At 40.7% G+C, this 144,179-nt stretch overlaps 1 protein-coding gene across 9 annotated transcripts; it reads left to right on the forward strand.

Moving 5' to 3' along the window:
• The first annotated feature begins 12,380 nt into the window (after positions 1 to 12,380).
• On the forward strand, positions 12,381 to 96,448 carry LOC124605859 (calcium-independent phospholipase A2-gamma-like). 9 transcript variants are annotated; one of them, XM_047137803.1, is made up of 9 exons: positions 12,381 to 12,401; positions 13,427 to 13,832; positions 39,964 to 40,101; positions 41,212 to 41,366; positions 47,710 to 47,828; positions 47,908 to 48,113; positions 55,632 to 55,823; positions 69,076 to 69,277; positions 95,148 to 96,448. In XM_047137803.1, exons 2-9 carry the CDS (start codon positions 13,509 to 13,511, stop codon positions 95,402 to 95,404), a joined length of 1,593 nt encoding a protein of 530 aa, XP_046993759.1. In that variant the 5' UTR covers positions 12,381 to 12,401; positions 13,427 to 13,508; the 3' UTR covers positions 95,405 to 96,448. The 9 variants fall into 9 exon arrangements, with proteins under 9 accessions (XP_046993759.1, XP_046993752.1, XP_046993751.1 ...); XM_047137796.1 differs by lacking the exon at positions 12,381 to 12,401 and adding an exon at positions 12,413 to 12,820; XM_047137795.1 differs by lacking the exon at positions 12,381 to 12,401 and adding an exon at positions 12,413 to 12,657.
• Positions 96,449 to 144,179: the final 47,731 nt, after the last annotated feature.

Consider the following 144,179-nt stretch of genomic DNA (forward strand, 5'->3'; position numbering starts at 1 on the left):
CTGTCTGTCAAGCACTTCATATCAATGGGTAAGCGATCAAATCTTTGGTTGCAGCGTTCTAACGCCTGTTCATACAACACACAACCTAAAAGTGGCAGAATAAATGTTATTTCTCTATTAATGTTGTAATTGTCATTGTTCCTGTTGAAGTACAGTGAATTATTTACAATAATCTTCACGTGGGAGTAACTATACTGTGCAGCACACTGAGCAGCAGGCAGGCATGATAAAAAGAGTGTTCAGGTACGTTTTTGGCTACAGGCTTCTTCAGAAAGGAAGCAAAGTTCGCAAACATATTCATACAATAATACACACACTCTCTCTCTCTCTCTCTCTCTCTCTCACACACACACACACACAGGTGACTGCTGTCTCTGGCTGTTCTACGCAGAATCTTTTTTTAAAGAGGGATAAAATGTCAATACTGAATAGTTATTGGCGGGAGGAGTTAGAAAATGTGGCGTCTGTGAGAGTTGACACGACTTGGTGGAGATGGTTGCCCCAGTCGGTATGACGTGGAACGGCGTCCGTCTCTCACGACATCGCCACCCTGTAACTAGTAGAAAACCACAAATTCGTCACATGGTTTTCTTTTGTTGTGACTCCGTGACACTTTTCAGCTTGCGTGAACTGGCTAACTGTAGTTCTTTTTATTATTCCTGGTTAGATAATGGATGTTGAATATTAATAATATAGTGTCTTAACTCTTCAATCCATCACCCAAGTCATGGCCACATTATAGAATTGCGAGGATGTTAAACTGATAAATTGTTATTCCGATGTCAAGACGTCGCTACGTCGCATGTTCAATAACTACACGACGTAATTCCAGAGATAACATATACTTAAGCAATGTTCAGAATGCGTCGTAATCTTGGGACAAATCGATGATTGTACATTGTTAAATAATCATGAATTCACTTTTCACTTCATAACATTCTAATAGTCAATTAATTTTCGCTAATACCCATGATACTGTCTATTCAATTATGTAGGTGACACAAAGAATTAAAGTTTGAATCCAATTTTATTGTTCCTTGTAATTAATTGTTCCTACACTGAGCACGTACACCGATTTCTCACTCAGGGAATTGCTTCTGTTTGCATCACTAATCCTGTAGTTGGCAACAACATCTGACAACTCGGCACAATTACACGTTCTTCGTGTTGGCGTTTGTATGTTACCTACTCGAACTAATAATTGTTTCTCTGTCAGCAATCTTTCTTTTACAATGTCCTTGAATGTTCATACTTATTCAGTATCATGGAGGATAAGTCCCATCACATATCTCACACGATTTAACTTCATCGCAAATCTCTGTATCCTATTATCTTGCTAACGGTAAAGATGAATTTGCTTTAGTATGACTTCTGAATAATGCTTCAGTCTATATCGTAAAACTTTCAAACTTCCGATTAGCTTAAAACAATCTAGTAGCGCTTACATGCATGCTACAATCACGATAGTACTCAAAAGCGACTAGAGAGCAACTGAAGCTAACATTTCCATTTCCGAGTTAAATTCTAGTCACATCGAACTTCGTTTACGATACGGCTGCAACTCTCTTATATGGTAAATGTTATCTTTGGCCAATTTACCATCTGGCTTTAACCTTTATTACTAATAATTTTGCAATTCTTTCTTTGATGTTTTTGTATCCTATCATATTCTTTCATTCAGTCTCTATATAATGATAAATATTATTATTCGCATGACATACCTGCTGATCAAATTATCACAGGTGTAAATTTTGTTGTCAGTAGTTGCTGTCCCTGTCAAGATGACTAATTTTCCTACTTCTTTTACGACTAAGGTTTGTTTATTAGGGTTTCTGTAACTGGGGTGTTGCAAATGCCCCCTCCCCCCCCCCCCCCCCCCCCCCGGGAAATGAAGTGGGTATGTGACTTCCCGCTTCAATGTCCCTAACCAGGTAAGGTCCTTGTTTTTATTGTTGGCACACTCACATTCACACACATACACATATACATACAAAATTTAAATCATTACAACGTTTTTTTCTACAATACAATTAACTTAAGGTTCATGTCTTATGAATAATTCATTTTTCATTTTCTTTTCGGCACATCGCCACACTGATGCTGCATCATCACCAGAACATGAAAGCTGCAAACATGGCCTGGTTTGAAGCCAGTTTCTTCTCCACCATCAAGCATGGCGAAGCTGCCACAGCATCAGATCGTATATGGCAGCAAGTACGATCTGATTACTCGTGCTCGTCTGGTTACTCTCGATCTCCAGTGGCTGCTCTCCTGGTTAACTGCACTAACACCTCAGCACAATCTGCCCTAAGAATGTCTGCATTACCATTGTTGTATATGCTGCAACAATTAAATCACTTCTCTCCTCGGTACGTAACATGAGATTACATATTACTTGTGCAGTTCATAATGCTCGTTCTGCACATTGTCTCTGCATTTTGTGGTAAGTATGACTAGTCTATCGCCACTTCACACATGTACTGTCAGTCTATGCACAAGTACAACGTTCTACAGATCAGCACCATTCTAAGAGTTTTCCTTTATCAGTTAGTTTTTTCCTCTTTTTCACGTCTTATTGGTTCATTTATTCATTTATATTCTCTTGTAATCGTCTCTCATCTTTTCAATCCTCAAAATAAGTGATTTTGTTTAAAGAAATTTCCTTATTCCCGAATGATCGTGGTAAGATGTTTCATTCTGCTCGCGTACTCTATCTTAAATTGATGCCTCGTTGATCACACAACACGTACAGGCATTTTAGCATATGAATATCAATATCAATCATTAACAACATAATATACACTTAATTATACTACTTAATAAACTTTCAATGAACAAAATGATGATTATGAACTTGTAGTTCGTGATCTTTCTTGAACACTTAACTAAATAAAACTTAATTGTTGCAAGAATTACTTAGCACAAATTCGTTGTCTACTACACAGAAAAATTCATAAACGTTGTTGTAATGTCTTCCTGTTTTATGACTTATCCTAGTCTGCATACTTAAATCTAAACTTTCAATCAACTAAAATATTTCTTTAACTCTAAATGAGAGCACATCCCCCTTTATCTTCTTAGTATCTTCGTCTTCCAGCAGGTAACTTCCTTGATGTAGAATCTTAATAATTCTATATGGTCCTTTATACAAATTACACAATTTTCGATCTAATTTCCTTATCTTTTTTAGGATGATTCTTTAATAAAACACTATCACCTACTTTATACTTTCCTCCTAAACCTAGCACTTTGTCAAATTTACATTTCCTAAGATTTGCTTTATGTTGAAATTTTAAATATACCTTTTTTATAACTTCATTACGATTTTTCGGTTTATTATGCAGATATGGTAAATTACCAACCCAATTATTAATATTTTGTTTATTAAATAAGATCTCATTCGGTGAATACCCAGTTGATATATGAGGTAAGTCATTGTAGATCTCTTCAAAAAATCTCACAAATCTATTCAATTCTCTAAAGACTCTTTCTAGTGGGTTTCCTGACGGATTAAAGTGGGCAATTAATACATGAGGAATCCCACATGTCTTCATTGTGTCCTCCCACACTTTACTTCGAAAATATGATGTATTATCTGAAATGAGCCTTGCAGGTTTCCCTAATGAATGCCGTATACATACTGGATTCCTTTGATATTTTAGTTTGCCAGTAGGAACTTCAGAGGTCGAGGGAGGTCAAGAATTTCACCCCGTGAAATTTCTGCAATAGTTCTTCGAAGTTCCCTAGGTGAGTTCTTACAGGTTTGAAAATCTTACTAATGTCGCGAGCGTCAAGAACTAATCGAATATCGCCGTTCGGTTTAGTCAACGCTAACAATGGACTTGAGTATTCGAAAGCTGAAGTCTCAATTATTCCCCAGTCTATCACCTTATTTATTTCTTTCGTCACAGCTTCTCTTTTCGACCAGGGGACTGAATAAGTAGTTTTACAAAATGTCAAGTAGGAGTATGTTTGAATACAATATTCAAAATCCTTAATTACGCCTGGTCTTTTATTAAATACTGGAAAATATCAATTCAATACTTCTCCCAATTCATCCTGTTGTTCTGTTGATAGACATTATGAATCACATACTTTTTCTACGATGCTTGGTACATCTATCTCAGCATCAGTTTGCCTAGCACAATCAGTAACCAGCAAATGCAAAGCATTCACAGGTAGACAATTAACTGTTATATTTTGGCAATACTTTACCAAAATAATCTTTTTCTTTAATAAAGTTACCCTTAATGGTTTGCCTTTAACTATAAAAGTACATACATCCTCCTTAATATCAATTACTGCACTGTAATCGCATAAAAAAATCCATTCCCCAAATACAAGGCGTTGACATTCGAGACACTACCAAGAAAGTTCATTCAATGGCTACTCCTTGTAGTTCTACCATCACCTGTAGCTGTTTAATGATGTGTTGCACTTTTGCACTAAACGCCCCTGACACCGTGCAGCCTGTTGCTGGTAAGGTGAGTATTTTTCTTTACCAACTAACCATATTCACACATCACATTAACCATCGTCCCTGTACCTATAAGTACATTAATCGGTGTGTTATTAATTTTTTACTTTGACAATTGCTTGCAATGTATACCCACTCTCATTCATTTCCTGTTTTGGTTCCAACATGAGATCTTCCAGAATATCAGTTTCCTTACCATATTCCAGAATACGAAATTTGCCTCCCTACTCAATACTAGCCACCTGAGGAAGGCCTAAAATGACTGGCATTAGTTTGACCGTCCATCTTTTAGGTCACTCGGCTGTTATGCACCTCAACTATATGAATTTCGTTTCCTGTTTGTGGATATGGATTGTCCACAACTACACCCCTTCCGTCTGATAACAGTAAGGGTCTCTTGGACCCAGAAGATGCACCTGTATTATTAGAGTTTCTCCAATTTACATTGTGCATTGGACAATTTCCCCAATTCGATTTATTCTGCGGCTCCATAGGAACGTAATTATTCCTACTGCCATTTTCAAAACATTGATATTCGACGACTGGCGCCCCCCATACTCTCTTTTCTTGTTGGTAGTTACGACGATAACTCGTTGAAAACTTCCTTCTCCAAGCACTTGGTTATTATTTCCTACAAAATTCCCTTTTGAATATTGGTAATTCATGTTCCAATCATGACTTTTCTTTTGTCTGTGACCTAAATGATCATTACTGCTCTTAGAATTAGCGTTATTTTGGTTAAATTCTAGAATACGATTGTTAATTTGATTGCCACTGTTCCAGTTGTTATTACTAGTGTTATTCCTAGAATAATAATAGTTATTGTTATTACTATGCCACTGTTTAGCATGCTCCATCAGCATGTCGATAGAATCAATTACTGATAGCAATTGTTCTATGTCAGAGTCGGGACCATGAATCAGTTTTTCTCGAATATTAAAAGGTACCCTGCCCTTCAGTATTCAAATCACTTCTCTACTCGAAATCGGCCTGTCCAATAACGCGTCTTATTCAAATAGCGTTCAAAATACTGCCTAAGTGTTTCCTTTTTCGAGTTGTAAAACTCTGTTTTGTATACTTCCTTCTGCAGTTTCTCTGGTTTATTCAGGACCAATATTTAGCTAGAAATAATCTTTCAAGCTCAGAATATGTGTTGCAGGTCTCGCTGACCTCAGTGGCCCATAACGCTGCTTCTCCTACTCTTTTCGATACTATAAACTGTAGTTTATCATACTCCATCCAACTACAGGGTAATATTCTTTTAAAGGAATCGATAAATAATCTGGCTTTGATGTTATTCTTTTCATTCGAAAATGTCGGAAACTGTCGCCTTTTGAAAATACTATGTTCTACTCCTACTTTCAATGACGAAATGCATCCTCTCTGAACGTAAGGATCATCCTCCTTGTCTAATTGGCTGTTCGTTTCCCACAGTTCGCCTACATACATGCTACGTTGCACTCGCGGGCGTTTTCTCTCGCACGTAGATTTCATATTGTTATGTATTTGTTCATTTTCCTCCTTGGAATTGATTCCTGGCGGGTGATCGGAAGACCAAGCGATACTTGGCACATTCCTCGACAGTTTTGTCTTTAACTTGCCGAAATTCTGTTACAGAGGTCTCTATCAGAGAATTATCGGTCGTCACCTGTCTACATACTTGCCTTTGAGTGCTCTCAATAGTTAAGCGCACCTTTCCGTCAATTCTACTGTTTTGTTTTCTATCCATTCTTTCAAGTCTCTTGCTGTTCAGCAAACTTAGTATTTAAAGTCGCTTCCTGTTCAGCGAACTTGCTATCCATATGAGAGAACTTAGTATTTAAATCATCCAACATAGTTAATTTTGCCAATATGGCACTAAGGACATCTATATTTCCTGACCACGTTGGTGTAACGTTCGTCATGTATTCATTGACTGCTTGCTCCTTAGGATCGGAATTATTATCCTCAGATTCCATTTTCTTACTTGCAAACCCAGAGCCAGATACACTAGGGATGTTAATTTTGTGTGACTCGGCAAAAGATTCTATTCCCACATTGACAATCGTTCTACTGATCTCCTCATGGGCTGATACTTCACTCAGTTCATCACAGGATTCGGGAAGAGTTTTTTTCGAAGTCGCTACACAACTTTCTACCTCTTCTTGACATGACGTAAATTTTGTTAACTACCTTTTACTAGTAACCACGCTTACTATATCCACCATTGTCACACAATACTAAATTTACTATCTACTTGACACCAGAACAATAAAATACAATTACCATTTTGGTAAAGTAACGAAATCTACCAGACCTGAATAATCACTTATTTTGAGTAGTGATTACTGTATGTAGTCTGCTTGCAGACTCGCTCACGTCACTAGCGGCAGCCGATGTCGCTGTCTCGACCGACGTCCTGCTCTGTTCCTGTTCTCCGACGCGTTGCGTCGCTCCGTCTGCAGATGTCTCGTACTCGCGAAGCGTCGACCCTCGTGTTGGAGTCGTCGTGGCGTCAAGCTCCACACGTTGTGTCATTTGGCGTCGTCGAGCCCCGCGTTGTAGGCGCCAAGTACTGTGGCGTCTTCGTCTCCTTAGAGTTGACACGACTTGGTGGTGATGGTTGCCCCAGTCGGTATGACGTGGAACGGCGTACGTCTCTCACGACAACGCCACCCTGTAACTAGTAGAAAAACAAACTTCTCACATGGTTTTCTTTTGTTGTGAGTCCGCCACAGACTTTTCAGCTTGCGCGAACTGGCTAACTGTAGTTCTTCTGTTTATTATGCCCGGTTAGATAATGAATGTTGAATATTAATACTATAAAGTTTTGGATCTTCAATCCATCACCAAAGTCATGGGCACATTATGGAACTGCGAGGATGTTAAATTGATAATTTGTTATTCCGTTATCAAGACGTCGCTATGTCGCGTGTTCAATAACTACACGACGTAATTCCAGAGATAACATATACTTAAACAATGTTCAGAATGCGTCGTAATCTTTGGACAAATCGATGATTGTTCACTGTTAAATAATCATGAATTCACTTTACAATTCATAATATTCTAATAGTTAATTAATTTTCACTAATATCTATGATAATGTCTATTCAATTATGTAGGCGAAACGAAGAATTAAAGTTTGAATCCAATTTTACTGTTCCTTGTAATTAATTGTCCCTACGCTGAGCACGCAAACTGCTTTCTCACTCAGGGAATTGCTTCCGTTTGCATCAGTAATCCTTCTGACAACTCGGCGGAATTGTACATTCTTCTTGTTGGGGTTTGTATGTAACCTACTAGAGACTAATAATTGTTTCTCTCGGCGAGCTTTCTTTTTCAATGTTCGTACTTATTCAGTATCGTGGAGGATAAGTCCCACCACATATCTCACACGACTTAACTTCGTCGCGAACCTCCGTATCCCATTGTCTTGCTATTGGTAAAGATGACTTTGCTTTAGTATGACTTCTGAATAATGCTTCAGTCTATATCGCAAAACTTTCAAACTTCCGATTAGCTTAAAACAATCTAGTAGCGCTTACATGCATGCTACGATCGCGATAGTACTAGAGAGCGACTAGATAGTATCTGAAGCTAACATTTCCATTTACGAGCTACATTGTAGTCAAATCGAACTTCCTTTTCGATGCGGCTACAACTCTCTTATATGGTAAATGTTATCTTTAGCCAATTTACCATCTGGCTTTAATCTTCATTATTAATTATTTTGCAATTCTTTCTTTGATGTTTTTGTTGCGTATCCTATCATATTCCTTCATTCAGTCTCTATTTCGTGATAAATATTATTATTCACATGACATTCCTGTTGATCAAATTATCACAAGTGTAAATTTTGTCGTCAGTAGGTGCTGTCACTGTCTGGATGACTAATTTTCCTACTTCTTTTACAACAAAGGGTTGGTTATTAGATTTTCTGTAATTGGGGTGTTACAAACATGAGATGCTGCATCAACAACCAGCACTGTTACATAGCAGTGCGTTGTGCAGGGATGGGTCTGTTGACATAGTGGTTTGGATGAAGAAGTGCTTGTGGTTTGTAAAGCAATGAAACACAGGAAAGAAGAATTTACAATAATATTTTAAATTTTTTGTGTTAGATATACTTTGTTGCATAACCAAATTTAATACATGGACTCAGCAGTGAGTGAGAAGAGCCTTCAGATTTCTTGTTACAACGTTATTACTGATGTGTCTGACCATCCATTATTGATGCTCCATTATACATCTGGCCAACCAACTTCTCTGCAATGGCAAATTCTTGAACTATGCATTCAACATGAGCAAACAAACTATTAATGGTTCTGTCTCCTTGACATCAGCAAAATATTTAGTTCACTTTCCCTTTATGCATTATTTACTTTCTTAATAGAAGCATCTGATTCATTATGTCCCCAAAATAGCAGCTCTTGTTTAGCTAAATAATACACTGCATCGAAGAATATTTTACAATTTTCCCTGTCCATTTAACTTGTTCGTTGTGTTGGCTAATGTTACTACGGTGCTGCACATTTAATAAGATGCCAATTCTGTCCTTTCCAAACATTTTTAATTGCCAAAGTGATTGAATGACATTTTGTGATTTCGAATGTCTTTGTTGCCCAACTGACAGGTGACTTAAATCTGAAAAGCCATGTACCTTCCAGGCCAATTCTTCTCTGGAAAACAACAAACGTGGCCAACAGAAGGTTTTATTTGAATCAGGTGAACCTGTCAACCAATCAAGATTTTCATATTGCGAAACAGAAAAAAATGTCTAGCATAATGTTCTTTTTTGCCCTCATGCTATGAAACTAGGTTAGATGGTCATGACTTTGGTCTACCTTTTTTAACTAGTTTCAATTTTTCTTGTAGAATTCTCATGGAAAAGTCGTTCAGAGTTACATTTACTTCCATTGTCAGTTCTAAATTGGAACAAAAACACTACAACCTACCTCAGCATTTCAAACAAAACCCTATATCTCATTTTAGATTATTAGAATTAAGTACAGTTCAAAATAAAAACCGAAAATGTCTTGGGGAACTTGTCTGGAATCCGCAGGTCCCATGTGTGAAAGTGTCCTTGCCGGTAGAAGTGAGTGGCTTAGTGTCTTTACTGCACACGTCAGTGACGTCCAGTCGCAACCGCCTCCCGAAAACTCAAAGTTCATGCATCCTGCCGTCTCCCCCCCCCCCCCATCCCCCTCCCATTCCTGCCCACATTTCCTCAACGATGTGTTTGGCCTCGACGTGTGACGCAGAACATGCTTCGTGTAGTCATTCGCCTGGATGAAGGGGTGTAAGGACTCAAGTGTCGACCAGCTGTAACAAGAAATACAATCCATTCGACCAACAGGCGACTCGTTTCTATTGACTCGCGGAGAAAACTCAGTGATGCTGTGCCAATTGCAATCATAATTGACGATGTCGTCGGGTCAACATAGGAACATTAGGGGTCGTGTGATGTGGAGCTCCATGTTCAACAATGGCCTTTGAAAACAGTTCTCCGTGCATCAGCATTGTACTCACATATACGATATTGCAGTGCCTATGTTATGCCGACTTACGATGCACTGTTCCTTTGCAAATGCATGCACGTCCGAAGGAACGAGCACTGCGGCGACTACAGCCGTTTGAAGTACATTAAATGTATTTGCAGTTGCAAGTGTCGATAACTATCCGCAGTATAATGGAATGACGACAATGAAACTTTGTGCCCGACTGAGAGTCGAACCCGGGTTTCCCGCTTATGATGAGCGGTCGGCTTACCATTTGGCTACCCGAACACAAGTTATGGCCAGACGCAAACTTCCATATGTCGTCAGCCAAGTGTCTACAACCTGCACTCGTACATCCATTATGAATACTCCCGCGTAGAGGATACGTTTTACTCGAAAGCTGCTCGCCTGATGTCGGCAGATTTGTGCTCTGATAGCCAACTGATAAGGCGACTGCTCACGACAAGTGGGAAATTCTGGTTCGAGTCCCTGTCCGTCACAATTCATTGTCGTCCTTTATGCAGCTGATGGTTATCGGTATTCACAAATACATTTCATGTAAAACATTGTACTTTGTCGTCGAATCTGTCACAGATAGCTTTCATCTTGTATTACGCAGTGGGGGATCAATCGACCTCTACGTTTTGTGATGAGTAGACTTCGGGCTTTTAGGTTCTAAAAATCTTAAAAACAGAAGTATTGTGAAAAACGGCGCTCGACATGTCTTTCAGCTGCCGGTGCAGGCTCATAGTGTAGTCGTCGCCTCCACGGAGTTTCGGTCATTTTGGATACCTCCCACGCCAACAGGTCACAGCATCTTTCTCCCTTCTTTTCATCTACGAGAATTTTGTGTCACAATTTACATCAATAAGCCACAAAGAAATTACATAAACCTTTTAATTCATAATAGTATCTGCTTATTGATGCATAAGTTGGGGTCACATTTGTCTCCTTGTCTCACGACAAACGACACGTAAATTTTGGCAGGTTACAAGGTCGATGTTTACGCTTGTTAGCGTAGTTAGTAAATATACCTAACAAGCATGTAACTTCATTCAGATTGTTTGTATTTACTAGTTTCTAAATATACACGTTTGTCTAAATTACTTACCATTCGTATTTCCAGTTATTGAACGAATTGAGAACGTCGTCGGCGTTATGCACACACATAAAAGTCAGCTGCTTCCCGCGATTTGTTTTTCAGTACAAATGAAAACACGTAACAAACAAGTGGGGGGACGCGAGGGACCGTCACCACCATGGAATGGAGGTACGAAGTCACGGCCAGTCAATGGGTGAGAAGAGGGCAGAAGTTGAAGCATGTTCATAAAACAGCAGCATGCGGGATACAATACGACAATGGAAGCCACGCAGCTGTGTGTTTTCGAAAGGTACCGTCGGGCATGCGATGAGGCGTCTACTTACTTCGTGTGCTGATTGTGACCACCTAGCGTATCCTATATGCCATCGACACCTTCCTGTTTCGACAATTTTTGGAGCGAATACGTATTATATTTAGAATTGTTAGTAGTGCTTAAAAGTCGGTGTATTTGGCGCCCCGACGTTTCATGACACTCCAAAAAAAGTGAACATCCCACGAAAATCGGACAGCTGACAAAGCTACACATGCTTGTTCACAGACAGTTGCAGTTTCAAGTCGAGCATACATACACATTTTGAATAGTGTTGTTCAAAACATCACATGTAAGTATCTCCGTCTTTCGCATATACTACTATTACACAGTAAACTCCTGAACCAGCTGTGAGCAGCAAGGTAGATTGAAAGATACCCAGTTTTCTTCCAATCACATATATAGTTCCTTGTGCTATGGGGATAATTCTATGCGCCTCGCTGTTACACAGTTTGAGTCCAGTTTTTCGTCCAAGTGACATTGATAGTTGGGCCAGTCGACATCTTTGATTCTAAACGTATGAGATGGGTAACATATATGTCATAATCGCATTCTATTGATGATAGTTGAATGTCTGCGCATGAGACTGATTCGAATTTACCGAGACGTACTACTGGGTGCTACAGAGATGGGATACGAATAAAACCCTCCCTGTTTCTGCAATTTTGCTGTATTTCCAGGCTGTGAGCCTGATACTGCCACATTCCGTACGACATTGGTATCCGAATAATTAGCTTGTGCTGGTCGGGAAATTTGTGCGTCCCAGTCGCAACAACAAGCGGTCAAATAGCATTATTAACGGCAGGTGAAGTGTAATGTTGTTTTCTTTCTTCCGCCCTTGGCTGTGTGTGGAGATAAGCGAGGTCATTTGAATCCACGTAGCTTCTACGTCTTTTCTAATGCTGTGCGTAGTTCCGAGTGTACGAACTACGAGCACTGCGAAAAACCTGTTCTTGATATACTACCTACGTAGACGTATGGAGCTCTCTCATTGGTCAAGCCTTCAGAAGACAGTCACGCCACCCGCTGTCAGTGAGTGACGTTGTAACCGTAAATAACACAGGGACACACAAACCGTTTCAAGTACACGTGCAGACATGATTAACTTAATCAACAAAAATTTTGCGAGAAAATATTTCAAGAAATATGTTAAAACGTCACATTTTTCTCTTGTAAATGAAAGACTTTCGATTTCTTAGTAAGAATGCCCGGAATTTGCAGTAGTAAACATGTTTCAAGGCCTATACGCGAACATTTTTGGCTACAGTGATTGTTTGCGAATAGAAAGGTAAAGGTGGGCGAGCAGTAATATAAATGCGAGCATGAAGCGCACTTGTGTACAACTTGCGATGAGTGCATAAGTGATGTTTCTGTGCTCAGTCGTACAGTGTAAAGATGTCTCTAAGCAAAAATATTCCTCGGTGCAGTCAGTGCATCTGTATGTCAAAAAGGTATTTGTGTTTCTGCAGTAACTATCAGTAGCCATTTACTCTGTTATAAACAATATTTAGAGCTAGGCTGAAGAAATTACTCTCATGAAATTGTGGTAGGCGTGATAATCCGAAATGCTAACAGGATTTCAGTTAATAACAGTCGTGTGCTTCCGGAAGTTAGTGAAGTATGGTTAAATAATTTGGCATAGCAGTCACTACTGCTACGAAAGATGATGATATGCTGTCGTCTTCAATGGTGTAATCTAATCCGAATGACACAAATATGTGCGCCTCACTGTCACGATTGACAGTGAGAATGTACGTCGTCTGCTGCAACAAACATGGCGAACAAATTTATTGTAAGCAAATTGAGGAAGGTGTTAATAGTGAACCAACCCCTCGCTTCCGTCAGTTGTTCACAATACCGTAATTAATTTAGGTTAAAGGTACATGTATTGATATAATAGAGCTTATACATTGTTTTTGGGATACGGCAGATGACGTTTACCAGGCAGAAAACTGTAACTTCCATACTCATGTCAAATTTGCGTAGTGGTGACATTATTCTCTTAATATTTAACGTTATATCGATTGGTCACAGGTACACTGCCTGTTTTCTTCCAGACAATACGCCACTCGTAACCCCATTCATGAAAGATCTACATCAGTTGACAATGAAAAGCTGCTCGGATCAGCCTCGAAGGACATGCCCACAAATCATTGGAAACTGCTTAATCAACTGAAGGATTTTGTAACGAAGACACCCATTAACAAAGGTTTATTATTTGTATTGAATAATGAATGGGCGAAAGTTCTTCAGAAGATTCCATCACTTCAAAATCAGCTGAAGAAACAAGATACGTCGACCATATCACAGAGTTTGCAGAAGGTTACCACCAAGGAAAGCAGTACTCAGGAATTAGCAAATGTTTTGGAGGGACCGAACAAAAAGCAAAATGAAATTCGAATTACAGATTCGTCACAAGAAGTGCTGCCAAAATGGAAATCATTCAATAAAGCAATGTCAAAGGTATGGCAATTAGTAACACTGTATTCATAAGCACGGATATATGTAAATAACATGAATATGTTACAAAGCCTGAAAGCCACTGCTTAAATGTAGCATAGAGTGTAGCATAGACTAGTGATTCTTGATTGGCTTGTTTGCATTATACACTTTGTAAAATAATTAAAATCATATTATTGCCCTCTGAAGATTTGTCATCATGCTACAATGAAAATAAATAACTCTATTATACACGAACACTATGGAAACATAGGAGTATGCTTATGAAAATGGGTCAGGAGGTTGGCTGTGGCCTTGCTGCAGGAACTGTTATGGCATTTTCCCTTAATGATTTAGGAAAATCACAGGCAACTTAAATCAGGATGGCCAGACAGCAAACACTATTCTCCCAAATCAGAAATCAGTGTCTCAACAAATCTGCACTGCTTCGTTAAGTTGGTTCCTACTGTACATTGTTCTCTTGATCATAAATAACTTGCACAAAATATTTTATACTAAAAACAGTTTTGTAGTGCACAAACTGTGGATGCCTGTTGGTGATTCCAGCACCAAGAATGTGCACAGCTCCATGTCGTCACATCAGTCCGTCTGGAAAAGTGAGTTGAGTGAGATGTTGAGCTCAGGAGAACAAATAATCTTTGTATAGTATGCTGCAATTTTGAAGCATGATTTAGCTGTCATTTCAAACAAGTGTATTTAAGCAATTTTTTTCATCACTTTTGGCAGTTCATTACACACCTTTGTTTTGAGTTTTTGTAAGTGAAATCCAAAAGTGACTTTTGTTCCATGGTTATGGATAAAACTATTAGTGAAACACTTACTAATGTTTTCTGTGATACACACAACAAATTGATAATGTACTCACTTGGTGCATTAAGGATACCCAGTTTTTAAAATAGTTCTTTACAATGAGCCCAGTTACTGTTCCAAAATATTATTCTCGCAGCTGATTTATTACAGTTTGAAACTATGTCAATGTTTCTGTCTTTGATCCCCAGAAAGTAATCCCATATCTTAGAATTTAGTGCTTGTAGGAGCAGTGTATCACCACAAGACAGTGGCTGTTACTAGCTGCTGCTAGAACCCAGAGAGCATAACATGCTGACGACATTCTTTTTGCCACTATCTTTGTGTAATTATTCTGGATGTTAATTGTCAGATCAGTGTTCATCTCTAACAACTTAGTGTTTGTTACATAATCTGTGGGTTTGTCATCTGTGCTCAATGTGATAGTCGTTTGCCCCTGTTTGTGCTGAAAGGCATGCCGTTTGTTTTCCTTATGCTTATTGTCAATTCTTTATATACAGCCCACTCACAAACATCATTGAGGGTGTCACTTGTCTTCCCTGTTGGGAGTTCTGGTGTTTTATCAGTAATTACGATGTTAAGCAAATAGAACTTTTTCTTCGTGTCTTAAACTGTCCTGAAGGTTATTGATATTTATTAAGAACAGAACTCAGACTTCACAGTACATGTACTCCCTAGTAAAGTTCACTGTCAGCAAAGTACAGTGACTAACTAAAATTACAGTTGTTTTTTCACTAATGTGAAAGTTTTGTAAGTACTGTAAGAGCCAGAGCCAACTTTTAAAGTGAATGCAACAAAAAGTGTGAAACATTAGCACATACACTGCTACAAGGATCTCTCCTCTATCAGATACAAGTGCTCACATTCTGCTTCATAATAATGTGTAATTATTTGGTTATTCAGTTATTTAATTATTCAATTATTTGCACATTATGCAGATCACAACTGTTATATCTTGATATGATTTAGAATGGGACAGTTTTAGAATTATTATTCACATACCTGGTGGATAATATGGTAGTGTGATAATTGATGATTGTCTTAAGCCACTTCTTCTTCATACAGTAATTCACAATGAACTGTGAATCATAGCAAGTCTGTGCATCGCTCCCGTAGCGATTGTAAGAAGATTAGACTAATTACAGCAGCCATTGGAGCATGTAAACAGTCGTTCTTCATGCACCCCATACATGAATGGAACAGAAAGAATCTCAAGTATACTATCTGATCAAAATATCCAGGTGCCTGCTAGTCAAGCTTAATATGGGCTGTGTGCATTGTTTGCTTTTGCTTGAATCTGCTGGGGACACTTTCAGACGTGTCTTCCTCGACTTCAAAGTCACTGAATTCATGTGACCAGCCCATTCTACTAGTGCTTTTCGACTGATACCACAATACTTCCAGCCTCCTTTTATACTGGTGGGTCCACCTCTCAAGGCATCTAGTGGTCAATTCTACATTATGTAGGGGTATCTGGATACTTTTGATCAAATGGTGTAACTGATGCCATGGGAAATACCCACATCCATGCACTTGACAGTGGTTTGTAGAGTGTGGCTGTAGATGTAGATTGCAATAGTGGTCTGCAGAACATGGAGACAACTAACTGCCTGACCACATATCAGCCTATCTATAACATTCATGTTCTTATCAATATACACATAATTAAAAATATCCTGTTTCACGTACAAATGCCTGTGTGCTGCTTTCCTTTGTAATTCCAGTGTGAGAATTAACTAGAGAACTTAGGTTATAAGGCTATATTTTAAGTGAGGTTGTATTTAAAGTGAAACTGATTATTGATTCTTAGGAGGGCACCCACTAAAGGCATCAGCACAACAAAATAATTTGTAATTGATCAAATATCAAGAAAAATAAATAAAAAATTGCAAAATTTGTCTGTGTTTTTAACCCATACCCCATATTAAACAAGCACAAAATCATTACCCTTTAGGCGGAGGGGGGGGGGGGGGGCAGGGGAGTGCCTAATTTGCAAACTGTGAGTGGAATGCAGGGGGGGGGGGGGGGAGTAATTTTTGCTGTTAAATCAGTTACTATGTCTTCTCAGAGTGAAGGTAATATCTCACTACTATGAAAGCTAGAGAGCTGAGCATGAGATCTGGCACATGGCAGTCAGAAGTTCATGTTTACTCTCATTTACTTTCTACACAATTGTAACAGTGTCATATTGTACCATGTGATTATGTAAAGCTTATAGATGTTAAGTTCGTAAATAAACTGAGCAATAATATAATCATAACATTATTGCCAGTAAAATGATTGTTGCAGCGCTGACAAAAGAAAGATATAATGTGAGAAAATTTGCCAAAACATACAGAGAATATTATTTCTCATATGTCAAAGTATGGGTTGATGGGTTTTTTGACATCTTTTTAGACAAACACCTGTATCGCATACCACCAATTAATAATAAAAAAATAAAATAAAAAATTGTTTGGAAGAAAACTATATTTAAATTCAGAAATAACACTGAGAGGGACTTTTAAACCTAGAATACTGAATTTTGAATGACCCTGTGCTGAAAAAATTGTATCTGGAAAAATGTTGTTGTTGTGGTCTTCAGTCCAGAGACTGGTTTGATGCAGCTCTCCATGCTACTCTATCCTGTGCAAGCTTCTTCATCTCCCAAAACCTACTGCAGCCTACATCCTTCTGAATCTGCTTAGTGTATTCATCTCTTGGTCTCCCTCTACGATTTTTACACTCCACGCTGCCCTCCAATACTAAATTGGTGATCCCTTGATGCCTCAGAATATGCCCTACCAACCAATCCCTTCTTCTAGTCAAGTTGTGCCACAAACTTCTCTTCTCCCCAACTCTGTTCAATACATCCTCATTAGTTATGTGATCTAACCATCTAATCTTCAGCATTCTTTTGTAGCACCACATCTTGAAAGCTTCTATTATCTTCTTGTATAAACTATTTGTTGTCCACGTTTCACTTCCATACATGGCTACACTCCATACAAATACTTTCAGAAACCACTTCCTGACACTTAAATCTGTACTCGATGTTAACAAATTTCTCCTCTTCAGAAACGCATTCCTTGCCATTGCCAGTCTACATTTTTTATCCTCTCTACTTTGACCATCATCAGTTATTTTGCTCCCCAAACAGCAAAACTCATTTACTACTTTAAGCGTCTCATTTCCTTATCTAATACCCTCAGCATCACCCGATTTCATTCAACTGCATTCCATTATCCTCTTCTTGCTTCTGTTGATGTTCATCTTATATCCTCCTCTCAAGACATTGTCCATTCCGTACAACTGCTCTTCCAAGTCCTTTGCTGTCTCTGACAGAATTACAATGTCATCGGTGAACCTCAATGTTTTTATTTCTTCTCCATGGATTTTAATTCCTACTCTGAATTTTTCTTTTGTTTCCTTTACTGCTTGCTCAATATACAGATTGAATAACATCGGGGATAGGCTACAACCCTGTCTCACTCCCTTCCCACTGCTTCCCTTTCATGTCCCTCGACCCTTATAACGGCCATCTGGTCTCTGTACAAATTGTAAATAGCCTTTCGCTCCCTGTATTTTACCCCTGCCACCTTCAGAATTTGAAAGAGAGTATTCTAGTCAACATGGTCAAAAGCTTTCTCCAATCTACAAATGCTAGAAACGTAGGTTTGCCTTTCCTTAATCTATTTTCTAAGATATGTTGTAGGGTCAGTACTGCCTCACATGTTCCAACATTTCTACGGAATCCAAAATGATCATCTCCGAGGTCAGCTTCTACCAGTTTTTCCATTCGTCTGTAAAGAATTCGTATTAGTATTTTGCAGCTGTGGCTTATTAAACTGATAGTTCGGTAATTTTCACATCTGTCAACACCTGCTTTCTTTGGGATTGTGATTATTATATTCTTCTTGAAGTCTAAGGGTATTTCGCCTGTCTCATACATCTTGCTCACTAGATGGTAGAGTTTTATTAGGCCTGGCTCTCCCAAGGCTGTCAGTAGTTCTAATGGAATGTTATCTACTCCTGGGGCCTTGTTTCATCTTAGGTCTTTCAGTGCTCTGTCAAACTCTTCACACAGTATCATATCTCCTATTTCCTCGTCATCTACATTCTCTTCATTTCCATAATATTGTCCTCAAATATATCGCCCTTGTGTAGACCCTCTATATACTCCTTCCACCTTTCTGCTTTCCCTTTTTTGCTTAGAACTGGGTTTCCATCTGAGCTCTTGGTATTCATGCAAGTGGTTCTCTTTTCTCCAAAGGTCTCTTTAATTTTCCTGTAGGCAGTATCTATCTTACCCCTTGTGAGATAATGCTCTACATCCTTACATTTGTCCTCTAGCCATCCCTGCTTAACCATTTTGCACTTCCTGTCAATCTCATTTTTGAGACGTTTGTATTACTTTTTGCCTGCCTCTTTTACTGCATTTTTATATTTTCTCCTTTCATCAGTTAAATTCAATATCTCTTCTGTTACCCAAGGATTTCTATTAGCCCTCGTCTTTTTACCTACTTGACCCTCTGCTACCTTCACTATTTCATCTCTCAGAGCTACCCATTCTTCTTCTATTGTATTTCTTTCCCCCATTCTTGTCAATCGTTCCCTAACGCTCTCCCTGAAGCTCTCTACAACCTCTGGTTCTTTCAGTTTATCCAGGTCCCATCTCCTTAAATTCTCACCTTTTTGCAGTTTCTTCAGTTTTAATCTACAGTTCATAACCAATAGATTGTGATCAGAGTCCATATCTGCCTCTGGAAATGTCTTACAATTTAAAACGTGGTTCCTGAATCTGTGTCTTACTATTATATATATATATCTATAAAAATTTGGTTATAATAGAGGGAAACATTCCACGTAGGAAATATATATCTAAAAACAAAGATGATATGACCTACCAAATGAAGGTGCTGGCAGGTCGACAGACACACAAACAAACACAAACATACACACAAAATTCAAGCTTTCGCAACAAACTGTTGCTTCATCAGGAAAGAGGGAAGGAGAGGGAAAGACGAAAGGATGTGGGTTTTAAGGGAGAGGGTAAGGAGTCATTCCAATCCCGGGAGCGGAAAGACTTACCTTAGGGGCAAAAAAGGACGGGTATACACTCGCGCGCGCGCGCGCACACACACACACACATATACAGACACAAGCAGACATATTGGTCTTTAAATATGTCTGCTTGTGTCTGTATATGTGTGGATGGATATGTGTGTGTGTGCGAGTGTATACCCGTCCTTTTTTCCCCCTAAGGTAAGTCTTTCCGCTCCCGGGATTGGAATGACTCCTTACCCTCTCCCTTAAAACCCACATCCTTTCGTCTTTCCCTCTCCTTCCATCTTTCCTGATGAGGCAACAGTTTGTTGCGAAAGCTTGAATTTTGTGTGTATGTTTGTGTTTGTTTGTGTGTCTGTCGACCTGCCAGCACCTTCATTTGGTAAGTCATATCATCTTTGTTTTTAGATATATATCTATAAAAATATAGATAGAAAAAAAGGACAACAATGGGCGGGACTACAGAACATGGGAATAAGTAGATTTTATTTAATCGTATGGCAAGGGGGGGGTGGGGGTGGGGTGCCCTCCCTCCGCCCTCCCCTTCGGGCACACCATTCGCTGGGTGCCGGTCTTTCAATTTGATGATACTTCGGTGACCTACAGTCAATGAGGATGATAGGATGATGATGCTGCTGCTGCTGCTGATGATGATGATGATGATGACAGAGCAAGACCCAATCGCTGGGCAGAGAAAATTCCCTGACCCAGCCGGTGAATCGAACCTAGGCCCAGAGGATTGACAATCCGTCACGCTGACCACTCAGCTACCGGGGGGCGGACAATAAGTAGATGTCCAACAAAAATTAAAATTTTAAAGTCAGTAGTGACCGCTGCTCATGTGTCTAGAATTAATAGTAAAGTACATTAATATTTATATATCCCTCCAGCCATCATCGTCTGAGTCTTCCTCTGCCAACCGGAAAGGCTCCAAGAAGTCAAACAAAAGTAAACAGTCTTCTCCTTTGCTGACTCGAAGATCCTCTTTGATGGTGTCACCATATGATAGCCGTGTAGCAGCGAGTCTTTGAAAGCTGGCGCTTGGCAGTCGCCGAGGTGACACCGCTTCATGTTTTCCTCATCATGACTCTCCAATGGAACCTCTGCAGTCTTGGATCCAACAAAGAGGATTTATGACTGCTCTTAAAATCGCAGTGTCCACTTGTTCTCTTCCTTCAGGAAACAAAATTGCATCCGTACGATCTCTTGCACTTCTTGCCGATCTGTTTTTTCTTTTTTTAAGAATTTGTCAGGTAGGCGCGAACACAATCCTGACTTCCAAAAACTATGCACCCGAAGGACACATTTTCTTTTCTTTTCTTTTCTTTTAATTTTTTTGTTTTTTATTAATATTACATCATTACAACATAACATCTTTACAACAGTACATGAACAGAATTTTTGACCTTCCCCCCTGAAGATGGCTCATGGGGGAGTCATGCTGCTCATACAGAATGATGATCATAGTCAATCCATCTTCCTGACTACCTACCTTCAAGCTGTTGCAGTTTGCCTTTTCCTTCTTCACTTGATTTTTCCCGTTGTACTATTTACGTCCCTCTGTCTTTCGATGTCACCAGGCCAGACTTCCTCTGGCTTATTGGGCAGCTAAGTCACCCCTTTGTGCTGCTTGGTGACTTTAACAGGCACCATCCCCTTTGATGTTCTCCCAGAACCTATCCGAAAGGTGCCCTCTTGGCTGACCTTCTCAGTTTACTTAACCTCAACTGTCTTAACACAGAAGCACTCATGTTCATTTCAGACTCCACATGTACCTTTTCCCCTTTGGACCTATCCTTTTGCACTGCCGAGCTTGCCCATGTGTTGAGTGGCCCGTTCTCTCTGATAGGTACGTCAGCGATCATTTCCCGTGTTCTGTCCATTTGCTGACACCTACCCCACCTATGTGCACACCCAAATAGCAGCTTACTATGGCTGACTGGAGGCTTTACTCCTCCCTGACGACCTTCGATGAACAACATTTCCTTGGTTGTGATGACCAGGTAAAAATCTTAAATACATTATCCTTTACTGCCGCAGAACGTTCCATTCCTCGCACTTCCTCTTTACTACGCCATGTCCTGGTCAGAGGTGTGCCACGACGCAACTCATGCATGGAGATGTGCTCTCTGCATTTTTAACCATCATCCTATGATGGCAGACTGCATTCATTATAAATAGTTGCGTGCACAGTAACGTCGTGTTCTTCCGAATAGCAAAAAAACTAGCTTGATTTCATCCACTAATTCTTTTAACAGTTCCACTCCCACTTCCTTTGTATGACGGCTCTCTGCGACAAAGATCCATTCTCAAATTTCCAGCCTGACAGTCGCAGACAATGTCATCGTAGACCCTATTGCTATTTCCAACACCTTCGACCGCTGTTTTGTGGACATTTTGAGCTCCTCCCACTATCACCATGCCTTTCTCCATCGGAAACAAGTGAAAGAGGCTCGGGCGATACCCTTCTCTGTTCACAGGCGTGCTGCCTTTACAGTGAGGGAGCTAGATCATGCCCTCACTTCATCCCTATCCTCCGCCCTAGGGCCAGACGTGTTCACATTCAGGTGTTGAGCACCTTTCTCTTGCAGGCAAATACTTTCTGCTTAATAAGTACAACCGCTTCTGGACAGAGGGCACGTTTCCCAGACTCTAGCATGAAGCCACTGTCATACCCATAGCTAAGCCTGGTAGGGACAAAGGTCTTTCTTCTAACTACCGGCCTATTTCTCTTACCAACTGCGTTTGGAAGATGATGGAACATGTGATTCATGCCCGGTTGGTATGGTGGCTAGAGTATCGCAATTTGCTAACCACTACACAGTGTGGATTTTGAATGCGCCATTCTGCAGTTGACACCGAGCGAGGTGGCGCAGTGGTTAAACACTGGACTCGCATTCAGGAGGACGACGGTTCAATCCCGTGTCTGGCCATCCTGATTTAGGTTTTCCGTGATTTCCCTAAATCGCTCCAGGCAAATGCCGGGATGGTTACTTTCAAAGGGCACGGCCGACTTCCTTCCCCGTCCTTCCCTAATCTGATGAGACCGATGACCTCGCTGTCTGGTCTCCTTCCCCAAAACAACCCAACCCTCTGCAGATGACCATCTTGTCACTTTGTCCACCCATATCCTGAATGGTTTTCTGCAGAAATCCCAGATTGTGGCCATGTTTTTCGATTTGGAGAAAGCCTACGACACCTGCTGGAGGACAGGCTTCCGAGGCTGCATGCCTTGTTTCCTTTAGGAATTCTTAAAAGACCGAGTTTTCAAGGTACGTATGGGTTCTGCCGTGCTGGACACCGTTATCCAGGAAAACAGTGTGCCTTGAGCGTCGTCCTCTTTGCTATCGCCATTAACCCTATAATGGCCTGTCTCCCGCTGGACATCTTCAGCTTCCTTTTCGTTGACGATTTTGCCATCTACTGCAGTTCTCCGTGACTTGTCTGATTGAGTGCCGTCTTCACCGATGTCTTGATCGATTTGCTCATGGAGCATCGGCAATGCTTTCAGTTTTTCACTGTCAAAACCATTTGTATGAATTTCTGGCAATGCAGTCGGTTTCTGCCACCGTGTTTATGTCTTGGCTCTGTTGCTGTTCCATTCATTGAAACTACGAATTTCCTGGAGCTCCTCCTCGATAGGAAACTTTCTTGGTCCTCCCAAGTGTCTTACCTGGCAGCCCGCTGTACGCAGTCCCTCAATGTCCTGTGTGTCCTCAATGGTGCTTCCTGGGGAGCAGATCGAACGACCCTTCTCTGTTTGTGCCAGTCCCTTGTCCGTTTGAAACTAGACTACGGGTGCTCCGTTCGTACATCTGCACATCTGTCACTCTTACGCTTTCTCAGTAGTATCCACCGTTGTGGCATCCATTTGGCCACTGGTGCCTCCCACTAGCCCAGTTGAGTGTCTGTCTACAGAAGCTGCTAAACTACCACTGTCCTACCGTTGTCACTTTATCCTCAGCAGATATGCATGCCATTTGTCTGGTACGTGTTGCCACCCATCCTATGCCTCCTCCTTTGACGCCTGCTTTGATCGCCAGTATGGGGCGTGTCCCTCTTCTCTGTTACCCCATGGAGTTTGCTTGTGGCTCTTGCTACGGCAGCTTAACTTCATGCTACGTGCAACTTTCCCAGTGGGTGTAAACCCTTCACCACCTTCACTTCGTGCAGCGGCCCATGTTCATCTTGGCCTTCATTCACTTCCTAAGGACACTACTCCAGCCTCACTCTATCATCTTCAGTTTCACGACATTTGCACGGAACTTCACGATAGTACCTTTGTGTACACTGATGGCTCTTGGGCTGACCGTGGTGTCAGGTGTGCCTTCATCATTGGCACTGATGTTTTTTGGTATTGGTTTCTGGAACACTGTTCAGTATCTACAGCAGAGCACTTCACCCTGTATCAGGCCACACAGTACTTCCGACGACACAGGCTTTTTAACTGCGTCATCAGCTCTGACACTCTCAGTGCCCTTCAAAGACTCTGTGTGCTGTATGCCATCTATCTGTTAGTGCAACGGGTCCAAGAAAGCTGTCACTTGCTCACTCTTGATGGAATCACTGTAATGTTTATGTGGGTTCGTGGTCATGTGAGTCTGACAGGAAACGAGGCCACCGACACTGCTGCCAAGGCTGATCTCTGTGGTGTTGTATGTCAACAAGTGATGACACTTTGCCATCACAGTTGGCCCTCACTTCATGGGAACAAGTTCCAGGTTATCAAGCCTCTCCCAGCGGCTTGGACAACCTCCTCGTGGCCCTCTCACTATGAGGAGATCATTTTAGCTAAGTTGCGTATCAGGCACTGTCTTTTTAGCCATCTCCATTTGTTAAGTGGTTCTCTTCCGCCACTTTGTACTCGTTGCGCCCAACCTTTGACAGTCCGCCATTTCCTGACAGAATGCATTTCTTGTTTGTGTTTGCCATCTGAATTATCGGCAGTTTTTGCAAATGACACCCAGGCTGTCAACCGCATTTTACTTTTTATTTGTCGTAACAATATGGCAGCCATTTCATTTTTAGTTCAGGACCTCCATTTCTCTATAGCGTATTTTATAGACTTTTCTCCACGTCCGTCTTTTTAGCTGTCTTCTCTTCTGTTGTTTGGGATTAACGTGTAGTCATTTGAACTCCTCTATCTTCATATTCTACAGTTCTGACGTGGGCGCATATGACCCTAGTTGTTTTTGCACACTAAAACAAAACAAACAAACAAACCCTAAGGAAACCCCAAATTACAGTCCCTCAACTACATAAATTTGTCAGAAAAGTTTGTGATTTTTCCCTTCTACCATATTGCAGTAATTTTTTCAGCTGTATTCTGTGATCTACACAGGAGCTCCCAATGCTTCATATAAGCTAGAAAAAACTTATTAGCTGTTCCTGCCGCCTAACTGTAAGTTTGTGGAAAAGTTACATTTACTTATGTAAACAACATTTTTTTTGGTAACATTTTCAATTTTTTTGAAGAGACCAGAAGTGGTAATTAGCCTATAGTTGTTGACTTCCTTTACTTCCCCTTTTGTATGAAAATGTGTAAGACTGTTTGGAAGAGAACTTCTTGAATGGATGGAAGTGTTGTGAAAGCAACTACCTACCCAGTTACTGCAGAGTGCGAAGGCTGTGACAGTCATAATATTCCGTGACATCCGTTAATTGTATAAAAAGTAGAATTTACTTCGGAGAAACAGTGAAATTAAAGGGAAACTGGCTGGATGGCCAATAGGCCTATTTAACGTTATCAACAGAATGACCTCCTCAGTGCCATCCAGCATGGATTTCAAAACTATCAATTGCATGAAATCAGACTTCACTTTTTCCACTGGACAATCTGACAATCATGGGTCAAGCTTCAGAGTGAAACTTCTTCAGTGTAATAGAAATGGCCTTGGTCCATCCACATTTTGACTGTGCTACAGACGTTTCAGTTGGGAAGCCTTTATGCATCCCCCATATAGTTTTGAACTTTCTCCATGTGATTTCCATAGTTTTGGAGCCATGAGGAAAGACATTCATAGCTGTCAGTTCATTTTGAATGAAGTAGTGTCTGTCTGGGTACAATCGTATAGGCTACCGAAGTCATTTTTCCCTGAAGTCATTGACTATCTTGTCTGTCTTGTCTCACAGTGGGGTAGACATATTAACATTTTTGGTGATTAGTTTTGAAATGATAAATAGTTAATGTTGTTTCTTTCCATCTGTCTTGTTTCCATTTGACTGCCTCGTAATATTAACACTTTCAACGCTGCCCTCTTTACACCCGGCACTTGGCTGTGAACTGGCATATTTAATGGATGTTTGAAATTAGATTGCAAAGAACAGAAAAATGATAGGAATATGGTTCTTGCATCATTTAAAAGGAAAAAGGAAGAGCTTTACATGAATGTGAGTTTATTTTACAATATAAAATACAAATGAGTGTTATAATTAAAAAAAGAAAACACAGAAATATAGTGGATAAAAAAGTTTTGCATGATCTCTCTCTTGAGTAATGCCATTATTACTTTATCTAAATTTAAAACAAAATATCACTGGACTGTCTAACTGCAGGTACCTGTAAACAAGAGTATTTTAATAGTGCAGATGTAGTTAGCCTTTGTGGGAAAATCCTGGAAACACTGTGGGACGCAAACTCCAACGCCACAGTCCTTGCACCACCATCTACTTTCCTTCCTGATGCTCTTACCCGTCTCTTTCTTCCCCCTGTCTGAACATACTTTGCAATACCTAGTAGTATTCACCATGTTTGCAGTGGGTGGTACCTTCTCTGGACAGTGCCTTGCAAATGTCCTCTCAGTTTGTGAGGATGAAGCGGCTTGTTGCTGAAAAATATTTCTGCCCTTCACAGCCAATTTCTTCCCCACTCTGTGAATAAAGTCTACTAGGGATACATTCTTCCTAGTGTTCTTTATATAAAATAAAACTGTTGACAGTTGACACGATAAACAAGTGGAAAAACAGCTTTTACCACCACCTCAAAGTTTTTCGGGCAAACGGATAATAACTGGAGAACTGATCTGCTCTGTCAATCCCAGCTTTATTCTTGTTGTAATCAATAATAACGTCTGGCTGTACAATTTATGCTATTCCACCTTTGGCCCTAACGTGAATACTAGTGCTGGTAGACCTATGCTTTGTGGAAAGACAAAAAGACATCTTGTTTTAACTTCCACTTCACTGCCGAGAGATGGTGTTTCCTTTGAAAAACTTTTTTTTTTTTTAGTGCTCTGAATATTCGTCGCAAACCTTTCCTGCTTTTCATTACAGTTCCCACTCCAAGACCTTTATTTTCCCACAACATGTCCAAAAGAGATGGACTGGTGTAGTACCTATCCATATAAATGCAGTGTCCTTTGCCAAAGTACTGTGTACACAACCTTTTTACAAGGCCCTGGATGCTATTGTCAACACTGCCTGCAGAACCTGTATATACATCACAGTTTAGCATATAAGTAGTTGATGAATCACAGAGAGCATACAATTTTATTCCATATTCATTGGGTTTGTTTTTCATGTATACTCTGAAGCTTGTTCTACCACAAAAGGGACACATTGCCTCATCTATTGTCAGATTCATGCCTGGACGAAAAGTAATTTTGCTTTCATTCACAAAGAAATCAAAAAAAGGCCTCACTTTGTGAAGTGGGTCGTGCTTTTCTACGCCTCTGCTAATGAACGTAGCATTGTCATTCAAGTGTAATACCGACAATGTAGTGCAAAATCAATAGTGACTCAACAATTTACTCGCAAATCCTGTCTGTGGAAACGGGTCTGTTGACCAATAATCACTGAATTTCGGCAATTTGATGACGCACATATGCAAAATAATACTATGAGACCAGTAAAGCTCTTGCAATTTTACTGCAGACCACTTATGCCAGAGTTTATTTTCAGGCTACCTTTGCGTTTCATTGTCGTAATAACGTTACCAGCGTACAGATTCATTTCACTTTTGATGAGTCGAATAAGGTCATCTTCAAAGAAATAACTAAAATATCGAAGCTCCTCAGTGGCATCTGAAAAATGCTATGCTACGCCGACTACTTCCTGGAAATCCGGCTGATCGTCTAGTTCCGACAAATCTTGCTCTTTGTGCTCAGTGAGCCACACACGACCAGGTACCACAGATGGTGACTGATGGTCTGTACCATTGTCTGCATAGAAAAAAAAATAATGCTAAGATTGGTACTAAAAGGTACTAAATGCAAGTGAAGTAATGAACATTACTCACAATACAAAATGCGGTACCGTAATGAACTCTTCACTTTATGAACAATTGAGACATATACATACCTGAATCATCACTTGAACTTTTGTCTGGAGAGTACGAATCCTCTTTGTCAGAATCGTCAATTTCAGATCCTGCATATCCATAAAGAATATCTAAGATCTCTGCCTCCGTCAACTTGCTGCGCGATATTTTTACGATCTTAAACACCTGTGAATGAACTCCAGGTAACTTCGTCTTTGCAGTGCTCACAGCCGCTCCCAGGATGAGATAGCCGATAAGTGCTTACCACTTGCGGAAGAAGAATGAAATACCTTCACATTAGTTAACGAAACTGCTTCGGAGACGCACTAAACACGCTTACGGAGCCAAATAAAGGCTCGCCCATACGGTATACGGGCCCCGTCGTCAACGTCAGGGCGGCCGCGCCCGTATGGCATATGGGTGCCGTGCTGTAAGAGTTAATGAAATTGCAATCGTATGGGATGTTAAACAAAATTTGTAATTGTATTAAGGATTTCTTGGTGGGAAGGACACAGCATGTTATCTTAGGTGGAGAATCATGCACAGATGTATAAGTAACTTTAGGTTGCATGGAAGTGCCTTGGGATCATTGCTGTTCTTGTTATATGTAATGATTGTTTAGAACAATATTAATGGTAACATCAAACTTTTTGCGTATGATTCAGTTATCTGTGTTGAAGTACCGTGTGAAAGAACTGCACAAATATCCGGCAATAGAAACTCCAGGTTGGGATGTCTACAATGTAAGGAAAAAGATAGATTTCTACTTACATTAAGGATGAACATTAAGTTGCAGACAAGCACAGACTGGTCCGAGCTGCCGGAGTTGGTAGTCACGTGTGCCTGAGGTATGCTTATTTGTGTGACTGAATAGTGTGTGTTTCTTTGTCTCTTTCTGATGAAGGCTGTGACCAGCCAAAAGCTAATGTGTAAGTGTCTTTTAATTGTGCCTGTCTGCTACTTAAAATGTCATCTTTACGGGTAGTAGCACACAATCTTTTCCTTGCATTGTTGCAAAAATATCCAGTCAGATCATGTTTCCAACTGGTGTGTGGCTTGGCATCTTGCTTTAAATTTTCACAGTGTAAAATTTTGCACTTCACAAAATGACAAAAAAAAGTTGTATGCAGTGACTACAGTGTCAGTGAGTCATAGTTGTAATTGGTCAGCTCGTACAAATGCCTGGGTATAACAGTTTCCAGTTTTCACTGGAGTATCTTACAGGTCCCTACTAGCTGCCATGCTACATTCCTTAGATTCAGCTACTTTTTCTGAAAGAATTATAGGCATCTGAGCAACATAAAAATCAGGAAGTTAGTATTTTTGTTTTTCCATTTTTTTATGTCCTATGGGGCAATATTTTGGAGTAACTGTTTGTATAGGCCATACACAAAAGAGAATAACTAAATTTATGTATGACGTTCCCACACAAATATTTTCAAGGCATTTGTTCAAACATTTAGGACTTTTTACAACCACATTTTATTTATTGGTTGATGTGCACACTTATTTGTTGATGAAATTTATTTTCAACAATTGTTTGAGTTTGAGACTAACAAGTACCAAAGAATACTGTACTAGAAGGGAAAATGATCTGTATTGTTCTCTGTTGCATCCTATATGGTCAATTCAAGGCAATAAAAGCCTGGCACACAGCACTAGCATTTCTAAATGCAAATTGAAGTTCACTGTGTGAAATAACTATTTCCACACGTAATGGCACAAAATGACATTGGCTAACATTTTGAAAATAACATACTATTTTTATCATATAAACTATTTGAAATTTGGTGGTAATGCATTATAAAGTATAAGGATTATAGACAAAAGTATTCATAACTGTAAGTAAAACCATCAAGTCAGGAAAAAATGAATACCTTTTTATACTTTATTTTGTAGAAAAATATTGTTCACCATTACATTGAATGTCACATAAAGGGAAAGGGATAGTACTAGAAATTATTATATTGTTATTGTTATTATTATTATTACATTTTTGCAAAATGGAAAACTATAATTTTTTCTTCTGGACACATTCACACCTCTGGAAATTGGTAAGTTCTTCCATCTGATGTTTCTGGACATTCATCAACAGCAAGTGCAAGGGGATTGGCAATTGGGCAAACATCCTCTAATTTGGACCAATGAAATGATGACAAAAGTCTTGAAAGATGCATAAATTATCTGGTAACATCACGTTCCATTGTATTTACTTCAGTGATTATCAGAAAGTACTACAGAAGGTATTATTTTTGAGCCACATATGTTGATGAGATAAAATTTTCTTCTCTCACAAAGGACATCAATTTTTCTTTGAATTATATTTCCATGTGAACTCCTCATCACTAATAAGCCTCCTTGCTTTCACTTACCCTATATGACCTAATAGCTTAAATTTATGGAAATTTCTGGATCTGGGAAGTGTCAGAAGTTCTGTGAAGCATTCTGCAAGGTAACGATGTGTCTGGTCTGCAGGCTCTTCAGACGTAAAATGAAACTTGAGTTTGGTAATGTTAACATTATGAACTGAAAGAAATCTGTCTCGAGTAATATTTGATTTCCTGGGATTCTTTGTGTAGTGTTCATGACTTAGGGGAAGAACATGCTGTGATTGAAGTGCCCAGGTAGTGAAGGAATATTGTGTGTTATTAAGTCTAATGAACGGAATACAAGAACACAGTTTGTTGGGATATGTGGCACACTACTTGGTGCAGGCTGAAAAGTGAGTCACTGACAGTTGCACTGAAATGTTCATACACTAATGAGGTCCGTAAGGCCACAGGCGGCAGTGAGCGATAGGGTGCTCAAGGATGAATGAAGTTGATGAATGCTGTGGTGAGATACTGCTTGTTGGCATGGTAGTGTGAACTCCAGTTGATGAGCTGCTAGGCACAGATGGCTTAAGCCTGTAGAGCAGTCAGGCGGTGACCTAAATACTTGACTGGCAGAAGGAAACCAAGGGAGGCAAATAACTCGTGGAAGTGAGGTAATGCCACAGTGGAAGCATCATTAGTGGAAGCAAGGCTGGCATCACACTATACCATGGCAGCTACTGGACGTTTGGTTAAAAATGACTCGGTATGTGTCTCTTGATACAGACTGTTTTCATCTAATCCCCAAAGAAAGTATCATGTGCACACTGGAGCTGTGGCAACCTGCAACACACTGTATGGTTGGTGGCTGTGGCATATATGGTATCCAGAGGATTCAGCAGCCTTTCCCTCTGTAAGGGAGAGATGGCAGAGCCATCTCAGAGATGATCTGGCATCCGAAGGGAGAAGGCACCCCTTTGTAGGTTTTCCTGGGAAAATAACTTTTGATACTCTTCTTGGGTTTGCAGTCATGTCAGTACTATATTTTGAGAACCCAACTGGCCACTGTTTTGAGGTGAGATGCTGCTTTTGCTGAATGGCATTGCACCGATGCCATGCTGGAGCCTATGCCCCTTTAAAGGCCAGCAAAGACTATTTCGTACATGTGCCAAGTGCTGTGAGTGCTGCCCCCACTGCAAAGAGCAAGAGCAGTGCTGGCAGTGGTGATGTTGATTAAATCAAAGACTGTCATGTTTTAATGCATATCAACACAAGGTTCGACAACTTGCTCAAATGATCGCCCTCGTCCCTATTAATAAGATTATCAGCTAACCTAATTTCGGTTCATTTTGTGAGAACAGAGTTCTGGTAATGGGAAGTGGTAGCAGCCACCTGTGTCTTATTATTGCATGTCTCTCAGCTAAGCAATGCCCTGCCACCACAGACCTTTCAGATTGTTGTAAGCTAGCATGGCAGCTGTGTTCTGCACACTTGTCCTCAGCAGTATGAATAGTCTGACCAGTGAATGCTTTATCACAGCAGAATGGAATCATAAACACCAGTGTTCCTTAGTCACAGATCTTTTTTAATATAACCCAATTGAATTCTAATCTTGGCTGCCAGACAGAACCCCGTCTTGATGTTAAAACTTCTTAAAATGCTCCCTGTTTTGAATGATATGCTCTCAGCATGTTTGTAGGGAAGCAACTGACATAGGTTCATTTTGATGTACTCACGGTGATGGTTTGAACTCCAAAGCATGAGTGGTATGCCTCTCAGAGGATACATTCTTTATAAATATAGACTTAAGTGTTCAGGTAAGCTTCCTTTATCAAATATGGTATACACTCTTTGCATCAGCATTGTAATAACTCTTCTGCATTGATATGATGGGTAACAGTTTGTCACATCTTGGATACCAGTCAGTATGCATAGATTTGTGGTGAATACAATGCCCCAGATTACCATTGTTTTGTTTGTGGACAAGAACGTCCACAAATGGGAGCATGCAATTAAGCTCCATTTCCATTGTAGACTTATTGGTAGGATTGAAGGGAATTAAAATGTTCCAATAATAGTTATGGATGGCAGCTCCATGTGGTCATATTAAAATGATTTTGTCATTGTATCTCCAGAAACATGTTGGTTTCAAGACTGCTGTCCTCAATGCTCTATCCTCAAAGTCCTCCATAAATTGACTAGCAACTATGGGAGATAAGAGGCTACCCATAGCTGCTCCATCAGTTAGTTGATCTAACTTTTCATTCAATTCTGAAAGTTTCAGTCCACTGTTGACAACCTGACCCTCCTAGAAGTGGCTATTCAGCAGGCTTTCCTCAGTCAGTATCACTGTGTTGGCATATTCTTTGATATTAGTAAGCCTTACGATACTACTTGGAGACGCAGTATTCTCGCACAACTGCATCAATGGGGCTTTGTGGCCACCTCCCCATTTTCATTCGGTCTTTCCAGTCTCAGCGGTTTTTTCGGACCCGAGTTGGTCACACACTGTCTGATCGATTTGAGCAGGAGAATGGTGTCCCCCAGGGCAGTGTTTTAAGTGTTACCCTCTTTGCCATAGCCATCAACAGTATAACATCTACGGTAAGGAGTCCAGTACAGTGCTCCTTATTTGTGGATGACTTGGCTGTTTTATGTTCCTCATCCAGTGTTGCAACGGTGAGCTGACAGTTGCAACTAACAGTGCAGCCGTTAGAGGAGTGGGCTGTAAAAGACGAGTTTTCTGCCAATAAGTGTGTGTGTGTGTGTGTGTGTGTGTGTGTGTGTGTGTTCATTTTAATCATTCTCGTCATACTTTTAATTTGCCTGTCTTGCACATAGGGGACACTATCCTACATTTTAGAGACACAGTGCGGTTTGTGGGCTTCTTTTTTGTCTCCAGATTGTCATGGTTGCCACACCTGCGAGACTTGAAAGCCAGAACCCTGAAGGCACTGAACATGCTCAAGTGCCTTAGCCACATATCTTGGGGAGCAGACAGGGCGCATCTTCTTCAGTTTTATCGGGCTTTCGTGAATTCGCAGCTGTACTGCGGGTGCACGGTGTATGGGTCAGCGAGGCACTCTTATTTGCGGATCCTTGACGCTGTCCACCATGCGAGGATTCGACCGGCCATGGGTACTTATCGGACTAGTCCCATACCCAGCCTCTGTGCTGAGGTGGGAGAACTGCCACTTACCATCCGGTGTCAGCTCCTGTTGGTGCGGCATGCTTGTAAGTTTCTTGCAGCTCCAATTCACCTGCTCACCATACTGTTGCTCGTCTGCTTTTGGAGCGCCTTTTTTCCAACCATCCACAAGCCACAATGCCATTAGGGATCCATGTGCAACATGTGCTGGAGTCCTTTGGTGTGGAGCCCGCACAGCCCCAAATCCAGGGTTTTAACCGCCTGCCACCATTGTAACTAGAGAGGCCCAGAGTGATTTTAGATTTGGTGCGTTACAAGAGAGATTGCACTCCTGCCACCGTTTTTAATGCAACATTTTCTGCCATTTTATCCGAGCACCAAGACTATGTAGACATTTTTACAGATGGGTCGAAACAGGAGGATTCTGTTGGTTGCTCTGTTGTTTTTACAGATCGTGTCCTCAAGGTCAGACTGCCTCAAGTATTTACTGTCTTTGATGCATAATTGTCTGCGATCTTGAAGGCACTGGAGCAGATGAGATGCTCTTCCCATCCTAAATTTCTTGTCTGTTCCGATTCACGAAGTGCCCTTCACTCATTGTAACATTTGTATCCAGCAGATAAAATAGTCTAGAACATCCAGGACGCCCTCCTCCAACTACAGCTTTTGGGGAAGGAGGTGGTTTTCTGCTGGGTTTCAGGGCATGTCGGCATTGCTGGGAACAAAAGGGCAGATCCCGCAGCCAAGGAGGCCTGTCTTGATTTGCAAGTATTTCAGTGCGCCATCCCCCTGCACGCACTCACCACACTATTGAGCTCACGAGTCATGCGTCGGTGGGAGGATGAGTGGTTGGAAATGACTGACAATAAGCTCCATTTAGTCAAGCCCACAATGCGAGTGTGGTACTTCTTTCCCGCCCCATACACAGGATGAGGTTCTCCTCACTTGTCTTCGGATAGGCCACAGTCCAATGACGCATGGCTTCCTGCTCCGGCGAGAAGACCCTCCAATGTGTGGTACTTGTGGCATCCAGCTCACTGTGTACCACGTTTTATTGGACTGCATTTTATTTTCTGACCAGCGGGCCGCAGCTGACTTAACGGCGGATATGCCATCTCTTTTAGGAAATACTCAAACAAATGTGGTTAAAGTTTTAAAGTTCTGTGACTTGTCCAATATTTTTACCAAGATTTTAGGGAGAGAGTCTTAATTTGTTCACAGGAAGACTGGCTTGCCCATATTTTACATAAGTGGCCAGCCAGTGACAATTTCCTGTGGCGTCCTTGACGCACCTTTCTCGTTTTCCTCACATTTTATTTTCTTATACAGCATTTTGCATCTTTTCCCGCTTTCTTTGCGTTTATGCTTCCATTTTACTAAGTTTGTCCACATTTGTTTCTTTTAATGTGTGTCAGGGCACTGATGACCTCGATCTCGATGTTGAGTGCCCGTAAGCCCCAACACACACACACACACACACACACACACACACACACACACACACACACGGTAGTGCAGTGTGGCGACATAAGGATCCTAGGCACCGGGAAGTGTCTCAGTCATATAGTCAGTTGGCGGTGGGCCAGAGGTGGTATTGGCTGGTGGTGTGTCAGACACAACATTGGGGCTGGCGTCGGTCAGTGGCATATCAGGAACATCGGAGGGGACCTTGTTGGCCTGCATAGTGTTCGGTGTAGTGTTGATGGTGCTGTGACTGGGACTGGTGGCAGGTGGTGGCAACTCCACCTCGATGGTGCTGTTCTCACTGGCTGGAGAGGGCTCTAGGATGTAGGCCAGCTTGGGCCTGTCTATGGGGGCAGCTGTGACCCCATTCAGGCAAATGGAGAATGTCTTGTCTCCATGTACAAACACCAAGTGCGGGCCCAAATACTGAGGGCAGAGCGGTTGCTGGTAAGCTTCCAGCCAAAGCATGATGTTTGTGCATGCTGTGACGTCATGGTGGATGAAGGCTCACTATGATGGTGCGGAGGTGTTGGTTGCAGCTGGGCCACGAAGCCATGGAGCTGCTGCACAAAACCTGGGATGCTACTGTTAGGTGGGAGCAGCATCGCTTCCACAAAATCACCAGGAATGGCGAAGGACTATCCTTGTACCAGTCCGGTAGCAGAAGTTCCCAGGCCAGTTTTGTGTGCAATCCGCAGGCCTAGGCATACTGTGGGCAGGTTAGTGGACCATTCAGAAGAATAATTTGTGAGGGCTGCTTTAAGTGTACTGTGGAACTGCTCCACAGTGCTGTTAGCTGCATGGTGGTATGGTGGAAACTGGAGCCTCAGGTAGCTGTTTGAGTGGAAGAGGGCCAAGGTGAATGGGAACTCGCAGTCTTTAGTGATGACACGTGGGCAATCAAAATGGGACACCCAGTTTCAAACAAAGGCTGCAGCCACAGTTTCAGCTGAAATGTCGGATATACAGTTGCCAGCAGATATCGATATCCATTGGAGGAGGATAGTGGAACAACAATGTTGAGATGAACGTGTGTGAACCAGTGGGGGGGGGGGGGGGGGTGGGGGGCAGGCGGACGCAGGGGAGTGAACGTGAACACAGTGTCCGACCTTTGTGTGCTGTCATGTGACACAGGCCCAGTTTCTGCAGTCACACTGGATGCCCGGCAAGACAAAGCATTGTTTCATGAGAGTGGCAGAAGTGTGGATGCCGTGATGTGTGAGGCCGTGGACAATGTCAAATACTCGTTTTTGGGAGGCAGGAGGGAAGAAAGGGTGGGGGAGATCATCGGAACTGTCAGACTGTGAAGGATCCATAAGGATGTCACACCAGATGTTATGATCAGAGCTGGGTACGGATTTTAGCTGGAAGTTGAGGCCCAAGTCTGCATTTTGAAGGGAGTGGGCTAGTTCCGGGTCCCCGTCTTTGAGCATTGGCCAGCTTATTGTAGTGTAAGGGTTGGGTGATGACACAAGAGTGGCTAAGGCAATCTGCTGCAATGTTACTATGTAGCCTAAATTGTCAAGGTGCAGTGGGCAGTGGTCTGTGAAGATAGTAAAGACGCATACTCGACTGAAGCTCGGAAATAGCAGATTGCTTTGTGGACTGTGAACAGCTCGCTGTCATATATGGTCCAGCGGCACTGTGTGTCGGGTAGCTTGGACGAAAACAAGGTGATCGATTGCCACACATTGTCCATGTATTGTTGCAGGATGGTCCCAATAGCCGTATGGCTCACATCTGTCACTATTGTGAAGGGGCCATTAGGGTGGATGGGGGACAACACAGAGCCACATTGGTGAGGTCCTGTTTTGTTTTTCTGAAGCTCTTGATCATGGCCTGGGGCCAACTGACCAGCTTGTTGCCTTTGTTTTTATCGCAACAGAGTGCTGTGATAAGGGACTCTTGGCTGGCAGCAGTGTCCTTAAGATGGCAGCGGAAAAAGTTGACCGTGACCATGAATCTTCTGAGGCCTTTGAATGTAATAGGGTGTGGAAGGTATGCTACTGCTTGTACTGTCTCGAGGAGGGGGTGGGAAATGGCAGCAGAGACTAAGTGCCTGAGGCATTTGACCTCGCTCACCGAGAAAAAACATTTTGCCATGTTGAGGAAAAAATTTCGCGTAGGTGTTGGATGTTCAATAGGATCTCTGGAGTAGATGATATCATCTATGTAGGTGAAACACCTTGGTGTTCCCTGGAGGATGTTGTCCAAAATTCGCTATGTTTCTTCAGCATTGTAGACGCCGAATGTTGCGGACACTGAATGTGATGAATACACTCTTGAACAGATTGAAATGTTTGATTATGGCTGTTTTCTCAATGTCCGCTGAGGCAGCTGAGATTTGTGTGTAGGATTTACCACAGTCTATCTCAACTAAAGACAGTAGCTTCCAAGATAGCATTGTTGTAGATGCGGAGGAGTGGGACTGGATAGTGGTCAGCGATGGTTTGAGTGTTGAGTTTCCTTTTCTTGGGGGTGCGGTGAATAGCTGAAGAGCAGGTCATGCGGGGGCATGGTGTATGTGGAGGGGAGCAGGGAGAGGTGCAGGAGGGGAGCAGTGGTGCATGTTAAGGGAGGGCATGCGTGGAGGGGTGTGGGGGGAGGGGGGAGGTGATGCATGTGGAGGGATAGTGTGTGTGTGGAGGGGTGCAGGAGGTGTGCAGAAGGCAAGGGGCAGGTGGGGATGCGAGCTGGATGCATCCGGCCGACCTAATGGGAACTGATTTCATGACCACGTGGGGTGTGCTAACCGGAATAATAAAAAAGAAAAGCCAGTGTTTTGATAGTGAGACTCGGCACTTTGGTTTAGAGGAGGCCGCCAAGGAATGTACGATTTAAGTTCCTTCCTATACTTGTAAGGGGCTATGTGCCTAAAAGGTGTGCTGATTAAGGAAAATGACAACAAATACTGGGATATTTTGGAAGATCCTTAAGGGCTGGTTCCAAGGTATTATTCGTAAAGATAATGACTACAGTAAAATTCAATGAATTAATACCACTTAATTAAGGAAGGCCCTTGCTCGGGTTGAAGTCTCTGGACAGGGCAGATCTTGAATGGCTTACAGCCTTTGTTCAGCCTTATCTGTCAGGAAAACCCACTTCAATGGCATGCTTGGTGGCAAAGGGTATGCCAAAACAGCCGGACGTGTACTGGCAATAAACCCACTTGGTACTCCAGGCCCGCACTGCACTTTGCTGTGCTATTTACACTCCACTCCACACAGTATTCCAATTGTTTATACTGGGAGGACAAACCAGGCGTCCGGCATCAGTAGTCAGTAGAAGTACCACGAGGGGAGCAGCTTGGGAAGGTAGGGCAGAAAAATGCAGTAGCATTCCTCTTGTCAAAGGAATCATGACAGAACACTGACAATAATGCGTAGTAAGAATTATGCTGTTCACGAATACCCCAACAAAATGCACCAGGCGATGATGCGAGCCAAGTGATGTGGCGCAAGTGGGCTGCCGAGAGCACAGCTGGGGGGCGTTGCTTCATCAGAGCAGGATAAGGGACTGGTCAAGCAGCGGTTCAGTGTGCGTGGTGTCTGGAAAGCGTGTCCATCATATTATTTCTCATCCTTTCTTGTTATGTTGATAGTTTTGCTTGCTTAACAATTGATTTTCTCTGGAGTCTGTAAACATCCTGGAAAAGTTGCAACTGACTGAAATTTCACATCATTTTGTGAGGTGTACTGTAATTGCTCAATTTATAGAGAATGTACTGGCTGTGGAAAGTAGAAATAAAGTTTTCATTTCAATCTGTGACACTGTGTTTATCTACTACAGAGGTTTTAGGACAAGAATGTATTGCATTTAATATAAACAAAAAAGTTTTTGTGGAACAAGAAATAAAATGTTGATCATAACAAAATAGCTGCACAAGCGAGTTGTTTCAGACAGTGTGTATGTTCATAAAACCTATTTGACAACTACATATATGGAAGACAACATACCATACAGAAAGAAAATGGGAAAATGCAGAAAAGTCAAAGTGAATGGCAAACAGTAGAAAGAGGAAAAATAATAAAACAACAACAGAGGATGAAAAGGGTGTTGTTGTGACAGAGGCTGTGTTCTTTAGTAAGTTATCCCAGCTGCCATGGTCCTCCTTGCAAAGTTTTTTTTAGTGTTGATATTGTAAAAGGAGACTGAATATTTGCTATCAGACAGACAATTTATGTGCAGATGTGTTTGTCTTTCTACCTGTTTTATGCAGATTCCTATGTTCTAACTTTTTCTTTCTTTTATCTTTACTAGTATTTTCCTTTGTGCATTTCTTTTATTTCATAGTTTCCCATTTTCAAAGTGAAAGGATACTGGCCCCAACTCCATTAGGGATAAACATTAAAGAAGTTGTATAATTGCTCATTTGTCTTTGCCTTAGAGTTTCTCATAATTTTTACTACAGCTTTTTCTTTAAATTATTATATTCCTTTGTTTTTTCTGTCCTTCATGTATCTAGGTTGTCTTGTTTGATACAGTTTGTTGGTTAAATGGCAGGCTGTAAGTTTGTGTCATATATTTTCCTGTACCATTGGCATAAATAACTGCCCAATCATTAAGTAAAATGTGAACACTCCCTCCCCCCAGCCCCCCCCCCCCCCCTCCGCCCTGTCCGTGTGACATAGTAAAGGGGCTCGGATGAGAAAAAAAAGGAGATATACATATATACAAATACTATGAGAAAAGCTGTTGTTTTTCCATTTGTATAATTTAAATACCCTTTCCTATTACAACCGTTATGTGTTTTAATGTTCCACGAATGAATGTTGTTCGATGTGTGAAATGACTTACAGATATCCTTGTTGAATACACACTACTCATACACACATACATAATTATTGGAGTTTCTGGATTTAAAAATATTTAGTGATTTTTCCATCACTTTATTACTTTCTACCTCCTCAATGTTCACCATATTCCATCTAACTTTGTAAACAGGCACCCGTCATTCCAAGCTTACGAACTCTTAACTATCTGTATAGTAGTTTATTATTTTTGTATCTTATATTCTTTTCTGTCCATATCTTTGGGGCATTTTGCTTCTGATTTTCGAAAATCATTTGCTTCAACCAGAATTTCAAATTCTGTTTGCAGCCAAGCCTGAGATCTAGAACAAAACATGTGATTGCATCAATAAGCGCAGCCGAAAGTGAGCTATCGAGACATAAACGACTCGAAGATTTGACAAACCATTTAAATCAGTACCCAGAGGCCAAGCATCTAGTTATAAAGGTAATTCTCTCTCTCTCTCTCTCTCTCTCTCTCTCTCTCTCTCTCTCTCTCTGTTCTTTTTTTTCTAATTTTTGAATTTTTGTACTTCAATACAGAAGGCTTTACAAATTCATGAGGACTACATTTTATAAAACCTCGTGCTGAATTTGACACCATTTATAACTTCTTGTAAATCAATCATGCGGTTTAGTGTTGTTAATATAAGTTGATGTGTGATATTATTACATGCCTAAAAATACTCAAGAGCATAGTGTTCACCTAAGACTGTTGAAAATTCACCTTCAGTAATGTAGTCTATGATCGTGTGAAGTTGTTCATAAGTCTACTCCTTCACTAACATTTGTCAAGAGTTAGTATAGCCAGTCTTCAGGATAGCTTTATAGATTACATGTTTGTATACTCTCTGTTTTAGTGAAAATAATAAAGTCCACATTCACACAAAACGGGGCGGGGGTGGGGTGGGGTGGGGGGGGGGGGGGGATCAAGTTACATGTAGATTGTTAAGTTCTGACTCAAAAAGTGAATAACACTAATTGGAAAAGATAAAGTCAGTGAGGATTCAGTTCAGGAATGTTATCAGCTATTTGTTGGAGAACAAGTAATTTATGAACTGTCTAGAAACTGTTTTCATAACACTGTCTAGAATAGTATTGCGTTTATAGATGATCTAGGCTGTAAATTTTCAGCATAACCAAAAGGTTGGTTTGAACACTGCAGTTTTTCATTAGCCAAGGTCCTATTGGAGTTAGTGTTCTCTTTCTATCCCTTGACTTTTAAACTGATGTACCCAGCCAGTTACAGGGGGACCTACAGTTTGATGTGAACTATGTACCACAGTGTGATTCGACACATGTCACACATACAAATCTTTGCCAGAGATAAAGTATTAAGTTGTAGGAAAAATATACAGTGACCGACAAAAGATTAAACCCAAAACCTGTGCATTTGCAGACTAGACCTCTGCTTAACCATCAATCTGCCCTTCATCTGCTTAATACTTGGAAATGTAGCACTTCCAAAGGGATCATATAACAGTAATGTTGTATAAACAGCAAACTTCATTAACTGTCTTCTATTTGTATGACATCTAATAAAACATATTTTACTTAGGAAGGAGGTATTGGAACCCTGTTACGTCTTCGTGCACAAACTAGAGATGAAAACACGCTTGCCACAGTTCGTGAAGCTCTTTCAATTTTGGGCTATGTCGATCCACCACCTGGTCGAGGAATCAGGATTTTATCAATTGACGGTGGAGGTATAAGGTAATGTTTTCACACATTTGCTATATATTTCTTGTACTTTTGTCACTAAGAGAAGGATATTTACGAAGTTCGGTGTGATTTATATATAAAGAATCAAATTTCTGGGACTGGAGCCGCAGAAATAGGATGTTTGTGTCATTAGTGACTTTCATCTGTTAGTGTGTGACAACTAGAGTGTGTTCTGAAAGTTCTTGTAGAGTTGAAGGAATTCATGTGAAGTTGTTTTATGCTGCCCACACTTCACTGTAATTATGTATTTTGTATAGCAAAATAGCAGCAAACACGCAACTGTCTTAGTTTATATTGTTTCATAACAAGTATGACACCGTCCCTATGTATAGAACTGGCGAGTCACTTGTGGTAAGAACTTTATCTGCCATTTGCATTTTTGTGTGTGTTCGCTTCTCTTGAAACAGAAACAGTTTTCAATTTATTTTTGTGTACGCGGTGCTCAACATCTACTAAATATTTTGAAGTGGAACACCTGACGACTAGCGAGTTGCAATATAACTTCTCCATTCTCTGGTTGAGTGTAATTGAGACATACTGGCCAACTGTGGCAAGCCATTGCCACCATGTGCCATGAATCGTTCAACATTTGTATGCATACATCTATTATAGTTGGTACAGTTTATGAAACTGCAGTACACATACTCTGTATACACTGTCTACATGCTGCAGTTTGTTGACATGGAGTATAGACTAGATGGGGGAAACATTTCAAGGTCACCTCTTGAACATTTACCATATCAACGGTCAGTTTGTGATCAGGTGCATCATTCTGTTGGATGAGCTCTTTCATGATAATTAATGTTCATAGTTTCTGCTTCACTCTGTCAATTTTGCATAATAAGAGCCACTAACTATGTTGACATTTTAGAAATAGTCAACAAGATGATACACTATGAGTTTCAAAAAATTTTCACCGTCATATTTTCAATTGACAAAATGGTTTTTGCATTTTTTTTGTGCTCCATTGCCTCTCCTGACTCACTGATTTACAGAAATTTTATTTCAGAGTTATAATGATGATCCACATTTCACCTGCAGTCACGTAATACTAAAAACACTGCCGATTTTGCTTCAGTTGTTTCAAACAAATTTTTAGTATATCATTCCTCAAGTGCATTTTATCTAGAGTTATCAGACATGATGCCTATCTTGCACTCAGCTTCTCTGGCACTAAACTACATGCAGAATATTATGTACTGGGCGATCAAAAATACAGTATAAATTTGAAAACTTAATAAACCACTGAATAATGTAGATAGAGAGGTAAAACTTGACACACGTGCTTGGAATGACATGGTGTTTTATTAGAACCAAACAAAAAACAAAGTTCACAAAATGTCCGACAGATGGCACTGGACAGCAAAACGTCAGTGACTGCGCATGTATAAAAGGAGCTGTAGTGAAAGAGAGAATCAAATGCGCCAGCAGTCTCAGCATGTTGACGTTGCCTGAAAAGACGCTTTTAGTGAAGCTATATTATCAGAATGGGGAATGTGCTAGTTCAGCATTACAATCCTATCGCCATAGGAAGGGTATTCGAACAGGTAAAGGTCCGTTGACAAATGCAGCTGTGGCGAGAATGATTTCAAAGTTTGAAGCGACGGGTTGTTTAGACGATATACCCCATAGTGGCCGACCGAGCACAAGGCTGCTGAGACAGTTCAGGAAGAAATGGAGACTGTAGTGGGTTCGTCTATGCATGGGGAAGTCAGCGCTCGTGCAGTCGCACGTCGCACCAGCATTCCATACACTACTGTTTGGTTGGCACTTAGGCGCACCCTCTGATGCTATCCGTACAAAATCCATCGGCATCATGAACTGTTACCTGGTGATTTAGTGAAGCGGAGGGCATTTGTGGTGTGGGCGTTTCAAAAGATGGCGGAAGAACACAATTGGTTGAGTAACGTGTTGTGGACCGACGAAGCTCATTTAACGCTCCGAGGGTCTGTTAACTCCCACAACTGCAGAATTTGGGCTACCGAAAATCCTAGAACTGTCGTGGAAACTCCATTGCATGATAAGAAAGTCACAGTATGGGTTGGATTTACCACATCTGCCGTTATCGGGCCTTTTTTCTTCAAGGAAATGCGTGATTCTGGTTTTGTAACTGCTACCGTGAAAGGTGAGAGGTACGCCGATATGCTACAGAATCACATCATCTCCAGCCTGGCTGATAAACACCTGCTGGAACGTACAATGTTTATGCAGGATGGCGCTCCACCCCATATTGCTAGATGCATGAAAGATCTCTTGCGCGTGTCATTTGGTGATGATAGTGTGCTCAGCCGCCACTTTCGTCATGCTTGGCCTCCCATGTCCCCGGACTTCAGTCCGTGCGATTATTGGCTTTGGGGTTACCTGAAGTCACAAGTGTATCGTGATCGGCCGACATCTCTAGGGATGCTGAAAGACAACATCCGACGCCAATGCCTCACCATAATTCCGGACATGCTTTACAGTGCTGTTCACAACATTATTCCTCGACTACAGCTATTGTTGAGGAATGATGGTGGACATATTGAGCATTTCCTGTAAACATCATTATCTTTGCTTTGTCTTACTTTGTTATGCTAATTATTGCTGTTCTGATCAGATGAAGTGCCGTCTGTCGGACATTTTTTGTACTTTTGTATTTTTGTGGTTCTAATAAAACCTCATGTCATTCCAAGCATGTGTGTCAATTTGTACCTCTCTGTCTACATTATTCCGTGATTTATTCAGTTTTCAAATTTAAACTGACTTTTTGATCACCCAGTATTTGTTTGTATCAGATGTCCATCGTCTCAACAATCTTATGGACAGAGTTGGGCAAAAGTTATTCGAATGATGAGTAACAAAGACAGATAAAAATTATTGTACATGAATTCAGATAAAAATATTTATTTGAAATATTATTCATTTCTGATAATAAAAACATTTGTTGGCCATCTATTAACAAAATACGTTAAGAGTAATAAACGAATTTGAAATTCAATGGCTCTTATTGCCCCAATTTTTGGTAACTTATATAATAATCTACCTCTTGTCGCTTTTAAATTAGTTTTCAGATTAACTCCCCCCCCCCCCCCCCCCCCCCCCCCCCGCCCCCCCCCCGCCCCCCGCAGCCATATTGGCAGAAAGTTTATTTGATTTTGGAATACTTTTGATTTAGGCATATAGAAAAATACATTCTTCACATACAAAAGAGGTAGCCTTTATTTCACCATAAAGATATAAGACTTTAAATTTTATAATCTTATTTGGTAAAATTTTTGGTGAATGACTTTGTAGTGACTACATATCAGCTTCACATCCCAAATCCCACACAGAATCGAAAAATTCATTTTCTTTTCCTGTCAGAACATAATTTGAAAAGCTTCACCTGAGTTCTTTGAGGTTTCTTTGGCTGTTATGTGTCTGTAGCTTATTGTAAACCTCCCCTTGATAATGGACAGTGATATAGGTGAACTACTGACTTTGAAATTGTGGATAAGTTTCTGCTGAAACCATTTGGTGTAGAAAGGCAAAAAAAGTCTACAAAGCATCAGTTGACTCTTTCTTAATAGAAAGTTGCCTGTATGCTGCAGTATGTAGTCAGATTCAGTGTCTCTTATGAAATTTATCAGTCACAAAGCCTTACGTAATTACACAGATTTTTGTCGGATCAAGAAACTATTAAGGCTTGCAGCACAGAGCTTACTCTGAGTTAGTCCTTACATAATTGTAACTGTCCTTACATAATTGTAACTATCTTGGATGAGTTTGGACACCCAGTAGTATTCCACAAATTGTGACATTTTCGTGTAGGTTTGCAATCAACTTTGGCTAATACTGTTTTAGGAGAAGTTAGATTTAAAGCATGTTGGTGGTAGTAACTGGCAGATACTGAGTCCTTACTTTGTTTCCTCATTTTATAGCACTACAAATACAAGATAATTGTGTAATTGTATCAATGAGACAACCATATTTGGTAGTGTTAAGCAATGTTCATGCAATTGAGGTAGGTATTGCAGATCAGAGTTTGTTGGCGCATTCTCATCTTTACGTACCTAGCAGGAGCGGGAGAGATGAAAGCATTGGCAAGAGCAGTGTCAGTTGAATTGGGTTGCACTGGTAGTGTGAACTGTTTAGTCACCGTGAAGGATTGTTACATTATGTTTGTTATGCTGTAAAGCAAATAAAGCTGTGCCTGACCCAAAGGTTGGTTTGAACAATGCAGTGCTTTATTTGGCATGTTCTGTTGGAGTTGGTATGACATTGCTTTCCTGAAAGCTCAGAACTGACTTACCCAGCCGGTTACGGGGGAACCTATAAAGGAACATTTTCCCCATTGTTAGAGGGGAAAGAAGTGGTCCCGAAACCAACGGGGGGTGGGATTGAACCCAGGCCATTAACTCAGTAGCCAAGAAATTATCCACTAAGCTACCAATGCACACTTCCTTACAAAGCCTTAATAAAGCATCAAACAGAAACTACACTGAACTGCAGGAACAAAAGCTGGTTATATGTGACCCAGTTCTTTTCAAGTTAAGGAAGAAAATGTGGTAGTATTCTACTTTATTTACTAGTTAAGTTATGAACAATAAATAACAAATAATTATTTGTAGTGACAGAGATAGAAAAACCTTTTTTCCGCCAACAATTTATTTATGGATAAAATTTCTTGAATAGTGTATTTATTGGAATCGTTATGTAGACAGAAATCTATATGAATTATGCCCGTCTCTGTTTAAGGACTTCATGTGGTCTGCCACTACACTTGCAAAATTTGAATTTCAGTTGTCTAATAATGAATGGTCTTAAGTACCTGCACAGCATTGCAATTTCCTTCAGCTGAGTTTTTAAGTGGAGCGCATACCATATTTCTTAAATGAGGTAGTATTATTAATGTAATATATTCCTTGTTAGCTATTTAAATGAAATGAGACACCCTAATCACGTAAGACAGTACCCAACAAACAACTGCTCGTTTCTGAGAATGCGTGGTTTGTGTAATTGGTAGTGCATTGCCACCAAAATTCAGAGATCTGGGTTTGAATCCTGTCCCAGCATACAGTTTTAACTAATCATGTGCAATCAAATATACCAATCATGTACTGGCACTTCAAATTTTGGAAAAAAGAAGACAAAAGAATTAAAAGAATAACTAACTCTAACAACTTGTCATACCTGTTAACAAACTTTTCTGCCTTAAATGTGAACATTGCAGGTTAGACTTGACAGAAACTGTTATCAGTATCAATTGAACTACAAATTACTGTAATCACTTACAGTGGTGGTGTCAAGCTACCTTAATTTGTAGCTTCAGTTCGAAATTTCTTGCTCTTTTGTAATAATTCCACTACATATCTTCCATCTTTGAGGATGCTCATCTACATCTACATCTATGTGATTACTGTGCTATTCACAATAAAGTGCCTGGCAAAGGGATCAATGAATTTTTTCACATTGTGCTGAGTGTGTCAGCAATTCTACTTTTGCATTATGATGGGACATTCTTACATCTGGAAATTTTCTGCAGAGTCAGTCTGTGTGTCAAGCATGGTCTCAAATATGGATTCTGATTTTTTGCGGATGAAACAGTAATAGTTTCCAATATTCTAAGTGATGTACCATTATTTTTTCACTGTCAGGACTGTTTTTTTTTTACTTTATCCTCACTCCAGATTTCTTGTGGCATCTCATTGGATGCAGTATATTGTATAGAAAATTTGATTGTTTTTTCGAGCTATATTTTCGTTTGATGACCTCCAGTTTCTCCTTCCAGTGCAGTTGAGTAGTGGATTAGGTTTTTCGTATTTTAACAGTTTGTATTGTGTTTTACCATTCTGAAAGCCTATGAAGAAATTATTTTTATAACTAGTATTATATCTGACACCAGGTGGTCCTATGCTTGGTTTGCTGTTCTTCTTGGCTCACTGTGCCCTTCTTTGACTGTTTTATAAATAAATAATTGTACAGTATAATTCTCAAAAAAGTGAAAACAACAACCAGCCACAGTTAATAATGTTATTTATTAAGAACAAATAGTACTTTTACCTGTTTCAAACTGATGGGTTGGTCTTCCGAAGGCTGTACACATTTAACTACTGTGTAATGATGAACTTGTCAGTTTGAAACTGCTAACAGCGCATTGTTAACTGTAGCTGCTTGCTCTGATTGCTTTTTTCGTATGAATTAACCTGTATTTCACACAGCCAAAGGCTCATTGTCTCAATTTTCAACATATAGCATAAATGATTATAGTTATTACAGGTTTATATGCACCCATTTACATCAGAGATGGAAAGATTACTTTTACACATGACATAATTGAAGCCCCACTAATGATCTTGTACCCCTTTTTTTTCAGAGGTGTTGTTGTGATAGAGATGCTCAAGAAACTGGAAGAACTTACTGGGAAAAGTGTATATGAATTGTTTGACTTCGTCTGTGGTGTTAGTACAGGTGCTATACTAGCTTGTGTTGTTGGTATGTATATAAGATAAGACTTTTTGATGTGTTTTTGCACTTGCTTCTACAGTTATTAATGGCTTTTTATTGATTTTAGGTGCCCAAAGAAAACCATTAGATGAAGTGTCCACACTTTATAAAGAGCTAAGTACAGAAATCTTTACTCAAAATCCTATTTGGGGAACCAGCAGCTTAGTATGGTCTCACTCCTATTACAGTACTGAGTTGTGGGAGAAACTGCTGAAAAATTATATTGGAGATACACAGCTTATAAAGACCTCAAGAAGTCCCAATTGTCCAAAGGTATGTAGAAGATTAATGTGGCTTTATAAGAAAAATAAAAATTCTAAATAAATTGAACGTTCAAAATTTATTAATGTTGTTTCTTTTTATTTTCATATCTTACTGTCCCTGTCGAATAGGATTTGCATGTTATTCTCCTGAAAAACTACATACACTCCTGGAAATGGAAAAAAGAACACATTGACACCGGTGTGTCAGACCCACCATACTTGCTCCGGACACTGCGAGAGGGCTGTACAAGCAATGATCACACGCACGGCACAGCGGACACACCAGGAACCGCGGTGTTGGCCGTCGAATGGCGCTAGCTGCGCAGCATTTGTGCACCGCCGCCGTCAGTGTCAGCCAGTTTGCCGTGCCATACGGAGCTCCATCGGAGTCTTTAACACTGGTAGCATGCCGCGACAGCGTGGACGTGAACCGTATGTGCAGTTGACGGACTTTGAGCGAGGGCGTATAGTGGGCATGCGGGAGGTCGGGTGGACGTACCGCCGAATTGCTCAACACGTGGGGCGTGAGGTCTCCACAGTACATCGATGTTGTCGCCTGTGGTCGGCGGAAGGTGCACGTGCCCGTCGACCTGGGACCGGACCGCAGCGACGCACGGATGCACGCCAAGACCGTAGGATCCTACGCAGTGCCGTAGGGGACCGCACCGCCACTTCCCAGCAAATTAGGGACACTGTTGCTCCTGGGGTATCGGCGAGGACCATTCGCAACTGTGTCCATGAAGCTGGGCTACGGTCCCGCACACCGTTAGGCCGTCTTCCGCTCACGCCCCAACATCGTGCAGCCCGCCTCCAGTGATGTCGCGACAGGCGTGAATGGAGGGACGAATGGAGACGTGTCGTCTTCAGCGATGAGAGTCGCTTCTGCCTTGGTGCCAATGATGGTCGTATGCGTGTGTGGCGCCGTGCAGGTGAGCGCCACAATCAGGACTGCATACGACCGAGGCACACAGGGCCAACACCCGGCATCATGGTGTGGGGAGCGATCTCCTACACTGGCCGTACACCACTGGTGATCGTCGAGGGGACACTGAATAGTGCACGGTACATCCAAACCGTCATCGAACCCATCGTTCTACCATTCCTAGACCGGCAAGGGAACTTGCTGTTCCAACAGGACAATGCACGTCCGCATGTAACCCGTGCCACCCAACGTGCTCTAGAAGGTGTAAGTCAACTACCCTGACCAGCAAGATCTCCGGATCTGTCCCCTATTGAGCATGTTTGGGACTGGATGAAGCGTCGTCTCACGCAGTCTGCACGTCCAGCACGAACGCTGGTCCAACTGAGGCGCCAGGTGGAAATGGCATGGCAAGCCGTTCCACAGGACTACATGCAGCATCTCTACGATCGTCTCCATGGGAGAATAGCAGCCTGCATTGCTGCGAAAGGTGGATATACACTGTACTAGTGCCGACATTGTGCATGTTCTGTTGCCTGTGTCTATGTGCCTCTGGTTCTGTCAGTGTGATCATGTGATGTATCTGACCCCAGGAATGTGTCAATAAAGTTTCCCCTTCCTGGGACAATGAATTCATGGTGTTCTTATTTCAATTTCCAGGAGTGTATAAATTTCAGATTTCAGAGTGAAAGTCTTGTCAAGTATGAGAGGAGCAATTTTAAACTAATAACATAAGGAAAGGGAAAATAAGAAGAGATGATTGGCTTTCTCTAATTTTCGTTAGAAAATTGTAAACTGAAGCCATTGAGTTTTATTAAATATATTGTAAATTCCAACTTCTTGCATACCAGTGCAACATAAGATAATTAATAAAGTAGTGTGTATCAGTGGAGGCCATATGAGTCTACCATTGTCCTTTTTTGATCACTTTGTTTTCAGTTCTTATGATTTCACAATGCAGAATTCCATTTAGTTCCATCTTGTCTCTTAACTGAATTTTATAAGGACCAAAACTACTTCACGAGCACCAAAAGCCAGACTAAGATAGCTATGCATTGCTAGCAGTGGTATAGTTTATACATGATAGTGTTACTTTAGATCCTCATTCCTCCTGTAGTAGACATATTTTTGTAATGTACCAGTATGACACACATCAGTAATGCAGTTTCAGAACCAAACAATCCAATAGGCATAATGTGGCATAACTTGTCAAGCTCATATACAATTTAAGAGAGACATTTAAAAAATTGTTTTTTATAATCTGATGCTTTGTTACATGCTTTTCCTGTGTAACACGCTGCTTGCTTACCTGCTTAGAGCTTGTTGTAGTAGGCTTCTGTTTGTATTGTACAGTCACATGTAATGTACAAAAAGGTGCTGTAGTGCAATGTTACACTACACAAGGGACTGATGACCCTGTAGTTTGGTCCCTGTATCCCTCAAACAAACCAACCAACCAATCAACCAACCAACCAACCAACCAACCAAGGTTGAGCAGGTCACTACCACGATCGTTTCTGCAGCAGAAAACGCGATCCCTCGCTCTTTAGGTTGGCCCCAGTGAAAGACAGTCGCTTGGTGGCCACCAGAAGCCGCTGAGGCAATTACAGTGTGTCGACGAACTCTACAGCCTCTTAAGCGACACCCTTCCCTAGAGCATCTGATAGCCTTTAAGCGGCTATGTGCGCGTGTATACCAGCTTATAAAACGACGGAAACAGGAGTGTTGGGAGAGGTATGTGTCGAGGAATGGGTGCCATACGTCATCTTCCCAAGTCTGGACGAAGATCAGACGTCTTTTTGGGTACCAGACCCCAACAGTTGTCCCTGGCGTTACCATCAATGGTGTGCTATGTAGCAATGCAAATACGATTGCCGAGCAGTTTCCTGAGCACTGTGCTCGAGCCTCTGCGTCGGAAACTATCCCCTAGCTTTTCACACCCTCAAATGGTGGATGGAAAGGGAAGTCCTCTTGTTCACTACATGCCACAGTGAACCCTATAACACCCCATTTACAGAGTGGGAGCTCCTCAGTGCCCTTGCACATTGCCCCAACACAGCTCCTGGGCCAGATCGGATTCACAGTCAGATGATTAAACATCTTTCGTCTGACTACAAGCACCATCTCCTTGTCATCTTCAACAGGATCTGGTGTGATGGCGTCTTTTCATCACAATGGCAGGAGAGCACCATCATCCCAGTGCTCAAACCCGATACAAACCAGCTTGATGTGGATAGCTATCAGCCCATCACCCTCACCAATGTTCTTTGTAAGCTGCTGGAACGTATGGTGCGTAGGCGATTGGGTTGGGTCATGGAGTCACGTGGCCTACTGGCTCCATGTCAGGGTGGCTTCTGCCAGGGTCGCTCTACCATTGATAATCTTGTGTCTCTCAAGTCTGCCATCTGAACAGCCTTTTCCAGATGCCAAGACCTGGTTGCTGCCTTTTTTGATCTACGCAAAGTGTATGACACCACCTGACGACATCATATCCTTGCCACATTATGCGGGTGAGTCTCGGAGGCCCGCTCCCGATTTTTATCCAGAATTTCCTGTCACTCTGTACTTCCAGTGTCCAAGTTGGTGCCTCCAATAGTTCCTCCCATATCCAGGAGAATGGGCTTCCACAGGGCTCTGTATTGAGTGTATCACTATCTTTAGTGGCCGTTGATGGACTAGCAGCAGCTGTAGGGCCGTCCATCTCACCCTCTCCGTATGCAGACGATTTCTGCATTTCGTACTCCTCCACCAGTACTGGTGTTGTTGAGTGGCACCTACAGGGAGCCATCGACAAGGTGCAGTCATGGGCTCTTGCCCACGGCTTCTAGTTTTCGGCCACTAAGTCGTGTGTCATGTACTTCTGTCGGCATCGTACCATTCATCCGGAACCAGAACTTTACCTTCATGATGATCCACTCATTGTAATGGAGACATATCGATTCTTAGGACTGGTTTTCGATGTCCGATTGACTTGGCTACCTCCCCTTCGTCAGCTTAAGCGGAAGTGCTGGCAGCACCTCAATGCCCTCCACTGCCTGAGCAGCACCAACTGGGTTGCAGATCGCTCTACTCTGCTGCAGCTCTACAGAGCCCTTGTTCAAATGCGCCTTGAATATGGGAGTCTGGTTTATGGTTCGGTGGTGCCCTCAGCGTTGCGTGTACTCTACCCAGCGCACCACTGTGGCGATCGCCTAGTGATGGGAGCTTTTAGAATGAGTCCGGTTACCAGTGTCCCGGTGGAGGCCAGAGTCCCAACATTGCAGATCCGACGTGCACAATTGCTCACCAGTTACACTGCACACACTCATAGTTCTTCTGAGCATCCGAATTACTGTTTTCTTTTTCCACCCGCGGCAGTTCATCTCCCCACATCAGCGGCACAGGTCAGGGCTAATGACGGCGGTTCGTGTGTGATCCCTTCTGTCTGAACTGTAGTCCTTCCCTTTACCACCTCCCATCCAGGCCCATCTGCATACAACTCCATGGTGTATACCCAGGCCACAGATTCATCTGGACCTTTTGCATGACTCTAAGGACTCAGTTACTCCTGCCACTCTCCGCTGTCACTTCCTCTCGATTCTTGACATGTTGCGTTGCTCTCAAATGGTTTACACCGATGACTCGATGGCTGATTGTCATGTTGGCTTCGCCTCTGTCCACAGAGGCCATTATTGAACAGCATTCCTTGCCTGATGGCTGCAGTGTATTCACTGCAGAGCTGGTAGCTATATCTCCTGCTCTTGAGCACATCCGTTCATGCCCTGGGGAGTGGTTTCATCTGTGTACTGACTCCTTGAGCAGCCTACAAGCTATCAAGTAGTGCTACCCTCGCCATCCTTTGGTAGCGTCCATTCAGGAGTCCATCTATACCCTGGACTGGTCCTGTCGTACAGTGGTGTTTGTGTGGACCCCACGACACGTCGACATCCCAGGCAACGAACTTGCCAACAGGCTGGCCGAACAGGCTACGTGGAAACCGCTTCTGGAGATGGGCATCTCTGAACCTGACCTGCGTTCTGACTTATGCCGTAGGGTTTTTTGGGTTTGGGAGACGGAATGGCATAACAGGACACACAACAAACTGCATGTCATTAAAGAGACTATGAATCTGTGGAAGTCTTCCATGCAGGCCACTCGCAGGGAATCAGTTGTCCTCTGTCGGCTCCACATTGGCCACGCTTGGGTGACCCATGGTTACCTCCTGCGCCATGAAGACGCACCTGATTGTCGGTGCGGCGCCCGGTTGACAGTGGCTCATGTTCTGGTGCACTGCCCCACTTTGAGTGCACAGCTAATTTTATCTGACAACGCCTCATCGGCTGATTTAGTTTTACGTTTTATTCGTGAGGGTGGGTTTGTCCTTTGTCCCTCTGTGTCCTCCACCCTAGTGCTTCTAGGGTGGAGGTTTTAATGTGTTGCAGAGTGGCTGACTTTTTTTATCCTCATGGTCAGCCAGCCATGGTAATTTACTTTGTTGTTTTAATCTTTTCATCCCGTTTCTTGCGTTTCTGTGATTTTATTGTCCCCTTTTGTCCATTTACATGTTTGTTGCCTTTCACCGTTCTTGTGATTTTTTTCCTTTCATTCCGTTTGGAGTTGAGAGTCTCATTTGTTTTATTCTCACACTTCTGGCATTCCTTTATTCAGAACAAGGGACTGTTGACATTGTAGTTTGGTCCCTTTCCCCCTCTTTTAATCCAACCAACCAACCTATCCATTTCCCTTTCTAAATTTTCTACCTAACCTGCCCAATTAAAGGATATAACATTCCATGCTGTGATCCATAATGCCAGTTTTGTTTCTCTTGATGCCAACATCCTCCTGAGTAGTCCTTACCCAGAGATCCGAATGGGAAACTATTTTACTTCTGGAGTATTTTACCCAAGAGAGGATGCCATCATCATTTAACCACACAGAAGAGCTCCATGTCATCAGGAAACATTACAGCTGTAGTTTCCCCTACTTTCAGCCATTCGCAATACCGGCACAACAATGCCGTTTTGCTTGATATTGCAAGTCCAGATCAGTCAGTCATCCAGACTGTTGCCCCAGCATCTACCGAAAAGGCTCCTACAGTATGGCTATCTGTATTGCTGAGGCACGCAAGCCATCCCACCAACGGCAAGGTCCATGGTGCATGGGGGATATAACCAGATAGAATAATCATTAGTTCTCACAGCATCTTTAATTTGTACAGTACAGAGAGAACACACAAAAATATACATGATTTCATCATTGCTGATATTGTTCTCCATGATGTAGAAACAGATGGCAGGAAATGTTCCAAAATAAGAAACAAATACACAGCATTGTTAGAGAATGATAGGGAAACATAGGGAAGGAAATGTTCCAATATAAGAAACAAACACAGAACATTGTTGCTGATGAATAAGACTGGCTGTACTGATATAATATTGGAATTAAATCACAGAATAAGAAACAAGTATTTGCAGGTTGGGGCTTATCTGGTGCAGTCTGAAAAATCTCAATTTATGTACAAGAGGATGTTTTCTGTTCTTACTCTTACTCACTGTAAGAGTATTTTGAAATGTGTTGTGTTCAGTTTTTACTTGAAAGTAGAAAGTCCAACAGTGACTTCCAATATCATAACATATGGATTTCATAAAGGCAGTGCTGCAATGTATTGACTTAAAATTTTCTTTGGATAGTTTAGCTGTCGTAGGATTCAAAGTTCTTGGGCACTCTCAGTATGGTCATAATTTTGATGAAAGGAGTGTGCCATGTTTGCATAAGTGAAGATTCTATTGGTGGGACAGTAGTTTTCTACAGAAGAGAAGTGGTGCCAGAACCACTTGGAAGAAGTGCTTTGATTGTTTTCGAAATATCATAAGGCTGAATATATTGGGAGTTGCGTTGAAAAAGTAAAATAAATGGGTTATTATTTTTTATCTAGCTGGCTGAAGGTACACTGTACATTCAAAATGACGTATCTAAAACAATAGTTAATGGTAGTTTTAGACGTGCTGTGTTCTTTTTACCGTAGAATTTTCAGCAAAATTTTAGTAGCATTTTTGGCTGTCGTATGAAGAATTATGATAGATTTTTGATGTTAGGTGTCATTAATTTTTGCATCCATGTCACCCCACCCTGCTTACCATCCCCTTTACTTCTCTGCATGTTTCAGAGGGCTGGGGTTCAACTGTGTTGTGTGTTTTCCCAAAAGCGCTTAAGGTAATGTGCTTCCCTGTCCTTCCATAAATTGAGCTTCTATTCAGGTCTAATTACCCTGTTGTTAGCTGTTACGCCCGGGTTCCCGGGTTCGATTCCCGGCGGGGTCAGGGATTTTCTCTGCCTCGTGATGGCTGGGTGTTGTGTGCTGTCCTTAGGTTAGTTAGGTTTAATTAGTTCTAAGTTCTAGGGGACTTATGACCACAGCAGTTGAGTCCCATAGTGCTCAGAGCCATTTGAACCATTTTTTTGTTAGCTGTTAAACCATAATCTTCCTTTCACTTTCCCACTTTATGCCTTCAGCTGAGTCACAGGAGATGCAAGGTTGCATTTAAATCAAAGAGTGCACCCCATTTACATTGAATTTATTTATTTGTAGTCTGTAACTATTGGTAATGTCATCTTTTACATTTTTTCTAGATTGCTGTCGTCTCTGCTATTGTTAATCAACCACGAGTACAAGCCTTTATATTTAGAAATTATTCTCTGCCATATGGAATAATTTCACAGTATACAGGAGGTTACAAACATGCATTGTGGGAGGCAGTCAGAGCATCTGCAGCAGCACCATCTTACTTTGAGGAGTTTAAACTAGGAGAATATTTACATCAGGTGAACACCACAAATATTAATGTCCAGTAATGCATTTACTGTTTTTCTTACCTTCTTTGATTATAAGTGATACCTTGTGTGCATATTCCGTAGTTAGGCTAACTACTGCTTGTGATGTACACTGGTTTCCACATATTATTGAAATACTAAGGCGAGTCTTACCTGGTAAACACACAACTTAGTTTACACGTTAGTTGAGCTGCTTGTTTCCATAGCAGAAATTCATAAAATTATGGAACGCAAATAGTTGGCATTGTCTCATTGTAACATTTATAACACACACTTGTTCAGATAGAAGTTGGATGACAGTTTGTTCTATTGAAGTGAACAAAACTAACTGGGATAGCCAGCCTGGATGCATTCTCAGCCCATGTTCATAAGACTTAACTGTAGCAACAACTAAAGCATTGGTACATCAAATATCTGCACACAAGATGAATAGTTGAACGAGATGCATGATAGTCTTTTCACCTAAAACTTCATGAGAAATCACTTATAGATACTGTATAGTTACTCTGTGATGTGCTTGCACTGATAACACTGACTGTAAGCTGGCAGTGAAGGAAGGAAGGGGTGGGAGGTATCCATTATTTGCAATAACATCCACTTCTTCTTCAGCTCCCTCTTCACTCATTTCAGTGTTTCTGTTGAGACTGTAACTATTTAGCAAAGAGGTGTCAACAACTTGTAAATGTTTCCGTGATGTTGTAGCCACATTTTAAGACTTTACATTATGGTTTCACAACGGGGCAGTTGTAGAAATAAGTCATTTTGGAACAAACATATTCAGAATTGTGAATACCATTAGACTTCAGCTGCACAATTTATTTGTGACAAATGAAAATTTGTGGTGGCCCAGGACTCTCCCAAACCCAGATTTCTCCGCTTTACATGAGCGTTCACCTTAACCATTTCAGCAATCCGATCACACCTCCAGGACTGACCCAAATCTCTACATGTCAGCGAGTGTTTATGTCCTGCACTGACGCTATTGCTGTGACTCCTGTACAAGGAGAGACTTTATTACTTTCGTTGTGGCCAGTCTTATACATGTAAATACTGTTTGCCATGTATGTCATGCATGCATGTTTGAAGGACATTGCATAGTACATTGTAAAACGCAAGCACTGCAAATAGTAAACATCAGTTTGTTTTAATGAGAGTGACACAGGTGAGAGAAAGCTTTTAAAATTTTGTTTTATGCCAGCTCCAGTCAAAAGTTTTAATTGGAAGTTTTAGTGTGTTGCATATTGGCTGGCTCATCCTTTTCCAACCCAGCGGTCAGATATTCATGTTTTTCTGCTGTGAACTTTTTCATTTTTGTTGGATCTTTTCAAGTGAGTCACGTTAATCACATCACATCATATCTTTTCAAACAATGGAAAATCCAGAATTTAATAATGTTTTATGAGAAGGATAGTGTGCTACTTTCCATATAGTGGAGATGTTGAATGTTCGGCGAAAAAGGGCTTCATCGAAAGTGGACAAAAAACACACACACACACACACACACACACACACACACACACACACACACACAAAATCATGCAGGCACAAAACACACACACACGACCCCTGTTTCTGGCCCCAGTGGTCACGTCTGAGTTCACTTGTATGAATGATATGTGCATGTGCTGTCTACTTTCAACAAAGGCCTTTTTGGCTGAAAGCTCACACTGCTAAGCTGTCTTTTTGTTGTACCTGTCTGCGACTCAGCATCTCCATTATATGGTGAGTATCACTCTACCCTTTTCATAATACTGTCACTTTTCCATCCTGGACTTTCCATTGTTTGAAAAGATATGTTGTGACTGAAAAGATATGTTGTGACTCGTGTAGACAACACACGCACACATTCGTGCAAACGTAACTCAGATGTGACCACTGTCTCTGGCCTCAGTGGCCAGAGACAGTGGTTGTATGTTTGTGCTTGTGTGGGCCAGAGGCCAGAGACAGAGGTCGTAAGTGTGTGCTTGCACGATTTTTTTTCCTGTGTGTGTGTGTGTGTGTGTGTGTGTGTGTGTGTGTGTGTGTGTGTGTACTTTAGACGAAGGCCTTCTTGACTGAAAGCTCACTTGGTTAGCAGTCTTTTCATTGTGCCTGTTTGTAACTCAACATCTCCTCTATATGGTGAGTAGCAGTCCACACATTGTATAATATTGTCACAAAGAATCTTTTGGACTAACTGGAGCTTAATGTAATTTGTTTGTAAGTTTCCATGAAAATACGCACTGCTGTTGAACAGAGAGTGGATTCCATTGTCACTCTAGCCATTTGTTCAAAATATTTATGACACTAGGTGAAGTAAGTTGATGAGAAATGTAATTGCATCAGGTACAAAATCAGTGGGTACTCCTGCATGTAGAATGTTAATAGCCTCATATTTTGGTGAAAGATTTTGTGTCAAAGCTGATCATTAAGTTAATTTTCTGTACTTATGTACTAATCGTGAATATGTTATCTACAGTGTTCACATATGTTTCTGCATATTCTGTGTGTTCCACAAGGTGACATAGTTTTCTGACCATACACTTCACCAGATTGTATGTAGCTGATTTGATCCCATCAGCTATAGGCCTAAGCATACAGGGTGTTACAAAAAGGTACGGCCAAACTTTCAGGAAACATTCCTCACACACAAATAAAGAAGAGATGTTATGTGGACATGTGTCCGGAAACGCTTAATTTCCATGTTAGAGATCATTTTAGTTCTTCCACCTACACTCAATGGAGCACGTTATCATGATTTCATACGGGATACTCTACCTGTCCTGATAGAACATGTGCCTTTACAAGTACGACACAACATGTGGTTCATGCACGATGGAGCTCCTGCACATTTCAGTCGAAGTGTTCGTACGCTTCTCAACAACAGATTCGGTGACCGATGGATTGGTAGAGGTGTACCAATTCCATGGCCTCCATGCTCTCCTGACCTCAACCCTCTTGACTTTCATTTATGGGGGCATTTGAAAGCTCTTGTCTACGCAACCCCGGTACCAAATGTAGAGACTCTTTGTGCTCGTATTGTGGACGGGTGTGACATTATACGCCATTCTCCAGGGCTGCATCAGCGCATCAGGGATTCCATGCAACGGAGGGTGGATGCATGTATCCTCACTAATGGAGGACATTTTGAACATTTCCTGTAACAAAGTGCTTGAAGTCACACTGGTACGTTCTGTTGCTGTGTGTTTCCATTCCATGATTAATGTGATTTGAAGAGAAGTAATAAAATGAGCTCTAGCATGGAAAGTAAGCGTTTCCGGACACGTGTCCACATAACATATTTTCTTTCTTTGTGTGTGAGGAATGTTTCCTGAAAGTTTGGCCATGCCTTTTTGTAACACCCTGTATAGCTTTCCTTATGGATTTAAATATTCCACAAATTATTGCTCAGAGACTTCAATAATCAGTCCTCTGGCTGTGTCATGATAAATTCTAGAGTCTTCGATTAAGGCTCGTTTCTTAGTCAATTATCTTAAGAGTCTTAGTTAACTATCTTCAGTCAGATTTCACCTGTGTTCTCTGCAGGTGAGTGTATCTATCAGCCTGGATAATCATTGAGTGATTCTTCCCAGGATATTCTGTGGTGACTCTTTCTTCCAGTATAGTGTTATGTTTGGATGTTTCACTTTTTGCAGTATTCTTACTTTTTCATGGCCTTTTGATTTCAGCATCAATGTGATGGACATGTACTCACAAAATGAGAGAGGCAGTTGAAATACTGAAGCAGCTTACCGTCATTAGAGAGAATAGCCAAAGGCTTTCATTGTTCTGGTTGCGAGCAATTCTCAGAACAACATACAGTACGATCGCATAGCAGTGTCTCACCAGACACTAGTACAACTGACTAAGCAAGCAAAATGTACAGAACGGGCACTGCTTTACTGCAACTAACAGTTGGAACACACAGTCCATATAAGCTTATCACCAGTTTGTAGTGGGCTACCAATTACCAGTGTGCCATGTAACCCATGCCTAGTATGCCTTATATCCCCTCCCTATCTACTGGCACTGACTGTTTGTATTTAGACCCAATAAAATCTAAGAATATTGACAGTGGTGATCTTATGACGACCTTAGAAACACAATACATTGGAGCACCTTCCTTCAGCTAAATTTGTATGTGCTCTGAGGAAGGCCATTGTGACATGGCTGAAATGTCAGTTATTTTAGCATTTTAAGTTTTTTAAGTGATGAGGATTTCAGTAAGCTCGCCACAGGCTGCAGAAGCCCACGTGCTTAATTTCGTTGTTGCTAAGAATTCTCACCACTACGCAATTCAGAATTGACCACTAGTGGAAATGAACATCAGTGGTTTTTGGTATGGCATCAGTGTTACATTTCCTGTGTGTGATCTGTAACCCTCGTATGTGTGATATCAGTAGATTTATTTTTAAAAAATTCATGTGGTCACCTTTCGTAATGTTTACACTGAGGTGAACCTGCTAGTCAGTGCCGCATATCTGTAGTCCAGCAGTCTCCACAGGACTACCACTCATTCTGTGTGAATGGTTGCTGAAAGAGAGCATCCTCCAAGCTACATGAATTACATAAACAACTGAACTTTGAACTTTCTGTATTCACACTTTGTTTTACAACAACACAATCTCATACACTAATTGGGGTGGCAATTCTTGTACATACATAGCTTGTACAAGATAATGACAAGAAGTTTCTCTTTACATAAGCCAATTGGACAGTCATTTGTCATGGTGTTTATTGTAGCCATGACCTTTCCTCTCTTTCTCGTCTTCTAAATGTCTTCAGAGTATGACACCAAGAAACACGTGGCCCCACACAGCAGGTGGTGACCCTCACTTGACATCCCATCTTGCAGAAGAGATGGGTTTAAGATGTTTTCCATATGCACATGTAATAATAATACCCCCCTACCCTACAGTTGAATATCCCGACACTTACTTCCTAATAAATGTCACAAAGATGTTTGTTGTCATGGAAGCTTGGAAGTGAGACATGTCATCCTAAAAATGTCATCTCACACTTCATATGCCCCTGGTAAGATGAAAGATATTATGTAAACCATCCTAAACTAATTACAGCAACTTGGAACATAGTGTTTTTAATTACCATCAAATTATTTACATTTAATCGCCCTTTGGGTCATAACTAATAAAGTATATGAGAACGTAGCTCTTCTATTCCAATACCAGTCCCCCTAATTTTCACTTCTGCTTTTATTAATTGGAGTCTGGTTTACAGAAACCTTTTTCTATATTTATTATACAGATTGTCTATGATAGTTTTACTACATATAAATCACAGCATTTAAAATATCAATTGACACTTCTCTGCACACAACTGTAATCATCTCCTTATACTTAAACTTTTTTTCCAGAATCAGCAAGAACTTTGCTCTCCATTTCAACCATTTTATTTTGAAATTACATTCTGTTTTACTTTATTTCTTTTTCTGTAGCTAATATATTTCACTGTGCTAGAGGACTATCTTTTGTATTAAATAATCACACTCTTAACATGTGTGCAATTTTGTGTTTGCTATTTATTTGGATAATTGCATATGAAAGTTATTCCCATTTCATTAATTTACTCCTGCACAAGATTTGTGGATTTCTTATGCATCACTTTAGATAATATCTGTTTTATTTAATATTGTCGTGATAATGAGAGATTTTACCTGAAAAATAGTTCAGACTTCCTTTTGCCTTGTCACCTTATATTGATGACTGTATACTCTCTCTCCTTCATGAAGCAGACATAGCCACTGCTAGTTCACTCTAACTCAGTAAATTAATAAATGCATATAAGCATATGCTAGTTAGATTACTTCTTGCATGTATCCAAGGAACTGCGTGATGATCTGTAAATTCAATCCACAGTTGCTTATTGCAAATCTTAGGCACTTCCCATGGGGCTCACCACTCTTTGGTGAGTTCATGCTTGGCTACCACTGGTCCCCAGCCTAATGCATGATGTGTGTCCATTCTCCTACTAATCGTCCCCTACTTCCTCCCCCCCCTCCCCCCCCCCCTCCCTCCACTGGTGAATGTGTCTTCGATATTTTTGAGAATGCATTCTGAAGTTTTGGCAGTCCGGCATATACAGTGCCTCTCGTCTACTTCTTTCTTCTCCATCTCTTCCCCTTCCTCTGGTTTGCCGTTTGAGGTCTCTCTTTGATTTTTCTTCCTACCTAAGTACTCCTGAAGACCAGCCCATGTGTATAACAGGTGATAAGTTATGTGTAGTCCCCAACCCCGGGTCAACAGGTAGGGTTCTCTCATACTCCCTGGTACAGGCCAGGCCAGGGAGGGGTGACTGCCTGAACTGTTACCTTCCCAATTGCCAATGGTCCCTCTGTCTGGATTTTGGGAGGTGTGACTTGAGGTGTGAACAATCGCCTAAAGGCGGATGACGCCCCCCCCCCCCCCCCCTTCTCCTTTCTGATGGTGGCCCCCAGTTGGCAGGAGCATGCCATTGAAGATGCTGGCAATCATGGGGGATTTTTTCACAGTGAGCCAATCATTTTCATCTCAGTCAACATCCACTAAACATAAACAGAATGAGGCTAAAAATTTAACAATTGTCCCAGTTGCACCTCGGTTCCTCGTGGTGTCATGTACTGGAGGAGGTTGGAGGTCGGAGGTCGGTCTTTTGCTACAGTTACTCTGTTTATTATTCAGAAAGGTGTTGGTGCCATTGCAGACCCTGTGAAACCCTGCTCTTGCTTACTTATTGTGATTTTGCTTCTGGAGACCAATTGTAATTTTGAAGCCCAAGAACTGCTTACAGCTTCGCTCCTCCAAGATTGTCGTGTTTGTGTCCAGGCCTGTCGTATGCTGAATTCTTTGCATGGTGTTACACTCGGCTGCTCCTTGGCCTGACCAAGGGGGAAATCCAAAATTATATCTCTGATCGGGGCGCCACTGCAGTCCGTCGAGTGATGAAAAAGACTGATACAAACTTAGTGCCTACACGCACTCTTTTTCTCACATTTGATCGAGTAGTGTTTCCATCGAAGATTAAGGCAGGTTATGAAGTCACCACACTTCAACCGTACATTCCAAACCTGATGCATTGCTACCTGTGTCAACATTATAACCACACTTTCATGTCCTGTCAAAACACAGCCAAATGTGTTGTGGTAGAGATGCTCACGAGGGAGATTGCCCACCTTCTTCTCCCTGCTGTAACAATTGAATCCTATATTTCAGAAGGACCCTAACTCAGCTTTTATGACTTTTGAGCTATTTACATTTTTGTGTTCTTTAGGGGTTGACTCATCGAGTGTGGAAAGGACCTCCACATTTTATCAGATAGCTGCAATATACAGTGGAGAAATTCTCATTAATTTCAAAAGAGTCCTATGTACAGAACATAGGACGTTTTTGCTCTCAACACTTTTGAACAATAACTCAATGTATGTTAGTGAGATGCTGTGATTGTCAGAAAAGGCAGGAGAATGATATAGGTAATGCATCTATAGTTTGTCTCAAAGTCATTGTTGTAGAGCAAGCAGTAGGATGTGATACTGTTTCCTCATAGTATCTTATATTTTATCAATATGAGAGAATCTGATTGTGCAGTTGAACCTTTCCATAAGGAAAGGAGGAGGAAAGTTGTACGTTATCCTAAGCATTATGAACGAAATGTAATCAAAACAGCTAAACTAAAGGGACTGAAGCATAATGATTATTGAGGTAAGCTAATATCAGCAAAATCTTTCGGACAGCCTTGAACATGCAGTTCTAAGTGTTTTGAATCCATTGGTCAAGATGATCAATTATCAAGGCTCAGACATGTTCTGGATCTTAATAGTAAAGATGAACAAGATCTTTACCTTCAGAGCCTAATACTGGCATTAAAGTAAAATAACTTAGACCAAGGGAAGGAAGAAATGCAAAAGCAAATTCTTTCAAATACCATTGTATGGTGGGAACAAACTGTATCCAAATTTGCAGAGAAGCATTTCTAACCTTTTTTGCAGTTGGTGAAAAAAGGGTGAGAAGAATAAGACATCTGGTTCTTCTTGGAAGAAGCCCTAAAGATGTATGAGGAAAGTATGATGTATAAGCAGTAATTCAATATCAGTACTTGAAATTGCCAAAGTTGATGAGCACATACCATCATTTCTGATGAAGGGGTCTCATTGTGCCGGTAAAGCGTACCTTTACTTAGTGCTGACTGAATAGAAAGATCACGTATGAGCTTTTCAAAGAAGTGAATTCCCTTTCTCCAATCAAATATGACTACTATGTGAAAATATTTAACCAGGATTTTGACCTTCATTTCGGCAGACCACAGGTAGATGCGTGTTGTGAATTTGAGCAATTAATGGTGAACATAAGTTTCAATGAGGTGTCTTGATGGACTTCTGTGTGCAATTTAATGGTGCACGAGAGAAGAGTCAAGAAATTTTATACTACTTTCAATGTAAGTGAAAGGCTTTGTAAAGAAAATAAACATATTTCAAGTCTGAGATTTGACTTCATGCAGAATCTTCATCTGCCAAGAGTACCTGTTCAAAACATATTTTATCTCTGGTAGCTGACAGTTAATGTTTTTGGCATTCACAGTCTGAAAGACAATATGGCATTTCATTACCCACAAAGGTCCTAATGAAGTGCACACTTTCTTGTATCACCATATCACCACATGCATCCCAAAGACATAAAAATTATACATCTGTTTTGTGATAACTGTTTAGCACTAAACAAAAATGATTTGTTTAATAAGAATGTGTCAAGCGTTTGTGGGTGCTGGAAAATTTCGGACAATAGAGGTATTCTTTCTTCTCAGGGGACACTCAGTCTTACCGTCTGATAGAGCTTTTGGCACAATCAAGAGATCACTGCAAAGAACTGACAGAGTATAAACTGTTGTGGATTATGTTGGACTGATTATATCATCTAGTACAAGAAGACAATCCTCCATAAAGGTTGTCTCAACAGATGAAATCGTTGACTTCAAGTTATGGTGGATGGGACTTTACAAGAGGACGACAACTCATTCTCTAGAGACAGTTACATCACAAAGGGACTTGAAAGTAGCATTCAGTGTTTAAACATTTCATCATTTTTGTCATCAGCGATGAGGTATTTGGGTCTCTAACAGCCTGCAGTATGATCAGTGGTTTAAATACCCATTCAGATTATGACTACCTGGAGTTTCTTGATCCAGTGTCAACTTCCCAGCTGTTCAAGCCTACTCAGATGACTACATTCCTGCCAATGCGAAGATGATGATAGGTGTAAAGAAGTTGGCTGCTTACATAGTGCAAGAACAACACATCCTAGAATTCTGAAATACTGTTCGTCAGTGGCCACTGCTGTGGGAGCTCTGGACACAGATGATGTGTTATTCGTGATATTCATTATTGATTAACAATTTGTTTTCATAAGCAGATATTGTGAATTCTTTAAACATTGTCTCTAACATTTACTTATATATTTATTGACAGTTTTTTTGTGTGCTGTAAAGGTTTTAAGATTTTTATGTCTCACTTATTTCTGAAAATCCATATGTCAAAGAGAAATATTCACCTCTGGTCAATAAATGCATATAGTATTTGAGTACAGAATAAATCAAGATAATTGTTCATAGTGGCATATCTCAGATGGTCACTGCAAACAGTTAAGAAAATGCCCCGTAAAATATTAAAACAGTTTTTTCCACTTCTCTCAAAACAATGTCAGATGGATATAGGGCCCTTCTGAAATAAGTGATTCAGTTGTAATAAATGGGCCATCCAGGAGATCTGGGTGAAGGAAAAAGTACCCTACCCTGTCACACACAAGTTGTTGGCCAGTCAAAAGCCCTGCTTTTTACCATTCGACAATTATAGTACCATCCTTGCTATGCCACACTCTATGAGGGACATGGCCACACAGACGTGCGACTACCAGTTCAGTATTGCAGTTCTGAAATCGCCCAGTATCATAGTAACATTCAGTCTCCTCTTGCAGCTGCACGACAAGCCACCAAATCTTTGCCCTTGCCATTGAAATCACCTGATACACTACTGGCAGGCCATAAAGGACAAAAGAAACACTCCCGCGGAAACTTTTTATGTCCCTCCAACCAACAAATGTCTGAATCCTTGTCTGCCAGTCATAAAGGCTCTAAGAAATCAAAGACAAACGGTTCTCTCATTCCCCGACTTGGAGATCCTCTTGAACAGTGGCGCCATGTGATACTCTCACCCAGCTGATCTCCATTTTGCTGGTGCACACTACCCCAATTTTTTGCCATAGAGGCTGCAGGCTGACCCAGGGAGAATGCTGAAACTTACATAGATTTCATGGAGCAGGATCCTCCAGCCTCTTGTGTCCTGTAGCAGTGAATCTTCGAAGACTGACACTCAGCAGCCACCAAGATGATTGCCCTTCATTTGTCCCCTCCTCCCCATTCCCCATTATGACTCTTCTCCAGTGGAACATTCATGGCATTAGATCCAACAAGGAGGAATTAAGGCTACTCGTGGAATTGCAATGCCTGGTTGTTCCTCCAAGAAACAAAATTGTATCCTCGCGACAACTTCCATCTCGTGGCGGAGGGGGGGCGGGGGGTCATGCCGCTCATCCATAGCCAAACTATCAGACTATTTGAACACTTGGCTGCAAGCTGTTGCAGTCCTCATTTTTCTTCCTCGTTTCACCAATTGTCTTTATAATGTCTACATCCTTCCTTCATTAGCTGTCACCAGGTCAGACTGACTCCAGCTTACTGGTCGGCTGCCTCACCCCTTTTTGCTGTTCGGTGACTTTAATGCCCATCATCCCCTTTGGTACTCTTCAAGGACCTGTCTTAGAGGTTCCCTCTTGACAGGTCTTAACCTGCTCAACCTCATCTATCTTAACACTGGAGCACCCATGTTCCATTCATACTCCATGCACACCTATTCCCATCAGGACCTCTTATTCTGCACTGCCCAGCTTGCCCGTTGTCTAGAGTGGTCTGTTTTCTCTGACATGTACTCAAGCAGACATTTCCATTGTGCTATCCGTTTGGTGACTCTCAATCCACCTGCATGTAAACCCAGTGTGCAGCTTTCTAAGGGTGACTGGAGACCTTATTTCTACCAGGGGCCTTTGACAAACATTTTCTCAGTTGTGATGACCAGGTAAAGTACCTTATGAACATTGTTCTTACCACCGGAGAATGTTCTGCACTTCACACTACTACTTCACCACACCGTGTCCCGGTCTCCTTGTGGACTGAGGTGAACCAAGGTGTGATTCGCATATGGAGACATGCTCTCCGCATTTTTAACCGTCATCCTGTGATGGCAAACTGTATGCATTATAAACAGTTGCACATGCAGTGTCGATGCATTGTTTGGTATACCAAAAAAGCTAACTAGATTTCCTTTACTAGTCGTTTTAACAGTCTCACTCTCTCTTCTGTTGTGTGGGGCAACCTCTTTTGGTTCTCTGGGACCAAGGTTCATTCCCTGATTTCCAGCCTGACTATAGCAGATGATGTCATTGTGGATCCTGTTGCTATCTCCAACACCTTGGGCATCTATTCTGGAAGATTTCAAACTCCACCTACCATCACCCTGTCTTCCTCCCTAAAAAACAAGTGAAGGAGGCTCGGGTGGTATCCTGCTCCTCTCAAATCATGAATGCTATGATGCTGCCCTTACTATGAGGGAACTTGACCATGCTCTCAACCTCATCCTGATCTTCCACCACCCTAGGGCCAGACGATATTCACTTTCAGATGTTGCAGCACCTTTCTTTTGCAGGCAAACACATTCTCCTTCGTATGTACAATCGCATTTGTGCAGATGGCACATTTGCCAGACATTGGTGTGCAGCCACTGTCATACTCATACCAAACCCCAGTAAGGACAAACACTTTGCTTCTAGCTACCACCCTATTTCTCTCACCAGTTGTGTTTGCAAGGTGAGAACGTATGATTCATGGTGGCTCAAGTCTCACAATCTACTACCCACTGCACAGTGTGGATTTTGTGTATGCTGTTCTGCAGTTGACCATCTCTTCACTTTGTCAACCCATTTCATGAACAGTTTTCTGTGAAAATACCAGGCTGTGGCCATGTTTCTTGATTTGGAGAAAGCGTACAACACCTGCTGCAGGATGGTATCCTACTCTACACACTTTGGGCTTCTGAGATTGCCTGTCCCAGTTCCTTCAGGAATTTTTAAAAGCAGAGTTTCAGCCTTGTTGAAGACCTTTATCCAGGAAAAGAGGGTGCCTCAAGGCTCCATCCTGAGCATCGTCCTCTTTGCTGTAGCCATTAACTCTGTAATGGTGTACGCCCCTGGTAGCTGAGTGGTCAGCGCGACAGAATGTCAATCCTAAGGGCCCGGGTTCGATTCCAGGCTGGGTCGGAGATTTTTTCAGCTCAGGGACTGGGTGTTGTGTTGTCCTAGTCATCATCATTTCATCCCCATTGATGCACAAGTTGCCGAAGTGGCGTCAAATCGAAAGACTTGCACCCGGCGAACCGTCTGCCTGAAGTGAGGCCCTAGTCACACGACATTTACATTTTACTCTGTTATGGATTGTCTCGTGCCAGGCATCTTCGGTTCCCTTTTAATTGACAACATTGCAGTCTATTGCGGTTCTTCATGAACTTGTCTCCTTGAGCGGCACCTTCAGTGATGTCTTGATTGTCTTTACTCATGAAGCATCGACAATGGCTTTTGCTTTTCCACTGACAAAACAATTTGTATGAATTTCTGGTGGGGGACTGAGTTTCTTCCTGTCTTTACATCTTGGGCCTGTTGCACTTCCATTCACTGAACCTGTGAAATTCTTGGGGCTTATGCTTGATAGGAAACTTTCTTCATCCTTCCACATGTCCTACCTGGCCAACAATATCTTACCTCTTCCTAGGCGTCACTCTTTTTACTCCAGCACTCATCAGCCGCCTTGCTAACCACTCACAAAGTCTTTTAAAGCTTTGAAAAAAAAAATTACAATTACCTATGACTATGTGCCTCAGTCAGTTGAATTTGTGTAGTCATCTGCAGTAATTCTTATTTGTCATTTTTTTTCATTTACATCCTGTCTCTTCTATTATTATAACATAAACAAGAAATATTGATGTTATTTAGGATATTACTTATTTTCACTCAGATCTATCTTGAAGTACCCCAGAACAAGCATGAGAACTACAATGTGATTACATAAAATTTTCTTACTAGTTGACTGGCCATTTCTGCTACTTGTGCTTTTTTCCATTATGTCATTACATTTCTACTCTAAATACTCTAATAAATATATGCATTACTTTTAGGATGGTGGTATTCTTGTAAATAATCCATGTGCTGTGGCTGTCCATGAGGCACGACACCTGTGGCCTGGCTCTCCTATTCAGTGCATAATTTCTTTTGGTACTGGCCGTTGTCAACCAGTTATAGGAATTCAAGAGGAATCATTGTCATCATCATGGAAAACAAAGTTCTTGAAAATTCTAGACAGTGCTACAGACACTGAAGGTTTGTAACAGTGCATATTTATTTTCTGCTGTATTGTTACTTGTATTATACAATAACATGCACATTTTTAAGAGAATGTTACTGTAAAATTGTAGAAAGGTATTTATGGTTGGTCATTGTAGTCTCAATTATGCTTTAGTTACACAGTAATTGGCAGTATCTCAATCCAGAAAGAAAGATGACTAACGCTTTTTTGCAGCATCAGAGTAACTGGTAGAGGAGAAGTAAGGGACCCAAAAGATTTTTTTAGCTATTGCGTCCATTGTTCATTTCTCCTCTTTTTAAGAGATAACATGAAGAAAGAAGAGAGACTTATCCTTCCAACATGTTCATAATTACATCAACAGAGAGAAAAGGGAGAACCTATTTTAAAGGCAAAATGATTAGTATTGGACAGGGAAATGGTCACTGCTGAATATTGAACTTCCTTTCTTCTTCTTTCCAATATGAGAATTTAACAAATGCTTACACCTCTAATCTTGTGATGTAAGATAAATTTAACAGTGTCTACATATTCAAAGTTCCATGATGCAGTTGGAGTCGAAGATTTATAGAACAAGTTAGTGTTTACATTATTTAAAAAGTTGGACAACTGCAGCCAAAATTCTATTTGGTAAATAAAATCTTCCACACTAGCTGTTAAAATACTTTATTAAAAGTCACTGACTGTTTTGCATCAATAGAGATGCAGCTTCAGGTGATAGTTTTTTTTTAAACACTCATGTCATGACAAAGTGATTGCTTAGAGCCAAGTTCTATCTGCTTTTATCTATGAATGATAGGACTTGGCTGTAAGCAGTCACTTTGTGACACGACTGTTCAAAAAACCTATCATCTGAAGATGCATCTCTATTGAGGCCAAGCAGATAGTGACTTTTTATAAAAGTATTTTAACTGCCAGTGTGGAAGATTTTATTCACCAAGTTAATGTTTGATAAACAAAGATTATTATTGCAGTTTCGATTTACCCTCCTATGCTAATGAGTATTGACTGTTGATATATCTATCTGAGGTCACACCCATACAGCTCTGTTAGTGGGATACATGGGCACTATAAGAATAGTTTGGGATCTATGCCATTTTTGTGTAACCATAGAACAGTATTTGAACATTGAAGTAATTGATACTTCATGTGTTTCTTTTTACCACCCTCTATTCAATGTAGAGAGATTGAGTTTCTTTTCCCCACAATGTTTTGAATATATTTTGTTAATAAAAATTATAAAAACTGGGGCTTATTGTTAGCACAACAGTTCATGTACAGCAGGTAGTTGCACATATTTTTGTACATTAGCACAGATTTTTTAAGATCACTGTGTACAAGCCATAGTAGAAGCGAAATCAAAAAGATGCCTCTGTATTATCCATAATAATTTACTATTTACCTTCACTTTAAATGTTAAGTCATTAATAGGCACATAAATTGCCTCTGAATGTTGATTATATTGTGTGCCTGAAACCAGCTGTGATCTGTTTTCCAAATCATTATTTACATTTGGGCTATGATATTTCCATTGCCATAAATTATAGTTAGGTCCAGACATTCTATTTATATCACTTTGAGTTTCAAGATTACTCATTTGATGTGGAACGGCTTGTTCTGGTAGTTCTGTGTTAAATACTGTTGAAAATTAATACTTATTTGCACATAGGCAGTGAAAGTTCTAGTTGACAGATCACTTTTTATACATCTTTAAGTATATGTTTGAAGACAAGTTTGGCCCAAATACTCCTGGGTGCTGCATGGTCAAAGAAATGACAGATTCTCGAGAGACAGAAATACATGAGAGAGAGATGGGAAAACAGCTGGAGTCACTTGATAAAGGAAGGTCACTGGACCCACTTGAATAACTGTCAGTTTGCTTTGAATATGCAGAAGACATGGTCCCTCTTCTACTTCAGGTTACTGAAACAAAGCAGCATTCCATGTGATTAGAAAATAGTGCAGATAGTTCCTGTCTTTCAGAAAAGTCATGAACAGCTGCCCAGAACAAAAAAGAATCTCACAGATATCACTTTATTACAAAATTAGGGAACAAAATTGTGCTAAAATTTATCACCACCATCATCATCAGCAGCAGCTAGAGATGTATTTATGTTGCTCCTTCATGTTTTTCTAATGCTATTAATCCACCTTCAATTAGATTAAATCAAACAATTGAAAATCCATAATGGAATAACAATTATGAAAAGGAAAGGGTATCATTACAGTGTTTTCTTATCACTTTGGGCTAAGCAAAGAAATTTCGTGGTCCACCTTCCACCTATTCAGCTCGTTACAAGTTCTGCGTACCTCTGTTTAATTATCATTAGTCACAATTTTGCCGTGCAGTCCGGTCTTTTCTCTGTTCAACTTGATTACTTTTCCTGTCTCTTAAAGACCATTGCCTCATTGTTGTTGGTCAAAACAGATAGTACACACTGACTGCAAACTTCCCATGTAGAAATGTTGGAAGCTACGTTTTGGAAAAATGTATTTTGTTTACCTAAACCATTCCACGCTATTTTTATTTTTCTGATTGTTTCTTTTGCTGTCCATCCCATCATTTTCTTCAGCTGTCCTAAATACAAAAGCTGATCAGCTGGTTCTATGATTATTAATCTTGTATTATTTCCTCTTCAGTGAATATATTGTTCTTTACTTTAATATTGTTATAACTGAGTCTTTGTCCTACTTACGAACTTGCTCTATAAGGCTCTTCCATTGTTATGAAAGGCTATGTTTGTCATAGGGTAAAAGTATAGTGTACTCAGCAAACTGAGAGTGATTCGGATGTGTTTAATTACCGTGTTTCCTTCTTCATTTGCCTGGTTTGAGGATCTGAAAATGTTGTCAGAGACTGTTGAGAACATATTTGGTGGTATGGAATCACTTCGCTGGACTCTCCTCAGTTCTGAATTTCCCACTATTCAGATGAAATATGTGGAAGCTGTATCTTATATGCATTCATTCCTCAATGTGATAACTTAGAATGAATTGATGCCTTCTTTCCCTATGGTGCCAGTACAGATTGCTTGAAACTGAGTGAAAACTTTTCTCAAAATGTATGTATTTAAGAAAAAAGTATTTATTCATAATCTTTTGTTTCCTTCCATAATTTTGCCCATGACTTTGAAAGTGGTCCATTGTGTGATACCTGCATCTTAAGCATGCACAGACCTTTGCTAGATTATAATAATATTTAGTTTCTATGTGGTTGGTAATAATTTTAGTGGATACTAGCATTTTCCCTGTTTCTTTGCCTCTGTACATGTGTGTCACTTATAATTCGCACATCTTTTGGTCCCTCTCCACGTACCCTCTCTCTTTGCCAATTACCTCCTCACCTCCTTACCTGTCCATCTCTTCCTCCTATATCTCAGCTCCTCTCTCTCTCTCTCTCTCTCTCTCTCTCTCTCTCTCTCTCTCTCTCTGTGTGTGTGTGTGTGTGTGTGTGTGTGTGTGTGTGTGTGTGTGTGTGTGTGTGTGTGTGTGTGTGTCCTCCTTCCCCTCCTTCATTTTTGTATCTCCTCCTGCCCCAACTATCCCTACTGATCACTGCCTGCCCCCTCTTCCCCATAGATCAGCCCCTCATTCCCTCCTCTCAAATCTTGCCCTCTATCCATCTCAACCTTCCTCCTTGGCATGACCACTCACATCCACATGTGTAGACCCTGTAAAAGACGTCAGTAAAGCAGGCTGGTGTACTCCCCCAACATGCTTCTTGTGCAGCACAGTCTATACATCAAGGGTTTGGAAACACTGTGTGTCCCATGATGTGTAGGCTGCCCTGCAAAGCAGGTTGATAAGGCAGGTTGATGCTATTCCTATGCAACACACCTATCATTCAGAGCAACTATATGCCACGAGCTTAAAAATGTCTGTACATCCATAAATACTAGAGCTGGAATACGAGGGTTGAAACCTAAATAATGGCAACTATTTGTTCACAACCGATACAAAAGAGTTACATGTTTGCACTTGTTACTGTCCTTCAAAGTAGTCACCAGCGTTGTGTAGAACCCATTGCCAGCGATGTGGAAGGCATACTATACTGTTAGCAGAGCCTGTTCTGTTTATTGTGTGAATGGAGCGGTCTACTGCCTGTCGAATCTCTGGAACAGTTCTGAAGCAAATGCCACAAAGTTGGTCCTTCATGTTCAGAATCAAATCAAATCAGATCAAAGTCACGGGGAAAATGGTGGATGGTACAGTACTTCCTAGTCCCATTGACCAGACAGAGCAACCACAGCTTGCGCTGTATGCGCCCATGCGTTGTCGTGCAAAATGATGGGTGGGTTGCGCAGAAAGTGTCACCACTTCTTTCGCAAAGCTGGTCGCAGGTGATGCTCCAAAAATGAACAGTAATACCGTGCATTGACGGTCTGCCATGGAGGAACGTAATGTGTTATCCTAACACCATCACAGTCGTATAACATAGTGACACCGTTACATTAGACCGCTCATTCACAAGTGACTGTTTTTCCCTCGATGGTGCGCATGCCAGTGACATGGGACAAGCGAGTCCATTTGCTTGGAGGTAAGGTAGGTATGTCAACATGTGCTATCAGTGACAATTGTAAATTCCATTGCCTAGTGTCTCCACAGCAGTGTTGCCACTATTTAAGTTCCAACCTACGTATTATGAACCCTCCCCCACCCCAAAATGTTGATCCTAGCAGGAGTTAGTTTATCAAATTTGGCCCACTTCAGTCCAAGGGCCTGGGAGTAGTTCTTACAAACGCTCAGCTTTGTGTGTGTGTGTGTGTGTGTGTGTGTGTGTGTGTGTGAGGGGGGGAGGGGATTGGATGAAGGGCTTTTGGGTTAAAGCTCACTTGTTGAGTTGTCTTTTTGTTGTGCCTGTCTGCAACTCAACCTTTTCGTAATATTAAACATGTAAGCCAAGGATAGATTGCTACTTACCATAAAGATGACATGTTAAGTTACAGACAGACATAATTAAAAGACACATACACCTAAGCTTTTGGCCACAGCCTTCATCAGAAAAAGAAACACACACCACTCATTCACACAAGCAAGCACACCTGTTGCACAGTCAACTGCGGCAGGTCAGACCAGAATGCAGCTGTCATATGCGGAAGGGATAGCAGTATATGGGGGGCAGGGGGTAGAGAGAGGAGCACTGTCAGATGGAGTGTGCAGGGACAACTCTGCCAACAGGTTCAGCAACAGGAGGCTGTGGGGCAGGGAGGTGAGTAAAACAGAGAAAAATAGGAGAGTGGGGTGGGGTGTTTTGGCAGAGGGCAACATTGGGAGATGAGAATATGGAAGAGGTGGTGGACAGACGGCATGAAACTGTTGGGTGGAGGGTGCGGGAACAGTATATTACCCTAAGTTCAGGAGCAGAGAATGACTCAGATAATGAAGCAGCCATTGAAATCAAGTACGCCATGTTCAGCTGCATGTTGTGCCACAGGGTGGTCTACTTTGTTCTTGGCCACAATTTGCGGTGGCCGTACATCCTGGTGGACAGCTGGTTGGTATTCGTACCAATATAGAAAGTTGTACAATGATTACAACAATGCTGGTAAATGACATGGCTGCTTTCACAGGTGGCCTGATCCCTGATAGGGTAGGATAAACCTGTGACAGTACTGGAATAGGAAGTGCTGGTGGGTGGATTTGGCAGGCTTTGCACCTGATGTTGGATGGGCGACGGAGCACCAGTTGTGGAAAATATCTTGGGTAGGACATCCCTCATTTCAGAGCATAATGATAAGTAATCAAAGCACTGGTGAAGAATGTGGTTCAGTTGTTCCACTCCAGGATAGTACTATTGCAGGGATCGGGAGAAGGAGAGTGGGTCCTTGACAAGTTCAGCATGGTTAAATTTGGGTGCAGGGCTAAGGGTGAGGCCTTTGGATAGGACTGAAACTTCTGTGGAGCTGAGGATTTTGGTGGAAAGGTTAACAACAGTGTTATGGGAATGTTTTGGCTCTCAATTTGGTGGAGAGTTGGTAGGGAGTTTGAGGAATGTGACAAAGTGAAAAGGTCAGGTAGGCAGGGTTTAGCTGCTACGGGTGGTGGACGAGGAGGAATACTGTGGGTATGATGGGGGTTGGATAGATGACACATTAAGTTGCAGACAAGCGCAGTTGAAAGACACTTACATTGTTGTCATAGATATAGATATTGAACATTTAGGAAATGTCATTGATCAATCTATAGGTTTTTATTTCTTTTGTCTGTCTTCTTTCTTGTGAGATAGAACGATTTCAGCATTGTCCCACTTTAAACTAATTGTCTTTCACCACAGACATTTATGTACATTATTCTAGAGGATTCACCATTCTTACAGAAACATCATCACTTCCCAGCACCTTTCCATTTTTTATATCTCAAATTGCTGTGTACATCTCAACTGCTGTAACTTCCAGATGGTCATTATTGTCTTTATTTCCGAGTCATTTCTTGAATAAATTCAAAATTTAAAGAAATATTTAGGTATGTAATTTTATCCATGTTGTTAGTTTCTGTACCATGTACATTGTTAAGTGGTATACTGTGGTGTTCACCCACTGTTTGTTTTATTTTAATTATACTTTTATTGTTTACAGATGTTTCTTGTATCAAACTTACATTGTATCTCCTTACATTCTGTTGAAAACATTTCCAGTAGTTCTATTGAAGTCAGCATAATCTATTGTTACTATTGGCATTTACTTGTAACTCTGATCTTCTCGTTAACAGCTATCTGGTTTGATTTCATATTTTCTTTTCTTTTTGCATTCTTTCTACCAGTAACATCTTTTTCTGTATGCCCAAATACTTTAATTTTATAACTGCCGCAATTGTTTATTGAGATCATATTTATTTCTGAATATGTCAAAGAAGTTGCATAATTTAATCTGAAATATCTTCTTACTTTATAGTAAATACTCATAATCTGCATTTCTAGCTTCCTGCTGTAGGAGTCTCTTATTTTATACAATACAATCAGTTTCATTTTTAGTTCCTCTTGATCCTTCGTATTAGTTTTCGTGTTGAAGAAAAACATATGGCTTTTCTCAGTAAATTCTTCTAATTTATAACATCTTGTCATTTCTGGTATTATACCCAGCCTGAAGAACTGTTCCACAGTTTTTGTCCTACTTTTACGTAAAAAATTACCCATTATCATCTTGTAGTGGGGTTTGCTATCATTTATCAGTTTCTCGAACAAGCTGTGTCTTCTACCTCTGCATCAGAATGTGAGCATAGACCTGATTGATTTCCATGGAATATATTTGTTTATTTTTAAAATAAATGTTGCTTTTTTGCTTGAGATTCCACCAACGTCAGCAACAGTTATTATATTATGTAAAGGAAAGTTGCCTCTCGCCATATAGCATAGATGCTGAGTTTCAGATGGGCACAACAAAAAGACTGTCACAAATTAGCTTTCAGCCAGTATGGCAACAGACATGCAAACACACTCGTGCAAATGCAACACACACACATGACTGCCATCTCTGGCCACACTGCGAGCTACAGCACCCATGCACGATAGGAGTGGCGACTGGATGGGATTAAGGAGGATGCTGGGGCAGGGAGGGGGAATGACAGTGGGGGGGGGGGGGGGGGCAGTAAAGCACTGTTGGGTGCTGGGGAGTGTGCAGGGATGAGGTGGAGAGAGGGTAAAGCAGCTATGTGCAATTGGGAGGTATGCCTGAGGCTAGGGGAGAAGTGAGGGGGGGGGGGGGGGGATCGGAAAAGGAGAGAAGTAAAAAGAATGGGTGCAATAGTGGAATGATGGCTCTGTAGTGCTGGAATGAGATCAGGGAAGCAGCTGCGTGGGTGAGGTCAGTGACTAATGAAGTTGAGGCCAGGATGGTTTTGGGAGTGTAGGATATATTGCAGGGAAAGTTCCCAATCGCACTAAGATATATTGCAGGGAAATTTCCCAATCGCACAATTCAGAAAAGCTGGTATTTGTGGGAAGTATCCATATGGCACAGCTGGTGAAGCTGTCATTAAAATGAAGGATGCCATGTTGGGCAGTGTGCTCAGCAACAGGGTGGCCCACTTGTTGCTTGGCCACAGTTTTTCGGTGGCCATTCATGCAGACAGACGGCTTGTTGGTTGTCATGCCCACATAGAATGCAGCACAGTGGTTGCAGCTGAGCTTGTAGATCACATGAACCATTTCACAGGTAGCCCTGCATTTGATGGGATAGCTGATGTTTGTGACCAGGGTGGAGTAGGTGGTAGTGGGAGAATGTGTGGGACAGTTCTTGCATCTAGGTCTATTACAGAGATATGACCACAAGGTAGGGGTTGGGAGTAGGGGTTGTGTATGGATGGATGAGTATATTATGTAGGTTCAGTGGACTGCGGAATACAACGATGGGAGGATTGGTAAAGTTAGTGGGCAGCATATTTCTCATTTCAGGGACGAGAGGTAATCGAAACCCTGGTGGAGAATGTAATTCAGTTGCTCCAGTTCTGGGTGGTACTGAGTTATGAGGGGAATGCTCCACTGTAGCCAGACAGTGAGACTTTCGGAGGTGGTGGGAGACTGGGGAGATAAGGCACGGGAGATTTGTTTTTGCACAAGGCTGGGACGATAATTATGGTCTATGAGGGCTTCAGTGAGACCCTTGGTATATTTCGAGAGGGACAGCTCGTCACTGCTAATGTGGTGACCATATGGGTGGCTAGGCTGTAAGGAAGGGACTTCTTGGTATGGAATGGGTGGCAGCTGCCAAGGTGGCGGTATTGCTGGTGGTTAATAACCTACTAACTTTATTACTGTATCTACCTAAGTATAAAACAACCCTGAATATAAGGCAACCCCTCCTCCTTTTTTTAAGGGTCTCATTGTGAAAAAATTATTTTTAACATATTCTGGCTAATCAAAGTTACAAACTTTTATTGATTTAAGGGATCTGTCCAAAAAAGTTAACATTACACCTACTCTAAATTTATGCCATTTGTTAATTTATATTTTTATAATACAAGGAGAAATAAAATAACAAAAAGAATTTTTAACATTTTTTTTCTACCTGTACTTCCTTTTTTTGTTTACTTTGCCTGTCATCTGTGGTATCTTTGTTTTTAATTATCATCCTAACAGGACAGCTGTGAAAGTTATATCTCCATTGTCACAAATATTTGGCCATTTCTTCCAAATAAATTGCGATTTCTGAAGTTGTGGTTATTGCGGGAACTGAAAATGTAGCTGTTTTTTTTTTTTTTTCCTGAACACACAGCAGATTTCGCCTCTGAACTGATGTGAGAATGTTAAGTGTGTCTTGCTTCCAGACATACCATTTGCCCGCCACTCTCCCATTGGCTGTGTAGAACTAACAGCTGACACACCCCAAATCGTTACCGTCATACATCGTGGTGAGCATTGACAACATTGCTGTACGAAAACACATAAGTACGTCACTGGCCCCCATCTAGACTTCAGCATCTCCTGCAAACATGTATGCTATTGTTGAGTATTTGTCCAATTTTGAAGTCGATTTGATTCCTAGTGCATATGGATTCAGGAAAATTGCAATTTAAACTAGGTAGGTGTTCATAAAAAGCCAAAGCACACAGTATACATTCCCTTGGTTGGCTGCCTGTTCAACAGTCCCAGGGCCCTCATATTTCTCAGCCAAGCTGCCTCCCCTCCAACTTCCTGCAATGCTGTGCTTGCACAACAGTGAAACATGGATGGCAGTATCTTCTAGGGTGCAGGTCATATTTACAAAGAGCAACTAATACATGAATAAAAGTCGCAATCACTATTCAGTGCAATTATTGATCTTTCGCTCATTCCAAAATCTAGTGACATCTGTTTGTACTATCTCCACGACAGGTCTTTATGCTGCTATTTATTCTAGTGACAAAAATTACAGTCAGCTTAATACGTTTTAGTTCATTTGTTAAACATTTCATTCTGGATTAGTATTCCTTCTTGTTTCATCCGAATGTCATTCTCTTTTTCTAAAGCTGATTAAAAGCTGGTAATGATTTTATGCAATATTCTAATGTGTACACCAACCAAATTTCTGATTTGAAACCTACCTGGTAAACCATTAATTTCTCCATAACTAAATAAAATTTAATGCGGATTCAGAATCAAGTAATGGTTTTTGAAGGAAAAGATTTTCTCCTTTGAATGTTACCTTTACTTAAAAAGATGATTATTAGTGTTTTAGGGTGCACAACAACGAGGTTATCAGCGCCCGACCTTTACTTAAAAAACGGCATAGATGTATTTATATGGTATCTGTACATGTATATGAACATTTATTGCAGTCATTTCAGACACAACTAAATTTGTAAGTTGATAGAACTTAATGTCATTTCCTCCTGTGTTTCACAAAATTGTCAATTTCTAAGGAGGGCATTATATTGTTGTAGTGACTAGTTCATAGTTTGTCACTTAATCTAGGGCTGGGCAAACGATACTCGTGTACAAATGGGCTCGAGTTTTCCAAATATGCTGCAGTGTTCAATACAGTATCAAGCTTGTTTGAACAATCATGTGACATTTGACCCATGCGGCGCAAGTGTGAGGGACATGCAAGAAACTACAAACTAGGCAACAAGCCACAACAATAAGCTATGGCTCTACTTAAAATTTGACTATTTAGTGAAAAAATGGAGATCATAGCATTAAATACTACCTGTGCATAAACTCCTGTTGTGTATACAAGTTCTCATACAACACTGATATACAGGATGGTCTACTGATGGTGACCAGGCCAAATATCTCACTATATAAGCGTCAAACGAAAAAACTACAAAGAACGAAACTTGCCTAGCTTGAAGGGGTAAACCAGATGGTGCAATGGTTGGCCCGCTAAATGGCGCTGCCGTAGGTCAAACGGATATCAACTGCATTTTTTAAAATAGTGACCCCCATTTTTAATACGTATTCGTGTAGTACGTAAAGAAATATGAATGTTTTAGTTGGACCACTTTTTTCGCTTTGTGATAGGTGGCGCTGTAATAGTCACAAACGTGTAAGTACGTGGTATCATGTAACATTCCGCCAGTGTGGACGGTATTTGCTTCGTGATACATTACCCGTGTTAAAATGGACCGTTTACCAATTGCGGAAAAGGTCGATATCGTGTTGATGTTTGGCTATTGTGATCAAAATGCCCAGCGAGCGTGTGCTATGTCTGCTGCTCGGTATCCTGGACGACATCACCCAAGTGTCCACACCGTTCACCAGATAGTTACGTTATTTAAGGTAACAGGAAGTGTTCAGCCACATGTGAAATGTCAACCATGACCTGCAACAAATGATGATGCCCAAGTAGGTGTTTTAGCTGCTGTCGCGGCTAATCCGCACATCAGTAGCAGACAAAATGCGCGAGAATCGGGAATCTCAAAAACGTCGGCGTTGAGAATGCTACATCAACATCGATTGCACCCTACCATATTTCTATTTTTTTTTTTTTATTTTGTTGTTTTATAGTTACACTCATTTTATTCATATATGCATGAGACACTATACACAATATAATAGAGGGAAACATTCCACGTGGGAAAAATATATTTAAAAACAAAGATGATGTGACTTACCATACGAAAGCGCTGGCAGGTCGATAGAAACACAGACAGACACATACATACACACTAAATTCAAGCTTTCGCAACAAACTGTTGCCTCATCAGGAAAGAGGGAAGGAGAGGGAAAGACGAAAGGAAGTGGGTTTTAAGGGAGAGGGTAAGGAGTCATTCCAATCCCGGGAGCGGAAAGACTTACCTTAGGGGGAAAAAAGGACGGGTATACACTCGCGTGCACACACACACATATCCATCCACACATATACAGACATAAGCAGACATATTTAAAGACCTTGTTTGCGGAGGGAATGTAAATAAAACATAATGGGGTCTTTGTGGGGGGGTGTTGTGAGGGTGACATGGTATTAGAAGGTGGAAAGTGTAACATGAGGCTGAAATGAAAATGAAAATAAAAATATATGGGGAGGGATAAAGGTGGACTGGAAAGTAACTGGAGATCTGGTGTGAAAAAAGGCGAAAAGGTATTGGTTACAGCTGGGCTATGTTGGACTTGGGTTGGTAGACAACGATGTGCACACAGGTTAGGTGGTTGTGTTGCCGCCAAAGCACCTTAGAGGACGGAGAAATTCGGGAAAATTTCGAAAAAACTGTGTGTAATATATTAAAAGGAGTGGTTTTGTGGTGGCAGATTATAAAAATGAGGCTAACAATTGTCTGACGAAGAAACAATGACGTTAAAACCTGTGGGAAGCAGCTAAAAATTATCAGTGATGTGGGAAAAAACGGAAATGGAAATAAAGCAAAAGTTATTAGAACTAGCCGAAATGGTTGTTTAAAAGGTGAGAGGAACTGTTTGTGAACTAGAAATGGTGGATTTTATAGCGGCGGTAGTGTTGAAAGCGGCAAAAAAAATTTTTTGGTTATGGTTTGGAAGTGGGTTACGTGTTATTGAGTATCTATAGGCGGGATAAAATTGTACAGCAGATTATGGTAAAAAGGAGAAGGTGAATACAATGTCTGCTTATGTCTGTATATGTGTGGATGGGTATGTGTGTGTGTGCGAGTGTATACCCGTCCTTTTTTCCCCCTAAGGTAAGTCTTTCCGCTCCCGGGATTGGAATGACTCCTTACACTCTCCCTTAAAACCCACTTCCTTTCGTCTTTCCCTCTCCTTCCCTCTTTCCTGATGAGGCAACAGTTTGTTGCGAAAGCTTGAATTTAGTGTGTATGTATGTGTCTGTCTGTGTTTCTATCGACCTGCCAGCGCTTTTGTATGGTAAGTCACATCATCTTTGTTTTTAAAGACACTATACACAGATATATGAGGGCTGTTCAGAAAGTAGGGAATGTTTCCATCTGATGCCGCTAGGCATGCGCTGATCGTGTATATTTTTGTATGTGCATGCTCGGCAACTCAGTTGGCATCCATCCATGACAGTGAGAACGTCTCTGTGCGTCTGGTTTTTTAGATATTCAAATTTGAAATGTGTGCTGCAATCGAAAATCCCGCCAGTTGTGAGGTGCGATTTTTGTTGGCAAAAAATCTAAAACCTATAGAAATTTATCGTGAACTGTGCAAAGTGTATGGAAACAACGTAATGAGTGAATATTCCATCTGGAAATGGTGCATTCGGTTTAAAAATGGCTGAAACAATGTTCATGATGAAGAGAAGAGTGGATGCCTAAGCATTGTGACTGATGATCTTGTCGCTGAAGTTTGTTGAAACGATTCGTGAAAACCATCGCTTCACAATAACGGAGCTTTTGCTTTCTTTTTCACAAGTTTCAAGGACTTTGTTGTTTGGAATTGTCACTCAAAAGCTAGGCTACCACAAATTTTGTGCATGATGGGTGGCCAAAATGCTTATTGTTGTTGTTGTTGTCTTCAGTCCAGAGACTGGTTTGATGCAGCTCTCCATGCTACTCTATCCTTTGCGAGCTTCTTCATCTCCTAGTACTTACTGCAACCTATATCCTTCTGAATCTGCTTAGTGAATTCATCTCCCCTCCCCCCCCCCCCCTCCATCCGCCCTCAAATGCTAAATTTGTGATCCCTTGATGCCTCAGAACCTGTCTTACCAACCGGACCCTTCTTCTTGTCAAGTTGTGCCACAAACTCCTCTTCTCCCCAATTCTATTCAATACCTCCTCATTAGTTATGTGATCTACCCATCTGATCTTCAGCATTCTTCTGTAGCACCATATTTCGAAAGATTCTATTCTCTTCTTGTCTAAACTATGTATCGTTCATGTTTCACTTCCATACATGGCTACACTCCAGACAAATACTTTCAGAAACAATTTACTGACACTTAAATCTATACTCGATGTTAACAAATTTCTCTTCTTCACAAACACTTTCCTCGCCATTGCCAGTCTACATTTTATATCCTCTCTACTTCCACCATCATGAGTTATTTTGCTCCCCAAATAGGAAAACTCCTTTACTACTTTAAGTTTTGGTTGGTTGTTTTGGGGAAGGAGACCAGACAGCGTGGTCATCGGTCTCATCGGATTAGGGAAGGCTGGGGAAGGACGTCGGCTGTGCCCTTTCAGAGGAACCATCCCAGCATTTGCCTGGAGTGATTTAGGGAAATCACAGAAAACCTAAATCAGGATGGCCAGACGCGGGATTGAACCGTCGTCCTCCCGAATGCGAGTCCAGTTTCTAACCACTGCGCCACCTCGCTCGGTCTACTTTAAGTGTCTCATTTCCTAATCTAATTCCCTCAGCATCACCCAACTTAATTTGACTACATTCCATTATCCTCATTTTGCTTTTGTTGATGTTCGTCTTATATCCTCCTTTCAAGACATTGTCCATTCCGTACAACTGCTCTTCCAAGTCCTTTGCTGTCTCTGACAGAATTACAATGTCATCGGCGAACCTTAAAATTTTTATTTCTTCTCCATGGATTTTAATACCTACTGCGAATTTTTCTTTTGTTTCCTTTACTGCTTGTTCAATATACAGATTGAATAGCATCAGGGATAGGTTACAATCCTGTCTCACTCCCTTCCCAACCCCTGCTTCTCTTTCTTGTCCCTCGACTCTTATAACTGCCATCTGGTTTCTGTGCAAATTGTAAATAGCCTCTCGCTCCCTGTATTTTACCCCTGCCACCATCAGAATTTGAGAGAGAGTATTCCAGTCAACATTGTCAAAAGCTTTCTCCAAGTCTACAAATGCTAGAATTGTAGGTTTGCCTTTCCTCAATCGTTCTTCTAAGATAAGTCGTAAGGTCAGTATTGCCTCACATGTTCCAATTAGTGGTGTACATGTTCCGCTTTTAACCCGCCCATGCTTGCCCGGTGGCCAGGCGGGCAGGCCGCTGCGCGTTGTCAACAGAACGGGCAGGCTGCTTCACTCCCAGCCAAGCCAGGCAGAACCCAACCCGGGCAGGCTGCGGGAAACTTGCTTGCCTGCCCATATTACTGCTGAGCTGCGCTAAACAGCTGTTTAGTCTGCGCGTGTCATTGTCGTATTATGAACGTTAATTAAAAGTTTTTATTTTACCTGAGCACCAAAAGACAAACCCCAACATTATATGTATATATTAATTTCAGGTCAAAAACTATTGGGTTTTATTTGTACATTCTTCCTTTATGCGTATATTTTGGGCTTATTATCTATGTAAATAAAAATGAAATGCCATATGTGTTGATAAGCGTAAAACTCGAGAATGGCTGGACCAGTTCGGCTAAATTTTTTTTTTCTGAGTTTGTAATTCTCAGGACAAGGTTTTTTATGAAATAAAATTTTTGGAAAATCGATTGAAAAATTGGAAAATTTGAGAAAAACTGAAAGTGCGTTTTCATTGTGTCCGTGTGTCTGTATTGCATACAATCTTGATGAAATTTTGCACACTATACCTTGAAACCAAGAGGAAGGTCACTGTCTACATAAAATTTCGTAGGATGCATGGCAGAGGTTACTTTACCTAATGGAATTCGACAAAATGTACGTTTTTATTCCGGTCAAGATGAAATTTGGCACACTTGATATTCAAAGCAGGATGAAGGGTGCTGTCTTCTCAAAATTCTGAATGGTGCATGGCGGAGGGTATTTAACTTAAACACTTCTACACCAACCTACAGTTATATTCCGGTCTTGAAGAAATTTTGCACACTTGATCATCAAGAGGAACATCACTGTCTACATAATATTTCGGATAGTGCATGGAATAGAGTACCTTACAAAAGATTTTGACATCGTTTGCGCGTTACCATGAAAGTTGGCTCATGTACGCATGTTTCCATGGAGAAGGTTTTTTAGTATTTCCGTGTGTGTGTGTGTGTGTGTGTGTGTGTGTGTGTGTGTGTGTGTGTGTGTGTGTGCGCGCGCGCCTCCCAATCTGCAATTAAGTTGGATGGGCAATCATTATGTTGCAAAAGGTAAACCAGCCACGTCTTTGTAATGGTACCCGGCTTGCGGTGAAGAAATTAAAGAACAACGTAATCGAAGCCACAATTTTAAAAGGAAAGTACAAAGGTGAAGACAGTTTGATTCCACGTATCACTATGATTCCGACCGACATGCCATTCGACTTTAAACGGTTATAATTTCCAGTGCAGCTTGCATTTGCCATGTCGATAGATAAATCGCAAGGGCAGTCATTATATGTTTGTCGCTTCAATCTTGAAAATCATGTTTTTCACATGGCCAATTGTATGTTGCATCTTCCCCTGTCGGGACACCTTCAACATCACTTGTTTACGCACCAGAAAACAAAACTATCAATGCTGCGTATCGAAAAGTATTACAATAAATGCTACCTAGCAATAAACTTTGACACTGCTTCACTTATCACCACAAAAGTTGACAGATATATATGAGTTTTCATAGATATGTGAAGAGGAGATGAACTGAGGTGGCGGAGTCCAACAGAGAGAGGACGAGGAGAAGGATAGAGGGTGGGGGGAGATGGGCCAAGGGACGGGGAGGTGAACAGAGAGAGGTAGTGGGAGAGGAATAAATGGATAGAGAGAAAATAGGGGAGGGAAGATGGACTACGAGAGTATGGAATAAATAAATGCCCAGACAAACACAGAGTTTTCAGCTGGTTGTCAAATATAAAAGGACTTCTTCGAGACTTCACAAATACTGGACATTCTCAATTCGAACCACCATCAGATCACATCTCAAACAGGTTTGTGTAGCAAGCCGAACAATCACTGAAAATGGAGCTCCTTTGTACACTAAAAGCTACAGATAACTACCAGGGGCATAGATAACGGGAGAGGGGGGGGTCAGGTGTCTCCCCCCCTTCCCCCCCAGCCCATGAACATAGTGTTTTTTGTTTTAGTGGAACGCAATGCAGTCTGTGTTGCAGTTTTCAACTCTGAAAAGGATGGATATTTGTACTAAAGAAGTGAACCTCCACCCCCCAAAAAGAAGTTTGGTCCCCTCTCCAGAAGAATAAATTATCTACGCCTCTGATAACCACTGTACTGCAATGAGAACCAAATTAAGATTTTGGAAGTCTAGATTCTTTAACTTTAGTATGTTTCAGCCAAGTATGACACCAGTTATACAAATATTTAACTCCTTTTCCAGGATGTATTTTACTGGTTGTGCGAATTCATTCGAAGTTGGCAAAATCATTCTAAATTGCCAAAATGCATTTTAACAAAATCGAAGCACTTGTTTCATATCCAGTTCGTCTAAAAACTATAGTACAGGGAATAAAATGGCGACTCTAAGCAATTTCTCGCGGCATCTACGTTTGCGTCATGAGAGTCCACACTTGTAGTCTAGGTCTGCATTGTGAATGACCTCATGATGCAGACTTAGATGACGAGTGTTTATGTGCATGATGAAAACCTAAACAACGACTGTAGACCCTCATAACACAGACCTAAACGACGAGTCTGAACCCTCCTGACGCAGACGTAGAAGCTGTGGAGAGTGGCTCAGAGTTTCCATTATATTCCTACTACAATACATTCGTGGAAAAAGACACTCTTCATTTTAAAAGCATTTCTAGTGTCTAGGTCTTCACCATCTCGACCCTGCTTGTGGGCTTCCCCTTAATATATAAATACAGGAATAAAATTACATTTTGCACTGTGTGTGGAACTCAACAAAATAAATTGTAATTTAAACTCATAATGTGTATTGCCTTAATCCAAAAATGAATATTTTATTTTGCAGAACACTTTTCAATATAAAATATTTACAAATTTTCCTTCAGTTTCCCTGAAAGTATTACTTAGGCCAAACCAGATACTCCTAAAAATTTGGCTACTTTTGCAAACACAAGTAACAGAAAATGGTTTACAAACAATAATAAATTTCACCTGGGAGGATTGAAATCAAAAAGTTTTGTGTAAAATAAAAATGAACTGTATGCATTACAAAATTTCTATCTCAGAAATTGACGCCCAGAAAGCACAAGAAAGAAATCTGCACTCGTAATTAGTAAATTTGCACTCAAACGCATAGTTTCCCGTTTAATGTTCTACTGTATTCTTAATGCATCTGCTGATTAGTGTTTGAATTAATTATGACGAGATCATTATGTCTGTCTGCATTAATACGTGATCGTTTTTCGCTAAGTAGGTTTCCAGCGCAACTAAAACATCTCTCACTAGAGGCACTATTGGCTGGTATATTTAATATTTTTCTTGCCACACACGCAAGTCGGGGAAGTCGTTGGGAGTTATTTTTCCACCACTGTAGAATATCTCCCTCGTTCACACAGTGTTCTTGCAAGTATCTGCTGACTTCATCATGTAGGAGAGGAGACTCTTCTGCCCAGTCCTCAAATTTCGCCATTTTGTACGGTCCTGGATTTGTTTCTTGGGTGCTGTGATTGGGCACTTGTACTGAAACTATACAGGTTCCAATTAATATTTGCAGAATAATGTGAAGATCGTACTACACATAGTTGAAATTATAATAGTTTTTAGATGATGCTATCATTTATCGTCCAGTAAAGTCACCAGAAGATCAAAACTAACTGCAGGATGATTTAAATAAGATATATATTTTTGGTGTGAAAATTAGCAGTTGGCAATAAATAATGAAAAGAGCGAGGTTATCCGTGTGTGTACTAAACTATGTCCGTTAAACTTCATTTACAAGATCAACCAGTCAAATCTAAAGGCTGTAGATTCTAATTAATATCTCTGATTACAGTAACGACCTACTTGAATAGGAATGGACACACAGAAAATGTTGTAGGTGTTTTAATGGCAAAACACTCTTTTGGAGCATTGCTATGCAGTTGGAGAGCCTTTCTGGTGCGATTGATGGAGGAGGTCGAAAGAGTCTAAAGAAGGGCAGCTCGTTTGGTATTATCGTGAAACAGGGGAAAGAGTGTCACGGAAATTATACAGGAGTTGAGGTGGGAATCATTACAACAATGGCGTTTTTTGAAGTGGCTCAATTTATGTATGAAATTTTGATCACCAACTTACACCACCGAATTCTAAGATACATTGTTGAGTCCCATCTACATTGGAAGAAATGATCATCAGAATAAAATACAAAAAAGCAGCGCTCAGACGGAGAGATGTAGGTGTTTTATCCCACGCGAAAATCGAGAATAGGAGACAAGTAAGGTGAAAGTGGTTCGATGAACCCTCAACCAAGCACTTGCGTGTGACTTGCAGAGGACCCATGTACATGTAGATGAAGAATATATGCATTATCTTTGGAGCTTACCTTCAACACACATCTGTCTTGCTGCTTGGTAAACATCAATTTTTTCATCCTCGGTTAACTTTCTTTTATGCAACATACTAACGCACATTTTCTGTTCTAGGAAGGCTCCGGCGGCTTGTTTCAAAGGTTTCATGTCCTGAAAATACATTTTATCAACATACATATTTTACAAGTGGTTCTATAATATTCAGATGGAATAAAATTACAAACCTCTTCATCGTTATCCCGTACAGTACAGTGAGCTTTTAAGGCATAAAACCACGGTAGAACTAAATGTAGGGTTGGCTCCTTGTCACCCTCTAGATCAACTGTGGCTTCTTTCAACGGCTTAAGAAATGCTATAAGCTGGCCAGTTATATGGTGGTCATAACCCAGCACCATATCAGAGGCACCTTCGTTATGTAAGACAGCCTTTACTGAATCAATCTGAGAATGGACTGATACAAGCATGTCAAAATAACTATTCCAACGAGTTGAAACCCACTGCTTTAAAGATGGGTTCAGTCTCACACAGAGACCTCTTCTCTTGAAGTAGGAAACCGTAGCCAGCACTGTACTAAGAATGGCTAATATATTTGAAACATTTTCTTTCAAAAACTGTTCGCTCAGAACATGTTTCAAGACTGTGTTTATACTATGAGCCATGCAAGAAAGACGCTGACATATTTCGAGAGCTTTGACAATGTTACCGCCCTGGTCTGTGACAAACGTAATTTTGGCAATGTCTTCATGAGGAACACCCATAGTTGTAAGCGATCTTCCAACTGGTTTCGAATATTCGAGCCAGTTTTTGGGCAGTCAGGAAACGAAGAGCACACCAGTACATATTTATTCAAATGTCAGTCTGAATTTATGTAATGCATTGTCACGGAAATGTAATGCACCCCTTTGTAATTGTCTGTCCATAGATCAATTGTACTGGTACATATACCAGAACAAATCGCATGCACTATATCTGGGAGCATTTTGCTGCGCACGTTATCAGCTAAGGTTTGAACTTTCCTAGCTACTGTCACTCGGGAAGGCATAACATTTTTAATATCAACTGAGACATATTTTTTATCTATGTCGATCAGTGTCTGCTCTAAATTAAGAAATACTTCTCCCTCTATACTGCTAAATGGTCTCAGGTCCTTAGCACACATTTCGACACACTTTTCGGCCACTAAATCTTTGTGCTCTTTCAAGATGTTTACGGAGTGAGGGAACTGCTTGTCAAATTTGCACACATGTTGTAACGTACTTGAGGTTCCCGAATAAGTACTTAAGAGTTTTTTACATAGTTTGCATTGAGACACACCTACCGATTTATTTGAAGCGGCCCCATAAGCACACGAAAACGTTTCCCATGCGGCACTTGTGCTCTGTTTCGTTACCAGAATGTATTGGCCAGTTGTCCATTTTTTTTTTTTCAATCTCACTAAAGTTCGACCTATTTATCGTTCTGCCCCCATCGTTGCGACAAATGAACTGCGGGCTACCTACCTGGCTACTCTAGTCACGGTAGCTTGACAGCACAACCTGTTGTCAGGCGCAGCAAGCTGAGCGGGTCCCGTGAAGGTTGGCAGGTTGCAGGAACCCAGGTAGCCCAGGCTTGCGGGAGCCCGAATCGGCCGCATTACCCACCATGCCTCAGTACACGCTCACTCTTGTGTTTGTCACGGCAGGGTGACCTGCATGAATGGTTGCAGAGGAGCTAGGGGGCAAGCAGGCTGCAAGGGGAATTTGTACACCTCTAGTTCCAATATTTCTACGGAATCCAAACTGATCTTCCCCGAGGTCGGCTTCTACCAGTTTTTCCATTCGCTGTAAAGAATTCGTGTTAGTATTTTGCAGCTGAGACTTATTAAACTGATAGTTTGGTAATTCTCACATCTGTCAACACCTGCTTTCTTTGGGGTTAGAATTATTATATTCTTCTTGAAGTTTGAGGCTATTTCACCTGTCTCATACATCTTGCTCACCAGATGGTAGAGTTTTGTTAGGACTGGCTCTCCCAAGGCCGTCAGTAGTTCTAATGGAATGTTGTCTACTCCCGGGGCCTTGTTTCGACTCAGGTCTTTCAGTGCTCTGTCAAACTCTTCACGCAGTATCATATCTCCCATTTCATCTTCTTCTACATACTCATCCATTTCCATAATATTTTCCTCAAGTACATCGCCCTTGTATAGACCCTCTATATACTCCTTCCACCTTTCTGCTTTCCCTTCTTTGCTTAGAACTGGGTTTCCATCTGGGCTCTTGATATTCATACAAGTGGTTCTCTTTTCTCCAAAGGTCTCTTTAAATTTTCCTGTACGCAGTATCTATCTTACCCCTAGTGAGATAAGCCTCTATATCCTTACATTTGTCCTCCAGCCATCCCTGTTTAGCCATTTTGCACTTCCTGTCGATCTCATTTTTGAGACGTTTGTATTCCTTTTTGCCTGCTTCACTTACTGCAATTTTTTATTTTCTTCTTTCATCAATTAAATTCAGTATCTCTTCTGTTGCCCAAGGATTTCTACTAGCTCTCGTCGTTTTACCTACTTGATCCTCTGCTGCCTTCACTATTTCATTCCTCAAAGCTACCCATTCTTCTTCTACTGTATTTCTTTCCCCCATTTCTGTCAATTTGTCCCTTATGCTCTCCCTGAAACTCTGTACAACCTCTGATTTAGTCAGTTTATCCAGGTCCCATCTCCTTAAATTCCCACCTTTTTGCAGTTTCTTCAGTTTCAATCTGCAGTTCATAACCAATAGATTGTGGTCAGAGTCCACATCTGCCCCTGGAAATGTCTTACAAATTAAAACCTGGTTCCTAAATCTCTGTCTTACCATTATATAATCTATCTGAAACCTTCTAGTATCTCCAGGGTTCTTCCATGTATACAACCTTCTTTTAAGATTCTTGAACCAAGTGTTAGCTATAATTAAGTTATGCTCTGTGCAAAATTCTACCAGACGGCTTCCTCTTTCATTTCTCACCCCAATCCATATTAACCCACTATGTTTTCTTCTCTCCCTTTTCCTACTCTCGAGTTCCAGTCACCCATGACTATTAAATTTTCGTCTCCCTTCACTATCTGAATAATTTCTTTTATCTCATCATACATTTCTTCAATTTCATCATCATCTGCAGAGCTAGTTGGTATATGAACTTGTACTACTGTAGTAGGCATGGGCTTCGTGTCTATCTTGGCCACAATAATGCATTCACTATGCTGTTTGTAGTAGCTTACCTGCACTCCTATTTTTTATTCATTATTAAACCTACTCCTGCATTACCCCTATTTGATTTTGTATTTATAATCCTGTATTCACCTGACCAAAAGTCTTGTTCCTCCTGCCACCAAACTTCACTAATTCCCACTATATCTAACTTTAACCTATCCGTTTCCCTTTTTAAATTTTCTAACCTGCCTGCCCGATTAAGGGATCTGACATTCCACGCTCCGATCCATAGAACGCCAGTTATCTTTCTCCTTATAGAGCACCATAAAGAACAGTGAATGGGGCAACATTGACATTTCTGGAGGCCTACCACAAACATGGTGATTCATTACTGGATTGAATCATAACCAGTGACCAGGCTTGAATGAAACATGTCAATTGCGAGACAAAATTACAATCCACCAAATGGGGGCACACAAGGTCCCACCCAAAAACCAAGAAAATGTTGTCCCACCCAAAAACCAAGCAAATGTTTGCAAACCTTGTCAGCAAGGAAGTTGATGGCGACAGTGTTTTGGGATAGGCAAGGTGTGCTTCTTATTGATTTTCTTGAAAGTGGAGCAACCATAAATTCTACGCGGTAATGTCAAACTTTGCACAGCCTTAGAAGAGCAGTTAAAAACAAACACTGAGGAAAGCTGACGTCCAAAATTTTGTTCTTGCACGACAATGCCTGACCTCACATGGCAAACCGCACTAATGAACTCCTTAATTCATTCAAATGGGAAATTTTCCCTCATACGCCCTACAACCCCGATCTTGCACCAAACAACTTCTTCTTGTTTCCCAAGATGAAGAACTGGCTTGCAATGCAATGCTTTGATGACGATGGAGAACTTTAGGTGGGCGCGACTCACTGGCTGAAGTCTGAGGCGGCTGAATTTTATGATGAAGGTCTTTCAAAGCTTGTCCACCGCTATGATAAGTGCCTCAATGTGTTTGGTGACTATGTGAAATAGTAGTATGTCAGTCGCTCTTTCAGATGTATATATAAAATGTATTTCTTGTATTTAGTTTTTTTTAATGCTAAAACATTCCCTACTTTCTGAATAGCCCTTGTACAAAAAATAACCATAAATACTTAATACAGTGCACAAAATAATGGCAAAATAGTTTACATTATGTAGATAAACTTACTACACAATCACATACATAGATGAACTTACATAAAAGATTACTATATTGCAAGCTGAATGATTTGTGCAACAAATAATAAACTATTGAAAAAAGCATAAATCTTGTTATTATCTCTTATCTTAAAATTCTTGTCACGATAAAAAATGAAAATTAAGAAACTGCCATTAGAAAAACTCATGTGAAAATTTTGTCACAAAATGTTGCAAAAAACAGTCCCAATTAAGTACGAGTATGATTGGCTGAAATAAGCAGAAGAACTGTGAAACAGTGCATGCATGATATGTCAGTCCTGTACAAAAATTGGTTAACATAAGCTTGTTTTGCCTGAAAATAAATTTTCTACAAGATAATGTAGTAGTTTCGGGAGAAAATGCAGTAAAATATTTTCTATTGCTCAGAAATAAGGTGATCTTTTCCTCTGAAAAATATTTTTATAGTAAATTTGGCTTATTTTTTAATTTTCTGCATGCTCGATGAAACAGTGTATCATTTTGTACAGGGCTGTGTATAATTCTGGTTTGTTACATGCATTGTTTTGCATGTCCAAAGATTTTCTGATGATTTGAAGCCACTGTTAAATGTAATGTATAAGCAGCTAAATGATAATCAACTGTAATAACCAGTTTTTAAAATTATATCCAATGCAGTGCTTAAAATGCAGTGGTTTTCTACAAAACACAATTTCATGTGCAAACATGAGTTTTAGTATGTAAAACTTGAATGATGAAAGATTTTTGGCAAATGCTTCTTACAGTTACTGTAAAAATATATTTTTTATCATCAGCTGTAACACTGTAAACTGTCTCAGCATGTGCAATTTGTGTAAAACTGGATTTTATGTGCAACTTTTGACCTCTGTATCATGGCAACAGATAAAGCTTTCAGGAAATAATGTGGAGACAATTAATTACATGTATTTGTCTATCTTCTTACAAAATTTGAACCGTTTTGCACAAGTTTGAAACCTAGAAGTGGTGCATGTAAAAATACTCGTAGAAAACATGTTTTTTCGTGTAAAATCTGAATGAAGCTAGATTTTTGAAAGCTAGTTTTTAATTTTATTGTCAGAATGAATCTGTCATGTATTTGATTCACTTTAACCTGCTTCTGTGCATTCAGTTCACATAAGAACGAATTTTGCATGCTACATTTAGTTAGAATTTAAACTGTCATATCTTGACAATGGGTAAAGATTATTGGATGAAAAAATTTCATTTTGACTTAATCCATTTATCTATTTTTGTGCAATGTTTAAACTGATTCATATAAGTTTAAGGTATAGAGGTGACGCGCTTCAAAAACCTCCTGAAAAATGTGTTTTTGAACATAAATCCAAACAAAGCAAGATTTTTTTCAAATGGTTAAAACTTACTTTAACCCAAGGTTCGATACACTGATGGACCAAATTCAAATTTGAACCATCAGTCTTGCTTCAGTCTAGAGTTATTTAGTGGTGACTGTTTTTGTATGTAAAATCCGAATGGAGCACATAAAAATGGTGCCATTAGCTGAACTTTTAATTTCAGCCCAATTAAAATCTTTTGCAAAAAGAATTAAGCAATTCACTCAATTTTCCTGGGTGCCAGGTTTGGTTTGTCATTCAACTGTTGCCTAATGTACTATAACATAGCTACAGGAAGGCAAATGTTCCAACGGTATACAAATGGCCACTGGGCTGATCTAAACAAAAAAACTTTTTACCCCATTTTCCTTGGTGAAATAGGAACTGAGCACCAAGACCCCCCAAAAAAACCTTGATTCTGCATACGGCCTTTTCATACACATTTGTTACAGTGCTTCCATGCTGTAGCAATTAGTAACCAGTTACTGATACTTCAGATATACACTTCAGTACTATAACAAGTGTATCAAGGAATTTTTTCGGCCTGATGTGCCTGCTGTGATGTCAATAATCCATAGAACATTTTGCTCATTGCAGTAGAGCACTCAGATCTCTGTATTGACAAATTTATAAACATGGACTGCAATATGGTATGTAGCTTCTACATCAAGCAGTGTCAAATTAAATGATTCAACAAGCTTTGTGCATATTGGGAAACTGGATGCAGGAGAGGGATACAAAATAGAATTCTTTCCTACAAAACGGAGATGTATTTTTCAGTGATTATTTATGATTCCATTGAATTAGTTGGAGAGTTCCCTCTCTTCTTAGACTGCTCATTTTCTCCAACTGAACTGGTCAATAATTTCTCTACACTATTTTTTAAATAAACTGGCATATTTAAAGAAACTAAAAGAAAGAGACTCATAAAATTCAAAGCACATGGACATTCTTATTAATATTTGAAAATGTTTATAAAGTTGTAGCTTATATTTTTCAGTTGTTATCACAAGTTTGAACAAGTATTTACTCTCATCCCTTTCCTTTTCAGCGGTTCACACAATGTTGAATGATCTTCTGCCGGGAAATGTGTATTATAGATTCAATCCATATTTAACAGAAATGGTCTCTATGGCTGAAATAAATCCAGCAAAAATAGCACAGTTGGAAATGGATGCAGAGATGTATTTTCGACGAAATGAAGAGACATTCCAGGAGGCAGCTAAGGCACTTGTGGCAACAAAAACATTTGGGCAATGGTGCCAAGATTGGATTAATTTAAAAAGAGAATTATTAGGTATCAAGTAACAGTATCCAAGAAATTCCATGGAATATGTGATTATATCTCAGGTAGTGAACATGATCAAATTAATGTTTCCCACTTTGAATTTATTTAGCTATTTCAAATTAGTGTTCCACCTTAGGCATTTAATTTTTTTTATTTTTGCCATTATGGCTTAGTTAATTAAATGTTCACTTTTTTTGGCTGCACGTATATTGTGTCAGTAATTAAAGTATCGCATATGCCAGCCTTCTTTTTATAGTTGTGGTTTTTATGCCTTATTTTATTACTATTTCAATGTTCGCCATAGAGGCATGCAGTGCCTCAGTTGACAACATTTGTTGTCTTAATCAGAATAAGTCCTAAAGTATTCTGCATAGAACTAAATTTATATGGTCAGTTCGGAGCTAAAAAAAAAAAAAAAAAAAAAAAAAAAACAACTTTCAAGGAAAATAAAACTGTTAAGAACAAGTATTACTACAATTTTCCAACTGATCGAAAAGATTTAACAGACAGCTCTGTCTCTTGCTGTTACAGTGTCATTTCATTTCTGTGATACATTTTTGTGTTGTGTCTGACGTGGTTCAATTCCATAGATTGAACAATCTTTTGAGTGTTTCTGATATCTAAAATAATTTACATTTATGTATGCTTCAAAGTCTGTCTGTCTGTCACTGAGTAAGCTAGCTTTTCATGGCAAAAGCTGAAGTATATGTTTGTGAATACTTAATAAGAAACTTGTATTCCGTAATATGAGTATTCTGAATGTTAATACCTGTTGGAATGGAACTTGGTGTGTGACTGAAAGTTAAAATATTATGTCTGATGTGAGCAGCTAGTTCTGTAGCAGTTGGATAGTCTGTGCACCTTGTACATGTATGATAAAATTTCAATATGGCATTATTTTAATTTGTTCTTTTGTGATAAACAGTAATTCATATGTATATAAACATTTACAAATATAAAGATAGCTTTTCCATAACCACTGAGCAGTATTTCATACCAAAGGGCAGCTGATTTTTAGTGCAATGTATTTTTTATAATGCAATAAATATATGAAAGAGATTTTATTCTTTGTGTTTTGATTTCTGTTTATGTGTGGTAATACAGTCCAGTTGTATAATTTGAGTTTCACTAAGCAACATTTTCTTCATGCACTAGCTGTAACCAATGAACCTTACTGTCTAGTCTGTGGCAGATAAAGTCCACATCTGTATAAGCTGCTGCCATCAAGTACACAAAGTAAGCTATCCAGAAACATCATGGTATGGGATTTGGCATCACAGTTGTACATGAGAAACACCATAACTTTAGACTGCTCCATATGCACCATCAACAGAACAGGCTCTGCTAACGGTATACTACGCCTTCCCCATCACTGGCAACAGATTCTACACAATGCTGGTGACTACTTTGAAGGACAGTAACAGGTGCAAACATGTAACCCTTTTGTATCGGTTGTGAATAAATAGTTGCCTCTATTTAAGTTCCAACCCTCGTAGTAGTGTAGAGATGTATGTACAAAAAATGTGTGCAGTACCGGTATGTAGTTACATAATATTTTGCTGTTTGTTGGATCTGAAAGCATGAATTATATTTTCTAACTATATGTAAAAAATGCCTTGATTCATTACATTCATGCAGAAATAAACGTCTTAGGGGTTTCTCTGGCTCACCTAGTACTGGATGTAAGAATTGGCCGCCAGAGTAATATATGCCATTTCTCCCTTCCATTTTAATGCATTATGGTGCCTACATTTTTTGACCTATCCCCCTCTGATGGCTAATTTATGATTAACACAGTCAGTTAATAGATCGTAATCAGATGCAGTCTGATTAAAAACTTCTCACTTTCCACATGTAAAGGTATGACTCTCTGTTAGTCATACAGCCTTTAAATGGTGCCATTGTCGTGAGTCTTCAAGCATCTTGGAAGCTGTAAGAGATGCATCTAAAATGTGACAGGCTTGTGATTGATCTAATGACTTTGTAGCTCTTAAGGCCATCTGATGTTCGGCAGCCGAGTTTTGGCAGACATTGCTCTGAAGATTGATTGAGCTGATTAACTTTCGCAAACTTGAGCTCTCTTCGAACTATGTGTTAAATGAGATGTTTGTGAGGTTTATAGTAATAGTTTTAAATGTGGTTCTTGGGATTACCATGTGATTTTGTTGTTCTATCTCCACCAAAACTCTCCAGCTATGCCATGTGGTGTAGGCATTCAATATCATAAACCACGCACACAGTAACATTGGATTTACCATGTCACAGAGTAATCTATAGACACTGAGACGCCGACCATCGAACCAGTGTCGTGTGCATGCCACTCGTGTATACCATATTTAAAAATGGTAACAATACTCATACAGATAAAACTTTCCAAAGAAACCTTTGGTCTTCCTCAGCGTTCAAGCTACTCCGTACCAAATATCCTCGTAATCAGTTCAATGGTTTAGTCGTGAAAATGTAACATTGTTACATTTGCATTTATAATATTAGTATGGAGTTATGGACCGGCATAGATTAAACGCATTGAGGATTCTATAAGCATTGTATTCTAGATGTTGCTGACAGCTGTGCTTGTGTATCAGTAAAATGAAATGAAATTTGGTTATGGCTTTATTGGCTGGGAGTCCCCAGTTGGGATGTTCAGGAGTTTGGTGCAAGTCTTTTTATTTGACACCACAACAGTGACTTGCACATCAGTGATAATAAAATGATGAGGACAACACACATGTCCAGAAGCAAGCAGAAAGAAAAACTGAACTGGGCGGGAATTGAACCTGGGAACACATGATTGTGAAACAGCAGTGCTAACCATGTGACCATGAGCTGTTCACACAAGTTTGAACACAATAAATGATTTATAAAAGATGCATGATGCTCAGTGGCTAAAATGTGACAGTTTTGTGACTGATATTAGTATGGAGTAAACAGATTAGAGGATTGTATAAACATTGTATTTGTTATGTTGTATTATATTATGTACAACATATCGAAGAATAAAAGTGTTTTCACAGGTATGATGAAGTTCAAAAGACAAAGAGTACATAGCTTTTTCAAAGAGTAGTTATTGTTCTATATTTCACATTATATTCTTCAGATCAATAAATACATTGTACTACACACTTTCTAAAGTAGCCAATCTTCTTTCTCAGCATTCAAGCTATTTTCATACCGAATTCTGTCAGAATTGGTTCAGCGGTTTAGTCATGAAAGTGTAACTGACATAGTTACTTTCACATTTGTAATATTAGTATGCAAGTATGCATTATGAAAAGGATAGAGATCTATGCTCCATGTAGGGAAGACACTGAGTTGCAAACAGGTACAACAAAAAGGCAGTTATACATTTGAGCTTTTGGTCAAAAGGTCCTCAAATGTGTGATCACTGTCTCTCCATTGTGGCCAGACAGCATACAGCCAATTGCACCTGATGGGAGAATCTGTGTATGAGTGGGCAAAAGGCAAGGTGTTTGGGAAGGAGTGATACTGTACTTCTGTGAAACTAAGTCTTTTGGAGGAAAGGTTTACGACTGTGTTTGTGGTCTGTTAGGTTGTAGATTCTGTATGGTGGTGGGAGTGAGTTTCTGAGGGTGTGGTAGATACGGTAGGTCTGCAAGGCAGGGTTTGTTGGTTTTGAGGGGATTGCTTTGACCATTTGGTGCAGTTGGCTGTACACAGTCTAGCCTTAACAGCCAGAGACAGTGGTGCTTGTGTGAATGTGTTTTGTACTTTAGAAGAAAGGCGTTTTGGCAAAAGCTCAAATGTTTAGCCATCTTTTTGTTGTGCAACTAATATTTATCCAGTGAACTTTTACACTCTGAAAATCACTGTCAAGAGCATGGTTGAGGTTACTTCCTGTTACCATCTATTGAGGTTTTGCTATTGAAATATGGAGTGCGGGAAGAATCAACATCTCCTCTGGATGGTGAGTAGCACTCTATCCTTTTCATAGCATTCTCGTTATTCCATCCTAGATTTTTCATTGTCTAGGTTTTAAATATGTGATGATATGAAGTGGAATATTCACATTGCTTCAGTTGTGTGTAAAGTGGATAACAGACTTTGATTCGTTGGTTGGGTACTGTGAAAATTCACTCAGTCTACAAAGAAATATACATACAAAAGACACTTGCAGCCCATTCAAGAACATTGCTTAGTTGTATGGGACCCATATCAAATACGACAAAGGCGGTATTGGGCATATACATAAAAGGGCAGCATGGGAGAGAGAGGTTTTTGGGTTATGGAAAAGTTATGGAAGTGCTGAAGACCTGAACTGGCATACACTTAAAAATAGATGCCAATTGTACCATGACAGATGTGGATGGAGAAAAACAACTCACCAAGTTTCAAGAACTAGTACAAAATGAGTAATCTAGGAATCACTACAGCAATACATAACATTTCTTTGACTTGAAGATGGTCGCTTACCTTAAACTATTTTTCGTTTGATAAATGTTTGTTACAGAAGGTTTTGGTGATTCCATAATGCCATTCTTTAACTCCCGTAGGAACCACAAAGACAAGACCTGACTGATTACAACATGCACAGAGTCATTAATGTGGTCATTCTTCCTGCATTCCATATATCAGTGGTGCAGAAAGAAACCTCAATATATGGTAACACAGAAGTACCCTCAACCATGAACTAAACAGTGATTTGCAGAGTGTAGATACAAGTTCACAGGATAAATATTATTAGTTGCTCCTTTAATTAATTTACACTGGTCACTATGGAGCGATGTAGATAGTGTAGAACTGTTACTGGGTGGTCACAAGTTGTGGCACTGAAGTGTTGTGAATATGCCAGTAAATTGTATGGAATCGGCACAATAAAGTGTGGAGACATGATGAGCAATGAAAAGGAGCTGTTGTTTGGATTTGGTCTTACTGCAAGTGTACTGTAGTTGCCCAATTTGTTGGAGTATCCATCCTGATTTTACACTGTCTACAAGCAATAGTGTATCATTCTTTGCTGTGTAACACAGTATAAGAATAGTAGTTACAAAGAGATCCTAATAGTGGGTACTGGAGACAGTGGTCACAGTACAATCCTTTTCTAACACAGCAGGAATTGCTGCTGTCTATCTGTTTGGGTTCAATTCAACCATTCCCGAGTGAACGTAGTGAAGAGATTTGCATCCAATTGACATTTGGAATTTGGTATCTTTTAGAAGGCCATTTTTTGCAGTTTTCAGTGAGCCAAACAACAAAAATTTGACGTTAGCTGATGGAAGGCATCTGATCTGAAAAGTCTAGATTTTGCCTTTTTTCAAATGATGAAAACTGTCGAGTTCACCAGCAGCCTGCTGTAAAAAGTGTGTAGTTAAGACTGCAGGTAGTTTTGTGGTGTTTTCCAGTGTTTTTCATACAGTGACTTGGATCTAATCATTTAGGTTTCTGTGGACAAGAACTAGGATGTTAGTTTTTTTAATTTCTATGACCAAGTGTTTCCCTTTCCTCTTCTTCACAGTGAATATTGTCTGGACACTCTTGCCTTCCTAAATAACAGCATCCATGTTCACAGGGCTGCACATATATGTTTCTTTTTTGATTAACAGTCTGGCACCCTTTTGATTGGTCCACTAATCACCTGATCTTAACCAAACAGAAAATGTTAGGGGCAGTTTGAAACAGCTGGTGAACCATAGTAATCACCATGAAACTTCTTGGCAGATTAAAATTGTGTGCTGGACTGAGACTCGAACTCGGGACCTTTGCCTTTTGCGGGCAAGTGCTCTACCATCTGAGCTACCCAAGCATAACTTACGCCCCATCCTCACAGCTTTACTTCTACCAGTACCTTGTCTCCAACCTTCCAAACTTTACAGAAGCTCTCCTGCGAACCTTGCAGAGCTAGCACTCCCGAAAGAAAGGACATTGCAGAGACATGGCTGAGCCACAACCTGGGGGATGTTTCCAGAATGAGATTTTCACTCTGCAGCATAGTGTGCACTGATATGAAACCTTCTGGCAGATTAAAACTGTGTGCCGGACCGAGATTCGAACTTGGGACCTTTGCCTTTCACGGGCAAGTGCTCTAGTAATCACCATCCTTGCAGTTTGGTAGCTGTAGGGTATCTTATCATCAATTAATGGCTTCATATGGATACAGCATACATAAAGAAACTTGTGGGCACTCTTCCTCACTGAACTGTGGCCATTACAAGGTTAGAGGCTGTGTTTCATTATATAGATGTGGTGCCTCTTGGGAGGGACTAATTTTTTGTTGTGTCCACTTAGGTGCAGTTTCTGTGCTTCCCTGTATTTAACCAACTACTGAGCCCAAAAGAGGAGTGAATGCTTCAGTTTTGAAAGATTTCTGTAAATAATATAGACACCGAACTACCAAACTTTAATAAGTAATGAAAATGGTTTGTTTATTGAACTGATATAGTTTGAGCTTTGTGAAGAGAATTGAGCAAGATCAGGGTCCCCACTATCTTGAGTAACAAATGCTTGTCAGTTGCTCACATAAGCAAGCAACATCAGGTGGTCTAACTTACTCACTCACTCTATAGCATAAGCAGTGATGTCCGCCCCTGGTAGCTGAGTGGTCAGTGCAACAGAATGTCATACCTAATGGCCCAGTTTTGATTCCCAGCTGGATCAGAGGTTTTCTCCTCTCAGGGACTGGGTGTTGTGTTGTCCTTATCATCATCATCATCATCATCATTTCATCCCCATTGACACGCAAGTCGCCGAAGTGGCGTCAACTCAAAAGACTTGCACCAGGCGAACTGTTTACCCAACGGAAGGCCCTAGCCTCACGGCATTTCCGTTTTCCATTGGCATTGATGTAAGATCTTCCGTCCCCATCTCAGGAGGTTGCACCTACCAATGTCCAGTTCAGAAGTGTAGTCGTAAAAATGAACATTAAGTGTTTTTTGAACTTTTACTAATTTGACAGTTGACAGCTATTTCACAGTAGATGGAAACATTTAACACATAGTATGAAAAGCTTCTAAATTTATTCACTTATTTTTAAATCTTTTTGGCAGCTTGCTTTGCAGTATCTGCTTCAGCGAATTTAACACAGTTCAGTTATGAAATGTATTTTAAATTGTGAACATACAAAGAGAATCCAAATTGTGATTTGCTAATTTTAATACAAAACAAAAAGACATATATATATTATTTGCTCCACTTTAATTGCCTGGAATGGACTTTGCTCCACTTTAATTTCCTGGAATGGAGAATATAATACATTTCTGCCTTTAGAAAATCAGCCTTGGCACTGAGGCTGCTGTGGAATACCGAATGCAGTGTTTTATCATCATTCGTTGGACTTCCACCACTGGATAAAAGCTGTCTAGGATTTTCCATGCATTAGTCTTCAGCTATACGAATTCATATTGTTAACAACTAGTCTTTTCTTCTGGACTGTCTGCTGCTAAGCACTTATTCTGTTTAGTGAGTAGTGATCAGGATCATATACATTGTCATACTCTGTATTTAATGAGTGTGGTATGGTAGCACACTGTCAGACTACAAATTATTAGGTCTCTGGGGTTCGATCTCTAATAAGTCATAGGATTTCATCAGCCACTTATTGCTTCTTTCGCCCCTATTGGGTAAGTTAATTTCAATGTTGAAAGAAGGCAAGATCATACCACCTCCAATAGAACCATGCTTAGTAAAGCAATCCATTGCCAAACCAACCTTTGGGCTGAGCATTCACCTGTATCTCAGTTAATGTGTAATGCAGAAAGACAGGCAAATAATAAGGGGAATACCACTACCTTCCAGCACACACACACACACACACACACACACACACACACACATAAATGTGAACTAAGAAAGTACAATTTTCATCTATGTCGTACATTGTAGTTGTGTTCTGCTGATGTAGCACACAATGCACCCTAACTCTAGTCAATATCCAAAGAAATTTACCTACTTAATTGTATTTTATAGAGTTCAAGTCATTTAAGTGTTTATTCATGGGATACATTGTCACATGCCATCAGTAATCTCTCATTATCATGCTTAGATTTTATATATTGGTTGGTGGTGAGAACCAAGGACATGTTGTGCTAGTCCCCATCTGTGCAGTTCAGCATCTGAAAAAATACGTTTGCTTCGGATGCTAAGGCTGCATAGGAGGGAACGTTTGACATGGAAAAGATGGCAGCTGTCAGAATGTAATGTTTGTTGGTAGGTTTAATGTGGACAGAAGTGTGTAGCTCACCTTCGATGAGGAAGAGACCGACAGTGGCATGGGATTCGGAATAGGACCATGTGAAATATAATTGGGAGAAGGAATTCAGAGATTCCAGGAATTTTAGCAGGTCAGCCTCGCCATGAATCCATATGGTAAAGATGCCCTGAAATGAGATCCATTCACCCACCTGGCCATAATTTACATTAATTTCTTCTGTCTCAGGATTTCTTCACTGTAACTACTCTTTGCTTCAGTCCATTTTAGTTTTCTACTTCTTTCATTGTCGTTCCTGTCTATTTGTGCTGCCACTCTCCCAACTCTGTTACATATAATGCATGTAGCTTTTCACTCTTGTTAAATCATGCAAAATGTTTTAGCAGTAAGCCCTGTCTTGCATATTACCCTGTCTTCCACCGTTGAGGTCTCAGGTTATGAATTATCATCCACTGCAGTCCCCAACAATCAGTCTTCCATTCTCATCCCTTATGGTAAGTCTCCAGTGACCCACAGTTGTGGATGATTTTCCTGAAATACACCCCTTTTCCTAGACCTCTCCAGTCCTTTTCCTTCACCTTTCTTCCTTCCCTTTAAACCCTTCTGCCTGAAGAAGGAGCCACTGGCTCCAAAAGCTTGCCAATTACAACAGTCTTTTATGTGTGTGTTCTGCCACCATTTGATGAGTAAATTTTTTATCTATCCAATTAAGTAACTTTAACGATTGTATTAAACTGTTTTTGATTTTTTCAGTTGTCATGGCTGCATAAACTAATATAAGTGTAATGTGGGAAGGTGACGAAAATTGTCAGCCAAGCAGGTGGCAGTGGATGCACTGTCCACTCAAGCAAAGTGATATCCTAGTTTTGAAAAAGTTACACAGTCTCAATATCCACGAGGGAAAGATTCGTAGCCATAAGGCACAATGTCAGCAATAACATGGACATAAGACGGATACCAAAAGCATTGTGTTAGCTCGGAGATGATGATGAAAAATGGTTGTTCCCGAAAAAATATGGTCAAGGGTCAACACTCGGCACTCATTTTGGAATCTGCCTTTGTGGAGAATGGCAATCAAGGGCAACAAAGTGACTGTGCTTGAGTCACAGTTATGGAGCCATTGAACAGTGACTGCACATAGGAACACTCCATGATAAGCCAGTAACATGTCATCATCGGGCCTATGATCTGACTGGATAAGTATTCAGCTAAGTAGTACTAGTTAATCTAATAATAACAGAGATCCCAATGTGCACATAGAACAAGAGACATAAGTGGTAGCAGAGATTTGACAAAAGTAGAGCCAACGTGAGATGCTTTTGTCTCTGCTGTATAATTAGCCAGCAAGCCAACCTGTTGTAAGGCACCTCCACAGATAACAAAAAATGTTTCAAAACATAAATCCCGTTCACATGCTGTCAGCAGAATGGCCTCAGTTTTGCCTAAGATAAATTCAAATCAAATAGGGGTAATGCAGGAGTAGGTTTAATAACGAATAAAAAAAAAATAGGAGTGCGGGTAAGCTACTGCAAACAGCATAGTGAACACATTATTGTGGCCAAGATAGACACGAAGCCCAGGCCTACTAGAGTAGTACAAGTTTATAAGCCAAATACCTCTGCAGATGATGAAGAAATTGATGAAACGTAGGATGAGATAAAAGAAATTATTCAGGCAGTGAAGGGAGACGGTAATTTAATAGTCATGGGTGACTGGAATTCGACAGTAGGAAAAGGAAGTGAAGGAAACGTAGTAGGTGAATATGGATTGGGGCTAAGAAATGAAAGAGGAAGCTGCCTGGTAGAATTTTGCACAGAGCATAACTTTATCATAGCTAACACTTGGTTCAAGAGTCATGAAAGAAGGTTGTATACATGGAAGAACCCTGGAGATACTAGAAGGTTTCAGATAGATTATATAATGGTAAGACAGAGATTTAGGAACCAGGTTTTAAACTGTAAGACATTTCCAGGGGCAGATGTGGACTCTGACCATAATTTAGTGGTTATGAACTGTAGATTAAAACTGAAGAAACTGCAAAAAGGTGGGGATTTAGAGATGGGACCTGGATAAACTGAAAGAACCAGAGGTTGTACAGAGTTTCAGGGAGAGCATAAGGGACAAATTGACAGGAATGGGGGAAAGAAATACAGTAGAAGAAGAATGGGTAGCTCTGAGGAATGAAATAGTGAAGGCGGCAGAGGATCAAGTAGGTAAAAAGACGAGAGCTAGTAGAAATTCTTGGGTAACAGAAGAGATACTGAATTTAATTGATGAACGAAGAAAATACAAAAATGCAGTAAGTGAAGCAGGCAAAAAGGAATACAAACGTCTCAAAAATGAGATCGACAGGAAGTGCAAAATGGCTAAGCAGGGATGGCTAGAGGACAAATGTAAGGATGTAGAGGCTTATCTCATGAGGGGTAAGATAGATACTGCCTACAGGAAAATTATAGAGACCTTTGGAGAAAAGAGAACTACTTGCATGAATATCAAGAGCTCAGATGGAAACTCAGTTCCAAGCAAAGAAGGGAAAGCAGAAAGGTGGAAGGAGTATATAGAGCAGGCTGTTCCAACCGAGCTCCAAGGAGCCGGATCGCTCACTGCGGCAGCCCGGAGCCCGTGTGGAGGGGGAAAGTGAACTCACTGCCCCCTGGCCGCATGCAGCCGCAACTGACGCAATAATCCGTGTTCAATGACAGCTATGACTAGCCGCGGGAGCCCTGTACATCTATTGGAGGATACCTTTCTATTCATTGCGAGGGATGGTCGTCTGCAGTGTCTTGTAAGTCAAAGTATTTAATTCTGGGAAGAGGTTCAATATACAACAACATTATAAACGTCTTCACGCAGCACACTACGATCAGGTAGAAGGCGTTACACGCAGAGAACTGGTAGCCAGGCTTAAGAACGACATACCAGGAGACGAAAGCTTAAAAACGGTTTCGTGATACGGAGGGTATCAAAACATGCAACATAGTACGTGTTCTGTAATGCGTTTATAATTTTCAGGTGAATGAGAGCAGAGAAAACACTACTGAATCTGCAATTCGAGCAAGCTACAGGATCGCTCACGTCATTGTGACGAGTGGCAAGCAATTTTCGGTGGGACCACTCGTAAAATCGTGCATGGTAGCGGTTGCAGAATGTTTGTTTCCAAGGGAGGTGCAGGCAATTAAAGGGGTTTGCCTGTCGAAGCAAACAATGTCTCGTCGAATCCTAGACATGGTAGCGGATTTAGAGACACAGTTCAGGAAAAAGGCGGAGAGCTTTGTTGCATTTTCGCTAGTGCTTGACGAAAGCACCGACATATCGGACTGTGCTCAGCTTGCAGTGATTAAGCGTGGTGTCGACATGGAGCTGCAAGTAACTGACGAACTCTTGGATGTGGTACCACTCGATTACATCGCAACAGGATGTGACATTTTTGAAGCTGTTATTGAATCAGTGGACAATATGAATTTGCCGTGGGATAAGCTCCATTCTGTAGTGACAGACAGTGCATCACAAATGATCGGGCGTCACCATGGTTTTGCTTAAATAAAAATAAACTCAGGGACGAATTCGGGAAAGACATTTTGACTCTTCATTGTTTTATTCACCAAGAGGCCCTGTGTGTCGAAACAGTAGAGCTAGGTGGCATAATGAAAGATGTCGTGAAGTGTGTGAATTTTGTGCGGCGTCACGGTATGAATCATCGCCAATTCAAAGGATTCCTGAAAGATATTGAAGCGGAGTATGGGGATATACCTTACCACAGTACAGTTCATTGGCTGAGTCGGGGAAAACTTCTTGATGTTTTCTTTGCCATTCGTGAGGAAATATCCCTTTTTCTTGAAATGAAAGAGGAAGAAATGCGTTGTCTGAAAGATATAAAATGGATATCAGACCTGGCGTTCCTAGCTGACATAACTATGCATCTGAAGAATTTAAATCTGTCATTGCAGGGTAAAGGGCAGCTAATCGTTGACATGCTCGACCAGATCAAAGCATACATGGAAAAATTACGTTTATTTGAGAGGCAGATGAGTAATGGACATTCAACGTTCTTCATACGTCTTGCTTCTTTAAAACTACCTGAAGGTACTACTTTCGGCAATTACCAAGCAAAGTTAAAGCAGCTCATCACATCATTTGAAACACGATTCCGAGGCCTCATTAGTTTGGAAATGGAACTTAAGATGTTCAGCACTCATTTTTCAGTTTCCCCCGATGGCTTGTCATCGTCACTTCGATTGGAGATTATTGATTTACAAAATTCAACTTTGTTGAAAGAGAGGTACTACAACAAATTGGATTTGTCACGATAGTATCGTTCATTACAGCAAAAAACATTTCCCAAGCTTCACAACAATGCCGCTGAGATCATGCGCATGCAACAATGAAGGCCATCCTCCGCATTAACGCACTTTGACACCTGATATTTCCGATTTGTAATGAAAAGAAAAGTCAAGCTGCAGAAGCCCAATAAATTTAGTATGCAATTTCTTATAAAACAGTTGTTTCTTATTTATTTCCTGAACATGGTATTTCCTGGTGCAGCATGTCACCACGTCTTAGCAGCTAAGAGTATGAGGTTGTCGATCTTGTAAGATGCAGCTGGCACATCAAAACGCTTGCCTTGCCGCCTGCCTCAGCCAGCTGCTCCACATGCCGGCGTGCCGGCCCACTTGAATGGTCACAGCGAGCGACACGGCTCCCTGGAGCAGGGAGCGCTCCGCGGCTCACAATGGAGCCGACGAGCTGGAACAGCCTGATATAGAGGGTCTATAAAGGGGCAATGTTCTTGAGGACAATATTATGGAAATGGAAGAGGATGTAGATGAAGATGAAATGGGAGATATGATATTGTGTGAAGAGTTTGACAGAGCACTGAAAGACCTAAGTCGAAACAAGGCCCCAGGAGTAGTCAACATTCCATTAGAACTACTGACAGCCTTGGAAGAGCCAGTCCTGACAAAACTCTACCATGTGGTGACCAAGATGTATGAGACAGGCAAAATTCCCTCATACTTCAAGAAGAATATAATAATTCCAATCCCAAAGAAAGCAGGTGTTGACAGATGTGAAAATTACTGAACTATCAGTTTAATAAGTCACAGCTGCAAAATACTAATGCGAATTCTTTACAGACAAATGGAAAAACTGGTAGAAGCCGATCTTGGGGAAGATCAGTTTGGATTCCAAGAAATGTTGGAACACGTGAAGCAATACTGACGCTACGACTTATCTTAGAAGAAAGATTAAGGAAAGGCAAATCTATGTTTTTAGCATTTGTAGACTCAGAGAAAGCTTTTGACAATGTTGACTAGAATACTCTCTGTCAAATTCTGAAGGTGGCAGGGGTAAAATACAGTGAGCCAAAGGCTATTTACAATTTGTACAGAAAGCAGATGGCAGTTATAAGAGTTGAGGGACATGAAAGGGAAGCAGTGGTTGGGAAGGGAGTGAGACAGGGTTGTAGCTTCTCCCTGATGCTATTCAATCTGTATATTGAGCAAGCAGTAAAGGAAACAAAAGAAAAGTTTGGAGTATGTATTAAAATCCATGGAGAAGAAATAAAAAATTGAGGTTCGCCGATGACATTATAATTCTGTCAGAGACAGCAAAGGACTTGGAAGAGCAGTTTAATGGAATGGACAGTGTCTTGAAAGGAGGGTATAAGATGAACATCAACAAAAGCAAAACAAGGATAATGGAATGTAGTTGAATTAAGTCGGGTGATACTGAGGGCATTAGATTAGGAAATGAGACACTTAAAGTAGTAAAGGAGTTTTGCTATTTGGGGAGCAAAATAACTGATGATGGTCGAACTAGAGAGGATATAAAAAGTAGACTGGCAAGGGCAAGGAAAGCGTTTCTGAAGAAGAAAAATTTGTTTACATCGAGTATAGATTTAAATGTCAGGAAGTCGTTTATGAAAGTATTTGTATGGAGTGTAGCCATGTACGGAAGTGAAACATGGACGATAAATAGTTTAGACAAGAAGAGAATAGAAGCTTTCGAAATGTGGTGCTACAGAAGAATGCTGAAGATTAGATGGGTAGATCACATAACTAATGTGGAGGTATTGAATAGAATTGGGGAGAAGAGGAGTTTGTGGCACAACTTGACTAGAAGAAGGGATTGGTTGGTATGACATGTTCTGAGGCATCAAGGGATCACTAATTTAGTACTGGATGGTAAAAATCGTAGAGGGAGACCAAGAGATGAATACACTAAGCAGATTCAGACGGACATAGGTTGCAGTAGGTACTGGGAGATGAAGAAGCTTGCACAGGATAGAGCAGCATGGAGAGCTGCATCAAACCAGTCTCAGGACTGAAGACCACAACAACAACAACAACAACAACAACAAATTCAATGACAGTCCCTTTGCAGAGAATCATATCATTTTGAAGTTTTCTCTCTCTTTGGAGGAAAGACATTTATGACACACCTCTAGAGCAATAAATATGAAGTTAAAAAGCTTGTTGTCTGATTTATGGCGTGTTTCCACCAAATATATTTATTATTCTTAGGAACAGTTAAATCATTAAAACACTTCAAACGTAGTTATAACTGTCTCATTACAATGTTAATGTACAGTGGTGGTCAGCTTGAGATCTAAAAGCTATAAATGAATTGGAAACAGCTACTGAAATATTTTTGGGCCTGTCCAAAGTGTGTGAGGGAATTAAAGGTATTTCAGATTATTCAGTTAGATCATATTTTACTAACCAGAAACAAAAAGTTGTTCTTAAACAAGACACAACCACTGGAAAGATAAAAAGGACAACATATTCATCAGAAAACTCTTTGATAAAATATGGTGAACTGCAAGGATCTACGTTAATGCCAGTCCTCTTTCTCTTACTCATGCCAAACAGAAAACTGTATTCACAGCTGACAGCAGTACTTAGTGAAAGGGCTAAACAGAACTAACACACTTTGTTTTGTGTGTGTGTGTGTGTGTGTATGTGTGTGTGTGTGTGCATGTGTGCGCGCGCACGTAAAAAACTGATTGTGGTGTCACCGCCAGACACCACACTTGCTAGGTGGTAGCCTTTAAATCGGCCGCGGTCCGGTAGTATACGTCGGACCCGCGTGTCGCCACTGTCAGTGATTGCAGACCGAGCGCTGCCACACGGCAGGTCTAGAGAGACTTCCTAGCACTCGCCCCAGTTGTACAGCTGACTTTGCTTGCGATGGTTCACTGACAAATTACGCTCTCATTTGCCGAGACGATAGTTAGCATAGCCTTCAGCTACGTCATTTGCTACGACCTAGCAAGGCGCCATTATCATTTGCTATTTATCTTGTGATGCATGTACCGTCAGACCAATGTTCACCAATTATGGATTAAAGTTAAGTATTCCAGAAGCTACGTACCTTTTTTGCTAGTCTCTATTCCTTTAACTGTTCCAGACCTGACGCCAGCCTGCGTGAGCTTAAAAGCGTGCCCTTTCGGCTATCTCATAGTGGCTTGGCTGTCTTGCCAAGTCACAACAGTTTGGCACCAAGGATTGGCGATGAGCTAAATCGCGTTCGTATCTCTACAGACTGATTTACTTGTGTAATGGCTTCACCACAATCTCCAGATGTACTGTCCGAATTTTATCGCTTACAGAATCAGCAGATGCAGGCCTTATTGGATGCCCTTGGACAGCTCGTCCAGGGTCAACGTACAATGCAAAACGATGCGGCAGCCGCCGCTTCACCGCTCCCGCAGCCACAACACGCAGTTGCACCACCTTTTCGTTCTTTTGATGCTGCACTGGAAAGCTGGACGGAGTGGTTACGCCAATTTGGATTCCATCTCGCCGCCTACATAATTCAAGGTAACGAGCAGCAGCCTTTCTTATTATCGTGTGTCGGAGTGGCCACGTACCGTGTGATAGTGAAATTATTTCCCCAACGCGATGTAGCAGCTCTGTCCTACGAAGAAATTTTGTCTGCATTAGATGCATATTTCAAAGGATCAGTCAATGTAGTTGCCAAACGGTATACGTTCTTTCGTACAAAACGTACGGCCGGTCAGACTAATCGGGAGTGGGTCGCAACCTTGCAAGGCCTTACTAGGGATTGTGCTTTTGAGTGTGAATGTGGACTCCCTTATTCAGATACTATGGTACGCGGTGCTATTGCACAGAACGTTTCTGATGTTTGTACAAGGGAACAGATTTTGAAACTAGTCAATCCCTCCCTTCAACAAGTGATGGACATATTGGATCTGCAGGACACACTTGACTTTGCTCAGGAATCATTTGCAACTTCGCCACCCGTGTGGCAGGTTAACCAGCCTGCCGGGCGAGCTGCACGGAACAGTAAACAGTCCTCGCGCCCGGCCGCGCCAAAGCCGCCTGGCTCTCAATCATGTGTGCCGCGCAAGCAAGCAAATGCAGTGCTAAAATCATGCCTGCGGTGTGCTACTAGACATTCACGTGAGAATTGCCCGTCACGCCAAGCTATTTGCTTTTTCTGTAATAAATGAGGACATGTTCAGAGTGTTTGCCAGATAAAGCTCCGATCGGACACTCACAACCATTCCAGGCCCTTTGCTTCGCGCCGGAATTGGAATGGAACCCAGAATACTCAGGCTCGTGAGCCTTCGCCCATGGAAATTCATGTAGTTCATTCCACTCCGCCCAGTGCCACACTCTCTAACGGTGACTGTGTTCGTCCCACAAATAGTGTGCGTCCACATCGACGGAAATCCCATCAAGTCGCAAGTGATTCTATACCAGTGTCAGTTCACGTTGGACGAGACAGTCGCTCTTGTCGTCAGCAGGACTTGGACATTCACGGCAAAGTGATACCGTTCCAGCTCGATACCGGAGCTGCAGTTTCACTAATCAATCATGACACATACAAACAGCTGGGCACACCTCCGTTGCGTGCCGCAAATGTTAAGCTCAGTAGTTATTCAGGACAAGCAATCCCTGTGTTAGGACAGCGCAGCCTTCTTGCAACATACAAAGGACAAACAAAACTTGTGTCATTTTACGTCCTTCGTTCTTCTTCTGCAGTGAACTTGTTTGGTTTCGATTTGTTTCAGTTGTTTAACTTGTCTATAGTCAATCAGGTCCTATCAGTGAACCAGACTGTGCCTTCAGACAGTGTTTCTCGTCTACGTGAAGAATTTGCAGACATTTTCACACCGGGCCTCAGTTGCGCTAAGAACTATAAAGCACATTTGGAAATTTTTCAGAGCGTGCAATGTTCCCCACACATTGCGTGATGAGGTCGCAAGAACATTACACAATTTGGAATCACAAGGTGTAATTGAACGTGTACAGGCTTCTCTCTGGGCATCACCCTTAGTAATTTTGCAAAAGCCTTCCGGAAAATTGAGACTTTGTGTGGACTTCAAGGCAACAGTGAATCCACAACTAGTGATGGCAACTTTTCCTTTACCCCGCCCGGAAGATCTTTTTGACAAACTGTGCCCGGGTAAATATTTTTCGAAGTTGGACCTAGCAGATGCGTACTTGAAAATACCGGTGGACGAAGAATACCAGCGCGTTTTGGTGGTTAACACGCATCTTGGTTTGTATCACTTCAAACGACTGCCATTCGGGTGTGCATCCGCCCCTGCATTGTTTCAGCAATATCTGCAAACAGTTTGTGCGTCGGTCCCTACTGCAGCAAACTATCTGGACGATATTGTGATCTCCAGAAAGACGGAAGAAGAACATTTAGCCAATCTCAGAACATTATTTCAGGTCTTGCGACAAAATGGTCTTCGCTTGCAGAAGGACAAATGTGTGTTTTTTCCTCGTGACTTACCCTATCTGGGCCATGTACTCAATGCCCAAGGGATACATCCCAGTCCAGAGCACCTCGGTGCCATACAAGACTTGCCTTCGCCACAGAATTTGAAGCAGCTACAGAGTGTGCTGGGAAAAATAAATTATTATCATTGCTATGTGCGCCACGCCTCTTCCATTTCAGCTCCGCTTCATCGCTTACGCCGTAAAGGTGTTCCGTTCGTCTGGACGACGGAATCCGAACGCACCTTTCACCAGTTGAAATCGGCGTTGCTTTCCAATACTTGCCTTATGCCATTCGATCCCCAGAAGCCCCTTTTGTTGATGGTGGATGCATCGGATTTCGGGACCGGTGCTGTGCTTGTGCACAAAGACGGTTTGCACGATCGCCCTATTGCCTTTGCATCCAAATTGCTCTCGTCTGCACAAAGAAATTATTCACAGATCGAGAAAGAAGCATTGGCTCTCGTATTTGGTGTTACAAAGTTTCATGATTTCTTGTATGGTCGTCACTTTACCATCATCACAGACCACAAACCTTTGACATCGCTTTCTCATTCGACCAAGCCTGTACCTCCACGTACAGTGCAGAAATTCATTCCCTGGTCTATTTTCCTCTCGCAGTACCGCTACGATATCTTGTATCGGTCCACTGCTAAGCACGGAAACGCCGATGCGTTGTCCCGTTTGCCTGTTGCTGAGGATAGAGCCTTCGAATCCTCCAAACTTGCTTGCATGTTCATTGATTCGGAAACCGATGACGTGGTCGAATCGTTTCCGATTGATTTTCGTCGTGTAGCTGCAGCCACAGCTGCCGACCCTGTCCTTGCTACCGTTCTGCGTTTTGTTGCTACGCAGTGGCCCTTGTCAAAGTCACGGATCGGGGATCCGTTAGTTCGCCGATTTTTTGCTCACAAGGAGAGAATTTTTGTACGACGTGGTGTTATGCTGTTGCATTCTGATAATGATCAGTCCAGGGTCGTGGTCCCACGTTCGTTACCGTCCTCTGTCTTACGGCTTCTCCACCACGGACGTTGGGGTATAGTGCGAACGAAACAACTTGCACTGTACTCGGTTCGGCATCGAAGCCGCGATTACGAATATGTGCTCTTCTTGCATGGTGTGTGCCGGACACCAATCAGCACCGCCGAGGAAATTCTTTGCATGGCCGAAAGCCACTACCCCTTGGCAACGCTTACACATCGATTTTGCTGGTCCATTCTGGAATGCTCGATGGTTGGTTGTGGTAGATTCATTCAGTAATTTTCCTTTTGTTGTCCGGATGTCTTCCACAACGTCTTCTGCCACCATCCAAGCGTTATCCGCTATCTTTTGCATTGAAGGTCTTCCACAGACTATTGTTTCCGACAATGGCCCACAATTCATGTCCGCAGAATTTCAGTCATTCTGCAAGGCCAACATCTGACGTCCGCACCGTTTTTGCCGCAGTCAAACGGTGCCGCTGAACGATTGGTCAGGACTTTCAAGTCCCAGATGTTGAAGTTGAAAGAGTCTCATTCTCGGGAGGACGCCTTATTGCTCTTTTTGTCCACATATCGCTCTCAGCCCCGAGATGGTCGCTCGCCGGCTGAGTTGCTCCACGGTCGTCCTCATCGAACCTTAATGTCTTTGCTACATCCGCCACATCAGGTTCCTGTGCAGCAGCAGACACCTGATTTTGCCCCAGGCGACGTTGTGTACTATCGCAACTATCGAGGTTCACGGCGTTGGCTCATGGGGCGCATTCTTCGTTGCCTCGGCCGCGCTATGTATCTGGTTTTGGGGGCCTCTGGTGAGGTGCGTCGGCATCTCAATCAGCTGCGCCTCTGTCATCGCACGGGTTCTGCTGCTCCCCGTCTGCTTTCAGCGACGGTGCCGTCCGGTCAGCGCCCTGGGGACCCACCTACTGGCTCGCCTCAGCCCCAGGTGTTACCGACGATGCCTTCCCTTTTGCCCCATGGCGACGCGCCGCCACCGCCGCCGCCGCCTGTTCTCCCGCTGGCGACGCCCGCAGTGGACGCGTCACTGCAACCGCCGGGCGCCTCCCTGGGTCACGCGCCGCCGATCGCTTCCCGTGACCCGTTGTCCTCCGCCATGGACTTCTTGCCCGCTCCGGACCATAGGACGTCTTCGCCCGTCGGGTACCCCGACCCGATGGAGGTCGACCCTTCGGCCCCTCCTGTCTCTTTACGGGCACATACACCGCATGTTGGCGTGCACCCTGGACTAGGTTTTCAGGCGTTTCCTAGCTCCCCTCGGACCGAATGACAGGGTGCGGGTGGCACAGCCTCGCCTGTTGTTAGGCTCCCCACCTCGTCGCATACGTCAACATGGGGTCCTCCCCATAGCGGGCGGAAGCCTTATAACACGACCGTTCGCTGACTTGCGGGGGAGGAGTGTGGTGTCACCGCCAGACACCACACTTGCTAGGTGGTAGCCTTTAAATCGGCTGCGGTCCGGTAGTATACGTCGGACCCGCGTGTCGCCACTATCAGTGATTGCAGACCGAGCGCCGCCACACGGCAGGTCTAGAGAGACTTCCTAGCACTCGCCCCAGTTGTACAGCCGGCTTTGCTCACGATGGTTCACTGACAAATTACGCTCTCATTTGCCGAGACGATAGTTAGCATAGCCTTCAGCTACGTCATTTGCTACGACCTAGCAAGGCGCCATTATCATTTGCTATTTATTTTGTGATGCATGTACCGTCAAACTGATGTTCACCAATTATGGATTAAACTTAAGTATTCCAGAAGCTACATACCTTTTTTGCTAGTCTCTATTCCTTTAACTGTTCCAGACCTGATGCCAGCCTGCGTGAGCTTAAAAGCGTGCCCTTTCGGCTATCTCATAGTGGCTTGGCTGTCTTGCCAAGTCACAACACTAACACTATGGCCATGAACTTTCACATGTGCCATCAAAAGGAAACAAATGACAAATCGTTAATAACAAATAACAAAAGCTTAAAATTGCCCGAGTATGGAACTCTTAGGTATATATCTGCAGAATCATTTAAAATGGAATACATGTCCAATCTCTAGAAGCTTATCAGTCATCTCTCTGTTATATGCTACAGTTACTGAACATAAGCTTTAACAGAGAAACAGTGATACAGATGTAACATGCACATTTGCAGTGTGCGTTCATGTATGGAATAATACTCTGGGGTATCACATTCTGTGGTCAAACTATACTCAAAAACCAAAAATGTACCATCAGAAGCAGACGGAGCTCATGTAGTCATTCTTTTCTTGAACTAAAGATTCTAAACCTTCTGTGCCTGTCTATAGTTGTTTTCTCTGTAACCAAATTCCTCTACCAATTAAGACGAATTTGTAAAACTTAAAATTTCCATCATATTGTGACCATGTATTTTGTATAATAATTATCATAGTGTCAGTTTTATTTATCCAAAGTACACTGATTAAGTATCTGCTGTTTGACAAGCACACATACCTAATTCAATACTGTGAAATGCCTAAAATATTAAACAAGATAAATTGTATTATTGTTGTGATATATATCTAACCTTAAACTGTGAACTGCCTACAGTAATCATTGTATAATTGTATTAATTTTATTTATTTAACCGTATGGCTAGGGCCCCCCTGTCGGGCAGGCTGTTCGCCGGGTGCTGATCTTTCAATTTGATGCCACTTCGGTGACCTGCAGTCGATGAGGATGATAGGATGATGATGATGATGACAGCACAACACCCAGTCCCTGGGTGGAGAAAATTCCCCGACCCAGCCGGGAATCGAACCCGGGCCCAGAGGATTGACAATCCGTCACACTGATCATTCAGCTACCGTGGGTGGACATTGTATTAATGCTATTATGTATTAGTAATGTTTAACTCTTTATTGTGTACTTAGTAATGTTCAACTCTTTATTGTCTACTGACCTGTCATATATCTACATCAGATGCCACAGCACCAAAATAAAATAAACAAATTGATTGGTTAGCTAAAAAGACTGTAACTGTCATCCTTTTCAACTCTTTTCATGTGCTGCAATTTATAAGACGATCCTCAGATTGATTCCTGATAAGGTACATTGAAACACTATCAGAACCATAACAGTCCACCTTTCTTGCAAATTTCCATAGACTCTATTGCTATTTCCAACTTTATACTTAGTTCTGATACGAAATCTAAAAAAGACAATGTCCTTGGTGATCACAGATAGAGAAAAGGAAGACACATAGATATATTTATAGATGAAACAAAACTTGGAGATGTTACCTTTATAAAATGTTTGGGAATTACAGTTGATAATAAGCATCAATGGAGACAAAATATAGACAATATTTATTGTAAATTAAGCACTGTAGTATTTATTATGAAACAGGTTCCTCAGTATGCTAACAGAAAACGTCTGTGTACAGTGTACCATGGTCTATTTGAAATGTACTTACAGTATGGAGTAACTGTTTGTGGAAACTCCAGCAACAATAATATGAAAGGAATTTCTGTTTTGCAAAAACAGGCCATTAGAACTATCTTGAATAAAAAACAGAGACACATGTAGAATTCCATAATCTAAAGATATTGATGTTTCCATCCATGTATGTATACAGGTCAATAATTTCATTAAACCAGTACACTACTAGAAATAAATGCAGATGTTCAGTTATATGACACAAGAAATAATGATGGGTGAGAAGTATGCCACACAGATTGAGACCTGCTAAAGAAGGTTCTTGATACTCAGGTGCACAAATGGTAAAGCATCATCTTCAGAGTCTACAAGACAGCACAGGTGCTGACTCAATGGGGCCTGACGAGGTTCCCTTTCTGTGCAGCAACTGTGGAATATAAAATTATAAAGAATGTATCAGCCAGCCGCAGAAACATAATTTATTTATCTTGTTGCAAATTGATTTTGACTGATATCAGTCATCATTGATGCATTTTTCTAACCAATACATGCCATGGTAGAAATCTGCGTACAAAGAAACATTCCACATGGGAAAAAATATATTAAAAAACAAAGATGCTGTGACTTACCAAACGAGAAAGTGCTGGTAGATAGACACAATAAAAAACACACAAACACACACACAAATTTCAAGCTTTCGCAACCCACGGTTGCTTCATCATCAGGAAAGAGGGAAGGAGAGGGAAAGACGAAAGGATGTGCGTTTTAAGGGAGAGGGTAAGGAGTCATTCCAATCCCGGGTGTGGAAAGACTTACCTTAGGGGGAAAAAGGGACAGGTATACACTCACACACACACACACACACACACACACACACACACACACACACACATATCCATCCACACATATACAGACACGGGCAGACATATGTAAAGGCAAAGAGTTTGGGCAGAGATGTCAGTTGAGGCGGAAGTACAGCGGCAAAGATGTTGTTGAGTGACAAGTGATGTGCGAGGGGCAGCAACTTGAAATTAGCGGCCGCCCCTCGTACATCACTTGTCACTCAACATCTTTGCCTCTGTACTTCCGCCTCAACTGACATCTCTGCCCAAACTCTTTGCCTTTACATATGTCTGCCCGTGTCTGTATATGTGCGGATGGATATATATGTGTGTGTGTGTGTGTGTGTGTGTGTGTGTGTGTGTGTGTGTGTGTGTGTGTGTGTGTACCTTTTTCCCCCTAAGGTAAGTCTTTCCGCACCCGGAATTGGAATGACTCCTTACCCTCTCCCTTAAAACCCTCATCCTTTCATCTTTCCCTCTCCTTCCCTCTTTCCTGATGAAGCAACCGTGGGTTGCGAAAGCTTGAAATTTGTGTGTGTGTTTTTTATTGTGTCTATCTACCAGCGCTTTCTCGTTTGGTAAGTCACAGCATCTTTGTTTTTATGTGTGTGTGTGTGTGTGTTTTTTTTTTTTTTTTTTTGTGGTTTAAGCCCCTTTTGTGTTTGTATATATTGGGTCACAGCAGGTCTGGTGACTGATTATTAGAGTTGTCAGCAAGATAATATATTCTAGTTATATATAAATGTTGCTGTTTAAACTCCCCTATTTTTAATGTATGCATATGCTGGGTCGCAGCAGGTCTGGAGACTATGTATTACTGTTGTCAGTAATACCTGCTACTTCTTGCTTCAATGATAGTCTGGTTATAGTCCTTTATCTATGTCTGTTAATATTTAAAAGGTAAAATAATTCTGGGCATTTAATAGTCATACCCACAGCAGGTTTATCTGGTAGATTACAGCCATCAGCTGTAGTATTCTGGGCTTGTTGCTTGGTTGATTACATTTTTCTAGTTTTAAGCATGTACATACTGTTTAAATCTTCACAACAGGTTTGAGAATTAACCTATCATTATTGAGAATTGTGCCCCGGTAGTTGGTTTGATTGCGTAGTGACCATAATTTTGGTATATCCTTTTATATACATTCTTACAACTTAAGGCTTGGGAAGACAAGAAACGTCGGTATTTCTGATCATTGCAGGGCCGACATTGGTTTCTGATGTTCTGCACCCAACCGTGATCTTGTACCCTGTAATTTTGGCATGTATTTGCATTGAAAGAGTTGCTTATTCAGAGGCGCACCACTCGCTGTCTCTGTCGGAGCCTGTATTGCTTGATCCCCTGGAACTTGGCCTAGCCCTCCCACTCCCAGTCCTACTTAACGATAAATCCAGACTAGAGTAGGACCTAATTAATGGTAGCAGAGCGTGGTTTTTTCCAGGTTACAAGTGGAGCATGTTGGGTTTCATACGAGCGTGGCCGCCAGGAGCTGTCCAGGGTTGTCATACTTAAAAATTGACTATCTGCATTATGAGCTCACCATTCATCAACAGACAACCCAGGGGACCGTAACCAAGTTAGTAAATAGGTTGTGGGCTACATTAGATGAGCCAATTGTCATTTCTCCTGACATCCTGGGGAAGGTTGACCAAGTTATACCTTTTATTGAGCAGGCTGTTGACCAGCTTGAGCAGAGCTTGAATTTTTTGGTGAGTACTCAAGTCACTCCTAAACAAAGGGCAAGAATTCAGGCCTAACTTTGTCACTGGCAGGCTAGATCAGGTGATCTTAGCTCCATGCAAACCGATAAGCAATCCATGGAAGAGAGAGATGGTTTAGCTAGCAGAATTACTCAGTTACAAGCCAAAGCCAGTACTATTGGGATAGAGGAAGAATTCGAAGTTATGCAGGTGTACCAGAGGGAGAGGTGACAGTACAATTTTCCATATTGCCCAACCCGGTCATGCATTTGCTCTGATATGTCACCTAGCTCGCCATTGACAGTATTGACAAAATTCAACATTTTATCTGGTTGGTCATGTGTCTCCAGTTACATGGTGAGGCTTTAGGGGTGCCAGAAGCTACCGTTTTGTGTTTGTTGTATCCGCTAAGTGTGTGGACCCTGTCTGGGATCTTCTTGTAAGTACTGCGAGAACGACCTACCCTTGACTACCTCCAGTGGACTATTATTACATCTAAACTTTCACTGCACGCCCACAAAAAATTGGAGCACCAGTATTATTGGCGCATTCAGAGACCATCTGAACTGTTAGTACAATATATCGACTGAGTTCATACTGCTGAATGCGCCTTAAGTATGGAGGTTGCCAAACAGTGTAGTGTGGAGGTTATTCTGCAGGGGATGAAACCTGAGGATCAATCAAGGGCTCAGTTCGCTGGGAAGCCTACTACCTACTCCCACTTATCTGAGATGGCTACCTCTATAGAGGCCCTTAGGGTTGCTGATGAGCAGAGAGGCCTTAGTAGTGCCGCAATCAGGGCACCTGAATTTTCTTCTGAGCTAGCACAATTGCCTCATCGGAGGTGCTTCAGGTGCGGATCTGACACCCATCTCGTCAGGAGTTGCCCTGAGCAGTGTGGGGCCAAAAGAGGTTGATGGCGCCAGAGGAAACGGGGGTGGGGGGACCTTTGTCCTAGGTTACTGAAAGGCTGTGCTCATGTCAGAACAATAAATTTCTCAAAACTTCCCTTTGTCTGTGCTCTACTCAATCAGGAGCCCGTTTGTGGTCTCCTCGACTCCAGAAGCGCTGTGTCCCTGCTCGATCTGGACTGGTATCTTGAATTTCATAGGATCTGTAAGTTGCCACCCCCATCTCCCACTTTTCAGAGGTGTCGAACAGTTAACGGACAAAGGCTGCCTCTGGTGGGAGAAGTTCGGATCAAGTTGTCTGTGGTGGGTTTTTCCTGGCTGGTACAGCTACTCTTGGTGAGAAAATTTCCTGTTACCCTGTTTCTTGGCTGCAATTTTATTCAGCACACTGGACTTATCCTTGACGTCAACAGCAGGACGTTTTTCTTTAAATTTTGCCGTGACCAGAAAATAAGGTTTTGTTTCTGTGAGATTAGTCAGCAGTGTCCCTTGCTGGTCAACAAGATTAAATCTGAGTTTCAGCTCAGTGACCTCCAGAGGCCCAAAGCTCAACAACTGTTCGAGGTGCTCCAATGTTATCCTGACGTTCTTACTGACAGATTGGGAATAACCAGTAGGATAGAGTATAGAATTCACTTGGTTGACGAGGTCCTGTTGCGCCAAGCCCCCTATCGGGTATCCACTCTTAAAATGCGGATCCTATGCCAGAAGGTCGAAGCTATGTTGTGTGATGGGTTTATCAGAGCATCTACCTCCCCCTACACTTCCCCATTGTTCTTAGTCCCAAAGGCTCAGGGATGAGAATACTGGCCTGTTGTCGACTGCCGGCAACTTAACCAGAAGCTGTTTCTGGAGTCCATTCCCCTTCCTGACCTTCATAACCACTTCACCTGGTTTGCCAGCACTAGGTATTTTACCGTCCCTGACTTGAATCAGCCATACCATCAGATTTCATTGGTGGAAGAATCCAAAAAGACTACCAGGTTTTGTACCGACTGGAATCTTTTTGAATTTAACCGAGGGCCGTTCAGATTGTCGACTGGAGCCACTGTTTTATCTCACCTGTTGGACGGTGTATTTGGTGATATCAAGTTTGAATTCCTTTATAATTATTTGGATGATGCTGTCATCTACAGTAAGACTGTTGATGAACATTTAAATCATTTGGAATCCATTCTGGAGAGATTGCAGGCTACTGGTCTGACAGTTAAACCATCCAAGATCACCTTGGCCAGAGAACACATTTCCTTTCTCAGGCATTTGGTTTCTCATGAAGGAATCTGCATTGATCAGGAGTGGACCACCAGTCTTAGAAATTTTCCCCCGCCCACCGCGCGTTGCATGTTCATCGGGATGACCAATTATTTCAGGAAGTTTGTGCTGAATTTCGCTCAGCTGGCTGCCCCACTTAACAGCTTACACAAGAAAGGGGTGAGCTTTATTTGGGGAGAGAGCCAACAAGCCGCCTTTGATGCCCTGAAAATTGCCCTCACCAACCCCCCAGTCTTGGCCATCCCTGATTTCAATCACCGATTCATTGTCCAGACCGACACATCAAGCACCGGCATTGCTGCCGTCCTCCTGCAGCAAATTGAAGGGGATGGACACCCTGTTGCCTTCACCTCTAGGTGTCTGTCCAAGGTTGAATTGAAGTACTCTATGTACGAATGTGAAGCTCTGGCTGTTTTGTTCGCTCTCGAGAAGTTTAAATTCTATCTTGAGCATAGGGAGTTCGACCTTGAGACGGATAACCAGGCAATAAGCTGGGTATTAGCCAGGCCCGGAAAACCTGGGCGTATTGCTAGGTGGGCGATATGCATATCGACCTTTCCTATTAAGATTCATCATATTAAAGGGGCCGAGAACCATGTCACCGATGCGCTGAGTTGCATGTTTGAGGAGAAAGGGGAAGATATTAAAAAGGACGCCTGCTAGAATGCTATCCTCATTGGAACTGTCCTGTCTGAGATCCCTGAACTATTTGTTAACCTCAAAGAGCAACAGTCACAGGAGCCCATCTTGGAGCCTATTAGGCGGACCATGTTGAACGGGGAGGAGGTCCAATGTTGTATCTTACACAGAGGAGTCCTATGTCGGTGGTTCGGCAGGTCCAATAAGGATAGGAGTTGCTTGCCCCAGAGTGCTGTTCAGCCCACCTTTAAGTATTTTCATACTTCACTCCTAGGCGGACATTAGGGGTGGCCAAAACAGTTGCCAAAATGTGCCAGCATGTCACCTGGCCCGTGATGTATAAGGATGTCTGTCTATTAGTTAAGCAATGTTAGGCCTGTAAAATTGGGAAACCAGGAAATAACATTCATCATGGATTATTGCAATCCGACCGAGAACTTACCCCATGGATAAGGTCTTCATCAATCACGTGGGACCCTTACCCAGGACCAAGAATGGGAACTGCTATATTACGGTCATCGTGGATGCCTTTAGCCACTTCACATGGTTCCTCCCTCGTGCAGTGAGATTATGACGTGCAGCACCATTAACCATCTTACTAAAGTTTTTACCCTCTTTGGTCCCCCTAAGACCCTGGTTAACAACAATGCATCTGGCTTTATTTCAAAAGGGTTTCACAGGTTCTACTTTAATAATGCCATCAAACATGTTACCTCCACACCTTACTATCCACAGCCTTCGTTTGCTGAGCGTGTTAACTGGAACCTAAAGGCAGCCTTAATTATTTATCATTCCAACGCGCAGAGCAAGTGGGATTCTTCATTGCCATGGCTCAATCTTGCTTTAAACACTGCTCAGCATGAGGCTTCCGCTGCTACCCACACCTCCTGCATGCTTCCGTAACCAATTAATACTCCCCTAGCCAATCTGTGGAATATCGAAGACATCTTACCAGCAAATTTGGATCCGCATCAAATTAAGTACAATTGGGAGAACACTAGGTGCAATATTAAGCGAGCACGCCTCTAACAAGCTCAGCACTATAACCGTGGTAGGGTCCCGGTCTGAATAAGGGTAGGGGATCGGGTTTTTGTATCTAACTTTAATGCCCGTGTAACCAGGGGAGCACCTAGTGTTGGTAAGTTAGCCCCCCATTTTATTGGTCCGTTCCAGGTATGCAAGCGATTGGGTCCGGTCAACTTCCTGGTTAAAAACCTTGCTAACAATAGGTTCATTCAGGTGCATGTTAGTCAAATTAAAGCCTAAGCTGCCATTCCCCCTGTAATATTATTGGATTTCAGATACTTCACATATGAGATATTTGTCATAAAAGAAAAGGACATCCAACGAGCTGTAGTTCGTAAAAATGCTAAGCATCGCAGTGTGAAAGTAAAGAAATGAAATATTTTTTTTAATGTGCACCTATACCAAAACATGCGTCCAGCATTTAAATACCCTAAATAAACACTATGACCTGCTGGAAGCAGATATTTGAAATCATTGCCACAGCACTTGATAGCAAGAAGCTGCAAAACAGAGGAAAGAACAATCTATCGCTTGTTAAGAAATATTATAGAGACTTCATTATACCTTGTACTTTTGGTCACTGACATGTTAAGACGTACTACATAGCATTGCCACAAGTTGTATTTTTATTTTGTGTAAAAGTTATGTGAAACGATGAACAAACATTTCAATAACTCAGGTGAAGATATAATTTACTTACATACACGCAAGGACATTTAATTTTAAGAAGGAATGGACTGACAGAGCAACGAGTATTGGACTGTGCCATGTACAAAATAAATATCAGATGTAAGTCATGAATTTATTGTGTATTTGTCAATGTCTAGAAGTTTAAAGCTAATTTGTTCCAAATATATTAATATTTTATGCTGTAGTAATTTTCTTTGTATTCTTTTCTTTTACTAACCAAAAATGATATTCAAATGTATATGAGCTTTATTACAGGTTCACTCTTTATCGCGGTGTCTCAATTGTATTTGGGAGACCACTAATGTGTTCAATTTCCGATCTGTTAATCTTTTTCTTGCGAAATTCCACTAATTTGCTTTCATTTCCATTTTCATATTCAAATAGGTCCCTTAGGTATTTTCATCAAAGATTCTGATTGTATGAAGGCAATCTGGGTCAAAAGGTCAATCAAGAAAACCCCTTCGCACAATCAATTCATACATCTCCTGAAAACAGTCGAGAACTGACTCATCGGTGATCAGTTAATAATCTCCCTCTCTTTTCAAGTCATACTGAAAAATGGCCGCACAGGATAGCAATCTAGTGTTAGGTTGCACTTTGCCAGTAAATAATACCAACGAACAGTGACAGCATCACTATTATTATTTACTACTATTTCTTATACAGAATAAGGAAGTTCCCAACATCAGAACCCCCCTTCCACCTCATCTTTGGAGGAGGAGATTGAGCCGTGCTCTCCTTCCTGTGGCGCAACACCAGAGGGGGTCATTGTGCTTAGCGTGCGATCGCTGGCGGCTTTCGGAGATAGAGGACGTACTAGCGTGTGGGCAGTTGGTGGCAGGTGGCTTGCGTGGATGGCCATGTTTCGGGAGTGGGATTGTTTTGCTTCCTGGTAGAGTGATGCTCACCATTTGACAGTTTGAATTTGCCTGTGGTTGCGGGTGTGTGTTCACCATTAAATGGTATATTGTCAACTTGATCTGCAAGTTCGCATCTTGGGGATTCATGTCGTGGCCTTCTCATAGTGTTGCCTGAATTTTCCTGTTGTTGTTAAAATGCACCATTGAATGACAATTTGTTTAATGGCAAGCAACAAGAGGAACCCTTCGACAGAACGACGTTTAGTGTTCAATGAGCATACAGTTGAAATTACTGTTATTACCAAATATGTCATTGTTCTGTGATTGTTGGGTCACAGCAGGTCTGGTTGTCAGTGATATAGTAACACCTGCTACTTGTTGCTTCAATGTTTATCTTGTTGTAGTTCTTTATCTATGTCTGTTAATATTTAAAAAGTAAAATAATTCTGGGCATCTAATAGTCTTACCTGCAGCAGATTTACCTGGTAGCTTACAGCCATCAGTTGTAGTATTCTGGGCTTGTTGCTTGGTTGATTACATTTTTCTAGTTTTATGCACGTATGTACTGTTTAAATCATGTGTTTGGTCGCAACAGGTCTGAGAATTAACCACTCCCATTCCTACTTAACGATAATCCAGACTTGAGTAGGACCATATCATTTTTCACTTAAAATTTAGAAAATTGCCCAGGGCAAGACCCCCAGTATGCACCCCCCCCCCCCCCCCCCAATATTTTTTATAAGTTGGCAACCCTGCAAGACAGTATTAGTCAAAAGACTTCTAGAGCATTACTTAATTGAAAAAGAATTTTATAGTGTAAAGGAGTATATGTGTAAAGAATAGGAATGCTATTATTACTTGTGTATATATGCTGTAGTCACTTGAAGATATTGTAGTATGTTATTGACTTTAAGATCTAAATGTTGATCAAGAGAAATATGTATGCATTGTATGTATGTATGTATGTATTGTCAATTTGATGCTTTATATTGTAACATGTAGGTCAAATATTTTAAGATATTAGGTTAAGTTGACCTGTCATATATTACAAGTACACTCTTTTTACATAACATGATCAAATGGGACCAAATAAAAATCAGTGAGTCCATAAATCCATATTGATAAAGTACCATCAAAGGAGAGACTTGAGATGGCAGGGTAACTTGCAACAGTTTAGTAGTGTTTTGTTTTGTTTTGTGCTGGCAACAATGGGTGGCCATAATTACATTTTGCAACTTGAGCAATATTTACTTGATAGCCTGTTGATGCCCTCAAATTAAAGGATATAATTTATTATCAATGTAAGTACTATCTTAAAATATTTAAAAATGGTCAGAAAATTTGCAAAAAAAATGCTAGTGAAATAGGAGTGACCACTAATTGTTGTGATTTAAGAGTGTAAACATGGTTTATTTTTAAATTATAACTTCTCTTACGTCTTCAATGACCTCTAAACAATGAAAGAATTTTGGACTCATGTTATGTATTGGAAATATTGACTTTCAAATTCACTGTAAAGTTGGGGTCACTTGAGACATGTTGTTGATTGTGCAGAAACATTACATTTTGCTGACTAAAGAGTGTATGGTGGTGTTGAACCCTGAAATTGATATAGACGTATTTTTTTGTGTGGATTTGTATTAATAAAGAGGTACGCTTCACGGTGACACTATCTGCATAGTTCCCACATTCATGACTCATGACAACAATATATTTTCTATGAACTAACAAAACAAGCAGCACTACCTTCCCACTGAGACAATGGATATCACCATCAAAGGTTATTGGTACCTTTCACCATTTTTGATTGTGCTTCTCACAGATTGCATAGTACTACAAATATGGAGCCACCCAAGTATGAAGCTGCTAGTGAAAGTGGCTACAACCTTCTTCTCACAAATGTAAATGGATATGTAGAGTCCATATGGTGACTAGGACTGTTGATATTTTTAAAAATATCGGGAATCCGATATATCGATATCTAAAAATAAAGTCATTATTGGCTCTCAATATATCGAAAAAAAGGATCAATATATCAACCAAAAACATATCGACGTACCAGCCTATAAAATATCAGCTGCACACTGTAAATATACTACCAGTTTTAGTGCTGTACATTTAAGTATTGATTTATTATTAGATATTCTGTACATCAACAAGCTAGCAGCCTGCCTACCCCCCTTAGAGCAATAATTTAAAGGAGCATGATACACGTTCATGCTTGGCAATAACCACTTTGTTACCAATGGTAATCACATGTAAGTGGACAATAAAAGCCATTCAGTGGGTCCATCATTCGGTTTTGTCACATATTGGGCTTGTCCGGAACACTTTATGTCGACTTCCCTGTTTTTTTCATTTCTGTCAATGCCAGTGACCTAGCAACTACAGTGCCAAAATTACATGGTGAAGCTAAATGCATTTGTTTCTGTTGGTACAGCCAAATGCCAATTATGTTAGCATTTCTCCTAACACGTCTCCACCCTATGCGAAGACCACTCTCGTCATCATTTAGATTTTTGTTCATCATTTTCGATAACTGTTTTTTAAGAATGCCACTGTAAAGAAACAGCACACTAGTTATGTTAAAAATTGTTTTTCAACACAACTGGTGTACTATTTGTTCACATCAGAAATCTTCTTATTCCATTCACACTGTCACACTCCAGTGCAGTTGGACTACTTTCTTTGTGCCACATGTATTTGATTCACACAGTCAAAGAGAAAGATTGGAAATGATGAAAACTCAAAAAGTAGTAAGACTCCATCACACAGCAAAAGTAAAATTATGTTCTACTACAATTTTAGAAGAACAATGTCAAATATTTACCAAAAATTGTGAATAAATATATAATATAAAATAAAAATATCGGTACTCAATATTACCATTTTGATAACAATATATTGCATATTGCCAATATATATCAATATTTTTTGGAAAAAATATGATATTTTATGTACAGCCTTAATGGTGACATTCTGTGTTGCCTCCCACGGATCTGATTGACTAACCTGTGACAGAGAAGCAACAAAGACTGATACCTCTGTGCGCTACAGGACATTTCATTCAATTCAGCATGAGCTTCTGCTCTGGTTTTGAAAGTGATGAATCCATTCTTACCCAAGGTGGAGCTTGGCTGGCTGAACCACACCAGAAGATTTCCGGGTTTTTTACCTCATCATGCCTGACTGATAGGATTATGCCCAACGGTAGCCCCAGATCAACTCAGTTAGTGCCAAATGCACACTTTTCCAGCAATGTTTTTGCTGATCAGCTTGTGTCACTGAAACCACAAACTTGGTTCACCATTGTAAATTTGGTGTTCTCCATTCCCAACATTATTGAGGATACAGCAGAATACTCTGCATTACTGTGTCACATACAAGAGTAATCTTTTGTTATCAGTGATGTTATGTTATCACCACCTGCTTTTAACAAATCTGAGACAGACAAGATAGCATCACTTCAAAGACTGTGCAAGTCACATGAGCAACAAATCTCGGAGCACAGGAGCGGACAGACACCCTCACAGTTTTGGTGCCATCAACGAATTCTGATGGATCCTACATTAATATCAAACAATACTCAGCAAGCCAATGAGCAAGTATACTGCCTCAAGAGGTTCAAGTGCTCTTAATGTGTAATGGAGGACTCACACCAGAGGCTAAATTACAGATGGTAGACAATGTTTTCATGTTGCAAGACGAATACTCTTGCGACCAAGCAGTCACGAATGGAATGTGTTCTCGGCAGCCATATTTTGCTTCAACATAGCAGGCAACTACCAAGCACAGCAGACTGCATTCCGTGTTTCATGACATGATACCTACAGAGCTGTGTAAGCCATCTTGATGTTCATCACAGTGGGCAGTGGCTGAGCAGGACTGAAGGCATCTCAAGACTTCCACTGCTCCCACCACACATCTGTGACCCTGACAACTTAGATGCAGCACAATCAGTGGACAAAAACAAACCAACCATCACCACTCACCATTCAGAGTGCTACCAGTACCAATAGATCGCCCGATGGTGCTGGTTCCACACGTGATTCAGAGCTGCCGCACATGAAGTACTCTGCTCCACGCAAGCACCAAAATGCCACTCATGATCTCCATCAGGCATCAGAGTTTGTGATATTATGAAAGTAAGCCAAAACTCCAACCATGTGAATCAAACTAGTTCACTTCCAACATCTGACTTCAGTCTGGAACCGCACTGCTGCTACAGTTGCAGGTTCGAATCCTGCCTCGGGTGTGGATGTTTGTGATGTCCTTAGGTTAGTTAGGTTTAAGTAGTTCTAAGTCTAGGGGACTGATGACCCTAGATGTTAAGTCCCATAGTGCTTAGAGCCATTTGAACCAACATCTGTCCACAAAATTCGCCTCTAACTTGAGTACTAGTACCAACCAATATTTTTTTGCTGATCCAGATTCTGAGATCAGCAAGATTCGAAACACCATTACCCTTCCTCATGCTGCAGATCTCTCACCTCAAGTGAAGGTGGCAAATCGTTTGATTATTGCAACTTATGGCTCTTCTGTATGCAACATTGACGTTGGAAATGGTCAGACTCTTATGTGGACCCCCATGCAAGCAGATGTGAATGAGGCCCTGTTAGGGGCAGTTTTGGGAACTATTTTCACTTGTGTCATTTTAGAGAAAAGGAGTGCTCTTCAACAGACAGTGATAGCATCAGAGTATGATCAGGAGACCTTGTTTAGGACTGTTCTACAACTTGCAGAAGCATTTAGATCCCCTGTGTGCAAGCTACAGCAGTTACAGTCCTCACTTAATGATCAATTGGGTGCAGCTAATAAACTACACATGGACACCAAAAGGAAATGTCTTGGATTGCAAGAGATACTGAGCGAAGAATACATCAAACTGGCAGACATTAAACATCAGTTTCATCATTGAAAACTTCATATATTAGCAACATTAACTGTCATTAGAGAACTTCATCCTCATTGGAATTTGAGGAAACACGAGGAACCTACAGATGAGGTTAGGAAACTTCATTAACAATTGCGAGGATGACAATGAATTTAGATATGTTGATGGGTTGCTCACACAGGCTTTATTGGATTTAGACTTGGTGGATCCTAAAGGTGATGAGAGCACATGCTGTTTTCAAAGAGAAGCTTTGCAAACTGTCCAATACCTGGGTCACTCAGCTGATATAATCATGGGTGATGCTGTCTACCCTCTACAACAAACTTCCCTCTGCATCAACAACACACCCACAGCTTAGAGATAATACACTCAGGAATGGAGACTCTCATACATGTATTTTTAGTGCTTCTCAACCTCTTACCACCCATGACATTAAGAGAGATACAGTGCATAGAACTGAAATTACAATAGGACCTCCCATCTTTTACAAGGCACAGTGACTGTCCTCTAACAAGTCACAGGTACTGAAAGCTGCCATAGATGAATTGTTAACAAAGGGAATCATAGATCTTTCCAACAGCACATGGGCTTCCACAGCTTATTTGGTTCAGAAAAAAGACTGTACAGTTTAGATATGTGGATATTACAGAGTCCTCAATGTTCGAACCATCCCTGACTGGTATCCTATATTGAATATAAGAGATTCTCTCGTTCATTATTGGGTGCTTCAGTCTTCAGTGTTATAAACTGTCAAAAATGGATTACTTGCAGATACTAAGCCATAGACAACATTCCAAAGATGGTTATAATTACCTTTTGGCTTGTTTGAGTTTTTGTACATGCTGTTTGGATTCAAAAAGGCGGCACAGATTTGGCAGCATTTCATTGGTTCTGCTCTGCGCAAGCTTCCCTTTTGTTTTCGATACCTCAATGCTGTGCTAAATTTTTAATAGCAAAAGTACATCAGTGCAATAAGAAAAGTTGTAACGGCAATTATCAAAAAAAGAATCCGCATTCAAATTTGGATCCAGTAAATTCTTAAGAATTTGTACCGAGTAACCTAAGAACACAAAATGAGAAAGTAGTATCTCGTTTTGGTAACCAACCTGTAATTGGTAGTAATGAGGAAAATGTTGTTCGACCTGGATCCAGGGCTGGGGCCCAGGTCATAGAGATAGATTAGGAGGCCTTATTCCATATAAGTATGTTAATTTTACACACAGAATACCCACAATGGAATGGTTGCTACTTGAAGAACCAAGCTTAGCCACTAATAACCCACAGCCTATAATAGCAGGGACAGTGGAAACTTCCGAGGTCAACATATTTAGAGATTTTGGAAGTGAGGTATCACTCATCTCAAACGCATTTTTTAACTCACTGCAGAATAAACAGCACTTACTGTTATTGCCAGTGACTGGACTGTACATAGTCGGTATAACAGGAACAAATGTAAACTTGTGAAATATGAAACTCAAGTGAACTGCAGTATTGGAAATATATTATTTCATCAAACACTATTAATAGTTGAGAATATTAATAGAGGTGTTTTGTTTGGCTTAGATTGGTTATTAGAGTTTAAAGTCACCTTAAACTTTCACAAAACTTTGGTAGAGGGGACAGTAGATGTTGGACACCATTAGTGACAGATAGTTACATTTGAAAACAAACAACTGAGTTTCAGTGTCTACGATTAACAGCTACAGCACAATTGTCAACAAAGATCGATAACGTGGCCCAAGGAACACATCGAACTGATATTTCATTTCATTTCATTTATTATCATCCTTTGCATCATGTACATGATATAGGAATTGTCATAATACTGTCCAGAATATGCACAGCAGAAAATTACAAATTTCTATCAGACACATAAAATTAACATTATATAATATGTTGAAAATTAAAACATTGAATTAATGGGTTGTTCTTTTACATGCTGTTTTAACATGTACCATATGTGATGAATTTATATATATTTAGTACATTTTGGAAAACACATATTACACACAATTTAGAGTTAAAAGAATATAAACGAGACATAGAACTGACAATGAGAACAACTTGCTATTGACAATGCAACTATCAGTTAGTGATTTAAGGATTCAAAATATTCCTTTATGCTATAAAAACATTTATTTATCAGATACCTTTTTTAATTCTGACTTAAATTTTCCTTCATTTTCTGTACCCCTGATGCAGAGTGACAGAGCATTATAAAGCTTTATTCCATAGTGGCTCACATGTTTTGGAGTTTTTGTGTTTCTTGTTCTTTCTACATGCAGATTCTTATAGATATGTGTATTGTAGTAATGAAGATCTGAATTTACACGTAAACTACCCAAGTTTGCTTAGCTGCATGAACAAGGGCTTGCAGTGTGTTTGTAGAGTGCTGTGTGTAATAATTCCAATGGCCCTTTCCTGTAATTTAAAAACCTCTCTCAAGCGACATTTAGTTGCACCCCAGAATATTATTCCACAGGATATAATAGGATCGAAATAAGCCATATATACTAATCTTGTACACCCTGCACTGCAAACTCTAAAAATTATTCTCAGTGCAAAACATGCTGAATTGAGTTTTTGGATAGGTATGTGACATGGTCTTTCCAGCTCAAGCGCTGATCAATGTACATGCCCATAAATTTTGTAGACCAGACTTTCTCTATTTCATGGTCACTCAATGATAAATGGTGATCATCCTTGTCATTTACTTTACCGTACAGTATGTAATTTGTTTTGTTTAACTTGAGTGTTAACTTATTAGCGTAAAACCACTGTTGCACACTCTTCAGAACTTTTTCAGCTGTAGTGAATAAGGATTTGCTGTCATCACTTATAATTATACTTGTATCATCTGAAAATAACATAATTTTTGATGATCTGTTGGTCCTTTCAGTGTCATTTATATAGATTAGGAATAATAGGGAACCAAGGACACTACCCTGAGGGACACCTACTGCCACTTTCTTAGCATCAGGTACCCACTTTATTTTTTGCTTATTCTGAGATGAGGCGAGTTCCACAACATGAGTTCTATCTTGGAGATGGGATTCAAACCATTTCCTCCCAATTCCTCTGATGCCTATTGCTTCCAGTTTGTCAAGGAGAATTTGATGATCTACTGTATCGAAGGCCTTGAAAACATCTAGGTTGATTCCTGCTACACATTTGTTATTGTCTAAATTTCTAAGAATTTCTTCCATATAGGGCTTGTATAGCTGTTTCTGTGCTGTGACCTGTATGAAAACCATGTTGATTACAGTTTAGAAGATTGAAAGTGTCGAAGTATCTTATGAGTCTAATATTCATCAGTTTTTCAAAAATGTTTAATAAAGATGGAAGGAGGGATATAGGTCTATAGTTTTCTATCTTATATGTACCCCCATTTTTGAATAATGGTTTAACCTTAGAAATTCTCAGCCTTTGGGGTAACTTACATTCATTGAATGATAAATTGGCAATATGTACCAGTGGTTCCAAGATTTGTGAGGCGGCTTTTTTTATTAGTGGGACTTATTATGCTACTGACTACTTTTGGTGCTGTTGTTTTCTCTTCTTTGGTAAAGCCCTTCCTTAATTTATCAGGTACACTTAGAAAGTAGTTGTTAATGCAACTGGGCAAGACTTCCTCCTTTATTTCAATGTTATCACTAGATTTAAGTTCAATATCCTGGTCTTTAGAGCTTTTTCCTATTTCTCTTTTAACAATTTCCCATGTGATACTTGATTTATTGTCTGACTTCCTGATTAGTCTGTCATTACTTTATACTTTTGCTAGATTAATTACCCTTCTATGTAACTTTTTGTAGTTACTAACATATTTTTTAAAATATTAGACAAAGTTAATGAATCCCAGGTATTAACCGATCAACAAAGGCAAGATTTATATAAAATTTTAATGCAGTATGAAGTACTGTTTTCTGTCCAGGTAACATCAGCAACTGTATCCTGTAAGTTCATAATCGAAGATGATACTCCATTCTTTTGCAGACCATATCCAATACCACTGAGTTTGAAGGAAGCAGTTTGGGATGAGATTAACAAAATGATTGATAATAATATTATAGAAAGAAGTTCGAGTGTGATGAATAATCCTCTGGTTGTGGTAAAGAAAGCTACAGGCAGTGTATAGTTAGTCTTAGACACTCGTACATTGAATTGATGTATAGAGACAGAGAGAGACTGACTGATTAATATCGACGAATTGTTGTCCAAATTTGAAAAGGCAAGATTCTTTAGCATGATGGATTTGACTACGGGATATTGGCAGATAAAATTACATCCAGAATACAAAAAATATACAGCCTTTTTATTTGATGGAAAATCATATCATTTCAACATATTGCCATTTGGACTTAATATCTCTATGTCTGTATTTACACGCGCATTAGATGAAGCACTAGGAAGAGACTTATTGAAGGTTTTGATAATGTATGTAGATGAAATCCTAATAATATCAGCTACTTGGGAAGAACATTGTCTAACTTTATGCAAGACTCTGAAAAAATTTAAAGAGAAACATATTACAGTGAAGCTGTCAAAATCGTTCTTTGAGTACCAAGAACTTAAGTTCTTGGGGCATATTCGAGGGGTAGAGGGAATTAGACCAGACCCTGAAAGCATAAAAGCTATCAAAGAATGTCCGCACCCCAGAAATATAAGATAATTAAAAGGATTTATAGGTATGGCTGGATACTATCAATGATATGTATGAGGGCAAGAGTTAAATGACCCACGAATTTTATGTTTATTAAAGAAGGGAGTACCATGGACTTGGGATCAAGATGCAAACGATGCATTTTAAAACGTTAAAAGAGCACTTGTTGAGGCACCCATATTTCATCATACAGTTATGGGCAAACCATTTAAAATTTCGACAGATGCATCTGATTACAGTATTGCTGCCAAACTTTTCCAAGGAGAACGGGATCAGAGTAATGTAGAACACAGAACCATAGCTTTTGTTAGCCATACCCTAAATGATCACAAACTAAATTACACAGCTACAGAAAAGGAATTATTGGCTATTGTGTGGCGTATTCAAAAGTTTCAAACATTAGTATGGGGATCAGAAATACATATTTATGCAGATCATCAAGCTTTATTCTTTCTGATGAGTAGTCGATTACTAAACAGTAGGCAAATGCTTTTCCTACAGGAGTACGATATTAAGATACAAAATGAAAAAGGTTCTGAAAATATTGTACCTGATGTTTTGTCTAGGCTACCCATAGGAATGGAAGAATTGAAACGTATGGAAGGACCTGGGATTATTTTTGCTATTAATTTTATGTCAGCAGAATATCCAATCATCAGAGTAAAGGAAATGGCTCAAAGAATAACAGAAAATATCTGTCATGATCCCTATTTCACAGAAATATTTTCTGTGTGTATCCAGAACTCATTTCCTCCTAATCAATTAGGAAAATGAAAAATTATAAATCGTAGCGTGTTTTGGAGAGACAGCGTAACACTACAGCATTAGCATTTATGTATTCCGTAGGTAATGGAAGACGAACTTGTATGGTATGTTCACACAGGGTATGGACGCTTTGGAATCAAAAAATGTGTATCCCATATGAATAAGTTTTATTATTTCAAGAAGCTAGGTCATAGAATAGCATCTTTGATTAGAACCTGTCAAATCTGCCAGAAAGTAAAAGAGGATAATATTCATGTGAAATACAAAATGTATCCTATTATTCCTAAGTCATTACACAACCCCACAGCAGTGGCAGACTTTTGTGGACCAATTCCACAAGGAAAGCGAGGAGTATCATATATTTAGGTTTTCATAGAATGCCGGTCAAAATATATTAAACTATATCCCATTAAAAAAGCAATTACACAAACAGTTATACACTGCTTACAACAATACTTCCTAGAAGTAGGTAAATCAAAATGGTTTATTATGGATAATGGACCACAATTTGTCAGTAATGAATTTAGAGAATTCCTAGCATGGGAAGGTATGTGACAAGTGTTAATATACAAGTATAACCCATCGTCAAACCCGTGTGAATGAGTAATGAAGGAAATTGTAAAATTATGTCGTTCTTACTGCCATGAAAAACATATTTTGTGGGCAACAAAAAATGAGTTACCCCATTTATCAACTGGGATGACACCTTTAGAAGTTATAGACAAACCTTTTACAGGAGAACCTCTAATTAAATATTTTAGTTGGCTTGAACAACCGGGTGTCAATTATGAAGTGAATTAGAAATAGTTTCTAAGAATTTAGTTGAGAAAGTGCAACAAAGAGTAAGTACGCATAACGAAAAAGCGGTAGAATCTCAGTACCAAGTCGATGCCCTGTCCTTATAAAACACCTTCAAAGCTTGACTCTGAAGAAAGAGACCCAGAAGTTTTTCCAAAAATATGAGGGACCATACTGGGTATAAACAGTGGTCCATCCTAAGACATTATTTTTAGTAGATCCCACAACTGGATCAGAGAAGGGGAAATACAATATAAAAGATGTAAAATTGTATACCCCCAGGGACGTTAACATTGACTTAATGGGCGGAGTGACGACTGTCGGATCCCGAGTTGTTTTCAGTGTTTCTTCCAAAATAGTCTTTCTGCACTGAATTCCTTTAAAATCTTAAATTATTTTGTCATCTATTCTTTAAAATCTAGAACTATCCTAGAGTCTTATTACTTAGAAAACAGAATATGACTATAAAACAGAGAACAACTTAAGAAAATCACTGAAAAGAAGTGATATCTAGACAACATAAGCCGAATAAATTATTATATTTGTGGATAATATAATATGATGTGACTAGTTAAGCAATGGTGATACCACAAGTACCTAAGAAGTAGGGATTCTGGGGAAAGGGGGGAGGGGAAGGGTTTCCTGTCTTTGGGGCTATCTTCTTTCTCTTCTTCGATCTAGCATGCGTATCTATTTTTTCCTTTCTTACTTCTCATTTGAGCACCTGTCTATTTTTTCCCTATTTCCATAATCATAAACTTCTATCGTTGAAGTCCCTTATTTCCATGGTTTCTAATAACCTACATCTTATCTTTAGTTAAGAAGGCCGAAGAATCAGACTACATGAACACACATCTGCATATACACAAGTATACCCTTAGACACAAACATACAATTACAGACTAGAAAGCCTGTCACGATATGAGTACCGCCAAGTGTTTTATGGGAAAATGTGGGTAAAATAAGAAATGTCAGTATAATAAATACTCTAACAAATTGAAGGACAGTAGGACATGAATAGTATATGTTGACATAGTATCTATAGAAAGTATAGAAGTTGATAAGTAGAGGAGGACTCTAGGGTGTAAATGATGTATTAAAGAATAAATGTGAAGCTTAAGATAGATTTATATCTTTACCAGAAAATACTTAATTATGTTATACATAGAAATGTATACTAATGTAATGAACCGTGAGGCCTACTCAGAAAGGATAAGGGGGGCATACCCAGCATTCACTAAGTATAAAGGGCAGGCATACCTATGTGGAGATAGTACGACCTGTGGCCTAAAAAAATAGGGATGTTTTGCAAGGGGCGTACCTACCAAATGGAAAGAGGAAGTGCTCTCTTAAGGTCAACCCACAAGTAAGGAATAGGTGCTGATCCTAGGAGAAGGTGACAGTATTGCTACAAAAGTCACAAATTTTATAAGAATCATAATGGAAAGTATAAATTCTATGAATGATTAGCATTATTATGTTTTGTAGAAGCAAATGAGTGTCAAAAGAACACTTTTATTTCACCCAGAGTTACTCCAAGCTACAACTAATGAAAATAGTACATACTAGGAAAAAGGTAGCGCAAAAAGATAGGAATGGAAAATAGATTACTCATGCGTCATAAACACCTGAAGTTTTTAAATGAAAAAGAAAACAAAGAAAAGAGAAAAAATCCTCACGATTCCTAAATATTAGGAAAGCTGACTAAAACCTCAAGTGAATGCTCATGTCTTAATATTAAAGTAAAATAAGAAAAGAATAGAGAAACAATAACAGAAAGATCGTTGTTATAGAAAGGAGAGATATGTATATAAACCTATATAAAAATGTTTATTCTTAAGATATGAAATGTTATTATGGATGATATAACTTGCATAATGATTATGCATTAAATATCACGTGCTCAATCTAAGGGGGGGGGGGGGGGGGGGGGGGATATGTAGTGATTCGAGAATTTCTGTGTAAATTATAGAACCACTCAGCCTTCTACCGTCTCAAACACATGATATTCTAGATACAAGTGTGGGATAGTAAAATCCTACCTACTGCACATCATGTAGATGTTTTAGAGGAAGAACCATGGAGTTTTTATGCAGCTCTGAGCCTACTGTGTCATTGACTATTGTTATGTGAAAGACTAAATATCTATATATAAAAACAAAGATGAGGTGACTTACCGAACGAAAGCGCTGGCAGGTCGATAGACACACAAAGAAACACAAACATACACACAAAACTCTAGCTTTCGCAACCAGCGGTTGCCTCATCAGGAAAGAGGGAAGGAGAGGGAAAGATGAAAGGATGTGGGTTATAAGGGAGAGAGTAAGGAGTCATTCCAATCCCGGGAGCGGAAAGACTTACCTTAGGGGGAAAAAAGGACAGGTATACACTCGCACACACACACATATCCATCCACACATACAGACACAAGCAGACATGGCAGCTGAGTTAGCCCCTCTTAACTATAACATACTTAGATACCCTGCACAGAAAACGGTGTCCAGTGGTCACACCAGCCTACAACAAGGATAATAGAGTAATCCAGAAATCTGCAGTCCAGTATCCATAAAATCCTGCTGCTGGAACATGTTCTGCCCTCAAATGTAATGACCTGCTCTATGTATTTGACTTCGAACCACTCCAAAGCTTATTAACAAAACTACAATCAAATTGGTTATCAAATGAAAAATGTAGTCTGGACTGAAGATTTCTTGGTAGGGACATCACAGCATATTGGATTGGGTGGAGAGTTAATACACCTGAAAGTAGCTTCAGGCGGACCCCAGGCAAGTGTGCTGGGACCCATTCTGCTTACATGTATTAATAATCTAGCACTCAATATTAATAGTAACAATGCATTCTTTGCAAATTTTTCATCCATCTGCAATGGAGTACTCTCTGAAAAAAGTTTGCACAAATATTCAATCAGATGTTAATAAGATTTCAAAGTGGTGCAAGATTGTTACTTTTGATTAAAAGTTCCGAAATAACTGTAACCTGCACAGAGTGAAGAAAGTATCCTATGACTACAATACTGTTTAGTCAACTCATATAAATATCTGTATGGAACAGTTGGTAGCTTTTACAAATGTCCATCTTATTGCATGGACAAGGAACTTCTGCTGATGATATGTATGAGAAAAAGTACCACCACAGCTATATCTTCCAAATGTCTTCATTCTATCATACAACTAGCTTTGACGGCATATTACCGCCATCCGTAGGCCCCACCACTGCCAAAAGAGAATTTGATTTCCTTGGCACATTTACTGTGGGATCCTCTTTACTGGCACATGTGGGCTAGCTTTCATCAGGAATCTATACTCAACACTTCGTTGTCTCCATTGGAGAGGACACCAGCTATCCCACAAATGAAAATTCAAGAGTCATTATTAACAGAAGGAATAGACAAACAGTTCTTGTACACTGCTCCTGTATTGAATGTATAGGCTAGATATTTGACTGGCATATAGAGGTGTTTACCAAAGCAGCCTTTCTACTTCCACTCTGTACTCAAATGGAAGATGAAGAAACCCTGATATGTGGTAAAATGAGAAGTGCCTTCTGCCGTGTACTTTATGATCCTTTTTTTCTTTATTATTTTTTCATCTCCCTTGCTTCATTTGTGAGGAAGGTGTGTTGTCAGTGGCATTCTGTTCATCAGCCAAGCATTTAAAAAAAACGTGAAAGTGATCTAAAATAATGTGAAGAGGAACGTACATTGGTGTCCAAAATTAAAGCAACAAATGGAAATGTTGCAAGGTTGCAGTTATTTTGCCATGAAACAATGTAAACAGGTGAAAGTAAAGTAGACACAATGTAAAGAATACAAAATGTAAACAAGATATGAACTGCGTGAAGAGTTTGACAGAGCACTGAAAGACCTAACTCGAAACAAGGTGCCAGGAGTAGACAACATTCCATTAGAATTACTGATAGCCTTGAGAGAGCCAGCCCTGACAAAACTCTAGCATCTGGTGAGCAAGATGTATGAGACAGACGAATTACCCTCAGACTTCAAGAACAATGTAATAATTCCAATCCCAAAGAAAGCAGGTGTTAACAGATGTGAAAATTACAGAACTATCAGTTTAATACATCAAGGCTGCAAAATACTAACATGAATTCTTTACAGATGAATGGAAAAACTGGTAGAAGCAGACCTCGGGGAAGATCAGTTTCGATTCGTAGAAATGTTGGAACATATGAGGCAATACTGACCCTACGACCAGTCTTGAAAAATAAATTAAGGAAAGGCAAACCTACATTTCTAGCATCTGTAGACTTAGAGAAAGCTTTTGACAATACTCTCTTTCAAATTCTGAAGGTGTTAGGGGTCAAATACAGGGAGCGAAAGGCTATTTACAATTTGTACAGAAACCAGATGGAAATTATAAAGAGTCGAGGGGCATGAAAAGGAAGCAGTGGTTGGGAACAAAGTGAGACAGGGTTGTAGCCTATGCCCAATGTTATTCAATCTGTATATTGAGCAAGCAGTAAAGGAAACAAAGGAAAAATTTGGAGCAGGAATTAAAATCCATGGAAAAGAAATAAAAACTTTGTGGTTTGCCAATGATTATTGTAATTCTGTCAGAGACAGCAAAGAACCTGGAAGAGCAGCTGAACAGAATGGACAGTGTCTTGAAAGGAGGGTATAAGATGAAGATCAACAAAAGCAAAATGAGGGTAATGGAATGTAGTCGAATTACATCAGGTGATGCTGAGGGAATTAGATTAGGAAATGAGATACTAAAAGTAAGAGGAGCAAAATAATTGATGATGGTTGAAGTGGAGAGGTTATAAAATGTAAACTGGCAATGGCAAGGAAAGCATTTATGAAGAAGAGAAATTTGTTAACACCGAATATAGATTTTAGTGGCAGGAAGTCGTTTCTGAAAGTATTTGTCTGGAGTGTAGCCACGTATGGAAGTGAAACATGAACGATAAATAGTTTGGACAAGAAGAGAATAGAAGCTTTCGAAATGTGGTTCTATGGAAGAATGCTGAATATTATATTGGTAGATCACATAACTAATGAGGAGGTACTGAATGGAATGGGGGAGAAGAGAAATTTGTGGCACAACATGACTAAAAGAAAGGATTGGTTGGTAGGTCATGTTATGTGGCATCAAGAGATCATGAATTTAGTACTGGAGGGCAGTGTGGAGGGTAAAAGTTGTAGAGGGAGACCAAGAGATGAATACACTAAGCAGATTCAGAAGGATGTAGGTTGCAGTAGGTACTGGGAGATGAAGAAGCTCGCACAGGATAGAGTAGCATGGAGAGCTGCATCAAACCAGTCTCTGGACTGAAGACCACAACAACAACAAACAACTGCAACATGCATAATGGCAAACAAAAATGTTCATTTTTTCCCAACTTCACAAATTTGCACACACATTCTGAAAACTGACTAACGCACTCAGTATGGGATGTGACAGTATCTGGCAGCAATACAGGCCTGAAAACGCTGGAGTATGCCCTGAATGATGTAGTCAATCTCTTGTTGAGGCAATACTGCCCATTCTTCTTGCAAAGCTGCAATCAAATCTTGGAGAATGGTTGGTGGATGCTGATGTGAAGCATCTTGGACATACTCTATAGGATTCAGATTGGGAGAGCAGCAGGCCCCGTCATGCATGCATTACCTTCCGTTTCCTTGAAAATATCAACCACTTGTGCTCTATGAGGTCGAGCATTACGTCCATCAATACAAAGTCTGGGCTCACAGTATCTCACAACAACTGCACATGATGTCCCAAGACCTCATCATGATACCTGATAGCAGTTAAACTTTGCTGATTCACCCAGACAATGTCAGGAAGAGATGTTCCAGTGGTCCACATAAACCCTGCCCACGCCACTAGGAATCCTCCTCAATATTGGTCTCTTTCCAGGATGTTTTGGTCCCAAAATCATGTTCCACATTCCCTCCAAATGCAAATCCATGGAGAATCATTCTCCAGACCAAATCAGAACCCATCTTGAAAAGAACATTGACCCACTGTTCGACCGTCAGGTGGCATGTTGACGACTCCACTCTAGACGTTCCCTGCTGTGAAGACACGTCAGACAGATACATACAGCAGGCCTCTGACAATAAAGGCCACTCTGCCGAAGCTTTCTGTACACTGTTTGCCTTGGTACAACATGTTCAGTGGATGCTGAGATGTCAGTTCCCATGCAGTACTTCGATGGTACTGTTGAGCCCTTACAGCCAAATAATGTTTCTCTCTTTTGATATCACATGTCGTCACCACATTCGAGAAACAACAGAATGATTCACATTAAGACATCAGGCGACATCAGTTTCTGGCTGTTCTGCTTCCATTCTTCCTATGGCCCTTCACCACAGAGAGTCTGGTAAGCATCTTCCCTGTGCCATACTGTGCCATCTGTGACTGTGTACACAGTGATGGTTGATGTGGGACTACTCAGCAAACACTACTCCGTTTGGTAGGTGCCCTGATGTTATTGCTGGTGTGGTTCTCCATTGACTGGATAGCCATCTTCCATGCAAAACATGACTGTATGGACATCTGTTGACAGTTTGTACAATTATATCATGAAATAAACACAGGATGGAGAAATAGCAGTGTGTTGCTTTAATTTTGGACACTGGTGTAACAATATTATGAAAAGGATAGTTGCTACTCACCATACAGTGGAGATGCTGAGCCACAGATAGGCACAACAAAAATACTGTCAGAAAGTGAGCTTTCAGCCAGCACCAGTATGGCCCTCATCAAAAATAGACAAAACGGGTGTGTACATCCACACACACACACACACACACACACACACACACACACACACACACACACACAATGCAACCCATACACAAACATGACTGCAGATTGCAAGCAGCAGCGCATGATGGGAGAGGCAGCTGCATGATGGGGGTAAGGAGGAGAAAGGCACTGGGAGGGAGAGAGACTGCAGGGTAGGGGTGATGGACGGTAAAGTGCTGCATGTGGGAGCATACAGGAATGATGGAGAGAGGGTAGGGCAGCTAGGTGCACTTGGCAGGTTAGATGGAGGACGGGGGAGGGGGGGGGGGGGGGGGCAGAGGGGTAGCGGACAAGGACAGATTTAAAAAGACTGAGGGTACATTGCTGGAACAGAGGGCTGTGTAGTGCTGGAATCAGAAAAAGTAAAGGGCTAGATTGGTAAGAACAATGGCTATTGAAGGTTGAGGTCAGGAGGATTACAGGAATGCAGGATATATTGCAGGGAGAGTTCCCACATGCACACCTCTACAACAACCTCCAAACCTCCCCCATGTGCCCTCATAGCTGTCAAATGCTTTCTTGCGTACCTCCTACACTTGCCCCACCCTAACATTTCCTCTCACCATACAAAATCCAGAACCTAAACAGCCCTGAAGCACAGTCATGAACCTTTCCTCCAAAAGCCATAGCACCACAGAAGTTTAAGTCATTCCCAA

Source organism: Schistocerca americana, chromosome 3, assembly GCF_021461395.2.
Source record: "Schistocerca americana isolate TAMUIC-IGC-003095 chromosome 3, iqSchAmer2.1, whole genome shotgun sequence".
Classification (NCBI taxonomy): Eukaryota; Metazoa; Arthropoda; class Insecta; order Orthoptera; family Acrididae; genus Schistocerca; species Schistocerca americana.

Coding starts and splice junctions, on each gene's coding strand:
- LOC124605859 (XM_047137795.1), top strand. CDS start 12,599: ATGTTTCAAGGCCTATACGCGAACATTTTTGGCTACAGTGATTGTTTG. Junction 48,114..55,631: donor GAAGTCCCAATTGTCCAAAG/GTATGTAGAAGA, acceptor CATTTTTTCTAG/ATTGCTGTCGTCTCTGCTAT. Junction 55,824..69,075: donor TAGGAGAATATTTACATCAG/GTGAACACCACA, acceptor CATTACTTTTAG/GATGGTGGTATTCTTGTAAA.